The following is a 132,681-nucleotide window of genomic DNA, read 5'->3' as shown; positions in this document are numbered from 1 at the left end:
TGCAAATAAATAGCATTCGCGGCGTTTCCTCGCCGGAACGGGCTCCCGTTTCCTATGCAGGGTGTCTTCTGCTGTGTGCGCGCCAGTGCTCTTCCTGGTATTGCACCTAAGGGGACCAATCCTGCTGCCGCTGAACTGTCTCCTCTTCCTGTTGCTGTCACCAGCAACAGTGCCCAGCTAACCAGAACCCTTCCCAAGTTTATGCTTAGCTGAAGGCAAGTGGTGGCAGTGGAGTCCCTGTGTCGGTCGCTGTGAGAGCCCCCAGACTCGAGGGTTTTATCACAGACCTGAACTCCAGCCTGGTTTGAACTTCTGGCAACCTCCAGCCACACTCAGCGGAAGCCTGGATCCCATTATGGACTCACCTGGGCTGAGTTTCGAGCAAGCACAGGCTGCTCCTTGAGGAAGCGTTTTGGTTTGTAGTTGGAGGGGAGCACATAGGTTTTACAGTGTGGTTCCCATCCCTGCACCACGCTGTCCTCCACAGGTAGGGCTGAGCTTTGCTCAGCAGTGTTTGAGCCCAGGATCTCTCCCTGCCCATGCTGGGCTCTGCTGGCTGAACCAGGCTATCTGTCCTTTTGGCAACCCTGTATTTCATGCCCACTTATAACTCAGGAGCAGGCAGGGCCTGGGGGATGAAGAGCATCCCTATATGCTGCCCGGGTGCCTGTAGCCGGGTCAAGCAGCTCCACACCCTGAGCAGGATAATGCTTTTCCCCAGAAATGCATCATGGGTGGATGGAGAACAGAAAGCAGGATTCAATGTCAGCTTTTCCCATCCTTTGCCCTAATTTCCCAAATAACTTCCTTACCACTTAAAAAGGCTAAATGTTAGTTACAGGGACTCAGAAGCCAGAAAACCTCGCTGTGGGATGTGAGAGCTAGCCTGACCCACAGGGTGGGTTGTTCTGCACCGGGACTCACTCCAGATCCCTTTTCTTTTACCCATGTGAGAAATCAAATGACTCAGTGTGTGGTTGCTGCAGCCACTGTGGGTGAGCTGCTGTGCAGCCACCCCCCTTCTCCGACATCCCTGCAGAGAATGGCCTTGGCTAGGGCTTCTCCAGACCTCTTCCCTGGCTCCCACAGCACCATCCATGGGGAGCAGCAGCCATGGGGAGCAGCCGTTGCAGGGAGCAGAAGTCATGGGGAGCAGCAGCCCATCGGCCAGGAAAGCCCCGAGCGTTTCCTGCTGAGGCAGCACATTCCCGGAGGGAGGAAAGGTCATGGTGCTGGGGCTGCCCCGGTTTCCTCTCCGCGCTCCCGGGCACGGCTGTCAGCCGCCGTGGTTTCCTCTGGTTCCTGCCTAGCCCTGCAAGGTGCAACCCAAACCTGCCGTCACCAGCCCCCCTGGCCTGGGAGCTTCCCTCCTGCCCGTAGAGTGGTGTCTGTTTAGTCAGCTCAGGGGTGTCTCAGTTTATTTGCTTGGCAGATGCTGGGTCGGGTGCAGCTGGACAGGGCGAGCAGGGCCGGACGTGGTTGGCCTCCCCAGTGACACATGGCCCAGCGGTGACAGAGGCAAGTCACTTCCCTTTTCCTCCCCTTCCCTGTCCTTAATGAAGCACCACAACAACCATCTTCATCTGCCTTCAGCTCCCAAAGTGGGGGGAGCGGGGCCAGGGCTGGCCAGTGATGGGAATTGTGGAGGTGATGAAGGGGATGCGGTCTCTGTGTGGCATCTCAAGGATACACCCTCCTTCTCATTCCCAGACTGCAATTTATATAAAATCGAATTTTGTATCATCCAAATAACCATGTCCGTGTAATAGATTGCATTCACAATGTATTTAGCACACCATTTAACAGAAAATTTGAAGCAGAAGTAACCAGCACAGTTCTTAATATAAAAATTGAAGCAAAAATAACCAAGACAATCATGTAGAAATGAAACTTTGAAACTTATCAAAAATAAGGCACCAACATCGTGGTACCAAAAACCCCCTTCAGCATGAGTCATTTTGCTCTTTCCCAGGGAAAAAGCACCAAAATCCTCATGTCCTGGTGAAGTGTTTCACTTCTGACTGCCCAGACACTGGGTCCCAGCACCCTGGAAATGCCCCCCCAAATCCAGATCATGTTCCCTTAGTACCAAGGGAGAAGAAATCCAGGTCAGTCCCACTGTCGTGACCAAGGTGCTTATTGCCCATGGCAAGTAATTGAATCAGCCATGGGGGTTCTCTATGATTTCAAGTACGTAACTTCCCTGAAGCACAATTTACTTCCACAATCTATTTGTGTAATAGGTTTTAATCATAACTTAGAAGACGTTATAGCGCAGCAGGAGGTTGGTAATCCCTTGCAGTACCTGCAGCACGCAGACAGAGTTGGCAGCCGCAGGTCAGTGGGTACAGAGGGAGCCCCATGCTGCTGCTGGGGTGGGCAGGAGGGTTTATCTGTGGTGCTACCTGCTGTTATCGTCCGGCCTTTCACAAGGGTTTATCAGCCACTGGCCCTTCCTTTTACAAACTGGAGGGGTAATTTAACAACCTCGACAAGCAGAGGGGGCTGATGATGGGAGTGCTCCCATGGCACACGTCCCCTGCGGCAGAGCAGCAATGGCATCCCAAGGACTGGACCCCCAAGGACAAACACATGGTGGAGGGCCCCATCCCCTCCCCAGGGCAGGGGAAACTGAGGCACACACAGCCACGCACCCCAGGCAAGGGGTGCAGAAGCTGGTCTGGGCTTCCCCAAGCCAGGGCTTCAGCTCCAGCTTCCTGGTGGGGGGGAAAAGGACTTATCTGAACTTCTTCAACACTCAGAATATGTTTGCTTTGGCTCTGGGTTAATATGTATCGGTTTACTCATCTGATAGATCAATGAGCAGAGCCGGCCCCAGACAAAAGACGTGACAGGTCTATTTTCTGCCTGTTTCAAAGCCTTCGGCCCCGGCAGCAGCGCAGGGCTCCCCCTCATTATCAGCAGCTGATTAAAGTGTCTGAAATTCAGGCTGATAATTTTTGCATGCTCTTCCATCAGAAATCCTGCCTGGACTGGGATGGGGCCCTGGGAGCTGTGCCTTTCCCAGCATCCCTGCCTAAGCATGCAGGAACTGGATGAGCATCACTGAGGGGCAGGTTGGTGAGGAGGGAAGGGAGCTGCTGCCATCGCAGCCAGGTCAGGGCTGGACCTGGAGCGAAGGAGAAGTGTGATGCTGGGAAGCCTTCCCGGAGCATCCTGCCCAGCTGTGCCCAGTGGCAGCTCTGCCAAGTTCAAGCTCCAGGCTGTCCCCAGCCAGGCTCTGCAGCCCAGCCGGCCCCTCCTGCTCCTGTCCCTGTCCTCATCATCCTCCCCTGATAACACAGGAACAATAGTGGTGGCAGCAAACTCAGGGCCAGGGCTTAGCACAGCCGAGCAGCTAAACCAGAGGAGAGACGAAGACAAACACAGCAAAAAGGGCTCCTCCAGGCCCAAGGCCAGGGCCCTTTCAGGGATTAAGTCCCCTTGTGCCAGGGTGAAGCAAGTGTTTACTTGAAGCTGTCCCTATAAATCCCAGCAGCCCCATTTGCAAGGGTTTAGTCCACCCCATGTGTTCCATAGGGCTGTGGATGGGGCCTCTCCCTGCCCTTGCTCCCCATCTGTACTGGGGTGCCAGCAGTGCCACTGCCTTGTCCCAGCAGGACCCCTAGGAGGAGACAAGGGCTGGCTTTATCCCTGCATCGGGACCAGAGGGAGCTGGAGGGGACCCAGAGAGTGGGACCCCACATAGAAGGACCACTGTCCCCACCAGCTGCTGGCCATGGCTGCAGTGACCACCCTGCCCACCCAGCCGCTTGCCTGCCAGTCCAGAATGAGGTGGGAGCAAGGAGCTCCATCCATCACGCAGCCTGGCAGTTCCAGCCCTGGCTCACACACCGAAGGGCTGAGCATCCCTTTTCCTCATGTACCAGCAGCCAGCACCAACTGGGCTCAGTCTGCACCACACAGCATCACGTCCAACCCCACTTTCCAGCCTCCACCCGCTCTTCAGCCCCCACCAAGACACAGTCTGGCTTTTCTTCCTCCCCCTGCTTTCTCTTGGCAGATAGCTCACTGACGTCTTGTAAACCAAAAGCAGGTTGATTTGAATTTTCCATGGATGGCTCAGAGGCACGGATAATTCATTATTCACACCTCTCTAATTAAACCGCTGCCCAGCAGGCGAGGCAAGGCTGAAACCAGCCAAATGTCCCCTGGCTGGTTCAGGTCAGCAAGGTCCAATGCGGCTTGAATTTTGGCCATGGTGTCGCTTACCCTTTGCTACATGGAGGACACAGAGCTGCTTTGATAAGCGGCATCCTGGAGGTGGGAGGTTTGAAAGCAGCACAGAGGGGAGGGCAGCCCTTTGGGGAGGGCTTTTCTAAACTGGGAGCCCAATTAAAGCCCCACTAAAGCCTTTCTGCTCCCGGGAAGGGCTGTACATGGCTCTGGTCCCACAGCAGTGACTTGGAGCTTGCTGAAGCTCGCAGCCAGCTTGTCAGGGTTCATACTTGCTGCTGCTGGTGCTGAGGCTCGCCTTCTAATTCCCACTGAACTCAGGCTCAACGATACTATTTCACTGTTTAATTCCAGCTAGCTATAAAAACAGAGGACCACTGCAGAGGGAGGGATTGATGCAGGGCAGGGAGCAATGGGTGGGCTGCTGCAGCCTGGGGTGTGTGCGCCCATCACCCAGATCAGGATGCAGTGCTGAGCAAGGCAGCTTGGAGTGGGTAAAGCCACTGTAGGACGAGCCGGATTGACACATTCTGCCCTCCTGCTCCCCAGAGCATCCTCCTGCGCGCAAGGGGACTCCATGCAGGAAGCCGAGCGGAGGGCGCGCGTTCCCAGCGCCGCTGATGAGAACTCCAAATGCAGGCGGTGGGCTGCTCCGCAGGCAGCTCCGCGCCGCCAAGGCAGCCAGGGCCATTTTAATCACTTCCAGATTCGTGTGGGAGGTCAGGGCCCTGGGGTGCTGCTCCATGTCAGTTTTATAAACACGGCAGTTTTTCCAGATGGTCTCTGGCTCCAGCCTGGCTAGCAGGTTGATTGGGCCAGACCAAAATAACAACAGGTGGAGAACAGGCCATGGCTGCCTGACGCTATCTCCTTTTTCCATCTAGTCCTTAAATGATTTTTTAATTTTGGGGTGGGTTTTTTTTTTTTTCCTTTGCAGAAAACAATTAAGTTCTGCCGGGGCTGTGAGCTGAGGCCACACGCCTTCACTGCACGTGTGAGCGCAGCATCCCGCTCCGCGCACCTCGCTGGGATAGGGCTGGGACAGGGCTCATTGCTCTGCTCCCACCCACTCGGCAGCTCTGTAGAGAGAGGACTTTCTACCACCCTCTGGAAGGGCGGCTGATTCAGCAGATCAGTTGCACACCAGCAGCTCTCTCGTGTGTGTGTGTCCCCATTTATTCTTTTTTTTTTTATCTTTTTTTTTATCTTTTTCATTAAATCTCAATGAATCTTAATCTGAATTAAATCTCAAACCAGCAGGGTGGCAGCATGCTGCCTGCACCCTGCATTTCCAGGGCCAAGAGGGAGCCCAGCATCCCAGGGTGCTCCTTGGGTGGCCGGGATCAAACTGGAGGTGATGGATCTGATGCTTTCTTGACATGGAGCCAATCCACCAGGACCGCTCAGGTTCGGGCCAGCTCCATCCCCTCCAGCCACAGAACGTGGCAGCACTCCCAAATGGATGCCCAGTGCCCAGGGGCTGAAAAACCAAACAGCACAGATCCCAGTTTTACCTTCACACAAGCTATGGCTCCAGTCCCTCTTGCACTGCAAACCCGCATGAGTTAGTGGAATGCCAGTGGGAGCACAGCTTGGCGTCGGTGCAGTGCCATCGGCTCATCCCAACCACGGCTGCCCAAACACAAGCAACGCTTGGTGCAGCCCAGGCAGGGCTTGTGGCGCGAAGACGTCTCCAAGCAGAAACCCAGAGAGATGGAAAACCCACAGTTGTGTACTGCAGACAAACTGAACTGCTCTCCACATAGAGAGCCCTTTCTTATTTCCCACTCGCCTTCGAGTTGATGTCTCTCCACAGGCCAAATCTTCCCATAGAGGAGATGAAGTTCTGGCCAGAGATTATAAACTGATTGTGGGCGTAAATAAGAAAATTGCATATGTAGCACTGCTGCAAGCCAAGCCCAGCACATGTGCCTCCTGCATCTGCTCGTGCTCGCTGTGAGCAGCTCGCCCCATGCACGCCTGCATCCGTGCACGTGGAGGGGGACCGAGCTGAGGACAAACAGAACAAGGGGGAGAAAGAGGGAGGTTTCCAAAGCCCCTGCTCAGAGGGAGGTTTCCAAGGACCAAGTGGAGGTGGCCCATCATCCCCTCTGTCCCCATGGTGCAGCCCCTCCCTCTCCACCTCCAACATCCAAAATCCTCAGCAGCATCCCCCTCTCACTCCATAGAGGCAATCTGGCACCACGCATCTTTATTTCCTAAACTTGGGCCAAAGCTCAATTAGCCCAGCCCCGCTGCTGTTCGCACAGCTAACACTGACACCTTCAGCCTGCCTTGATTTCTTCCATAGGAAACAGCCTGCTCGTGCTCCTGCACACCGCCTCTCAGAGAATTGCACATCCCCCACTGCTAATTATACAATCCCAAAGTAAATCTGTATAAATTGCTCGCCCTGGTGCAATTTAGCATTTAAGACCAATTTATTTTGTGGCTGTTAATGGAGAAGAAGCTTCATCCCACGAGCAATACAAAGCACTGGCAGGCGAAGGGCCCTGGCACCAAACCCAGCCGGGTGGGGGATGTAGCTGGGTTGTGCTGGATTTTTGGCCATTGTGATGTGCTCGAGGTGGGGGGATCCTCCTGCAGAGATCAGCAGCCGGGTTTAGTGTGCATGGCAATGGATGCGCACCCAGAAGCGGTGGGGGTCCTGCCCCAGGAGCAGGCAGCACAGAGCAGCAGCAGCACGCTCCCAGCCCCTCAACCCACATCATCCACTCTGGCAAGAAAGTGGGGGGTTAGAAATGCCTGACCCTGTTTCCATCACCTCCTAAAATGGAATTCCCCAGCGCGGGGCGGTGGGTCTGGACAGCTTTACTCCCGCAGGCAGGTAGGCAGCGAATCTGGAAACCCTCTGCAGTGTGGGAATGGTGGCAGCGGCGCGGGGCTCGCCACCCTGGCCCTTTGTTTAGGAGTCCCATTTCTGCCATGTCTAAATATGCCCTAATCCTACAAACACTTCCCCTCAGGAGAAGGAACAGACCTTTTGCTGATTGTCCTCTGTGCACACCTGAAACCTTGGGATAGTAGGGAATGACTTGGCTCTGGTACAGCGCCTTTTCCCCTTGAATCTTATCACCTTCTCCATAGCTTGAAAGTGTTATTGGCCCTGTTTGCAGGTGGAGAACTAGAGTTGTGTTTCAGCGATGGAGGAAATCTGGTTTCTGCCGCTGCATGATGCAAAGTGCTGATCCGGTGCAAGCATTAAATTCACTAAATCCCATCGAAGCCTGAGTGTATGTATTGAAAATGTTTTGACAGGTTAATTGTGTCCAGCTGGCTCTTTGCCAACTGACATCTCATCCCTCTGTGCCACAGCTCTTGCCTGGCCTCCACTGCCCACAGAAGGTGACAAAACCTCTGCAACAGCAGTGGGACCAGCCTAAAATGTGTCTCTGCAGCTCAGGAAAGCATGAGCTATAGCATACATGTATGCTTGGTCCATACCTCTGCAAAGTGTTTGCTCCAGATTTCAGGACAACTTTTTCTCCTATTGGCACTAATAACTTTCTGGATACTAACACCGAGAAAGTGCTCTGGCAAATGCTGTATTGTAAGACATAAGGGAATTGTTCATATAAAATCATTGAGTTTCTTTGGAGGGTTTGGGAGGTCAATAAATCAAGTGGCCAGGCAGGCTACAGCCAGCACTACAGAGTTATAATCGGAAGCGACACCCTATAGATCTTTCTCCAGAACAGTGTTGGGTGGAAATTGCATCGCTTGGGAAAAAGAAATGGATGGGGGTGGAGGAGAGGAAAAAAGTGTGTTTTAATGGAGTCATTAGATAAAGAAGGACCCTGAAGCCACATGAAGCCAGGAGCAGCTTGGGCATCTTCAGGTGCAGCAGTTTTGCTGCCCAACAGTGCTGCTCCCGCAGTTTGGCATGGGGACAGGGACCAAAGACCATGGAGTAGCACTGCTGTGTCCTGACCCAGAATTGGGCACACGAAGTTAATTTTCATGCCTTCAGGAGCACTCCCGCCTGCACCCTGTGCTTTCAGAGACACGTCATGCTCCAGAAGAGCAATGACTTTAACTTGGTAGTTTCTGGACAGTCTCTCTCCCCGGCATCCACTTTTTATTATCGTCTACGAAGGCAGTATGTTTCTAAAATTAATGCATAAGGCTGCACACAGACGTACTTGGGGATGGAAATGGGCTTAAACACCAGCAGACGCATTTGCAAGTGCCAGGGTGGAAAAATGTCTCCGGGCTCCACGTGACTCTCTTGCTGCAGAGCACGGGAGTGGTGATGAAGAGAACATGTTCATATACATACATGCACACGTTACATGCAAGTTGCCCGCCTGATTGCATTGACAACACACGCATGTGCCAGTGTTTCTGCGTTTGCGACAGAGCTCTGTGTTTGCATGTACACACATAGATGCATCTCCCACACTCGTTCGGTGTGGAGGGAAGGAAACAAAGGCTGGGATCCCTGTGGATGAAAGGGGAGGCAGAGGAAGGGCAGGAGCAGCCCACACACTGAGCTGCCCGTGCGCTGCCCGCGTTCCCAGGCTGCTTCCAGAGGCGCGAGTGAGCGTCCCGTATTGCTTGCACCTGGCTGCTATTAAGCATTCAATCAAAAAGGGATCACAAGCCAGATATAGCTAATTCGGAGGAACCTTTCCACACGACAAGCCCCTTTCAGTTTGCTCGGTTGGGTTTAGATCTGGAGCTAACTCGGGCAGGCTTGAAAATGAGCAGGGCTCTTGGCCGCCGCGGGTAGCAGGAGGGACACGCCACGTTTCCAGCAGACGGAGGTGGGAGTTCTCCTTTGGTGTTTCAAAAATAGCACTACAAAGAGAGCAGGGCTGGGATGCTGGGATGTTCAGAGGGGGTGATGCAGCAGGGCTGGCGCTGGGGACAAGCCAGGCCCTGCAGAGCTGGAGGTGTCCCCCTGGTCCTGTGTGCTTGTCTTCCACCGCAGTAAGGATCTGGGTCTGCCTAGATCACCCCAGGATGCTGAAGAGGAGACGTGCTGTTGTGTAAGGTGGTGTCCTTGGCAAAGCTCGCCTGTGACCTGCTCTTGGACACTCCCCAAACTTGCATCCACATAGGGCAGACCATGATGTGAGTCTTAGCACCAGGCGCTTGTGGTGGAAGGTCTCCCAGCCCTTGGAAAGCAGGTGACATGCAGGTCCCATAGAGCATGGTGGTTTACACGGGCATCACAGGAGATTGCCAAATGCTCCTCATGCTGAGCCATTGCAAAGCAGGAGGAATCCCAGAGGATATTTGGGGACAAGGGTCTGGCCCCCAGCAGCCCTGCGCCAGTCCCGGGCCCCCAGCAAACAGTGGGCAGGTAGCAGAACTGTTCCCAAACATTTCCCATCTGATGGCTTTGACCACATTTCAACAAGGAGCTCAAAATGCCATCAATCATTTCTGACACTTCCTTCCTCTATGGCTAAAGAGCCCCGTCTTCTTATTTTTTTATTAGCTATGAAATACCCACATTTAAAAGTTCCTTCTCATCCACCTTCACAGAAGCCCAGCGGCAAATGCCGCCGGCTCCTCCACAGCCTCCTCTGAATCCCTTGTCCTGGGATTTAGAGGGCAGCTACTTTTCTGAAATGCCAAAAATGAAGGGAATGACAATAATAATCACATGTGTCCTGTGGCTGCTGCCTGCAAAGCCTCCAGAGGTGCAAGTGCCTTAACCCCTGCATGTCATCACTGAGGTCCCCACCTCCAGCTCCACTCAGCACTGGGGACATGTCACGACTAGCCTGTCCTGGTCACCTACCCTGAGATCAGAGCGTGGTCGTGCTGCTCTGGAAGTGGCAGAGCCATTCCCTCAATCCCATACCAGCTACAGCGTGTGTGTGTCCGGGGATTTACGCAAGCAGCAAGCAAAGCAAAGGCTTCCCGCAGCTCGGAGGCTTCCCATCCCGCCAGCCCCCAGGAATCCCATCCAATGTGCACTTATAGGGACCATACGCAAGGCATTCCCATAGGCGCCCTTCCACACATGGGCATGCTCGGATGTCGGCTGGGACACGCCGGATTTTAGGGGAAGGCTCCAAGAGGTTTTAATTTAATGCTGGCGCTTACCCTGGGAAGAATTTCCCAAGTAGGTGGAAATTCATGATCTACATCAACACGGGGAGAAAGGAGGAGTGGGGAAGGCATCGCCTTTGACAGTTATATTCCTCCTGTTGGGAATGGTTTTGGGTTTTTATTCCCCAGATACTGATACTCCTCTTTCCTGGGAATTCCAGCTGTGTTAAAAACTTGGCCAGTGTTTGCATGTTATTTACACTGGCTTTTGGGTTCCCATGCCTGGCTCCTGTGGTCAGGGGACCCGAAGGACCGCAGGGGCTGTTCGGGCTGGGCTCAGCTCCGGGGTGGGAGGGAGCTCCCTGTCCCGCTGGTTTGTTTCCACTCAGGATCACACTCACGGCCTGTCCCTGTGGCTCCCAACAGCTCATCCTCCCTTTGCCAGAGGCATCTCAGGAATCCCAGTGTCACTGTGGCCGGCGGCTGAGGGACCCCTCATCCCCACTGAACCCCTTGTTCAGTGGCCCCAGGGGGAATGGGGCTTCTCAGCTCCTTGGGATGCTGCCGGCAGCATCCCTCTCGCTGGCCCCAGCCTCTGATGGAGGGAATTAAGGAGCGGATTTGGCTGGGAACAGCCCCCAGGTTGCTCTCACAGGGAAAGGCAGATGTAAAGCTTTGTCCTAGGAAGGACATTAAAGACCTTGCTTCTCCAGAGAAGCACCACAGCATTGGGTTGTGGCCAATGTGACTAAGCCTCCTCTTCCTCTCTCCTCACCCCTCTTGTCTGCGATGTCAGGCCTTTTTAAAAGCACCTTCAGTTTTGAAATGCTTTTGCTCAGAGCCCCATTACTCAGGCTGAGCTGGCCCTGCTTCCAGGAGGAGCACTGCATCCCTGCCTGATAAGATAAGCTCCCCAAAGAAAGGTTTTGGGACCCTGACTCACTGGAGAAACTGCAGGGCATTTGTGCAGCCTCTAACGCACTTAACTATTTGATGGGCTTATCACTGACATTCAAATGTTCATCTGTGTCCTCCGAAGGACAGGCCCTTATCCAGGAGCAAGGTCATCTCAATCAGGTGTGAAGCGTGGAGACTTGCCCTATCTGCAGGCCTCCAGCCTCGGTACATATTCACAGCCCTTTCTCAGTCCTGTCCCTAAAACCTCTTGTCCAGGTCTCCCACAGGGACTCTCCCATTACCACTGGTGCTGGAGCCCTGCTCAGCTTGAGCTCTGGGTGGAGGGTTAAAGCCCCCTTGGCAGGAGCCCTGTGCCCACTGCTGCCTCCCAGCCCTCTCCAGGCACTGTGAGTGTGTCTATGCCCAGTGGCCATGGGGCTGCAGCCAGAGCAGCTCCAGGCTGTGATTCCCAATTCACAGGCAGGATCAGGCCCCAGGTTATCGCATGTGCTGCTTCTGGCAACCCACATCTTGCTTTGCCACCAGGCAATAAATCCCCATAGAGAAGCAGCTTTAAGGTCTTGATCCAACTGATCAAGACCTTTCTCTGGGACCCCCCAAGAGAAAGCAGCTCCAGACCCCAAATGTTTGCTCTGGTTGCCCCCCCTTGAGAAGGCACCAGAAGGTGGTTTTCTTTGGCAGGTATGGTAAAGTCTCACCCCAAACGATGCCAGGCCTGGGAGCTCTGATTGCATCAGCAGGGCTGCGGACACACTGATATGGCGTGAGGGGATGAAATCTCCTGCCATGGGCAATAAACCCATGGCAGGTTTGGGAGCAGTTTCTGGACGTGCTTGGCTCTCGGTGGGTCAATTCGCCGGGCACTGCTAAGACAGAAGGAGCTTTAAGGCTGCTTCCCACCAGAACCCAAACCCATCACCCTTTTCTCCCACTGGGAGCACCCCATCCCCAGGGGCTGCCTCAGCACCGGCCCCACTGGGGTGATGAGTGTGTTGGGGCTCTGCACACCCATCGGTGCCTCTGCAGCAGCAGGACCCAGCAGGTTAACGGGCGGCTCTGGAAGCCCCCAACAACTGCAAATGATCAACCCCAGGGGGATTTTTTCCCTCCCCTCAGCTCTGGAGTCAATTGTCAGCCCTGCTTTTAAAGACACCCTTGTCGGCAGCCCGGCTATGCTTTTCTGCTTCGGAGGAATTCCTCTAAAACAATAATAGTGACATTGTTCCTCACTTTGCTGGCGGTTTTATAGGGCTCACGTTGGAGAAAGGTGACCATGGCTGCCTTTTGGCCACATGTGTTTACACAAGGAAATGCATGTGGGTTTTGGGGTGGCGCCTGGACTCAGCAGCCGCTCTCTGTACTCCTGACCCTTACAGAGCTGCTTTCTTGCTTCTGGGTACGTTTACTGCACTCCAGATGTGAGCTGGCTCCAGCAAGGCTGCGGAGCGCCAGGGATCTGGCATCCCCAGACTCATCAGTCCGTGGGGTAAAATGCCATGGTGGTTGTTTTAAAAGCTGTAATGTGTCTTGGTAACACATCATGATTTATTCAGCCCTTGTTTGACAGGGCGCCTTTATCAAAAGCTGATGCGAAGCCGGGCTGCACCGTGTGCTTGGGCTCGGCGTGGCTGGGAGCCGGTGCTTCCCTAGGGATGGGCTGGCTGGGAATGTATTGGTGTGGAGCTCCCGGCGAGGTGGGTCCCCATTGTGCCACCCACCCCAAGGGGACACCCATGCTGCGGGTGCACCTCTGCAGTGGGGCTGTTGTAGAGAGGAGCCCTGAGGGGTGTTAGGAGAAGAGCAATGTCCCCGTTGCTTGCACCGAGGAGCCATGAGGCTGTAGGATGACAGGGTGGCCCTGGGGGTGACAGTCCCTTGCGCCACCATCTCGCCTGGCAGAACCCAGGCTCGCTGCTGGCCTTGCTCTTCAGCACATGAAAGAGCCAGTAAAAGGAAGGGAAATAGGTGAAAATGGAGTTTGGTGAAAACCAGGGCAAACCTGGAGCAGAGCATGGGCAGCGAGGGAGCCTCAGGGGAGCAGAGCAGTGGTGGGGCTGGGGAGTGCCTGCCCTTTTACTAAAACCCACGCTTTGTTCCATTTTTCTGCCCTTTAACCGCATAAACCACAGAACATGGTTACGGGGGAAAAGAGGAAGGGGGGGACACAGTTCACAACCTGAAAGCAGCTCAGTGCTGGCCCTGGCTGGCAGTGGAGACCAAGGGGAACAAACCCTGCCATGGGGTTTGGGGTGAGCAGCCTACGACAGGGCTCCCCCAGCCCCACACCCCTGCTCCAGCTCCAGCCTCCTTGCCCGGTGCCTCCAAGGTGCCATTCCCATGGGCACAGACGGATGAGGGACACTTTAGCCCTCTTAGGATTAAGAATAAGCCTTTGGTTTAGGGATATTTATTTGCTTTTTATCATAACGGGGGAAAAAAAAAAAGAAACAGCAGATAGAAGAGGAAGGAAAAAAACCCCAATCTGGGTCAGGATCTCACACTGGCTAGTTCACTTCACAGTTTAAGTAAATAGTTCTCATCCTAAAACCCTTCAGGGTCATATAAATGTGCCTCTTCGCATGGAAGAGACTATTTTGATAGTAGCTGGGTGCCTGATGATTTTGCAACTTTCCCAAACTGTCGGTGTCTAGAATGTGACATGGTTTTTCACAGCGAGATATAAAATCCTATCAATTAATCTAACTTTTATTGCACCTCTGGGGCATGAACGTGATGTTATTTAAACAAATGGTTCCCATTACCTTCAATTATTTTATAAATGTTTTTCAGTGATTTATAGGCTTCTATTAAATGGACAATATACTTCTGTGCTCCTCGAGGGGGTAAACAGTAATCTAAGGGGCTGGGGCTTGCTGATCTTTAGTTCTTTTCCTCCTTCCTTTTCCCTGTGCATAAGAAGCTGCTGTTTAATTAACGGGGAGGTGGGGAAGAGCCCGGCCAGACGCACTGCTGACGGCTGCCTGCACCAAAGCCCGGTCCCCCCGCGGCGAGGCGGCAGCTCCCTGCACTGACACCCCATTCGCACCGTACCCCGAGGGTGCTGCCCCCTCGGGTTACCCAGTCAGGCCCCATCCGCCCTCCCTGGGGAGTTTCCTGGAGGACCAAGAAGGGGGATGGTTATCCCTGATGTTTTCCCAGTGCCTGTGCCCACCAGCTGCGCTCGTGCTGGCTGGAGCAGCGTGTGAAAGGGATGCAGACGGATGCCTGGGGTTGTGGGGACTGTTCTGCAATGCAAGAGTAATACAGCGCTGCTTCTGCTCGGGACAGTGGGATTAATATTTTGCTCCTCTCATATGTGATGGAAGGAATGTCTCCTGCCCGGGACATGGCCCTGTCTGACACAGAGAGCTCCCGCCAGCTCTGCAGTGCCTCGTGCTTTGGGGACGTGACGCTCCCATCAGCAGCCGCTGCACCCGCTCCCCGCTGCAGCCCTGAGCCCCAGCAAGGCCAAACCCCCCCCGCTGGCATAGGGAAAGGACAACACATCATGTTTTGCAAACCCTGGCCCTTGTGGCTGCCCCATCCCTGGCAGTGTTCAAGGCCAGGTTGGACACAGGGGCTTGGAGCAACCTGCTCTAGTGGAAGGTGTCCCTGCCCGTGGCAGGGGGTTGGAACTGGATGAGTTTTAAGGTCCCTTCAACACAAACCATTCCATGGTTCTCCCAGCGTTTTCATGCCGGGAGAGGCCAGGGTCACAGCAGCAGGACAGGCCAGCGATGGGGACAGCACAGAGACAGTTTATCTCGGCGGGGGTCACGCCAGGACGTGGTTTCTGGCGCAGTGACCCCAGCTGCAGGACCCCATCCATCTCCCTGCCACAGCGCTCCCCTGCTAACCCTCAGCGCCGCACGCTGACAGACAGGACGGCAATTAAGCCCTCGCTGAACTAATTCACTTGAGCCTGTCTACATTTCAAACAGCTCTGGAGATAGGCTCTGTTTACAGAGCCTGCTGCCGTTTATTATTTTTTGGGGAGTGTTGCATGGGATGGGGAGGGGAGATGTCATTGGGGGAAGATAAATAGGGCAGAAGACCCTGTAAAGACAAAGGGCTGAGCATGGCCCCGCTTGGCCTTGGGACAGGGCAGCTCTGCAGAGGGAGCAAGGAGAGGATTTCCCAGCTCCCAGCTCTAGCTGAGGACGTGCAAAGCTCAGTGCATGCACCCATCGGGGGCTGCTCCATTGCCTGGGCCACCCCAGTGCTGGCAGAAGCAGGGACTGCTCCAGCTCAGGAGCACTTGGATGGGCTCCATCTCTCCTAATGAATACAATGATAATTTATAGGCAATCTCCTGGCACAGCAGGGCCCTGGCTCCACATGCACCCCTTTCCTTCCTGCTGCTGTGGCAGAGCCACAAAGGTTGTGGGGTGCCCCATGCTTCCCTCCCTGCTGCGATCTGGCACCAGCCACAGCGCTGGGGCCACTACTTACCATCACCAACCTCTCTCCCCTATGTCCTGCCAGGCACGAGACATGACCCCCCTCCCTGAGCATACAAGGAAAGCACAGCTCGACGCCAAGGCAGAGCACGGTGCGGTGTGACTGCAGCTACCCTCTACGCGCATCCCTGGGAGGGATACCAGGGAGGCAGGAGGGCAGAAACAGGGGAAATCCCTACAGAGGAGCCATCAGGTTCAGGGAAAGGGGCCTTTCCTGCAAGGGAAGGTTTGGGGAGCCCTGCAAGGGCAGAGCCAAGGGGTTATCACCCCCCAGCATCTCTTTGCAGGGGGATCACCTGGAGGAGGAGATCTGGGCAGGCCTCTGCCCCATGGGTAAGGAGATGCCGCAGCACCGTGAACAAGCAGGGAAGCCCAGACTTGCCTCTACACAGGCAGGGAAACCATGGCACATGCCCTACAGAGGGAGAGGGGACAAGCCACTGGGGCTGGGGTCAGATGGGAGATGCCCATCCAAACCCCACCAGGGCTCCCAACATGAACTCTCAACCCCAGGACGCAGGTACCACACGAGCTCAGCCCCTCTGCTGCCCAGCGAGCCCTCTGCCACTCGCCGTGAGGGGCTGTCCCTTCCCCGCGGCTGCGTTACCACCCTCCAGCTCTCCAAAACCAAACCCTTGTTTTCCTGAGAGGCGGATACCCGCCTCCGACCCAGGGCAGCATATTCCAGCAGCCAGCCCCGCAGCTCTGCCTCCAACGACAGACACGAGGAGCCTCCACAGACCCGCCTGGTTGTTTTTCTTGGCAAAGGACGACACCCTCGAAGCTGTGAAACCATTGAAAAGAGCTAATAAGGTTTTACTTAATTAGACAGGGCGAGGCCTCACAATGCCCATCGTCACTTTTTCCCTTCGCCTTGTGCCACTGCAACATCCCAGATGGGAATTACACAGCCCCTGCTCAGGACGGGGCATGCGCCGGGCTGCAGAGGCACGGGTAAATACTAGTAATAAAAGAAATATCTTTACCTACCCCCTTGCCTTTCCTTTGCTTAAGTCAGGTCATGTCTGGAAGACAAAAACACTGCTTGGAAGCGAGGGTTTGGAGTGATACAAAGGGGAGTCTTGTCTAAAAGCACTGGCTGGGAGTCAAAGCGGTGAAGCGATTGCTGTCCGGGGCTGTTTGCACAGCAGCGACTCCGAAATCGTATTTCACTGCAGCAGCAGAGAGTCTTCATCGGGTTTCTCCATGTCTCAGCTCGGGTCTATTTCTCGCTGCAAGGTTATTAAAAACACTTGAACCTGAAACAGTCTCATTGTGTCCACATGGTTGCTATTTATTATTATAAACAAGGGTGTCAGGGCCATTAAAAATAAATCAAAACGGGTAAAAAATGAGCAAGAAATACAAGGAAACGGAATGATTGAGAACACCCATCCCAACACCCAGGGCTGACAATTCCTGCTCACAGGAATGTCTTCTGTGCTAGAGAGAAAATAACTTCTCATTTTTCTTTTCAACCAAACTGCATCCTTTTCCCAGCTGGGGATGCTGAGCTGCAGGGAATGGAAAGAGGAACGGATCCAACTCCCAGCCCCAGATCCGGCTGCTCCTGGACTCTGACTGGGATTAGTGCTGGCACACACGGGCTCCCACCAAGGGATGTGGTGTCTCACAGGCCCATCACCTGCTGCAAACTGGCTGCCCACAAGCAAAAATCAGCACATGTTGTGTGCCCCGGCAGAGCCGGGTGAGTGGTTTCTGCAGCAAAGCTCTGCGGTGGGGTTGGTGAGCACGAAATGATGGGTGAGAACACCACCAGAAACCTGCTGCACCCTTCAGAGGGCTGCTGGGGCAGCTCCTCCGTGCAGAGCAGCCCTGGGAGCAGAGGTGCTGGCTCTCCTACACCTCCCAGTGGGAGGCAGGGCCGGGATGCACAGGAGGGATCAGCACCAGGGTGCGGGATTACAGAGGATGCACAGGGCATGAAGTTAAAGGACAAAACCCCAAAATCTGTGGTTATGACTGAACTGTGGGAGCTGCAGACAAGGACAGGGGTCCAGCAGGGCAATAGCAGATATGGCCAGGGGTTAAATGGTTGGGAACAGGCTGGGTTATTACACCACTGTTCAGAGCATCTCAATTACTCAACATTCTTAAAAAGCTTTAAAAACCAGAGAAGCTGCATTCTGCTCTCATTCACACCAGGGCACATAAAAACATACAGCTGTTACTGTACAGAAATGCTAAAAACCTGTGCTTGTGGAATTACAAGTTAGAATTGTTCCTGAAAGCAAGACCTCTTGGCTCCTACATGGGAAGACACATTGGCCCAAAGCACCCCTTCACTCTGGCAGCACCTCATACCCTCCCTTGGCACCCCTGCAGAGACCCCCTCTTGGAGCAAGAGCTTGAAGTGGCTAAAGAGCAGCCAGTGAGCCCATTGCCCAGCTCCTTCCACCTTTCACGGCAAGTTATTAGTGGTCTGAAGAGCAGAGGCACCACGCAGCGGGAAGCAGGGATACCCAAAGCAGAGCCTCCCCACCAGTAACGGTGGGGGCTGATGAGCCAGGTTCAATCCAGCACCCTGCTCATGGTGGGACAGCCGAAACTCAGCCAAGAAACAGCACAAGCCACGGCACATCATCTCAGCACTGCTGCTGATCTGATCATCTCATTAAAACCATCACTTGATGATTTCTCTCCCATAAACCAGAGCAGTTCACACCCACCACAACAGCCACCCTCATCCTCCACTAACAAACACCTATGGCCACTCTCCTGTCTCCAGACCAACACCAGAACCACAGGGCTCTGCGCCACAGAGTCCACCTCAAACATGGTTGTACTCAAGCATTTGACTTTCACAGATTTGGCAACAGGGCACATACAGCAAGACCTTGGTGCAGGAAGTCTCTGCCCCATTGAATGTCACTGCTGTAAACTAAGTTGAGGAAGTTTCTGGAAGCAGCAGGCCAATTTGTCTGGATCACATGTCTTTCAGGTGGTCTCCACAAAGAAAACAGCGATGGTCTTTGGAAGGAGTAACAAATCCACATCTTATTGTTAGCTGAATACTTGTTAATAAGAAAGAAGATGCTGAAAGCCCACTCCCACACTGCTGCTTTTTAGGATAGAGACACACATGCTTTCACCAAGGCAACAACAGGAGTCTTTGCTCTGTCAGGGCTGATTTCATTATTTTGCAGGTTTTACCCCATTTCTGACTCTACAGTCCCCCTTGTTTCAGCTCCCTTCTCACTAGCATATGCAACTGTCATTAGCTGCATTGCATCAAGTCAGTGGAGACATGCAGCAAAGCAACCCTGCAAACCACACTCCAAGGGAGAACCCTTCCAGCCTAATGCTGGAATTACATTTGCTAAATCCAGCCTAAATACAGGATTATTTTTGTTAAATGCTCCAGTTTTGCCCATGCCCGTAACACCTGCAGCTTTCAAGCCTTTCATAAAAAAAAAACCTTTATAAGGTGAACTCTCCCACCGCATCTCACCCCTAGCAGCTCCAGCAGCTTGAAAGGAAGGAGACCAAGGTCAAGTGCTGCACTTGCCGCAGCACCAGCCCTGAGGTGCAAAGTCATCCCCGGGGAACTAGCCCCAGGACACTCCTGTCTGTAGAACAGCATCTGCAAGCAAGTATCCTGCACCTCCAGCAGGACCCAGCTCTGGTGTAAAATGGTGTTTGGTTCACGGCTAAAGCAGGCCAGGTCTTGGAGAACCAAAGCACTAAAACCCAATGAAAATGATGGAGAGCTTTAGGAGGGTCTTGTTTTACACCAGCGGGAGACCAGAGAGGGTCATTTCTCATCACTCTTGTTTGAACACCGAAGCTCATGGGTGGCATTAGGGATATTTCAGGAGAACCCCACATCAAAAACTTTCTGTTTTTCTTCTTTTAGACATGTAATAATTAAAAACACAGCTCTACATGCTGGTTTTAATGAAATCCTCCCCTTCTGGCAGGCCTACCCCAGCCAAAACCGAGCTTAAAACGAGTGGACAGTGACCCTTCAGAAGAAGGGACACTGAAAGCATTTTTGTTGTACTTGCGGGGCAAGGGGAGAAGGGACACAGGACCCGGGACCGTGTGTTGCTGGGAAGCATGACGACACCCAGGGAAGGAAGGGAACGCTCTCAGCCTTCTGGCCTAAATTATCTGCTAACACAAATAATCAAGTTCCAGGGACCACACTGCTCTGGCGCCACTAAAACAAGGAGGGGGCCGGGCCCCAGCGATGCACAGCGAGCAGGTGGCAGCCGCAGCCTGACCCGTGCAGGATATTCCAGCGCGATACACAGAGCCCTGATGCTCTCCGAGGAAGCCAGCACCGCTTCCAGTATCGTGGGAAGTTTTTAATGGCTCGCTCAAGGCGAGGCCTCCGAGATGTTTATATTAATACTTACATGTTGGATAGCCGCTCATTTGGTCTCAGCTGGAAAGCCGTCCAAGCAGCTGAGAAACATCTGGCTGCTAACCTTGGACAACGGCTAATCTGGTAGCCCAGGGATTTAAGAGGTCTCTTTGGAGGGACAGAAGTTTGGCAGATACCTCACCGAGATCCCTGTTCTGCTACGGCTGTTTCCCAAGTCCTGCTGACTGCTCAGGGATGACACATGGAGCTGATGTACACCCCGACCCCACTTACACAGCATCCTAGTCAGAGCGATCACAAAAAAGCTGTATTTAAGACATTACTCCCAATTTCCAGGAATACTGAAGGTGTGTGACTGTGTGTGCTCCCCCCACCTCGAGGGGAGCAAAAGCAGCTGTTTGCCAGCACACAGAACACCGATCTCTCCATAACCCTGCCCTACGCTGTGTGTGTGCAGGATCAGCGCCACCAGCCCTCCAGCCTCTGCTCCAGCTTCCCTCTGCCTGCACTTAGAACCAAGTAAGCACAAGACTGCCCCAAAAAGCCTCTGCTACAAGGCAAACAAAAATCCTGTTCTCCATATATCTGGAGACTTCTACCGGGCCAATTATTAATACGTGGTTTTAAAGCAGCTCTATAAGAGGAGCAAGTAGAATGGAAAATGGACTCATTTCTGATGGAGATGACTCAAAAGCTTGCTTCCCTTTTCTTTCCCAAACTCCTGTACTTTTTTTGTTTGTTTTGGGTTTTTTTCCAAAAGAAACTTCAACTTTGGCTATCCTAAAACATTCTTTGGTGAGTGAAGAGCTAATGAAATAAGCTAAAGTAAAAGAATAGATATTGAGCAATAGAGCGGGAGAAGGACTTGTAGACAGACCATTTGACATTTATTCTCCCCTCCTATTATCCATTAAGGTACCGCAGGGCTTTCTAGACACATTAGGGCAAAGCCACCAACAATCTGGCTCGAGAGGCAGAAAATCAGGACAGGACCCACATTTCTGGAAACCCTCTGTAGGCTTTATTTAAAAGGAGATAAGGATGAAAAGGTGACAAGATGCTTGACAGATGTAAGATGATGAGAATCTAGCTCATCTCCTTATCTTCCACAACGTCTCCTGCTTTTTTGTTACAACGAAGTATGGGTGACATTGGGGAAAATGTAAAGGCACAAAAGCACCAAGGACGTAGCACCAAGAGAGGACTAGAAAGAAGATGCTCAATAAGGGCTAAAAAGGTCTGTCCCAGCAGAAGCTGAGTGTGCTGCCTCTGGTCCAGCAAAGCACTTAAGCATGTGCCTAACTTAAGTTTTACTTCACTGGGGCTCTTCACAGGCTTAGAAGTTAAGCACATTCTTCAGCAATCTGCTACAGACTGGACAAACAAGTAGCTATTAAAGGACCTGAATCTTAGTCAACAGCAAGGTTAGCGTGCTTTGGAAAGCACCCTAGCCAAAGATTAACACAATATTGCAATTTCCACTGATTTAGGAACACTCTAAGCCATCAGGAAAAGCTTCTTAAATATAAAATAACACACAACAAAGTTTAGATATTAATAATATCACTATCACATTCTCTTCACCTTCTTTGAGCTCCAGGTAGGTAGAGCTCGAAGCAGAGCTCTATCATTACCTACAGATACATGCAGAACTGGAACTCCCTTGTTTCAGTGTAAGCTGGTGCCAGCTTGAAAAACACCACTGAATTCCCTGTGCTGTTTCTTGATGTAGGAAATGCTGTCCTGTAGGTAGAGCACCGACCTCAAATGCCTAACGGCCAATTCCCACAAACAGCAAGGTAAGCCACAAATAGCTCCTCCAACTCCTGCAGCATACCACAAAGGCTGATATTTGGCATACGAGCATGTCCCACTGCATATCTCTGTTGGGTTTGTTTCCCTCATTGGAACTGGCATAACTTAACACTGTCTCTCCACACTGCATCTGTGGCAGTGCCACAGGGAGCTCCAGCATCATGGCTCTGAAGCAGCTCTAAGACAAACAGCCTGGAGCAGCCAGGCTCTTTGCCCAGGACCCATGGGCATAGTGGCTGCTCCTCCTGCTCTGCTCTGACCCACTCCAGGGACACAGCAGCAGATGGCACCTTTTGGCTTAAAAATTAGTTCTCTAATGGTAGTGGAAGAAAATTAATAAGTCCGAAGCACTACAAGAAGTTGTAAGAGTACAGAAAAGGCATATTTAGGCATATATTCCCTACATATGCATACAGAGCTTAATTAAAACAAAGCCAGAAGCAAACAACAATTAGTCTTTATTAACCATTAAAATCTCACTGCAGTGCTGGCTTTCCCCCTAGCAAGTTAATGCTGTACAGTGAGAAAGTAATAATCAACAGGCTTTTAAAACTGAAATTGATTCAGGATAAATATGAAAAGTGATTCCCACAAAAGGACTTAACATTTCAATGGAGCAGCATTTGCACCTTACTCAGACCCAAGCCTTGCAAAGCTTGCTAGCTCCCTCTACTGTCTTCATACTGCAGCCAGAGTCAAAACCTTTCTCCACATCCCTGGGAAGCACTGGCAGGTGAAGGAGGGGTTTTATATCCGGCATATTTGGCGCAAGGATGGCTCTGGGACCCTCTACAGGAGGCAGGAAGGGCAGCCGCAGTGCCACCTCCTGCTCAAACCAGTCCCTGCCCCGAGCACTGCTTCAGCAGCACCTGCTCCAAGGAACAGCACTTATTTTACGGCAAATCCACTCATTTTATTTATTACCCCTTCATATCTTTCTAGTAAGAGACACTGATTCAAGACATAAACTGCAGAGCAGGGGGGATCAGCTGCCACTTTGTCTTTACACTGCCAGAGTGAAGATAAACACAGGTAAGACATGTTTTTGTTTCCCCACCTTATTTCTGAAGCCCAACCAACCAGGCTGCGGGATGACAGGTCTCTTCCACTACGTAGTTTGTAGGTCACATAAAATGACAAAACTACAACGTGTAGATTCAACGCAGCTGACTCTTGGGGCTCTCCATACCACTCCTACTTGGTTGAGAGTGAACACAGCACTGGAGCATTGACATGTCCAAGGAGTGCAACTCCCAGGAGGGAAAACTCACAGTAAACCCCTCTGTGATCTTCAGGTGCCACCTCACTTCATATGGCAAATGTTAACATCACATGCCTCTTGCCAGCATAGCCCAGGTCAGAGTGGAATGCTCTAACGTGTACAACTTGCAGAGCAAATGGGACAGTTTCAAGGTTTTAAAACTGTTACTTGAGGTACGAAGGTCAGGGGAGGCCCCAAACATGCACCAACCAACTCCAAAACAGGGCAAGGGCACTTAGAACAGCTCTGAAAAACAGAGATAATCGAGCAGCATGCTATAATTATCGAGCATTGTTCCAATTCCCGTTTAACATCTTCACATACCAAGCTATTTTAAATAAACACCCACACATGACGCTGACAAAGTATTAGTCTTCATAGATACCCTCCGAGCTACCAAAGGACTGAGCAGCATTCCAGGCTAGAAGCCAGCAGCAAGTTTCACAAAGTTTCATAAAAGATCATTCCCTTTCTCATTCCTAACCCAGGAAGAGCCTTGTTTCACCACAACACCCAAGTGAACGCACGAGTACCTTCTGGCAATCCTCCGAAGCGGAGATGCTTTACACTTGGCAAAGGCTGAAATCTCACAGCCCCGTTTCGTATCCAGATTTGGAGAGGTCAGCTTTTTACACTTCGCTACTTGAGGGAAAACAGGTAAAGTTTCAGGACGTGAAGTTCTGCTTGAACTTGACAGCGTTAACATGCAACTGTGCGGGGATTTGATTTCCTCAGGACTACAGCACATAAAGGTCACTGCAATGACACAGCACCTTCAGGCAGCACATCTACCTAGAAATTCACTTCAGCAGTTCCTCAGCATCACGTAATGTTACCAACTGCCAAGCCTATGGGAGTTTGAGGTTTAACCTAAAACTAAAGATTCTCCTTGGCACAGCAGCAGCAGCTGGATAAAGACAATTGCCTTTTACCACCAGTTTACATACTGTTAGCTAAACGTGATCTGTAGGAAGATACTTCCAACAAATCAAGAATTCCATAAGGGATCAAAATTCTAAACATAAATACAATTAAAGCCTTCTAATATTAATGCACACTTTTTATTATATTAAAATCAGGCAATGGTCTGATACAATAAAAAGGCTGCTTATGGAATACTGTTATGTTAAACTTTAATTACAGAGGATGTTAAATCCTTACAACTAATATTTTCCTCAAAAGAGTTAATGGAAACATCAATTGTTCATTGACTTGATAGCTGCTGCTTTAAAATGTGTTCATTTTTACTCTTTTCCTTTTTTTTTTTTCTCCTTTTTTTTTTTCTTTTCTTTTTTTACACAAACACTGAATTTGTTCATAAAACTCAGGACACACTAGGTTGGTTGTATGTAAGCTTGCATCCACATTTCAGCAGTTAGTGGTCCAAAACAGTAAACCAGAAAAGGCAGTGATTTGCCAGGATGCAAAGCCAATCAAGGTCCTCAATCTGCTGTACGCACCAAAATCTTCACTGAGGAGATTTCTCTTCTAAGACTTACAGAATCCTAACGAAATCTACCACACTTATTTGATTTGTCTGTAGTCGTCACATCTTTAGAAGGGCCAAACGTTAAGTGCAACATTTTGTTAATTAACATTCTTGGGTCAATCCAAAGCACCAAAATACAACTATTTGAGCTGGAGTGTGTGTTCAGAATCTCTGTATGCAGGGTTTCCCCATAACAGTTTGGCAGCAGCAGAAGGTTTCAGCAATCCTGGTAAATTACTGCTCTTTTCACCACGTCAAAAGCCTGTCTAATAACATCAGCCGTGGCCAGCTTGGCGGTGTGGCAGCAGTGCTGGAGGGACAGGGGAAATCCAAGTTTGCGAGCAGAATAGATACTCTTGTTTCCCAGGCTGGTGAAGACTAAATTTGTTGCAAAACCAAAATGATAAGCAGGAGGGAACAGGTCAAGTTATTGCCCCAACACTTACCCCTGCTGGCCAGGGGTGAGAAGAGTCACAAAGAGGGGCAAAAAGAAAGCAGCATCCCCACTAAAAAGAGGGGAAGAGGGAAGAGATTAAAAGAACCCTGAATCCCTCACCCAAAGCCCACATCACTGGTGAGGGGGACCAGGAAGAGAAATACAATCTATGCCTTGGCCAAAGGGAAGAAGGATGCTTGCCCCAGATCAGGGCATTTTAAAAAAAAACAATAAAAAACCCAAAAACGACCACAGTCACATTCAGCCTTTACTAGAGATAGCACAAAGGGAGGGATGACTGAGGTTAGCACACATCCCCATTAGTAGTCCATAAAGCCCAGTGTAGTACTGGAAGCAAAAACCTTTGTGTCTACTCTAATAAATAGCCCTGAGCTTCGACTCTATTGCAAAAGACAGAAAAAAACCCAAACCCCAGGCCAGACACACAGCAAGGTGATTGTGGGATGGATGCTTTCACAGTTACGTTAGATGTGCCACACTGGTCTTGACAGTAATAAATTTAAATAGACTTTTCCTGATACCAGAAGTTCAGCTATGTGGACAGTGGTTACACGACAGGATTATTTGTTATAGCACAACTTATATTTCAAATGAAAAACCAAAACAACCAAAAAAAACCCAAAAAAACCCCAAAAAATTAGTATCATTTACAGTATCTCATGAAAAAACTTCCTTTGAATGGGAACTTCCTTTCCAGTATTCTGAGGTCTACAAGATGCATCTAGAAAATTTACTACTGTGGAAAATGAAGACAGCTTAAATTGAATAAGGGGGGCATGGTTTTGTTTTTGTTTTGTTTTTAATTAATTGCTGTAACATTGTCCTTCAGGTGGCTGAGGAAGTTTCATATTTTCTTTAGACATCATTAGACGCCGAAGCTCTTGCAGAACAACTTTGATACTATAAGAATTCTGCCATTTTGCTAGGACTGATATGGCTCTGGGGTCCACCTAAAATAGACAAAAAGATCATTCCTGTCAGAATCGATATGTTTGATACACTTAAAACCCCCCCATACCCTCCAACTAAAGAGGCTGTAAGAAGTCTGAGTGGGAGAAACCAAAGCAAGCAGAAGCAAGCAAGCAGTTTCCTAAAAGCACAATAAATCCCCACACGATGCAACTACTTGTGAGTTGCAAAAGGGCAGGAAAAGTCAATTCCACATTTTGATTTCAGAACACACTTGGCGTGTCCACTTCCCTCCTACCCCCTTTTCCTTCTCCTCAAGGCAAACGGCACCAGCAAGCAGTAGACAGCTAAGCAAGTTGCAAGTATAAAACAAAGCATTAATTGGAAGCTGCACATGAAAACCATGTTAAAATGAATAAAACCAAAAAACTTACCACTCCATTAGAACTATTTACTCCATTCATATTAATTTTTGTTACAAATCTTACAAATGGAGGTGCTTCTGGATACTTAGGCCCACATTCTATTTTAAGGCTGTATATTCTGTTTTCATAAATTGTCTGAGGGGAGAAGAAAGGGAGGAAAACAATTACATCAGGCAGTTCAGTAAGCATTTGGTTAAAACAGTGGTTACTTTAGGGACGTGTAAACTACTAAACATGAGGGCAGCCACTTATATACTGTGCTGCCTACCTCTGGTTTGGGTTCATTTTCTAATATTCAGAGTATCAAATGCTCCCTCTTCAGGGTAATAAATTCTACTGGCCTTTTAAGCATGGAATTTTCATATAAGGAATGAAACTGGCATTGCTTCCCATTCACCAGCTGAAGTGATTTTTTTAATCATCATATATAGCTCAGATACCTACTTTTCAGCTAATCCTTATAAAGCAGCTTTGTTTTACCACTTCACTAACCAGACTCTCTTCCTTGGAATTGAAGCCACAGCTTTAACTGCTTAAAGCAAGCCTGCCCTAGAACTGCACTTGAAAAATACCTCCTTGGTCATAAACCAATGTGCTGGTTCTCAGAAAGGGGAATGCTCTGAGATTCAACCCATTGCAAGTACAGCCCGATCCCAAACAGCATTATCACTGTCTCCACAGCAGTAACGCTGTTATACTTCACAGCTAATAGAAATCCTGGATCACGAGTTCTTAACTAACCAATCAATGGATATAGATGAGAGACTAAAAGGCTACACTGAATCTTCAATATTTAAAATTCATTAAGAGAAACAACAGTTAAGGTTATTCTGCATTCTGAGAGTAACTCTTCTCGATGTGCTGAGCCAGTGCAGCCTGGCACAGAGCTCCAGCTAAGCTGGGCAATGCAGGCAGCTGGCAGAAGTATACAGCAGCAAAAGGATCATCATGGGGAAGTTTAGGCACACAAGATCTCCAGATTTAGAGCTTCTGACACAATTTGCTGCACCCTCAACACTGTAATGAACATTAAACTCGTAAGGCAGTGACCACAACCAAAAATCCAGAACGCGTGAGTGCAGAAGCCCAGAAGCAGCTCCTGCTCAGCTGTGGCAGCAGAGCACAACACTCCACCAGGATCTTAAGAACAATATATAACCCCCTGAAATCCCTTTCAGGGCCTGTTACACCCCTGAACATCTTAATATTTCCCTTATTAATGAGCTTTTGATGCAAACCACTACCAAAAATGTAAGAACTGACTTCCTGACTCAGCTGCTTCTTGTGTGCAGACGAAGGGTCTTTAAACCAGCACTGGCCAGTGCTGGCTGGCACCAGTACCTCTTGGTCACCCCTCCAGCACCTCTGCCAGACAGCCTTCCAGATGCCCAGCCAGGGCAGTGACAAACTGAGTGCTGTGACAAAGTTTTGGGGAGAAAAGTTATGTCAGCTCTGCTCGGCCTGCCCAGGTCTGCTGAGCCCCTGAATGTGCCTTGTCCACAGAGCAACTACAGCCCAGAGGTTCATGCAGGTTTTTAGGGTCTTTGCAAATAACCACACCACATGAAGACTAGTGAATGGAAACCCTTGCCTGTGCACATGTCCATTGCCAATATAAAATATGTGCAGATAAAGCTGAAGTTTTGACAGTAACACTGTTTTAAAATAGCTTGTATAAACACGATGAATCACTGGCTGTGAAACTATCCGCACAAAGTCTGGGAAGGAGAAGGATGCTTCCATGTATGGTAGCAGGGACATGCAGAGCAGCAGCGCGTATCTAACTCTGCACCACGGTTCATTTTTCCCTCCGGGATGCCCATGACAAGATTCCTCCACCTGCTTCACGCGTGACTGCTTTTTACCCAGAAGGAAATAGGATTTTCATTTTTATTTCCCCATTGCCAGTATTCTCACGTCCTAGCAAGAAAAAAAATGGTAATAACATAACCAAGTATGAACAGTACTGAAAGCAGGACAGCCACTTATCAAACAAGAATGACTCAAAGTTCCCAGAATCTCTCCCAGTACAGACCATTGCCTTCAAGCAATAAGAAAGCATGATGCTTTGGGAAAAAAATCTATGTTCTAAAGTGTGTCAGAAGGGCAAAAGAGGCACAGCTGAACCATCTTCCGTGGTAGTCCTCTAGCCTTGGTTGGCAGTATGACATGAACTACACATTTCTATCACTGCTGGTTAAGTCAGCACATGTCTGTTTGCACACTGCAGTTTCTATTTAATTTTCTAAATTGGATTTCAAGGTTGCTTAAATTCTCCATGAAGTGTATGCACACAGCGAGCTTTCTTCACAGTCTTACTGCAGGCTCATTAACACTCAATTAATGTTCTAAAATCAAATGCTGTTCTAGAAAATTATTTGGGCATACTATAAACACATGAAATGATCGCAAATGGGGAGATGTTAACAATGGCAGACAAAAAAGTAAACAACACTTCTGGATGGAAATACTGCACATGTAATGCCATTATAATACAAATTCTTGTACAACCTCATGGTGTGTCACAAAAGGCAAGTGACAGAAGGGAAACACACAGGGCAGTAGCATGGCTAAAGATCTGTAAAGGTTTCCATTTAATAGACAGAGAACACTGGAATTATTGAGAAGTGAAACTGAGGCCAGATGTAGAAGACAACATCTACTATTGCAGGAAGGAGAATCAGCTACTTGCACTACATGGCAAGGATATTAAGGACACAGAACAGAGACATGTGGTGAAACTGGAGACAACAGGCAAGTTTTGGGTTTAGAATACATGCATACGTACAAGGCACAATTAAGTCCTCAAGTTCACTACCAGAGTGGAGACCCACAGTTTAGCAGGGTTTGAGGGGAGAAGAGAGTGAGAATTCAACAATACCACCACAAAGACGAGTAGCATTGTAAGAAGCTACTTTGGGAAAGAACATTCAGAGAAGAAATTAAATTCATAAAAATTTGAGTTTCCCAAGTTAGCTGAAACTCTACAAGAGCAAGTCAGTACTGCTGCAATAAAAACCAACCCATAAACTCAACAAGAAACAGCAGAAAGACTAGCAGTACTGGACAAAACATCCACGTTTTACCTACATTAGCTCCATATGTAATCTCACTAGCCGAAGGATTTTAAACCTTGCGTATTCAAGAGTACAGGATAATAGAATCCTGGAATCTCAAAAGTTATGTCTTAATGAATCTGTAAATATAAAGCAGACATGTAACAGAACTAACCAGAGAAAGGCACTAAAAATATTCCAAATTAAAAGCAAAAGACACATAGATACATGAATCCCATTATTATATGGAACTTGAACCTTCAACATAAATCACTTGCTAAAGTGTTTTTTCACTCATTTATGTTTTGCTTTCCACTTCAGTGGTTAGATTAAGAGAAGAAAGCGGAGAAGAAAAATAAAAGTAACAGTATCATTTTCATATTTAAGCAGGTAACTTACTCTTGGAGGTCCAATAATCATTCCTGTCCATCTTGTAAGTGTCATGTCTTCGTCGTCTTCAAGGCCCCAGCTAACTGTTCCATCACCTACTCCTTTCTGACCTTCTTCAAGTTCTTCCAACAGACGAAAATTACGAGGAACTTTTACTCCTGAAAAAAACATCCCAAAAATATTTTGAGTTGAGAAATTTAGTAAAGAAATAAACCCAAAGTAATTGCGCTGGTACTTTTGCTCATGCTACAGACAACATTTTGGGTAAATCCATAAAAATATCACCTGTTTTTGAATGACAACATTTCAACACTATGAAAAGGATACCCCTATATTTAGCTTGGATTTTACAAGCAAAATCAAGGTATCCACAATTACTCATGCTAGAAGGATGACAGGCTAGGTATTGGGGCAGGCAGTAAAATGACAGGAAATCTCTGTCCATTCAGAGATACACAGTATTATGGAGCTCTAATTAGCACTTGTCTGTATGATTTATAGTAAAAATTTAGAAGATTCTACAAAATTAGAGGCTTGACAGCACTCAACTTACTCAGAGCTTTTAAAAATACCATTCAAATGTTAAAAATATCATTCAAGGCAAATAAAACTCATAACAGTAGGTTAATCTGAAGTTAATTTAAGTGGGCTTTGTCAGCAGCAATAGCATCCTTTGTACTCATGACCTCCACCACCAAGGAATTTCCGCACTTAGATGTTGGCACATTTATCCTCAAAACACACAGCAGAACAGGGAAATTTTCTTATCTCTATTACATGAATGGAAAACAATGGCATAGAGAGCTTATGTGACATATCCAAGCTCACACACCGAGTCTGTGGCAAAAAAGGGTCTTGAACCCAGGCCAGAGGGCACTTAATTACTCATTCTTCTTCAAGGTATCTGTAGCTCAGTCATCACAAAACATAAATGCAGCCTACCACCACTTCTCTTTTGTATTGGGTTTGTGTGGTAAGGTTTTGGTAGCAGGTGGGGCTAGAGGGGTGGCTTCTGTGAGAAGAAAGCCACCCCTGTGTCCAAAAGAAGCTTCCCCTGCGCCTGACAGGGCTAATGCCAGCTGGCTCCAAGACAGACCTGCTGCTGGCTAAGGCTGAGCCCATCAGCAACGGTGGTAGTGCCTCTGGGATAGTTAAGAAGGCATAAAAACCCACCTGTGTAACACCAACAGCAGAGAGGAGTGAGAATATGTGAGAGACAAGTCTGCAGACCCCAAGGTCAGTGAAGGAGGGAAGGGGTGCTCCAGGCACTGGAGCAGATTCCCCTGCGGGCCGTGGTGCAGAGCACGGTGAGGCAGGCTGTGCCCTGCAGCCCATGGAGGTCCATGTGGAGCAGATCTCCACTGGCAGCCCAGGGAGTGGGCTCCTGGCAGGAGCTGTGGCCCTGTGGGGAGACGAGCCCATGCTGGAGCAGTTTTGCTGCAGGACTTGCGACCTCATGGGGGACCCACGCTGGAGCAGCCTGTTCCTGAAGGACCTCACCCCATGGAATGCAGTCCTTGATAGACACACCTAACATGGTCTAGTGTGAGGCATCCCTACCCATGGCAGGGGGTTGGAACTAGATGATCTTAAGGTCCCTTCCAACCCAAACCATTCTGTGATTGTATGTTCAAGACTATCCCAAGGAAGCATGATTCAGTAACACAGCTGTATGAAGAGAAACCTGGAGTCAGAAAAGTGGCACCAGAAGAAGCCAGACCTGCACTGGCTATACCAAACCACACGTGTGGGGGCTGCAGAGCACGAATCAAACACAACTCCATGCCAAACGTGCATCTTCAACTCCCAGCGAGACCGTGCTGTTACCATGGCTGCTGAGTAATACCAATCTTTGGCTGCAAAAGGAAATGAGTCAGTTGGGGCTGGTGAAGCCATCCCCATAAGATTAACCAAGCCCCAAACCATCAGTGGTAAGAAGACCTCTTGGGAACCACTGTTGCTTCCCCTGCACAAAAAGCTCCAGCATCTCCCCTCTCAGTAAGTCTTAAAAGTATGCAGTGTGTATTTTGTGTACCTTGGGCACATGAAGGTTCAAGTATGCAGTTCATACCTGAACCATGATTAGTCACCCCATTTTCAACTACATTCCTAAAGCTCTCCATGCTGTAGCTAGGGGAAACAGAGAAGAGAGCAGTCTACCTCCAACACAGGGGATAAGAGAGCTGGGGGACAAGAGAAACAGATGGAGCACGAGATGAAGGACAAGGCGCCACCTTTACTTACACACACAACCTATTTCACTACTGCAGCAGTGGCTGCATGGGAACGCTGGTGATGGGGAATGACTCACGGCTGCGATGCCTGGAGCTGCTGTCTGGGTTTCAGCCCTGCCTGCTGGCGCCCAGGGAAAGAAACAGCCAGCAAAGGAGGACAAAGAAGAAACAAAAGGTCCTTTTGGAGGGTGAACTCCACCCTTGCGTCTGACACAGAGCTCTTCAACAATGCAGGTGGTGCCGCAGAGGAAACCGTTGGTGGTTATTATTAGAAACCCGACCTGAGCCTCTCCCCACTCACAGAAGCAATAAGCTGAAGCCAGCAGAAGACCTGCCTTGGATGTGTTGCGTTGATAAAAAATACTCTCTGTGGACCACATCGTGATGCTTAACAAACATCCTCTCAGTCTCTGTACTTCAGCACTTGATAATACCACTCCATATTTACCAGTGGTTCAAAGATAATTTACTGATATTTACATAGACTAAAACAAACAACACAGGAGGAATCAGCTTTATGGTAAGCACACACACAGGCCACGCATTAAAGGAGGCAACAAAAACCACTGCCTGTCCACCCTCCCTCTGCACATCACACACCCTGTTCACAGAGCAAGGCAGGAATCCTGTGTGAAGAAAATTAAGTAATCATGTAATTAAAAATGACATCATCATGTATATATTCGAGAAGGCCACAACCAGGGCTGAAAGGCAGCTTTAATTGTCACATTTGCTAACCAGAGCTCAGCTTGGCTTTACAACCTTACAGGAAGAGAAGGCCACTTTATTTCTGAGCCCTCCGCAGATCCAGCTGCTCTGATTCAGCATGAATCAGAGCCATAAGAGTCAAACAGGACGGTAGAGTTCTGACAAGTCTGAGGTCTACAGAGAGCTAGCTAGTCATACCGTGCACTGGCTTCCTATCACACAGAAAACGTTAACATAAATTGCTATTAATTCCACAGCAACTGCTCACTTGTGAGCACTACAGGAGCATGAGTGGCAAAAGGAGGTGCCGAAAGGGAAATACATAATAGTCAAGATTTGATGCACTTCACAGACAATAAAATTACCATGAGAGATGACTGGTCACTTTACAACAAACCACCCTGTCCAACAGCATCCCTGCCTTCTAAAATGTTTTATCCCTTATGCTAAAGCTCAGAGGTGTAACAGAAGAGAAGCACCTCAGCCACTACAGAAGGCAAGTTCAGAGTCAAATCAACAACAGCAGTTCAGCTCCTCCCTGACACGTTCTCAGGAGATTCAACAGGAAGAAAAACACGCATCTACATATAAAAGACTATGGCCATATGATCACAAATGCTTTAAATTATTTCTGAATAACGTGCCCTTAAGGAAGGCAGAGTAAAAGACCAGATTCACCCTTCTGTCAGCCTGGAAAGACACATGAAGCCATTAAGCCAACCCCATCTCCTCTTCAGTTGCAATGGCTTGCAGCACTCATGGTCAGCTACCACATCCCACGGGGACCCCAACCTCAGAAACCACACAAGCTTTATCACTTGTGGTTGCATGCAAACGTATCATCATGATGTTCGCTCTCCGCCAAGATTCCTAGAAAGTGACCTGATCTTTTCTAGGCATACACAGTATTTGGTAAATAACTTCCATGGCTAAATCATGGCAGCTTCAGAGTTGGGAGATGTCCTGCACCAGCTGACAGAACCATGAGTCAACTACGTGTCATCCTCCCGCCCCCCAGTAAATACCTTGCATAATCTTTTCAGCGTAGCAATGGAGACCTTCAAGGCAGTAACCAAACCAACCTGTTTTTCTAAGAGTCCATTTAACACAAGAAAACCTAAATAAAGTAAGAGGCAATTAAAAAGTAATCAGTTTGTTGAAAGTATTTCATTATGCATTTTAATTTAGCCTCTGCTATGGCTCAAGAAGACTCTCAAATAGCAGTTTCCTTTGAAACAAAAATACAGTAGTATCTAGATAATTGCTTCACTTGCAGCTTGCCTGACCACAGAGAAACACTCCCAGAAATGGAACTGAAAAAGCATTTCCAAGCAAAAGGAGGTATTTACTATTAATCACAACAACAAACCTATGAAAGTTAAATGATAATTGTACTGATAAGGTAAGATCTCCAATCTTACAGGTTTGTAGCGTCTTTCTGAAAGCTCACCTTTTAGTAAAGGTGCATTTGTGAAGCCTCAACCCTGCACATTAGTTCACCAGTTAAAAAAAGTTCATGAAATATTTTTATGGAAAACTAGAGACCCAAACTAAACCAGAGCCTGAGTTTTCCAGAAAGTGAGGATGTGTACTTTACAGAGTTTAAAGCTGCAGTTAAGAAGCTGCTAGGTTTTGGGTGACATCCTCTTCAGCCTTCAGATGGAATCAGGACCTTCTGTTTTCACTTAATACCAGGCAGAGCAGTACTGATGAGCCTTCGCTACCACAACTCCTCACAACCCAGTTGCTTGCTAAGCAGTGAGCTGCAAGACAGAGACAGCAAGCTGAAATGAGGACACAAGGAGTTTGACTGTGTCTGGTCAGAATCTCCGTAAGGAAAGTTCTGCACTTGGAAAGAACAGAATTGTTCCTGGAAGACAGTTAAATGCCAACTTGGATTTTTGAAGGGCCCCAAGCACCCTCAGATTTACTTTACATTACAGCACTACTAAAGACGCACAACTGAATGTGTCTGACGATAGTTTTAAGAGTAATTTACCAGCCTGGAATTTTTCTCATCTTAAATTTACATTCATGTGAAGTACATGATATGTATTTAACAAGTTACATTCAACACTTTGTGACAGACTATACTTTTTAATCTTTCATTTTCCCCAGTTATACAGTGGAAGCAATTCCACATTCACAGAAACCTTAACAACCTGAACACAGCACAGTGAAACAAGGTGGACAACGTGCCTTTGAGAGTAGATCCTCTACTTGAAGTGTTTTCGTCAGTGTCTGCAGAACAAAAAAATACACCTCAAAAACTTCAGGAATACATTTCTCTTTCCTTTCTAAAGGCAAAATCAAGTTACAAGCATTTCTCTTCAGGACTACACGACAAATACATGGCCCAGCAAAGCTCTAAGGAGAGGAACTCTCATTTTGCTGAAGATTTCTTGACATCTTCACTTAGATGTCAAGATGTAACAGGCAACTTATCACATTGCCCTTTCAGGCCAATTTTAACTCTGCTTCTGTACTAGCTCCTAATTTACAGTAATCCAAGTGAGCCAAAATCCAATAGCTTTTAACGCCTCTGTTGCTTAATACGTTAAAGCCCCTTCCGTTGCTTGTTTTTTGTGTATTTGATATTAAGTCTTAATTACATCTTTTCCAATACATTTCTCACCTTTTTGCAGAGACTGCTACTACTGCAAATTTGATAGCTTGCCCTTGCAGCACTGCCATTGTAAAAAACCCAGTAAATCATTCCTCATTCCAGTGATATAGAAGTGATGGAATATATCAAACTGAATAAAAACTCAAACAAAAAAAGCAATTGTCACAAAAGCTTTGGGAGACAGGAACTTTAGACTTCTTGCATCATCTTTATAGTTGTGACTTCCACTCTGATAATGCAGACAGGTACCAAGTTATTTTGCAGACCCAAAATAGCTTCCTGAGCACTTCAAACAAACTGAAGTGTTTACTGTTGTGTAAGCCAGAGAACTGGTTCTGTCTTTCAACACTTTAAGCACTTTACTTGGAAAGAGATCATGTTAAAACATTTGTCTGAGGCAGACTGGCAGCATCACTGAGGTCTGAAGCCAAATACATCTTGTTAGATGCAGAAGAGTTAAAATCAGATTCATCCTGTGGCTTATATCACAGCTGAAAAGTGAAACATTACCAGCTGAGCCAGAAGTTACTCTAGAAAATAAGTCACCTTGAACTAGCATCCTGGACAAAATCTTTACGCTAAATCTCACCAGGGAAAACCCCACCATTTCCTCTTGGCATTGTGAAAAGAAACGGTGGCCAGTGATTGAGAGCCGAGCACTTTCCTCCAGCTGCCTCTTCTACCACAAAGTATTGCTAAGTTTTCTTACACTCACACCACCCACCCAGAGGTGAACGCACGAGCAGGCTCACCGTTTCCGAGATAAGCTTTGAAGTGCAAGATGCCACACTGAGAGACTAAGGCAGTGTTACCTGCTCGGTACAGTTTAACAGCAGAGCTCAGCACAGGCGGACAGAGGCAGGATGCACACTGCTGGGCTCTGCTTCTGGGCCAGGCCCAGGTCAGACCTGGGAGGAAAGCGCACAAACTCATCAGGAGGTGCAAACAGAGTAATTCCATCTTGCCTTGCAATAGATGAAAAACACTTTCACAACCTGACAATCCCGACCTTCACACACCTTATCTGCCAGTATTATATCTTCTGTGGCTCTTAGCTACTTACATATTTAATACAATAATGAATCATTTTAAGTTCTCAGCCAGAATGGTGTTTTTCAAATACATTATGTAATTTGTATCATTATACATTCAACTGAGTATCTTCTTGTAAATCTTAAACTATTTACCTTTTTATTTAATTTGCTGCATCCTTCCATTACAATACACAAAGAAGCTCTTCAATCAGCTCCTTTAGCATCTGCTATTTCCTGTGCTCTTACGGTTCATCTCATTTAAGAAGGCATAATTTATCTTCCCATTTTCTCTTCAATTACTTTTTCCCTACCCTTGAGTATTTTACTTACAGACTCAGAAAGTACTCAGTGGCTGGCAATATTTATTTTCGGATAACAGTGACTGTTGTATGCAGTGCCCTCCAAAGGAGACATCACGGTCCATTTGCAGAGGCAGGTACACCTTCCATACCCTTCAGTACACAGTTTCTTCCTCACTGTAATGTCTCATTTGCTTTTTGCAAGCATAAATTTGAGTTCACAGTAATGTTATGGGTCCCTCAGCAACTATAAATGCATACTTTTAATACACTGTACTAAAACTGATCTGTGTTCTTCTCTGTTAGGGGTATTAAGACACACATATTAGCACTATCGTGACTGTATACCCAATGAATCACCCTTCTGTAGTTCTTCACATTCCTCTGACTTTGCATAACTTACATCTGGGGAAATCATTTTATCACTCAGTTCATCCAGCCTGTTGGTAAGCACAGTCTCTACCACAGCCCTGCAACGGAGCCCCTAAACAGATCTGTGAGAGAAAAGTGGGTTAAAAGAAATTGTTAAACTTTTTCCAGGATGCAAGTTAGAGAAATAGGACTCCACAGGCCAACATGGTCAGTATTTGACCCATCATAATATCAGAGTCTGCAGGACAGCAATGAAAAGCAAGCTCCTGTAGTCTAACTGCAACACAGACTCCACGCAGCCCAGCTTCCCTGCAGGGCCACGGGGTGCATGAGCCTCTGAGGAACCTTGGATCTCTCAGCTAGATCACCTCTGGTACTCAAGCCAGCTGAGTGCTCCTGCACAACACTTCAGTCTGAAGGATGGGTAGACATACACTTACAGTTTGGGTGTTTGTAGTCTCCTGTGAAGAGCCTTATTACAATGATTAAAGTCAACCCTTTCTTTTTATCAATATATTAATTGTGTGTGCAGGAATCCCACATCATCAGCAATGCAGAATTCTCTATGTAAGTTTTGTCTGGGATAGTTAATTTTCTCCCTAGCAGCTGTGCTGTGTTTTGTCTTTAGTCTGAGAATAATGCTGATAACACACCGATGTTTTAGTTCTTGCTAAATAGCTCTTACCCTGATGAAGGGCTTTTCAGTCTCATGCTTTGCCTGTGAGGAGGGGCACAAGAAGCTGGAGGAAGCACAGCCAGGACCTGAACTAGCCAAAGGGATATTCCATACCATAGAACATCATGCTCAGTATATAAACTGGGGGGAGTTAGCCAGGAGGGGCTGACCACTGTTCAGGGACAGGCTGGGCATTGGTCAGCAGGTGTGAGCAACCATACTGTGCATCGTTGTCATTTCTTAGTTGGTTGGGTCTTTTGTTTCTCTCCCTCTCTATTTCCCTCTTCATTATTACTATTATGGTTAGTAGTAGTATATTATACTTTAATCATTAAACTGTTCTTCTATCAAACCATGGGTTTGACCTTTTTCCTGATTCTCCTCCCCATCCCACTGCTGGGGGGGCTGGGAGCGAGCAGCTGCCTGGTACTGAGCTCCCAGCTGGGGTTAAACCACCGCAAAGTGATTGATACTGCTGGACCTTGCATCATAACATTTCTTCCAGGTGAGGGTTGGTTTTTCCCCTGTTAATTATTTCTACCTGTTTATTAGATACAAATATAATGCTTTCTTGTCTGATTGCCAGGACCAGCCCTATGACTTTCTTAAGTTACAGGGACATTTATTACTACTTCTTCCTCTGGGCCAGTAGCTGCTCTTAAAGACGGACTCATTTTTCATCCTCAACCTCTGTTTAAGCTCCTTTGCTGAACTCAGGGTATCAAACATATTCAAGTGATTATTATCAACAAATATGAATAAATTAAGATTCCATGAAACAAATATTAGCAAAATCTATTTTACATCTGAGTAAAAACACTACTAAGCTACTTGCCCACAGCGAAGTGATCAGTGGTGGAGAACAAGGTGGTGTTACCTCCTGGCTCTATTTGTGTGTGCTGGGCAATGCCTTCAGTGCAGTGTCAAGAGGGAACAATACAAACTGCATTGCAGTGCCACCACCACCACAAGTAACTGGACACTACGTTCTTCTCATTATCAGGAGAATCTCCATCCTTTACTAAGGCAACAAGAAAACAGACCACTGCTGGTAAGGCAGCCCATGATTTACAGCCAGACAAGGCTCAAAGGCTTCCACCAGTGTAAGCTGCTGGTCTGTACCTGAAGGTTCTCCCAGACTGAATCTGGGGTTTACTGAAAAAGTTCAGTTACTGCAACACGTTTGTAAGTCACAACTGATTTATTCGCCACCGCCCAGCAGCAGTTAAACACTCAGGATCTCACGAGTAGCTGAAGTGCAGTGCTTGCCAAATGCCCACACCGTAGACACTAGACACCGATACCCCTACCCACATCTACCTGTCTGTGCACTGCTTCACACATCCACTAAAGAAACGAGACAGCTTTCAGAAATCCATGTAGTAGCAGGAAGCAATCCAAAAAGACACCATGTGGCTAGCAGATGATGGTTAATGACAGCTTATCACGAAGACCACTAGCTGCAAAAGGAAAGCTGTGCAGTAGGACTAGCTTTGGGCTTCACCACCACAGTCCAAGCCCCCTTCCACACATACCCCTCCATGGCCACTCAGACAATTAATTCACGAAGCTGCACTGGCTTAAAACGAAAAACACTTGCCTTGTTCCTCCAGCCAAACACAAACTGAAAAGTCAGCAGCTTGAGAGGATTATTGGGAAAGCATGGCAGCCAGAACAACGTGACACAGGAGGGGGAAGAAGGCTCCGCTACATTTGTTGTGTACTTTAATCAAGTGTTCCAACACCTCACAACCACATTACGTTCAAACACAGATCTGTAAAACGCGGTTCTCAGGACAGCACCCACTGCATATAAACTTGATTACTACAAGTTATCCGCATTGTGATGCTTATTCTTAAAAGTTGAAACTTGTCATCAATGGAGACCTATCTGTAAAAAAAGAACTGCAAATATCTGTTTTATCTGCAAGAGGAATCTGCTGGTGATCTCAAACTTGAGAGGAAGCAATTTTAACACAAGTATTACAGTGGCACATTGGAAACCCCATATGGGACTCATGAAAACAGGAAAATGAAACAGGCTAAACAGAAGCGAAACTAATTTATTCGATCTAAGTTCATTAAAGAATGTCAGCCAAAAAAACCCTACTCCAAATGTAGTTGCAGTATTTCTGCTTAATGTGTGATGCTAAGTGCAAAGGCAGGATTTGTTTAACTACTCAAAGCGGGCGAGGAGCAATTTTAAAGGCAAAAAAGAACATATTGACTACTGGAAGCACATGCATCCTGACAAGGAAGTTCCATCCCTCTGATGTAACAGGAAGATATTATTAGTGAATGAGGATTTTAAAGGCGCTGATTTCACGCACATAAGTCAGGGCTCAGCGACCACCGCGGCTGCGGACCCGGGGCCCAGCTCCGAGCACACGGAGCTCACCCGCAGAAGAGGAGCCAGCCTCGCGGCCCTGCGGGGCCGAGCCCGGGCACAAGCCGCCGCGCCGGGCGCGCTCCACGGCTCACAGCGCCCAGGCCCGAACCGCAGGGCCGGGCCGAGGGCTGCGGGCCCGGGCGGGGGGTCCCGGCTCCGCCGGAGGGCCCAGCGCCGCTTCCCGCAGACAGCGCACGGGGCGCCGGGGCACGCTTTCCGCCGGGCCGGGCCGGCTCCACCCGCCCCTCCCGGTCCCGGACCAGGCTCGCCCCGCCGGGGCCGCTCCCACCGCGAGGCCTCGGCAGCCCCCAGGGAGGCGCCGGCCGGGCCCGCCCGGGCGCCGCGGGTTAGGAGCGGGGCCGGACCCCCCCACCGCGGCCAGGCACCAAGCCCCCTGCGCGCCGCGCCCCTCAGGCCGGCCCCGCCGCCGCCGCCCCTTCCCCCGCGGCCGCCGCCCTCGCCCCTTCCCCGGGCGCCTCCCGGCCTAGCGGCCGCCGCCGCCCCTCCGGCCCCGACAAGCCCAGCCGGGCCGCCCGCAGCCCGCCGCCCGCCCGGCCCGCGGCTGCCGCGCGGTGAGGAGCGGCCCCGGGCGGTCCCCCCAGCCCGCGGCCCCGCGGCCCCGCCGCCCGCTCACCCGCACCCGTGGTGGCCGCCATCTTGCGCCGCTGCCGCCGGAGCCCCGCCCCCTCCCACACGTCAGCGCAACGCGGGAAGTGCGGCTCTGAGGGCGCGGCGCGGGCGGGCGCGCTAAGGGGAGGCCGCGGCGGGGCGGGGCTAGACGGCTGCAAGGAGAGCTCTGTGGTGCACGCAGGGAGCTTGCAGAGCTCCGATGCGCGGGCGGGCGGGCTCCCCGGGATCGGAGGGGGCTGGCAGCGGGGGGTACCTCTGCCCGCTCCAGCGGGAAACCCTGGGGAAAGGAACCCCAGCGAGCCCCCCAGGGAGCTCTGAAGCACCAGTGCGCTCAAGCATTGAACAGCCCATAAAACTCACATGCAATTAATATGAATAATTGGCAAGCTGTTCTCATTACAGCCGGAGCACAGCAGCATTAGCTCTCCTACTGCTTTCAGATATTCATAGTCGCTTTGTAATGCTCTGATGTTGCTTGTGCGTTTGCATCAGAACCTCGCCCTGTGATGCTCAGCAAAGGGAGGCCGCGGACACAGCCCTGCGCAGAGCAGAGCAGTTCAGTTACTGCCCTCCAACAGTGCAGACATGCACCAGCCTCCACTGCGGCAGCCCCTGCTCGGCCCTGGGCTGCGAGGTCAGGGCTGCAGCACGGGGGGCACGTCCAGGGCACAGCACAGCAGCTCCCTGTGCAATGGGGGGCACGGACACAACCACACATTCTGCCTCCTTGTGCTCCAGGAGGTGGCTGCTGGCTCATACACAGCAATGAAAGACACCTTCAGGCCTAAAATAAGACAATATGAATCCAGAAGAGACATCAGGAACATCAGTAAGAGGTACAACGCCGTGTTTTAATCAGCAGCACATGTTCCACTTTCTCCAGTTAAAACAGTAATAACAGAGAAAAAAAAAAAAAGGAGGAAAATGAATTCTGCTTTGTCTTGCAACACCTATTCCAAAAAATGTGCCCCAAGACATCATAACAATTACAAAGCAAAATGTTTTGCAGACCCAAGCATTTTAAGCCATTTACTCAGTTAAGCCAACTTTAACACACACAGCTTTTAGCAGCAAACAGAGGTAAAGTACTGGTTGTATCAAGTATTCTTTGAAGCTACTTTAAAACAGCAATGTCTGCCTTTCTGGTTGGATTTTATTCCATTCAGTTCCCATACTGCCTTTCAGACGGGGCTGAGCGCGGCAGTAGGAGACAAGAACAGAGCAGCTAGGTGGCATCCGAGCTCACCAAACCTGGCCGGGAGATGAGGAACCAGCACCAGCAGAGGCCCTGCTGCTGCCGTGGCCGAGCACAGCACCATAGAGATGGACAGAGATATTTGGTATCAAGCAGACGGAGACCCTCTTGCTCCAGATGGATGATCAGTAGCTTTGTGGGGCGAGGTGGGTGACTGGTTTAACCCCCTACCAACCACAGCTCCCCTTCCACTTACACCTGCTGCTAGTCAAGTTCCAGGAGGATTACAGACAAACATTGCATCTGAGCCAAAACCTCCAGATTTAGCCCTATCTCATGTAGGCAAGTCTGATGCCTGTTGTTAGATGCACAGCTATTCACACAAGACAAGCCCTTGAGTTGTTTTTAAACCCTTTTTAAAATAGCACAGGACAAACCCACGCCAGACGCACTTCCATCCACAGCATGGTCCTCAGGCTGGCGCCATACCCCCTTTCCTCACATGGTGGCTGCCTCACGTTTGTTCAGCAAATGCTGTCTCAGAGCAGGGCTTCTTGTTGGTCCCCAGCACTGCACGGAGGCAGCAGACAGGTCAAGGCTGCAGACAAGGGGAGACAACACTGATAACTCAATCCAGCAGCACATTGAAACAAAGTTGGTGAAGTCAAGAAGCATCAGGAAGCTGAGCAGTTTGAAATGCAGCCATGGGGACTTCAAAGCAAACACCAAACCCAAACCCATCAGGCTGTCCTGAAGACTGGCTTAAGAAAAGGCTCAGCAGGATTTTAAAGCACTATGTAGTAACTTTTCCACAGAGTGCAACGCTTCCCCCTGCAGATGAGTCCCCAGACAGCTCTGCAATTCCACAGGTACACATAAAGAAATACATCTACTCCTGCTAGGCCCTTGCATCGCCACAAGTAGACAGCTCGTTGGAGGGTAACTACAGACTTGGTAGAAGTTGAAGGCCTGGAAGACCTTCTGAAGGTGCAGTGAGCAGGAGACTGACCACATCTTTGTGCAGACGTAAGAGACTGAAATAAATCACTTTCAAAAGCATTTACACTAAAACGCAGGCTATGTCTGTGGAGTTTAAAAGGAGTGCCCTATTCTGATTTAGCTGTAATCCCTTCCTAATTAACTTAAGGCAAATTTATCTTTAGCCAGATTTACATATGTTAAGAGAGATCCACGCAGCCTTTTGCTCCAGAATGGCCATACTGGTTTTACAGAAGCATCCACCACTTTAAATGGGTAGAACGGTTTCCAGAAGCCAACTGAATGAATACCTTGGCTTGGTCTTCATTCATCCAAGGAGTAGAAAGCTTGAAGATACACCTCAACTCACAGCAGGGAAGGAAAGATCAAGGATTACAAAACCAGAACTTGCTCACAGGATATGCCCCAGGCTGCTGCCTTATGAACAGTGATGTGAAGACAGAACCCTGGGACCTGTCATGTTGGTCACGTTGGGTCACTCTGAGCAAGAGCTGCCTCAGGAGTCGAGCACAGCATCAGCGTGGAAAACAGCATCCAGAGATTAGTGACCGCCCCAGTTTCTCATAATTAAGATTAACAGCTTGATAGTCCAAGCCACTACCAGTATTAGCAGCTCAGATTTGTTTCCAGTAAGAGCATAGATCAAGTGGCTGAGAGACGTTTGGGCAACAGCAATTGCCTTTAACGGCACTCTTGAAGTACAAATTCTAATAATTCATATGCTTCAGATCCATTTGTTATGTACACTGCAGCACTGCTGTTCACTTGGCATTTAAATTTGCAGTAAGAGATGCACTCTCAAAAGTCCTAGAGCTTCAGACTGTTTTACACAGGAGCCCTGAGCATCCCCCCAGTTCTGTACTGGGCTTTGACACTGGTTTACCTAACTCAAACTGGGGCTGAGGGGGAGGAAAAGGGGAGAAAAGGGATGAAGGCAGAAGGGACAGACAACTGATGACTACAAATCTGCTAGAATATGGATTATGGGAGTCTCAAGATGGAAGCACTAGTGAATCTAACTTCTGTCAAGACAGCAGAAATAACCATTGCAATTCTTTGTACTCACAGCAATAGACGCTGTTTCCTAAGCACTCCTACACATCTAAAACTGCAGGACACCCACACTGGAAGGGAAGGAAAGCAAGGAGCAGCATTCTTTGCTCTGGACACAGTGTAGTTTGCATTCTCACCAGCACTGTCACACCAAAGAATTTTAAAGTAAGCTACAGCCACAAACAGCAAATATTAACGGATCTAACTGCAGTGATTCATAGTAATGACTGTCACGTTGACTTCCACAGTAGTGGAAGTTACCTTTCTTCCCTCCCACATTTATATTCATATCAATTCTTTAATATAACACTAAACTCTCAGTGCCTGGAAATAAAACAAGTAGGGACCAAACTACTAGGAACAACTGCACCAGCAGGTTTGGCACAGAATCACCCCTCCTCAATGTCCAGATCCGGAAGAAGCAGGCAATAATTAACAGTATTGAGGGAGTATTCCTCCCTCTTCCTCCATTTTCAACTAAATGCATTTTGAGACTCCTATAGATGCTTTTGTGGAAGTATTCTTTACTGTCAAAGCTACATGGATGATGTCAACTGTGACAACTGAAAGACAGGTTTCATGTAATGGTATAGAAAGTTCTTCAAGGGGTTTGGAACTGAATGATCTTTAAGGTCCCTTCCAATGCAAACCATTCTAAGGGCCTGAATCATTTAAGCACATTAAATATTTTGTAACCAAGGTACCAACTGTCATTTTAGTCTGCAGAACCCAGCTCAGACACATCTGCATCCAGCAGTTTCCACTGAAGGAGAGTTGCAAAGTTCCAACCCTTTGAGAAGTTGTGGTCCACCAAGATCAAGGTTAGTCTAAATCTATGACTGAAAACCACCTTACCATGTTCTTCAGGAACAGTTTGTATTCAACACAGTTTACAACTAGGGAAGGCAAAACAGTCTTAGGTTTGACCATCTGTAAGCTTTCATTTAGGAAACAATTAAACAAGATCCAAATCACGTTGACATGATAAAGTGCCTGTTGGATGTTCTATGGGGAAGTTTGCCCTCCCCAGTCCAGCAGTTACTCCTTAGCATCCAAAGCAGAATTAATTGCACTTCTTGAAAGGTGTTGAAGTCTGGCATAATATAGTGTCAAGCTCTTAGAAAGTCGATAAACAATTGATTACTAAACCTAAAGAGGATGTAACAGGCTGCAAACTGTTTCAGGTGGCTTGAACAGCATGAAGCATTTTGCAACCAATGATCAAGTTCTCAGACTAAGCACTGACAATGCATGAATGAAGAACAGCAACAAGACTTAACAAACATGATTAGTATTATCCAACTGCTTTGTTATAAATATATTATATACATTCAAACATCACATTAAAATATTATTCCATTACACCAGAAGAGATTAAGGCTTTATATTATTTACAGAAACAAGCAAGCACCTTAAAAAACAAAAGAACAAAACACCAGTCATTGACAATTTCCCTTCTAACATTACAATTTGATACCTTGAGCTCTTGAATACAGCTATTTGCAATGTGCCCAATACTAGAACTATTTTAAACATTTATTGTCAGGGTAGGGAACACTTAATAGAAGACTCATCAGCGAGCACTCCGCATGAACAAACGCGAGCATGTGTCATACTGGGTGCCCTTCCTCTTCTCAGAGGCTTGGTAACTTGAAGGCTTACGCAGAAACAGCTTGCTCAATTCCACGGAGAGAGTAGAACAACTTTATTTTAAGGGAAACTGAAGACACTTGAGGATTCGTGGCCCACCGGTGGAGCAAGATTCTCAAAGTCCGTCCCACATTAGATCAATTCAATTCAACATAATAGAGCTGTAGGTTTATCGATCACTAAGTGCATTGAACAGCGATTATTTTATAGGCTTCCATTATTCTGCCACACTGTTTTCATGCAGTGTATTTGGACTCAAACACGAAGTGACACACTGTTGTCACCATTCTCCCTATAGGTCTTAGGCAACAAGCTATTTTTGAAGTGTTAAATAATGTTGATACAACACATGTTTACTACGCCACCATGTACCAATGGAGTGACTGTCCTGCCTTCTGGCTTGCCCGATAGCCTTTTGAGACACAGTGATGAAGTACTTTCTAAGATGTAAGCAGACATGGCCAAACGGAAAGGTGCTCAGTAAGAGTAATCATCTTCATTTCAAGTATTGTTTTAAGAATTAGTTCATTTCGCTGGAGTCTGTTAGCACTTTTTAGTTTGTGCTTTAGAGTCTGTTATTTCTTTGCAGGTCTTGAATTTGGCTGATGGCTTTGTATTTAAAAAAAAACAACATTGGCAACAAGGATTGCAGAAGGCTGGCAAAAGTTACTTAATTTTCTGAGCCCATTTCATGTCATCGGCTCTTGGCTTCTCCCCGGTAACCGCTTGGATAATGTTCTCCAAACACCTCCAGAATCTTATCTTCTCTAATGGATAGTTCAGCCAACCTAAATGAGTGCAAAGGAAAAAGAGGGTTAGTTTGTCATAGCATCCAAAGTTCAATGCCTTGCAATGTTTATTTAATAACATTCTTTAAATTAAACAAGGTAAATGTAAGGGGAGATGACTACTCTATGGCCATTGCAAACCTATCAGAAAAGGAACCATCAAGTTCAATGAAGCAAGAGATTTTCTTACAACCGGGAAGAGATGGATGTACACAGAGTTACATTAGTTACCTCACACTTCGAGAACTGTTCTGTAAGCATATGTTATACTTCACTCCATGTACATTTCTGTTACCACAATGGAAACAGTGAGCAAGCAGTTCATGTTAGAGGAAAGAGCTGAAATGCAGAATAGCACAAGCAAGACAGGAACTGAGGAAAGCTGCCGCAGAGCCAGCTCTCTTAGCAGCAGGAAAAGAACTGTTCTTGCTGGCAATGTCTTAGACTATGTGTATAGCTATTATGGGACAGAAATAATAAAGGCAGAACATTCAGGATATTAACTGCTGAAGAACATCGTATTTCTAGAGAGCTAGATCATTCCTAATCAGACACAGCTACAGCTGTAACAATCTACCAAAACAGGCACTGTTTTCAGCCACCTTCTGTAGTTGGACTTAACCTTTCCCACCTCACCTGTGATCCTGCAGGTCTACTAACTTGCCATATACTGACGCCCTTTAGGAAGTCAGCCCATGCAATTCTCATTAAACCCAGCCATTAACCCTCAAGCAACAGATAACTCCTTTCTGGTGTCTAAAAATAGTAGTCAGCCTGAAAGCTTTAACACTGGGAATGCCAGAAAGCTCTGTTATCTGACCGCACCCCTGGCAATGATACAGTGGCGGACCTTTATGTACACAGGTCAGCTCTGAAACCAAGTACACTCTTGGGGCTTGGCTATCTACTCAAGTCAAGTCACTAACAAGCGCCTTACAATAACTAGTCATATTTCACTTGGTAAAGGCCCCTTTTAAATAGCGCATTGATTGCATATTTCTGTCGTTCTCCTCATTTCTACCCTGGAAGAAAGAGAATTAGGGTTGCAGAAACACTTCACTCCACTGGAAAATCCAAACATACAACCTGCATGCTGTGTTATGTCAGACTAGTATGGTATGAACACTTACAGAAAGCATAAACAGAAGCACATGCTTTTTGTTTTTTAAATGAGGAAAAAAAAAGCAACTAGCCCAAGACTGCTCATAATGGTCAGGCTTAAACTTCCAGGACTGAAAAACGCTCTTAAGGGGGCAAGATTTTTGCCATCTGTCAAGTCACACTTTGTAATTGTACCATGTTCTTACATGACATTCTTGTCATGAGAATTACGTTTGTTTCCTAGCAGAGATTTCAAAACCAATCAAAATCAAGTTCGATTAACTTGATAACTTATTCAGGATTGTGCAACACTGGTGACTGAGTATACCTGTCCATACAATGGGCATAGAACTAAATATAGATATAAGAGGAACGTAAAGGCAGTTTTCTGCAAGCCAATGCACTCCTCTGCCCCAAATCAGAATGCATGAATGCTGGAAATACAAAAGCCTTGCTTTGGAAATGAGCATTCAAGGTAAGTTGCACTTGCAAATGATGAACAATTTTGAAGGAAGAGCAGCTTTAAGACTTGGATGAACAAAATCTATTACTAGCATGAGATTACCAGGATACCATGCAATTGGATCTCAGTACCACTAACTACCCTGTCAGGCTGAAAGTTACCTTTTAGTCAATCACAAATCTTCCTCCCACATTTTTATGCAACAAAAGAAACTATAGTTTTGCTAAGAGCTTGTACAGCTAAGAGCATGCTTAACTTCACCATGTCATTTTGCAGGTATTTAATAGGCTGTCACTAAATTACATGTTGCCAGGTAAATTGCACTAGCCTACTAAAGAGAGGGTGCAGTATGAACCAGGTGGTAGTACCAGTTGTAATGCAGAAGTACGTCTCATGTGGAGACACATGATGGATCCTGTGATGCTTCCGTGGCAGGATAATATGCCAGTCCTGTAGAAATATGACCCAGCGTGGAAGACCAAAGTACGTGTGAGACCACTTGTGAATCTGGTTCGTCATGGTTATGAAGATGATGAGTGCAAAGACATAACACTCCCAAGGACATGTTTCATACAATGCCTCTGCAAAACAAAGATGTGTACCTTTACTATTAATGAAAAAGTAAATTTCTACTAGGAATACGCTATCTTGTCCAGAGATGCCTGGTGCTGCGGGGACTAACAAAGGCCTCAGCAAAGCTGCTTTGGCAGAAGTATCATGAGAGCCAGTGAGCCATAAGCAATTCCAGAATGTCACAAGACTGGCTGGTAAGCGCCAGTGTCTGACAACGTGCCATAAACAAGAAGTTAAACTCTGAATTTACTATGTATAAAATTAAATTAATTCTTTATTTCTCCCAATTCTTGTTTGCAAGTATTGCTACAGAGAGATGAAGCATTTTTATACACTTCAGAATGAGTTCCTCTATACACACACAGTTTGATCCCTCTGATAAAAATAATATTCACTATATCTTCTAATGCTTCCTTGCAAGACTTCAGCCACAGACTGTCTGTTGAGCCAGAGAATCTACTTGTCCCACCTTCTGCTTGCTCCACCTTCGAGGAAAGAGAAGGTTTCCTTCCCTCCTCCCAGAAGCATCATGCTTCCAACAGCTATTACTTGTCATTTGGCACTGATTGATTTCTCCTAGCTTCACACAGAGAAATGTTCATTTAAATATCAATGCAAACACTAAATGCACATAAGTAAGAAGTAACAGCTTACCTGGGGAAAAAGAAACAAATTTGTACGCCATGTTTGCCAACGGGACTAGTGTCATAAAGCAGTTGTCTCCATTGGTCTCTATAAAATCATGTCTGGTAATTGCTGTGGGGTCAATATGATGTTCTCTAAAGGGTCTGATGAAAGCCTGAAAAAACAAATTGATAAACATGAAACCATGGCTCAATAATGATCTTGGGAAGAAAACTATTAAAACCTCCCCAACCTCCCATACTTTCAAATCTGATGACAGTCTGAGTTCACAGTACAGAGCATGTAAGCAGAATTCAAACTTTTGTGATGACAACACTTCCGATAATTCGATTTACATTTGCAAAGCAATTCAGTTCCCAGACCCAAATCCAGTTTTTCATTGCTTTTCAGTTTCATTCTTCTTATTTTTCACTTAAGACCTTTAGTCTCTAGATCTCAAACCCAAAGCATTAGCATCCTAATTTCACAAACAAAATGAGCCCATGACGTTCACAAATCTAAGTCACTTGCTGAGCAGCATAAACCAATAAAACACTAAAAGAAAATAAATTCAGTCTCACAATTTGTATGGGCTAAGATGACAACATTAACAGACTAAAGGCAAGTTAGATGACTAGACAAACCAATGGAAGTCAAACAGACTACATAAAACTCTCCGCTTGAAGCAGAAATTGCATCTGAATACACGGTCCCAGAGAAGACAGAGCAAATGTGGTCAGTAGGACTGGGGCAGGAAAACAAGTACACTTATTTGCCTTTAACACACACATCATGCACAGTCTATGCAAAGTTGAACTCTTGTTTATTGAGTGCATAGTCTCCTGCAGTCTTTATCTTGTCTTTGAACTATGGTCCAGAGATACAGGAACTGGAAAGATTTCTTACTGGAGTGACTTCCTGTTTTACAAGACAGCTTTTAGAGGGTTTAGCTACAGGAAGAACCCTCCATTTCTCCGTGTTTATCATCCTTTTGGAAGATCTACACTAGTCTAGCCAGGTTTCTACGCTCATTGTATCACAGGCCATTCCCACAGTACTTTGGGAATGGTCTGTGAACACTGGTATTGCAAAACTGTATGCAAACCTTAAACAACGTGATAAAATGGGGCAGTGTCACCTTGCACATGTCACCTAGGCCAAGCGTAAACATGGCACTTCACCAGCAACACACCATGCCATTCAGTGGAGGAGGGTTCTGGGGGTGGGAGAGCTGGTTGCATTGGCAAGACTGCAAGAAAGATATAGCTTATACACACTGCCCAATGCAGCTGGGAACACTGGAAGTGTTCCAGAAAAGTATTTCATAACTTTTCCAAGCATAAGGATAAGAATCTCAAACCTTTCCAATTATGGGTAGCTCCACAGATCCCCACGTATCTGCTCCCCAGTGAAATAATCCTGATAGAAAGTCAGCCGTAATAACTCCTGCAACTTGAACAAGGAGAGAGACAGTTAGATGTACACAGCAGTTTTAGTGACATACTCACATGTGATGTTTGTTTTAAAAATTTACTTATTTAACTCTAACTTAGATATTTACCACCACAGGAAATCTACTCAATCTGACTAAACATAAAGTCAGACCAACAAGGAAAAAAGGTCAACAAGACACCATTTGGACAGTTACCATCTTCATTAAATCTATAGCAAGATTTTGTGTTTAGCCCATCTTCTACACAAGAGCTCGACAAATCTTTACAATTGCTGGTATGGAAAATACTAGCAATGTAGAACTGAATCATTAAGCTTTGCCTATCCTCTTCTTCAGTAGTGCTTAACAGATTACCAGACTATTAAATAGCTGTTAAAGCCATCCCAAAGGATAATACTATCTGCAGACCCTTCCTTTTCTCCCTTGGTCCCTTCTGTCTGTAAACAAGCAGCACTGCACTCTGATGGGTACAGATAAGCACTAATGAAGCAGCCACTCCCGGGTACAGGGATACTATTTACAAAACAAGACTGGAACATCAAACAGCTTCAAAACCGTGGCACCACCTGCAATGCTGTCGGCAAGGCCCCAGAAATCACGCTACCGATTCTCTGTAAGGGACAGAGTGCATTTGTGGTATTTGCATACCAAGTCAGATACACCATTAAACACAGCTTGTTGCAACAAGATTTTTCTAGCTGCCAACCGCAATAACTTTAAAACCATGGTCAAGCAAGGGTGATTTTTCAGCTCATGCATGTAAAGCCCTATTTTTGCCTTCATGTTCTGGATAATCTATCTACCCAAGTTTCTGGCTAATCCCCAACACTAAAAGTAAGGACAGAAGAGATGGTATTTGATCAGAACAGCTGCATATTTTCCAGTTAGTCATAGATGTGTCAGATGGTGTTTAACAGACACCTATCACTCTTCACTTGCAGAAGTCATCTGACTCCCAGGTTCCCAGTCCCTTTAGTAGTGAAGTCTCCAGCACAGTTTGAGTTATTCTCCTGCATGAGCTCTACTGCCAGGCTCTTCGTTCTTTGGAGGATAAAAATTCAGAGAAGACTGTTAACATAGCTCCCTTGTTTTTAACTGAGAAGCTGGAGGAATGTGGCCGACAGCAGAGTGATATGGCTATAGCAACACAGCAATGAACAAGATACTGCCTCAGGACCTCTGTGCTTGAGAGATTTCGGACTGCCAGACCCTGCCCTTTAAAGACCAGAGACATCAAGAGGTACCAGTTCTAGCATCTTGCTCTGAGCAGGTCTCATGCTAGATTAGCCAGGTCTGGATAGAGCCCAGATTTGCTGAAGGATGAAGCAGACTAAGCCTCAGGATCCTTTCTCACTGCAGCACTATCCCTTCAGGTAATAAAAACACCAGAAAGATCTTTCTGTTTGTTTTTTCTGAGATGGACCATCTGGTGAACATGCATACAGGCATACCTGGTGATCCTCTGCAGAGCCAGTGCTCAGGCTCTGACAGGGGAAGGCAGCACACACTTGTTACCTGCAGGTCTGGTTAATGGAATTCAGCAGAAGCACGACCTAGATTTCATAATAGCTGCTGCGTAATGTGCAAATCCACCTGGGAACTGGGTGTCTGATCTCAGTGAAAATCCCTCAAAATCACACAAAGTTCACGCCAACTAAAGCACTCTGCACTGATCTTGCAGTCCACTGTTAACTGGGTCACAACAACAGAAATACAAAGATTGTGTGTTCAAAACATAGTTTCAAAGCAGCTCGGTTGGCAAGTCGCTACTCTCACTTGTGCTCAGAGCGTAACGTAGTCACTTAGTCTTGGCACTGGCAGTTCTTGGAGGAGCCTGCAAGTCCATGCAAACCAGAGGAGTAGTCACAGAGCCAGGTCAGAGTGGCTGGAACATAGCTCTTCAGTTTTCCCTCTGATATTTACCAAATTAGGGTTATTTGGAGAACTCACCCACTGTAACAAAGTCTTTGCTCCCAAAAGAGCAGCGAGTTGAAAAATCAGAGGTGATGCAGGACATTGATTTTTTGCTCTGCTTGCTTCACAAATTATTCTTCTGATGTCCATGAAGCCAGAAGGATTCCTGGCTTTCTGCTCCACTAGCCAGCATTTGTTTCCTCTGTGTGTCTGAAGACTTTGTTCAAGCACAACTTCTCTCTATAGCACTGAGGCTTTTTGTGATGGGCAGGGACCTGTCTTCCTGCTATGATGATAGGAAAGACAATTCCAACTCACTTGTAATCTAGCCCAAAAGTTAAAATTGCTGGTACACTGGTTCATCTTGCTTTGATGCCAAGGCACCTTGTTACTCCTCCCTCCCTCACAGAAACTTAAAAGCAATCTGAGATATGCCAGAAAACAAAACCAACAAACATGCATCTTTCCCCACAAATCACACAACTTTTATTTACGCTGCTTGTGATCCAGACTGTGTCTGACTTTCCTTCCCCAGGAAGCTTAGGAAAACTACCTTGAGAGTCCAGCTTAATCCAGCTGAATGAAGTTCTTGTAACATTAGCAGGAGTGCTAAAGAGCAGGTAATTTTCAAAACATAATAGAGGATGAGGTTGTTCTGTTACTATCGATCCAATGTTCTTCATCTTCAGTGCACAATCGTTACCTACAGTGCATGCAGCACAGCATACTTCAGATGTAGCCCTCCTTGTGGTTATCTTTTCCTTAGCTGACTCCTCACCTCTGCTAGCCTTCCCCTCACCTTTCATTTTCGAAAAGGGAGAAGAAATAGAAGTAGGATTAGCATGGCACCTACTACCCCAAAAGGTTTTCTTTTCAAATCACAAATCAACCCCCATTGCTGAAGCCATTATCTAGTTGGCCCAAACTCTTAAATATGACAAGGGACACTCCATCCTTTATGTATCGCTTTATTGTACTGAAGATAACTCCTTTTTAAGCAGTAAATTCTATACACTTTTTTGTTTCAGGGCACACACTTAAATTACAGTGAGACAGGGTGGAGCACAATAGCTTTTAGATCTGCACCTAGCAGCTGAAAGAGCAAACTGCCTTGATTCAGGGGGAAGATATCCAAACAACACTCCACTTTGCAACAACTAAAATACCATTCTTGCTGAGGTAATCACCCTATTAACCCGCATCGCCTCCAGCACACTGCATTATCAGAGCTTGAAATAACAGCAGGAAGATCAACAGAAATAGAGGCAAAATACTGACAGTTCCATAGATATTCCGTGTGTTACTTCAATGCCAGCTGGTAGAAAGCTAAGAGGAAAGAATGAAGGGTGCCTGAAGCAGTGCATTATACTAAAGCAGTATAGAAAAAACCTAACTACCAGAAATCTTTGTATTCAGCTGTACTGCAGAAGGGCTTGCTCACTCTGCAGCAGTTGTGTATGACAAGTCGTAATAAAAGAGAAAGAACTGAACCAAAGGTTATATATATACACACAACTAACATCATAACACTTTATTTGCATCCTGTCTCTGGACTCTGAAAGTACAGACAGCAATGAATTGAACTCAATATTCTCATACACCTAGCACTGTCTTTAGTCAAAATGGGAAAACCAAGGCAGAGGTGTCCAGCTACTTCTCTAAGGCAGTGTAAGATCCTGATGCTCTCTCATCAAGATTGGGAGGGTGATATAATTCATGTTCAAGGCTGTCAGTCTTAAGAGTTTATAATAAAGTCAGAAAAAGCAGGATATTCACAGTATAGAAATCTATGAACTGCAAACCATGGATTCCCACACTCATGAGAAGCAAAATCAGTATAGCACTAGAGAAACACAGCTCTATGCACTTTACTTTTATTCCAGCCTGCTGAGCAGTGGGATGGAGGATCAGCCCATCCACAGCTTACAGCTGAAGAAGAGGTGAGCACTCAGAAGGCACAGGAGAAGGGGAGAAAGGCATTGCAGTTAAGAAATGAGCTGCGGAACTTGCTCAAAACACCAGGATTTGTTTTGGAAATAGACTGTTGAATGACGAGAGAAGAAAGGCCTTGAAGACAGGGAAACCAAAGGTGCGCAAATGAACTTCAACCAGCAGCCCGTGTTTTAAAGTGAACACACGACTGAGACACACACTTGCTAGAATGGCTGTTCTCTTCCAGCCCTTGTGACCCTTTGCACGGGTGAGCCTGCAGGGGACAGCATCACCCTTGGGACACCACAGAGGAAGTGTGGTGCCTCTGGTCTGAGCCAGGGACATGCCAGAGCATGACTGCAGCACTCATACACCCAAGTCACCTGCCAGGCCATGGTTGGAGGGCTGGAAGTGACACCAGCCCAAACATACAGTCAGCAAAGATGGCTTTGTTTCCACTTGTGTTCTGTTCAGAGACAGGTAACACGGAGGGGTTTGTATCACAGAGAAGCCCCCACTCTTCCTCTTCCTTGCTCAAGTACCAAATTGAGATTACAACCTGCAGCCTCAACAAAGGGCGTCTCTCGTGAAGAAGTCACATACCACTTCCTGCAAGCCGGCTGCTCCCCGGTGCGCGTGGAAGGAAGCCACATGAAGTGGGACATTTGAACACCTCGTGCCTCTAGAGATAGAACTATTTTGCATGTTTTGCAACAAAAAGTTGTACTTCACCAAAATTTTACAGAGCCAAGTGTAACCCTGGCTTTGCATAGATATACTTCTCAAGTTGTAGCCCAGAAGCCTTGCAGTAGAGTATATAAAGTTTCATATTTACTGTAAGGACTCTGTTTAGAGTCCCTGGAGACAGGCAAAAGAAAACAGCATGTTATTTAATAACTTGATGCTATTGTGCAACATCGTTGAGAAGTACAGTCATTTTTAATCAGTGACTGTACAAACTAGTTGAACGTCACAGCACTAAAGAGCCCGAGGAGTGGCTAATTCCACAACAGAAAGATTTGTTTTGTAAAAAAATCAATACACTAAAAAACATTTGTTTGCTACTTATATGCTTATAAAAATAAAATGCCTTAGTCATCTGCATTTCACATTTAGTGGCTTTCAGTACAGAAAAGGCAGGGGCTTGATATTATGGCAAGTTATGAGGCAAAGAAAATCCCATTTCAAGAAGTATAAAGCGTGGCAGCTTAAAAGCAAAAAAAAAAAAGAAGAGTTAATCACTTTGGCTATTTAAAGCTGAGAAACATTCAGTCAAACTGGACCTAACAGTGCAAGTAAGCAGGGATCACAGCTCAACTATGAAATAAAAGTGCCTCAATATATCATTATATGAAGTAATTAGATTATAATTGGGGTTTCAAATAAGCCATGTCTATAATAAATACACTCCAGAGATGGGAAAGGTCTACCCTGCGTTGCACATGCTTATTTTGCAAGATTGGTACACTACTGATACAGCAGACATCCCTTCTCCTGCCACTGTATGTTCCAGTTACTCCCTGCTATGGGAAAGCCACACAATCCACTGCCTCCCAGCAATGCCTCCTGAGAACCAGGCACACCTCTCACACCTCTTGCCTCACCTCTAACTGCAACAGACCCGAACACCAGCCTCAGGGCAGAAACCACACAGCTTCCAACACTGCCAGAAGCTACCAGGAAAAGGACATCCCCAAGGAATCAGGGTACCAGCTCCCCTGGAGTCAAACACCAGCAGATCCTAAAGCAAATATTCATCTACCAAAAGCATGACCTGGCTAAGAATCACTACCTGATAAACTTAATGATAGGAACCACCACATTTTATGTTCATGTCTTTAATCATAGCCTGTTAGCCCAAAGCAAGTTACACCTGCTATTTCTCCAGTTGATGGAGTTCTGGTCAAGCACCCATCGCATTTAAATGACCAAATCCTGACAACTTTACTTAGGCCTCAGGTTCTTACACAAAAAAGTACCCTTGGGTGTACTTCTTTTCCCTGAAAATGCATTACTAGAAAAAGCAATTAATCACTTTCTTCTGGGATGGCTTAAGAGAACAGAGAACAATGGTTATTGAATGAAACCCAGGAGCAAGTTTTCCCTCACTAAAAACTCCCATACTTTCATTAGTATGACTAATCAAACTAATCCTCCAGTTTCACCCATGGCAAACACCCCCCGGAATCCCGCAGGGTGAGCTCAGCTCTCGGAAGCACCAGGAGCTCTGTGCAGGCAGGTTGGCACCCAGAAACCCGAATATTCGCCTGGCACAGGACTAAGCACCCATAATCTCTCACCAAAGCGGATCACTCTGTCACCACTCACTCTAACCCACTCCATCAGGGCAACACTCCAACATGTGTTCATGTTCTGAAGTGCGTGAGGCACTATTCCAAGTAAACCAGGGCCACTGAAACCTATATTAAACTAAAGTCCCCTGCAACTTTAAGAGAGCCCCAGACAGCTCGGCAAGCGCACAGAGCTTTCTTTGTCCCAGTCCTGCTGCTGACATAAGGAGCAAAAGCACATCCACTGCGCACACAAGGGGGAAAGCACAGATGAAGCCATGTCACCAGCTTCCCTCTGCTCCCAGGGTAAATCATCTCCAGCAGGGAGAAGGGCTCATCTCTCCCCCATCAAGGTATGGCCTCCATCCACCCTGCCCCAGAACACTGCTGGCACACTGGAGAAGTTCCTCCCCTAATCCAGGTTACACAAAGAATAGATAACTGATGTCAACATCACCCACCCACATGGGTGCAAACCATGTGTTCCATAATTCCACTGTCAAGATCAACAGCCTCCCACATCTATTGGCTCTGGAAAGGCCCAGAGCATAAGTCAACACACAAAGCCACTACAGAATCAATCAACAGAAGATGATGGTTGGATGGAGCTTTGAGCAACCTGGTCTAGTGGAAGGTGTTCCTGCCCATGGTAGGGGGTTGGAACTGGATGAGCTTTAAGGTGCCATCAAACCCAAACCAGTCTGTGACTCTATAACATTACATTAATTGTGTCAGTGCAATGCAATTGTTGTTTGTGCAATGCAACATGGACTCAAAGCTTTGCCTATTTAAATCACAATGTGTGGAGGCTCCACCTTTAAGAGATGATACAGGTTAGGATGGAAAACACAAAGTTACCAACAGTAACTGATAGTTGCTTCATGGAGGGGGTGAGACAGCAGGTAACAAAGATTTAGCTTACTTGGACCAACACTGAATTAAACGACAGTTTTCCTTTGTTAAAGGAGGTTTCCCTGGTGTCATTTCAAGGGCCTTTTAAATCAAAATTTCAAATGGAAACTCATTTTAATACACAAAACCAAAGCGAAGTGACACCGCCACAGTTGCGTCTCTCGCTGCAAGGCAGCAGGACTTTGATGCAGGGGCACAGGAGTGCACTTCATAAAGCGTTGATGGTCTCTAGAGCGTGTTTACTCCAATGTGTGCCAGAGCTTTCATACGTACTACACACCCACCACTTGGCTCTGCAATGCAGCTAACCAAGTGCAGCTCTGCAGAGCTGCTCAGGCTTGAAACAAAAAGGTTCTAGGTCTTGATCAGAACAAGTTTCTATTTTAAAAGTGAACTAAGTGATTTCTCTCCGTGTGCTCTGGCTAACGCACAGCATCTGCTATAATGAAACGTGTACCTCAAATGGGTTTAGGAAAAATTAATTCCCCATCTCTCAAGTGGTGATTAATTGCATCTTGTGTTGTGTCACAAGATATTTCTAAAGAGATCTGCCCTACTTGGGGCAGTTCTTAGGAATATAAACAGGTTACAACACAAACTTAATGGATTTTCTTTTTAAGAGCGCAATAAACAGGATCTGTTAAGTACAAATGTGGCTGCAGATAAAAGTCAAATGCCAGAAACAAGCCAACGAACTCGGAAAAATGCTTTAAAACCCTATAAAAAGACATGAGGAGGGAGGGAAAAATGAAAATCAGAATCCATGGTGTTATCACATATATATATACATATATATATGCACACACGCACACCCCTTTCATGCATATTGAATAACATGCTGGACACGACAAAGTCACCTGAGGGTGTAGTGGCTTTCAAACCTAATCTCACATGTTCTGGCAAGGCTTTTCTGCTTATCACACAAATAACACCTTGGCCAGCCTTGTCCCCAGCACTACTGACCTGCTCTTCCAGGGGCAGGAGCTGCTCTGGGTCTGCAGCACTGCCAGGGTGGTGTCCTGCTGCAGTGGGACTGTTCGGGTATTAACCCTCCATCACACCAGCTTCTGAACCGAGGCTGCCCTGGAGTTCACCGTGTGCAAATAAGGTACCACATTCAAATCTACATCGTTCTCAGCTTGCATAAAAGGGAGAATTTTCATTGCTTCTGAGCAGCAGAAGATATTCAGATATAGGGCATGACTGGATCCAACACAAACAACAAAATAAATCCACTCTTTGCCCACTCTCTTTTATCTTTCTCTTTCTTTTTGACAGCGAGGAGAGGAAGGCAATTGTCTTCCAGAGATAAGAAGAGACTCGCATGCCTTTTCCTTTCCAGCAAGATCATCTTTAGTCAGCACAAAACCACCCAGTTCAAAAGCTGTTCTAAACCAACGCCATAAAGTTCCCTCCTCGCCGTGCTGGTGCCAGTGCCTGTAGGTGATTCAGCACAGCAAATGACAGCGTGCCACGTTGAGTTCATTTCTCAGCAGCCTGCCTGCTCACATCACACAAGGAAGTAAGTGCTTTCGGACTGCCAGTAAAAGGAGGATCAGATCTTTTCTGTCCTAGGAATTTATAGATATTTACAGTATTACCCATGTTACAGCTATGTTTGCCTTTAAAGGCATGAAAAAAAGAAGATATAACACAGGCTTTAATTATAGACACAGGGTTTACGTCAGGTGAAGTGATGCAGAAGGTTCTAACTACTCCCTGTTTCTTAAAACAAAGCATATATTTACATAGGAGTACACAGGGAGCCCCAGCAACACATCCTAATGAACAGGTCTGTGCAGATTAAACTCAGCCCTCTGGATCACCAATCACTTTCAGATTCCAACACGCCTGATCTAGAGCTGTGTCTTTATTAGCAGAATGTTTAATTTGCCATCTCAACTCCAAGGTCAACATTCCAATCTAAGCTTCATGAAAGCTCTCAATGGGAACACATCTGACCATGTCTGTAACTCAATGCTTCTTATCTCACCCACTGTGCTGCGTTGTGGTATATAGGAATCAGGACACTTACAGAGATAAATTTCACAAAACTTAATTCATAGGGATAATTAGGTTTTATTACAGACATAATTCACACTTCACCTGGAGAAATGATGGATTGAAGACTGCGAAACAAGATAGCGTGAAGCACTTACAATTTTATTGAACTCATTTTTGTACACGCTATCAGTTATTTCCACACTACTTTATTTACACAGAATCCAGATTCTGCTGTTTTAATCATTCACTACTACTTAAATAATATTATCAGTGAATTGGCTGCTTTATCAGTTAAACTGGTAACCAGGATATCAAAGAACTCAGGCTTTTATCAATATTAATATTGAGATGAAAGCCAGTTGCAAACAGATTGCACTACAGGTTAAGCATCATTACCGATTCTCTTGTCTACATGTGACATCATTACGGAGCACTTCTCATGCCACGTTCTTCTCCATTCCTCCCAACACCTTCACCTCACCAGCTGAGAGTGCGCAAGACGAAATCAGGCGAAGTGAGCTGGTGTGATTTGTAGTGGAGGACACTGCTCCCCCTCAGCCCCAACACAAAGCCAATAATCTTTAAACAGGCATCAGGAATTACCACTTCCCAGCTTTGGCAAAAATTCATGGCATCTATCATGTATCGCTCTTTGAACCTGCTGTTGTGTTTTGTTGGTGGTTGGTTATTTTTTATATACAGTAGTAATCATGAACAAGTACCATTCTCTTCTAAAACACACAACAATTCACACAGTTTATAGAAAAACTACTCTTATCATAAAGCACAGAAGCTGAACACCTGTAGCTAACTTACATGGTGTCCCGATGAATGACCCCATTTGTTCTCCTTTCAGCTACAGGCAGTTAACATTAAAACATGTAAACATTTATATACACACCCAACAGAAGTTGCTAATACTGCATTCGATATGCATCACAAGTACAGTAGAAGACCGGTGAAATGCTTAGTTACTATTCTCTTCCCTCCCTCATCCCATATTAGAATCTAACCAGAAAGTTATGAGAGGTATGCACTGCAGAGCTGGCTCTTCCGATTCCTAAATTCAATCCTCTTTCCTTCTCCCACATCACCTCCCATACACACACAACCACACAGCTACCAGGAACATTTGCTGCCCAGATAATGCCAACAGACTGAGACAGCCAAGATGCCCACCTGCTGCAGCTCAGCCCGCTCCACTGCCCTCTCTTCTGCCTGCTCCCCAGAAAGCTTCTGTGCCACAGCGTTTCAATACTATCCCAGTAACACAGTGCTCATGTAAACACTGACACTTTTGGCTCCAAGTGTTAAGCAACACTCAAGTTGTACGTAGGCTTAGGCTTTGAATGATGTAACGAATGTTGTGGAATCCCTTTTCACACCCAGGTTATTCCAAGACAAGATTTTCCTTCAGCTAATTCCATGCAATTCCTCATTCTATCAGTAAAGGTGTACAGCATCATACTAGAATTCTTTACTGGATCTTCCTCTCCTTCGCTGAAAAGGTGAAATCACCAACTCACACCACACCTACACCAGCTACCTCTGTACTGCCAAAATCCAGCCAACTTAAACACCTCTACACATCTAAGGCAAAGATACAATACTGCACTTGCTTGCCTACACTCCCAATCAAATAGCATAATAAGAGACCAACAGTTCACATTTACTGCCACAAAAAAGCTGCACTCAGGAAAAAGGCCAAACTTCATGTTTCAATGTGAAATCACAACACTCCAAAATACTTCTCTTTAGTTCTCAGCCTCCAGAAACCAATTGGGCTTTTGCTTTCTGGACAGTTCTTGTAAATATCTTTGTTGATCAGTGTATTTTGTTTCCAGCTATGACAGTCTTGACAGCTTTTCCCCTCTCAATAGTCCTTACACTTGCAGTGACTACAAAAGAACACCACACTTCAGTAGCTAGGCTAAGAACTTCACCTTTGAGATATAAAAAGCCACTGAAAAAGAGAAAGCACGAGAAATTTTTGCAGATGGTCTCTGTTTCAGAGGCACTACAATCGCACACACAGGAACGTCCCTGTCCCTTTCAACAGCAAGTCAAGTCTAAAAGATCACACACTTGCTTCCAGCATTACAACAGTCTTGCCTTGTTCACAGTAGCAAACAGCTCCTACTTACATATCCCAACAATCACTGAGGGTGTGTGTTCCAGTCGCAAGTAGAAGAGAAGATTGTAAAAATTGAAGCAGATAAGAGAGAAGCACAAGATGACCGAGATCCATTCCTGCAGTCTCTTTCCTGTTGGGCGGAAAAAAGGAAAAAAAGGCATGTTTTAATTTTATCTGAGAGGACATTTTGAAGTCTGCAATAATACGGACATTCCACTGCCTGGATGACTGACTCCATTTGTCTGACAGGGAACTGAAACAGAAACTTACTTATCCATGGGAGGTGTGCATATTTTGTTAAATGATATTCCTCTTCCTCAAGCCCCTACTAACCCCTTCCCTCTGCCCTTGCCCAAATAACAGGGACAAAACAGACATCATCTGACATTGTCCTAGTTTCCTTCCCCCTGCGGTTGCTGGCATAATGCTCCTCCGCATCATATCCTTTTTCAAATCACCATTCCATTCAATATTCAGTGTTGCTGGGATGGCTGAATATGGGAACAAATTTCTGGCTTCAGATGCCCTCTAGTTAAGTCACCTTATGATCTGCAATATTTAGAATCTCAGAGCTTGTAAATAAAGCTGTGGTGCTCACAGGAAAAAGCATCATCCTGTATTTTGCTGGCCCTAGAACTGCTTTCCTAACATTTCAGGTATATTTTTGAAGCTTGCTTGCTTACTTATATACATACTTACTTATATGTGTATAAGTACATATATATGTATACATATATATGTATGTATATATGTATGTATATAAGTACATATATAAGTACATTTTATATATACATACACACACACTTAGGCTCCCAGGCAGAAGGCTATGACGTCTCAACCATTCTGATGACAAGAGACAGAATAAGCAAAGAGAAAGATCAAGCACAAATTCTCTCTTGTACCTTGCTGTACTACTACATACCTCTACAATCCCCTCATTTATTGCCTATAAAAAGAGACATCTCAGAGTATGGTAATACTTTGAACATTCAGATTAGCAGCAGAAAGCTTCTGCCTGTCAATCACTGCTAGATCCTCACAAGACACTGATGCCAAGAGCAAGAGAACACTCAGTGCAAGACCCGCATGGATTAAGTCATCAGAAACAGATCTTTAATGCCTAAATCCAAGAAGATCTGAGCTGTCACGTTGGCCCAGCAGGGCCCTGGCTGTAGTTAGCTCTTAATGTGCTCAGGAGCAGAGGGAGCAGTCTTCACCTATTTCAGGGGCCAGACAGCACAGCTGTCCCTCACCCAGGGCTTTCCAGAGCAGTTTATAACCCCACTGACCATTCCTATTCCCTCTCACAGCCTTAGACACTTTGTACCACCCCAGTGTGAGGCATAGCAAACGCAGGGAAGCAATCAGTAAGGACTGTCTGCAAGGTGCACATCCTCTCACAGGAGCAGAGGCACACTCACATGTCTGGCACGTGTTCAGGACAGGAGCTTCTTTCCTACTACTCCACTACACTGACCTACTGCCTGATCAAATTTCTCCTCTTAAATGCTAAATCAAGTCCCTCTTCTCAACTATCCCATGCAGCGAAAAGGAAGCTAGGAACACTGGAAGAGGATCAGTGTTCTCTTCAATGTGCCTACAATGCAATATTTTAAAGCAATGTGAACAAAGACTTTTACAGGCCATAAGTATATAAACCAACATCCTCTGCAGCAGCAGAGAATCTCAAAATTAAATTAAGACACAAGAACAAGCATATTTCAAGACAGCATCAAGTGACAATGTGGGAAACTATAAAGAGATCCCTGGAGTAATGAAAGTAAGAGTTAATTAATGCTCCCTGCATAAGAAAACCACACCCTGATTAGAGGAGCTAAGTGGGTAGATCCTCATGGAACAATTAGCTGACTGTGGGGAAACACTCGCTCCTTACTAGCAGGTCCCATGAGTTCAGTCTATGCAAACACCTCTGTACTTTGAACACGGGGATCCCAAGGTGACTGTCTGGAGATACCCAAGTCCAGAAATGCAGGCCCAGCTCTGGACAGGCTGGGAGGGCAAATCAGCCAAAGGAGCAGAGTCAGCACCGACAGCTTGTGTTTGGCTCCTAGAATGGTTTGGGTTAGAAGACACCTTAAAGCACACCCAGTTCCAACCCTCCACCAAAGGCAGAGACACCTCACACTAGACCAGGTTGCTCCAAGCCCCATCCAACCTGGCCTTGAACACTGCCAGGGATGCACTTGAGTTTAAAAGTATGTCCCATATGAAGGAATAAGGTGCCAAAGCCACCAAGCATATGCTTAAAGAAATTGTGGAAATACTGCAGAGTCATATTCGCTCTGTGCAATTATATGTAATCCCTGTTCTTAAGAATTCAGTAGTTCAACATCATGTGCTTCCACCGTAACACATATTCTGACATTGTTTATGTAAGTTATTTATGTAATACCAGAAAAAAAATGCACATCTAATCTACAAGCACAGCTCACTGCTGACGGGTATCACTATGCATACGCTGCCTCACAGACTTCCCAGGAACTTATATCTACAGCTGAAGATAAGAGCAGCAAGTTATTTGGGGAGGAAAATATTTTCCTTATGGGCAAGAGCACAGTGTAATCCTAAAGTCACTGATTGCTTTTGTGTAAAGCACAGGAACTGGTCACCACCTGGATCAGATCTATGTCTCTAGACCAGCCAACAGAGATCACACGCCACCTTCTCTCAGGGCAAGGAAGAGGTGACCAATGCAAGCTGAAATGGGCAGATTTGCCCTGAACAGTCTAGAAAACAGGCGAACTAAAGGATACCTTTGTTTTCTTATCATTACTTGGCTCTGTGCAAGTAAGAACTCCTGCTTTTGCAGTAACGGCCTTGAACGTGCAAGCTAAGACGTTCAGCTGACCTGCTGAAAACCACAAGATGCTGAAAACTCAGCTTCCCTTTCCCAATCCTTCACCAGGGAATGAGTGACAGGAATACCTGGCACTGCTCACAGCTAAAGACAAACGACATATTTCATTATAAGGAGCTTGCAGTTATTTCCATGGCACAATCCCAGAGCTGCTGTGGCTTTACCGAGCGCTGACAAACAGCAAGCCTCAGGAAGATCAAATCGAAACCCCAAACATCCCCCCGCCCCGTTCTGAGATGCCAGGAGCGAGTATCTCAGAGTAGCCACTAAGTATCCTGAAATGAAAGCTTCTATTGTTACTTTGTGTAGCAACCGAGTTAGTCTGCCTTGAGATGGGAAGGTGAAGGCTGTGTGTGTGTCCAAAGGGCAGAGCATTCCCTCCGGGCAGGTTCTCGTTACAAAACCCCCACCCCAGCAGCGCGGCCCCTTCCAAGCCCTGCTTGAGCCAGCCGCGCTCTCCCGCTCTGCGCAGGCCACCAGCGTGCGGCATCCCACCGCCGACAGCCCCGGGCCGCCTCGCTAACCCGGGGCTCCCCGGCGCCGCGCCGGGACTGGCCGAGGGGAGCCGGGCCTGGGGGGTCCGTTCCCGCGGGGACCCGCCGCGCTGCTCCCGCCGCCGCGCTCACCTGGGGAGTAGAGCTCGGCCAGCTCGCGGGCCCCGGCGTGCTGCGCGCCCCACCGCCGGCTGCCGCCCTCGGGCTCTTCCGCGGCCTCCGCCTGCGGCCCCGCCGCCTCCGCCCGGACGCTGTCGGCGGCGCCGGCGCTCGCCATGGCCGGGCCCCGCGGCGGCTGCGGCTCCCGGAGGCCGGCGGGCGGCGGCGGGCGGCGCCCAGGCCCCGGCGAGGCGCCCGGCGGCAGCGCTGCGGCCCGCGGCAGCATCGGGAAATGGGGCCGCGCCGCGCCGCTGCGGGGGGGGGCGGACGGGGGACGGGCGGACGGGGGACGGGCGGGCGCGGCTAGCCACGCCCCGGCACCGCCTCCCGCCTATCGCCAGCGCCACCGCCCTGCCGCCGGGCCAATGGGCAGCGCCGCCCGGCGCGGAGGAGCCAATGGCGTGGCGGCAGGCTTCGGCGGCGCAGCTGGAGGCGCCGCGCCCCGCCCCGCGGGCGGCAGCTGGCGCTGGGCGGTGCGGGCCCCGCAGCGGCATCCCCGGCCCGTGCCTTGCGCGCCCCCTGGCGGCGCGGCTGCCCCGGCGCTGCGGGGCGCGCCGGCGGGCACGGCCGCGGCCCGGTAACGTGCCGGTACGGCGCTGCCTTCGCTGGTGACCCAGCGGTGCTCCACGGCCGCGGGCAAACCGCTCACCGGCGGCCCCAAAGACACACACCCCAGGGTGGAAGAGAAAGCCCCACACAATGTCTCAGTACTATAGTGCGTAGTGTTTCTGCAACAGACTTATCTGGGTATCAGATAAAATGGCGCTAAAATAAAAAGTGTTTCAATAATTAAACAGATTTTACTTAAACATTTAAAATTGGTCCGTTTGCAGTGGGTGAAATAATAAACCAGGTGCCTGATCATAGAATCATAGAACCATGGAACAGTCTGGGTTGGAAGGGACCTTAAAGCTCATCCAGTCCCAACCCCCTGCCACAGGCAGGGACACCTTCCACTAGAGCAGGTTGCTCCAAGCCCCTGTGTCCAACCTGGCCTTGAACACTGCCAGGGATGGGGCAGCCACAGCCTCTCTGGGCACCCTGTGCCAGTGCCTCAGCACCCTCAGAGGTGACACTTGTGCCGGGTCACCAGTAGGTTTCCTGACACCTGGCTTCACTTTCAGGATGGTGTTTCCACCAGTCACTGTGCCCATGCGGTGCCAGACCACTGCGGTTCACCCTTTCTCAGTGTTTGGTGGCACTATGGTTGTGCCAGCTCTTGGAGCTCCACTGGAGTCTACCAGCGGAAGGTGCCCCTGCCCGTGGCAGGGAACTGAATGATCTTTAAGGTCTCTTCCAACCCAAACCCAAACCACACCATGGTTCCATGGTTCTGCATTTAGGACAAGGAGGCTGAGACTCCGAACAGAGCTCTGCATTAAGAGAGTAATTCCGCAGGAAACCCTGGCTCTTTGGGGCGATAAGGGCTGTATCGGGAAACGACAGGCCCCGCCACTGCGCGGGAAGCTCCGGTTCCCGCCCCTGGCCCCGCCCCGGCCCCGCCGCAGGCCGCTAGGTGGCGCCCAAAGCCCGGTGACGGGCGGGCCGGGCGGGAGGCGCGGGCTGGGTGCGAAGCTTGGTGCCCGCCCCGCGCTGCCGTGACCCCCCTTCAACCGCAGCCACCCCGGGACGGGGACACGGGGACACCGATCCCCGCCGGCACAGCCCTGGGCACTGCTTCACCCTGTGGCTGGCACCTGCCAGGCCGCCTCGAGTTCCTACAGACCTGATTGCTGCCCACCACCAGGACCGGCCCGTCGGTGCAGGGCACTCTCGAGGCTCACCTCTCTCCCCTGCGGCCCTCACTTACGCAATTCCAGCCTCTTCCCGCGCCACAAGGCACAAAGGGAGCAGAAACTGGCTGCAGCTCCCTTGCTGGGCTCTCTCTGGCATGGGAAAGTGTCAGTGGGTGGGAGAGCAGGAATAGCCACTCCTACGGCTCCCATCTCAATCTGTAAATGCAAAGACAGGGAGATGACAGGGACCAAGAAGCAAGGTGTGCGGAGGACGGGACACCGTGGCTATCCCCGCCTGGTACCCAGTCCACCAAGGCCAGCTGCCAGATGGCACAGACCAGCCCAGGGGCTGCTCTTAGGTGCCAGGACTCACACCAACAAGTCCTAACTGATCCCCTGGCAGCCCCACTTTCCCCATAGTGCTTGACACAAGATGAGAGCAGAGGGGAAAGAAAGTATTTGTACACTCTAGGGCATGGACCTTACTGCTTTTAATGAAGAAAAATCTTGTTTCTTAAGCCCACTCTCCTGACACCCTCTCTAAGACCTCCCTTGGTTTATGTCACCCCAGCAATACACACCATGGAGTCCCAGCTACCCGGCCTGCAGCCTCAGCACCTCTGAACAGCTCTTCTCTTTTAGAAACTGCCTAAATCAATTCCCAAGTTCTGTACTGGGAACTTCTGACACTTGGCAGGGTATCCTGGAAGGACAGAATTCCTGTTCCCTTGATGGATCTTTCAAAAGCTTGGATATGCTAGAAAAAAACATTAATACATGATCTTAACAAATTCATCAAAGTAGGAGGCCACAATTGCCCAGGAAATGTCAGACAACTACGGAGAACTTCTGGAAAGTTGGTGGACAGCAACTTCTTTGCCAATTTTTTTTGGAATACAAGGGAACAGGCTACTCATAAAACACAAAGTCAACTCTTACAGTCCCTGCTTGGAAAGACAGCCCATGTGTTGCCAGCCAAATGGCTTTAGCATGACTCTCTGTGACACAGGACTGGAGACTGTAGCTTCTGCTTTGTCACTGTCCCGTTCCGGGGGTGCTGGCGTGGACTCCGGCTCTTCCTCCTTTTCTGTCTCTTGCAGAGCCGCAGTGTGGGTGCTCTGACCTCCAATTCACTCTGGAAAATTTTCCGTCTGGTCGGGGAAGGTATTTTGCTCATGTTGTCCCACCGGCTGCAGGCAGCGGTGCCAATCTCCAGGTGTCGTCTCTGCAGCACCGTAGGGCAAAGAGCAACATGTAGATAAGTGGGATTGAGCAATGCAGCGCTGCAAATGCTAGGTCAGAGGTGAGCAGAAAATCAGCAGAAGACCAACAAATACCCGAGCATCACCATGTCACATGGAAACAAGGGGCGAGGGAGCACTTAGGGAGGGGGAGGACTCTGATCTCTAACAAAAGAAGTGAAGGAGGCCAGGAGACATGGCCTGCGAGCGCCTGGGGAGCTCCCCGCCACTGGAGACTGCAAGGCAGAGTATCGCTGCTGTGGTTTCGGAAGAGAGGAAAGAATGTGGCAATCAGTTCTTATGTTAAAATGAGGCAAAGTCTTGAGGCTGGTCTCAGAGCTGGGGGAGACGGAAGGAGAGCCAACCTCTCTCCAAGTTGAGACATTGTCCCTGCCTGACATTTCATAAGTGCTGCTTTTTTACAGCAGAGAATGGCAAGTGGAAAGCAATAGATTGAAATCTGGCCTCTGCCAGGTACAACTTAGGAGCTGTTGTTGGCATAAGGTGTGCAGCTGTATAAAGAGGTACCTGGGGCTAGGAAGAGGAGCAAACAGAGCTCACAACATGCTCAGAAATAAATTTCAATTTTACTTCTCTGTTTTGCAGCCCTTATTGCAACATCGCTCCACTTAAGCCAGTCTTTCAGGCAAGGTCCCCTCCTACCCCCCCGAGACTTTCCCACACCACCTCTGTGCTCTCTCCCAGCCTGCCTGTTTGCGTGGAGACCGCTCCGCTCTGGAACCCCTCATGTTCTCCTCTTCAGCTCACCTCCAGCACACTGCCTACAGCACCTTGTTCATCGATGCAACTGCCAACTTCTGGCATAAACCTCTTTCCTCTTTGCCCCTCTTCTGCCCATGCATGTTGTTTTGCTCTGCAGGGCAGGATAAGAGGCTGTGCTCACACAGGGCTTAATGTGACACAGCCCTCATCTTACTGATCTTCTAAGAGCTACTGCAAGGGAAATAATACGTGAGACAGGTCTGCAGCAAGAAGCATCAGAAATTGCAGACAGTCTTTTTCTAGGGTATGGTCCTCAGTCCACAGACCTTATAAACACTTCAGTGTTTGAGCCATCCCCAGTAAACCAATAGGCTCTCCCCAAAGCTGGTGTCCTTCCAGGGACAACTGCTGTAGACCTGGAGCGCATGAACTGGAAAGCTTGCAAAAAATCCTGGAAAAGAAGACCATTTTCAGGCAGAAAATGCCTTTGCAATGTTTTATCGTAGGTCTGAGCCTGGAGCTGGAAAGTTTTGGCTTTTACAGTACAAAAGAGAAACTGGAGAGCAGAATTTAATTCATGACAGAAATGAGCAGCGAGGACGAGATTCTCCCCTCCACCTTTTCTGGTATCCTTCTGTTACCCTCCCAGTGTCTACATTGTTTCTCACATGAATGTAGAGGGATCTGGATCCTATTGCATCAGATTTTTTTCTGCTCAAGTATGTTTTATGTTCTTACTAAGTAATCTGTGAGTTATGCAGTCTTCTTCCTCAGCTGACTAGTTCTGAAACAAAGAAATCGTGGAATCACTAGGAAGAAGGTGCTTTTCACAGAAGTGCTGCCTTTCTACTCAAAATGACTCCGCTGGGAGACAGAGCAAACCTGCTGCCCTCGGGTTTTTCACAGCAGTGCCTGGATCCCTTCACCAGGAATCTCTGCATCTACTCTCCTATCTAAAGCATCTCTCTGAGGAGTTTTCCAGGATGATTATTAGCAGCCCCTGCACATGTAGCCAGGCCAAGAGACAGAGCTCAGTGCGACCAGGCCTCCCCCCAACCCTCATGGTGCGAGCCTCACTCTGCACCTGTTCCCATTCCAAAAACCCCGTTTCTGGCCATGCATTTGTTATGACAAGTGCAGAAACAATTTACGAGAGACCAGAGTTAGCTCAGAACCTGCTTGCCGAATGCCAGGGTTTTGGATAAGTGGTTAGACCCACCGACAAGGTTCCCATGAGAAGCTGAGAACGGACGTTGGCTCCATGAGACTGGATGCTGGGGTTTGAGGTGAGCTGGAGGAAGTTTAAAGAGATCCAGGTACAGCAGGGAGGTGAGGGGGGAGAAGGGAAGGAGGGGACAAGCTGGGCATCCAACCTCAATTACCACCCCGGCTGACGTGTGATCTCAGTGACTACAGGATTACTCAGCACTGGCCTGGAAGCGAGGTGTGGGCCACACCATCCCTGATATAATCTGTTTCACATGACAGTTGCACAGACATTGTATTTTTTTAGGGAAGATCAGCCCAGGCAGCAGTACAACTCTTTGCTGCATAGCAGGGGAGGATAGGGCAGAAACTTGAAGAGGGCAAACTGAGATCTCCAAAAGTATCTCGGAAAAACTCCCCAGGAAAGTTAGCAACCAGTTTTAGTGCTCAACTTTATCCAACAGCAGTGGCGAGCTGGAGACCTGGCAGGGTAATGCCGAGAAAGACCAATCACACGTTTTAGCAGGTCACCACAGCAGGAGACCTTCTGCTCTGGGTCCCTGACATGTCTGGGAGGTAGGAAGCACATGAGGCCGACTTTCAAGAGTTCGGTTGCAAGGGCCAGTTAGGGCAGTGGCTGGAGGTAACTGCCAGATCAGAATGCAGGATAAAGGCACAGAACAAGGGAGTAAACAGCCAGAAGAACAAGCCCTGGCTCACTGCGACTTGCCAGTATTTGCACCCAATACAGATGGTTGTATTTATGAAGGTATGGGCTCCGACTCCAGCCTCCAGACCCAGCGCTCTGGCCAGGCCCAGCTCCAATTTAATCTCCGGTGCATTCACCAAAGATCAACTTGGTAGATAAAGATGGAAGTAGAACTATTTGAAGCCTGAAAACCTGTTAGGGTACTTCTGCTATGGAAATTGAAAAAATCCTTTTAAAACGTGGAAAAAAAAAAAAACCAAATTAAAAATAAAGTGAGAAAAAGTCTGATGATCCACTGACTGATTCTTGAATTCTTCCTCTTTTCAAAGTTCTGAGGTTTGGACATTATGAACAGTTGACTGTTTGAATCGTATAATGCAATACCTGTTCCTCTGGCTTAACGTTACAATATTTCCCACACCGCAGGATTGCTTCACATTATTCTAAGAGGCAATGTCATTTTCCCTGCAGTGCTGGGTCTTCTTTACTGAGGCGAAGGACACTCCTACTTCCTTTAATTATATGTTTTGTTTTAAATTAATGTCCTTTATTCTGGGGATGAATCACCAGCTTGTAGACAGGTAAATGTGGGAGTAAGAGAGTGAAAATATAAGTTTGATTCCCAAGGTGGGTGTCTTTAATTAAAACGGACATCAAGATTCAGTTTTCCTTCCCAAACTTAACCCACGATTCTAAAAACATTTGGATTCCATGTTTCTATGCACGTATCTCAGTTCCCTTCTGAATTGTGTGGGATACAGTCAGTCCTCTTTGATTCCCTATCGCTCGTGTACCCTGACAGTTGCACCATATCATGCAAAGCAAATATGCCAAGACAAACTTTAAGGCCATAATCCCAGCACGAAGAGATGGCAAGGGGAGCTCTGGGTTTGCTCGACTCTTTTGCTGCTGGCGTGCAGGAGGAGGCCTGCAGCAGCCCCATACCCTGCTCCGACCCCTCTTTGCTTCACTCTGTGCCCATCCAGATGGATGGCGCTGCCTGCCCCTGGGATTGACTCAGGCAAGCACGGGACAGAGAATAACGGGATCTGTCTGTTTGCAACCTTTCCCCTGCCTCACCTAAGGGGCTGGGGAAAATCCCTCATTGCCTCTATTTCCCAAGGGAACAGGGGCGCAGCCGGGACCCGCACCCACCACCTCGGCAGCGCCGCCAGCCCCGAGCCCGCTCCCGCGCGCGAAGGACGGAGCCCCCGCGGGCACGAAGCCGGCGGCACCGTCCCGGCACACGCGTGTGCGTGTCCCCCGGTCCCCCCGCTCCTGCCGCTCCGGCGGGGCCCGGCCGCCCGCTTCCCCGCTCCACGGCGGAGCCCCGTCCGCAGCGCGGCGGCCCGGCGGGCACCGCACCGGCACACCCGCCCCGGGAGCCTCCTCCGGGGCCGCGGCCGGGGCCGGGGCCGGCAGTTACTGAGCGTGCAGCGTGGCAGGCGGCCAGGCGGTGACGCGCCTGTTGCTATGGGATCCACCGCCCCTATAAATAACCGGGGAAAGGAACTTTCCTAAGTCAGAGACTTTAGGACACGGGACCCAGAACCAGATGGTCCGGAGGAGACGCGCCAGCTCCCGCCGCAGCTCCCGGAGCGGTGAAGCCCCGCCGCGCCGCAGGACCTGACCCAGCCCCGGTGGGCAGCGCAGCCGGGGGCCGTGCCCAGCGCCGGAGGCTGAGGCCGGGTCCGGAGCCCCCCACACAGCCCCCACCCCGACGGCGGCAGCCTGACTCTCTGCCGGGGGGGCCCCCCGCGTCCTCTCCTCCTCCCCGCATCCCCCTTTGCTTTCATGCAACGCCTGGTGGCCTGGGACGCAGCATGCCTCCCCATCCAGCCGCCCGCCTTTAAATCCATGGAAGTGGCTAATTTCTATTACGAGGCGGACTGTCTGGCTGCGCTCAACAAGCTGCACCCGCGGGCGGCCGGGGGCCGCTCCATGACCGAGCTCACCGTAGGGGACCACGAGAGAGCCATCGACTTCAGCCCCTACCTGGACCCCCTGGCATCGCAGCCGCCGGCGCAGCCGCCTCCCGCCGCCGCAGCAGCAGCAGCAGCAGGGGGCAACTTTGAGCCTCCCTGCAGCAGCGGCGCCGGCCAAGATTTCCTTTCCGATCTCTTCGCCGAGGACTATAAAGGCAGCGGCGGGAGCAAGAAGCCCGACTACACCTACATCAGCCTCGCCCGGCACAGCCATCCCTGCGCCAGCCAGAGCCACAAACCGGGGGGGCTGCCGGGCTGCTTCCCGCCCCAGATCGTGGAGACCAAGGTGGAGCCGGTCTTCGAGACCCTGGACTCTTGCAAAGGGCCCCGTAAGGAAGAAGGGGGAGCCGGGCCGGGACCGGGGGGCATGTCCTCACCCTACGGCAGCACCGTGCGCTCCTACCTGGGCTACCAGTCGGTGCCGAGCGGCAGCAGCGGGAACCTGTCCACCTCGTCCTCCTCCAGCCCCCCTGGCACCCCTAACCCCTCCGAGTCCTCCAAGTCCGCCGCCGCCGCCGCCGGGGGCTACTCCGGCCCTGCGGCGGGCAAGAACAAGCCCAAGAAGTGCGTGGACAAGCACAGCGACGAGTACAAGCTCCGCCGGGAGAGGAACAACATCGCGGTGCGCAAGAGCCGCGACAAAGCGAAAATGCGCAACCTGGAGACGCAGCACAAAGTGTTGGAACTGACGGCCGAGAACGAGCGGCTGCAGAAGAAGGTGGAGCAGCTCTCCCGGGAGCTCAGCACCCTCAGGAACTTGTTCAAACAGCTGCCCGAGCCCCTGCTCGCCTCCTCGCCTCGCTGCTGACCCCTGGCCGGGCCGCGGGGCGAGCGGAGCCGCCGGCTCCTCGCCCCGCTCCGCTCCGCTCCGCCGGGCTGGGGGCGAGCCCGGGGCCCGGTGGGCTGGTTTTTAATGGTTTTTATGTCGGTTTGTTCTTGTGTTTTTTTGGTCTTTATTTACACGTTGGCGGAAGGCTCCGCCGCCGCGCGGGGATCTCCCGGGGGCTGTCAGCGGGGCGGCGCGGAGCGGAGGGACCCCGGTCCCGGTGTCCCCGTCCCGGACGGGCTCTGCAGGCTGCTGGGCGCTGGGGTTATTTAAAAGAGCGAGAGGAGAGCAAGGGCAAAGTGATGCAATCCTTTAAGCATGGCTGGGAATGCTGTGTACATGATGCAATCTCGTGTAACTGTCAGTCATGAATTGAGTAATCTGTTAAAGATGTTCCTACAGTTTTTTTTTTATTATAAAGAATAATCTATTTCTATAAGAAAATACATATGTATATTTTGGGATCTATGCATTCTTGCTACATTTGAAGCATTAATGAACAATTTTAATAAACTTTATGACTAGGTTAAAGAAAGTAGCTTGTTTTATTTTGAAGGCACGTTTAAAGTGAGATTAAGTGCAGGGTTGAAATTCTAGCTGCATCTGGCTCAATGCTGGGATCTGGGATAAGGATTTTTGTTGCTCTTTTGGCTTTCTCTGTGACTCAGAGAAAGGAAAAAATAAAGCCAACCAAAAACAAAAAGCAAAACCCCCAAGAGAAACCCAGCAAAGAGCAGAGCTGAAGCTTCAGCCGGTTCTTGTTGCCTCATTTTATGTCCTCTAATCACTTGCTTTAGCTGCCGCTTGGGTGTTGTTTGGGGAGGAGGTGTTTGTGTTGAGTTTTTTGCACTTCTTGCTGTTCTGAACGTGTAGAGCAAGATGTGCTATCCAAACCATGACCAATCTTTGGCAAAGTAACACCAAGCCTGAAGTGGGAGGGAGGAAGAAAAAGTCAGGGAGGAAGCTTGAAATGAGAGTTTGTTTATGTTGTGTGTTTTTTTTTTCTTTACGAAGTTTCTATTCTCTATGATTCAGCATTTCTTATGTTTGTAGTTTACAGGAATAAACATGAGAAAGTAGCATTTCTGTTGGATGTCGGTAATTTCGGTCATTGCACAGGAAGCTCTCATGAAACCCGGCCAGGTGAGAGGCTCATGAACAACTCCCTCATCTTTTCTCTTGAGATGTTTTTCTAAACCCTGTAGACAGAGTTTCTCAGACAAGAGCTGTTTGTTTCTGTGTGCATGCGTGTTTGCTGGGGGCAAGCGACAGGTAAGGGGGGGTGGCAGAGAAGGAGGTTTACAGGAGGCCATCACTTTGGTTTAGGGAGAACTAAGGAACACACCAGCCTTGCCAGGGCTCCCAGGCTGTGTTATTTCCCCCGCTGTGTTCAGGTCTGTAAGAAGTTAACAGTCTTGAGCTGGTTACGTGAAGGGAGTTGAGCAAATGATCGGGTCTTACTCAGCATTTTCCATTTTCCTGTTCAGCCAAAATTAAGCATTAAGTTTTTAGATCCAGATTGCCTGTGCCCCAGAAAAGAAATTCCTTCATGGCCTGTGCCCTGTTTGACAGCTGAACACAGAAGGATTTTTCAGTATAAAGGCTGTGGACTTGAATTCGCTTCTATGCATTCCAATCCAAACAACAGTGGCTTGCAGTAGGACAAATCATCAATTTGTTGCTTATTTTTAGTGTTTCTTTAAGCAAAGCAGGTTTTCTGCTGAAAGAACTGTTCTGCCTTTTTTGATACTTAAGATCCTGGCTTCCTGCAGGCAAATCTGCTCGAGAGAGCTCTCACTGAAATTTGTTACGCATTCCCTGCCTCCCCCAGTGCCTCTGCAGCTCCTGCAAGGAGCTGTGCAGTAGTGAGCACTAGGAGCTGTGCAGTAGTGAGCACTAGGAGCTGTACAGTAGAGAGCAGCGAGTGTTACTCCTCATGCAGATTTCCTTTGTTTGCTTCTCAACTTGTACAGTGCAGTTCAGTTGTTTTTATGAGACCCTAAGAATAGATTTTCTTGGGTGAGCTAGCTCCTGCACCAGCATGACTCAAGTTCTTGCAGGCAAGATAGACGTTAGATCTTGTCTTGACTGTCCCTCGTGACGATGATTACTCCAGCCTCCTGTGGCTGTTTATTCTACTATTCTTCTAGTTACGAAACTTATCCACATCGTTAGATTCTATTTTCTTGTTGTGCTGTAGGCCATGTAATGTTACCCAAACTTACAAGCAGCGCTCCCAGTGAGAGCTGAGTGCTGCTGAGGGTGGAATTGCAGGGGGACTGAAGCTGTCCCCAGGCATATTTCTTTATTTCTTTCTTTCTTTCTGTCTAAATGACAAAGTTTCCAACAAAAGTTCAGTTTGTGGGGGCTGGAAGGCAGAGGAGATTGAAAGATAAGATGTACTAAAGGTATTTATATTTGTTTAAATAATACTCCAGTTTTGGAGATAGAGCTCTACCAGACATGAATGAGCTAATCCCCGTCCTTAAACTTTGCCTACCACAGCTCAGGAGAGCCAGGGTGGTGTTGCTGCAATGTAAAGAATGATGTTTGAATTTCTGCTGTATTTCAATGTATCCTTTAAGTAGGATTATAGTTTTCTCGTTCAGGAGAAACTTGTGCAGCAGTGAGTTTTTGTCCGAAAGATGCCATTGCAGACAGGAAAGTTAAGGACATAAATGCACCAATTTTACACTAGTCTCACAAGGAATCTGTGAAAGAGTCGGAAAGAGAATTCCTGAATCCTTCATTCCTAGTCTTGTACTACCCACATAACTTACATTTTAGGAGCTTTGTAACACTATTAAATGCATGGAGGTCATGAAATACCCTGCTTTATACAAGCATATGGAAAAGCCCCTGTAATTAAAACATTTCCTAGAAAAAAATAGTCTGGAAAAAAATAGTTTGGAAATGAATCTCAGAAAACTACAAGCACTAAAGCAGACACAAGATTCCAAATACCTTCTCTAATCACAGCAGGGGAATTGGAAAATCCCTGTCCAAGCAGTGGCTCAGCTCCAAATATTGATATAGTTTCCCATTACAAATAAAATTCTGTTGACTGAAAGCAGTACTTGGCATGTCTCGGTTGTCTTCTGACAGGGTCTCTTGGTCTTCTTTTCCTAAAGCAGCTCCATACAGCTTGTGGTAGGACTCTGCAGTCTGTTTGGAATTTTATGGAAGTTTTTAAAGCAGCATTTCATTTGGGCTTTTATTTTTTAACTTTCAAATTATTTATTACATTGACTGATTCACATAGGGCTTTCTCCCTACTTCTAAAATAACAGTGCTTCTTCCTATGTAGAAATAAGTCTGTAAGATCAAATCCCTGACACGGACATCCCCTTTCCAAAGCACCTAACACTGTTTTGTCATTTGCTAGGTGTTTGAATTCACTTGTGCTTAGTTCTGCAAAAGGAATCATATGTATCATTTTAAAGCAAACTATTTAAAAATACAATTATAATTTTGTTAGCAGTTCTTCTACCTATTAATAGAAATTATTACTCTCTGTTTATCTGCCCAAAGCATGTATAACCCTGTGCAGCTCTGATGCTGTGGTGTTGCTTTCACACTTTTCCCACTGCCTTCCATCAGGGACTCTTGGAAGATGCAGGGAAATTTGCACTTCTTGCTATACTAATCATTTCTCCTCTGTCAAATTAAATCACCCAAATTGCACACATGCACCAAAGGGTTATTGGGAGGGAGGCTTGATCACATTTGGTAACAGTATGGGTTTATTCTGCAATAGCCGTCAGATACTGAAATTACAGCCTGAAAAAAGCTTTGTGCACAATGTTTACCATTTCCTTGCTAGAACAACTGTCATTGATGTGGATGTGTATAAAAATATGAAATTACTCTCATACTAGCTAGTTTTCAAGCAATGTTTCATTAGCTGTGACCAGAATAAAAGTCAATGCAACTCAATATCTGCTTTAATAAAGAGAAAAACATGTATATGAGGCCAAATTACACATCTGCTTTTGTTATTTACAGTGATATTGCTTAAGATGCAATTAAGCATTGTCTTGCATTTTCCTGTCATTCATACTGACACAAAGTGAGTCTAAAGCAGCACCAAACTGGAATGCCAGGGTTCTGCGTTCAGTTTGTACTGGATATAGATGATTTTATGGTGGTTGGGGGTAATGACAAATGTAGTTGTAAGTTTTCGCTACTGATTGCTAATGCAAGAAAAAAATCTTTATCACTCTCCTGAGTGTTAGCCTCTTTTATGTTTAAGTCTACACAAATGCTTAACAGTCAGGACTTTAGTGCAAACCTCATATACTAATGTGAAGTGTGAAGAAAAATTTAAACCTACGCATATACGTTGAAAGGTTCCTAATATATTAATCAGGAAACCCAAGCAAAACTAGGAATATCATTAACTTCAACCAAGGAAACAATTCCATTCACATTCTGAATACTTTTTTTAATCAAAAAGTAAAGTAAAAATAAACCCATGTGGCCAAAACTGTACATGGAATATGTGAGGGAATTAGTTCTCCTTTGAGAGATACTCACTGAACAGAGAAGTGAAATCATTAAAGGAATGAAGATCTATTCAACTCTTTGCTGGGACCCAAATATCAAAACGTGGTCTGAGAGTTTAATCTTTGCAACATAAAGCTAAACTTTGGTAGAAACTCTACACTTGGATAATAACCTGAGGTTTTCTGAGGTTCCCAATGCTTTCATGTGTACTGAGGCTGTATCGCCCTAGTCTGGGCAGATGAGCAGCACAATCTAAGGTGAGTATGTAAACACCTAAAAAGCTTAGACACAGCCTCGGACTAACATCAGGATCATGTGAAGTTTATGGTGTGGTGTTAGCCTGATGCAAAACTGCCTGAAACTCACAGAGTTTCTCCTTGAAATGATCCTGGAAACAACCACGTGCTGCCTGGATCATCACCCCTGCGCCCGGAGTCCTTGGGAGCTCCCAACTTTGGGATAGGTGTAATTCTCGTATGCTCAGTTTGACCTATTGGAAACCCAACTGGAAACCAAAATGCCTTTTGTGATCACTTCCCCACCTGCTGAATTGTTCAAATGTTTTGAATAAAAGGCTTTCGTCCCCTCCTAGAAATGGTGGTGGTTAGATCTGCCTGGATTTGAAAACTAATAGGGCTGGGATTCAAAATGAGGATAAATGGGTTAATAGTTGCTGAAGCGAATTGGTTTGCATTTATAACAGGGATACATTCGGTTCCAAACCTTCCGACTGGACTGGCTGCCACAATTTCACAGAGCAGTGCCAAATTTAACCCTCATTTGTTTTACATTTTTCACAAATTTATATATTTACTATTAAAGCTATTCATATACTAAATAATGATAAATTCCAGTAATATTTGCTAGTTAATTAAAAGCTAAGGAAGACTTTGATCTCCATCCAGTTTTCACCTTGCCCCATCTTATTTGCTCTTGCCTCTGGGATTCCTATATCACACATTATATAGCTATCAAAGCACCCTCAGAGTTCAGGGTATTTAAATCAGAGGGTTAAGTTAGGTCTCATAATTTCATACAATCTGCAGAATAAATCCTCTAAGAAGTCACACTATAGAAGTGCTGGCTCGCTCAGCACACCTGGTTGAATGCAGACACCTTTGTGTTCATGACAGTCGAAGAACTGTGTTTTGATAGAGGCTATGGGATGCTGTGGTCCCTATCCTCACACAAACAAATGCAACAGCTTGTTTGTTTTCTATAAATACCTCGGGTTTGCTAGTATATTGCAACAGCAGTTCATTAAGCCTGTGGTAAGTAGCTCATTGATGTTGTCTAGAAATTACAGGAATAGGAATCGTGGCCTCCTTCAAACAATGGAAAAATGCCTCTAATGCTTCATCTGCTGCATTCCCCTCCTCCCTCAGCTCACCTGGAGCTGCATCCACAAAAGTTTTCCCAATATATTTTCTCCAAGCGAGTGGAGGAGCTTTGGGTTTAGAAATGAATGTCATGGTGACACGATGGGAAAATATTTCTGTACAACATGATGAAACAATTACTTGGCTGAAGTAATTCAGGAAGGGAATCACAAGAACAAGAGAAAGTGCCTGGAGCCGGTTTGAGAAGCAGAAGGAGAGCGGTGGTGGCTCCCTAGCAGACACATTGTTTTGCTGATTTCCCCAGCCTCTGCCATCGAGACAATAACTCGGGGGTGGATGTTTCTGACAGTGATTTGCCACACTTCTCTGAGCCCAGGTGTCTTACTTGAAACACTAAACCACAGATTCTATCATTTCTGGAAATACAAAAGGCCCAAAAAGAACCTAGAGTTGTAATTTATTAAGATACATGAGCATGCGCAACATTCAAATGTACAAGACGCAGAATAAAATCTGTGGGATAACTTGGCACAGCGAGATAAGTAGAATTACAGAAAAAGGAGTAATTATCAAGGAGTTTGGTTGCTTGAAGGAATGCAGGCTGGACCACAGCCACTTACACCTAACCTCAGCACACAAGCCAGCTTTCATGCCAGCTCTGTGAAGACAGACAACTTCCGAGCAGGGCTGCTTTCTTGCTGTTGAGTTATTGATGGCCACTCACGGTGGCAGAAAACATTTTTGTGCTTAAAATTAAGAACAGCGGGTTGAGTCCCCAGATCTGAAGGAGTAGAAGAGAAAGCAGAAGTCCTTTATGTGTGACTTGAGCTACTGAGTGCACAGGGTGGGTCCTTAACCATTTTCGAGGCAAATTACACAGCTGAAGAGTTAATGAGTGCTCAACACTGACAGAAGTTAAGGTGCAAAGGATAAATATGGTGCTTTGAAACAAAAGATACAGTTTCTGGTCCTGGCTCTTTCACCAGTTTATCATGTATCTTTAGACTATCAGTTAGCCCCTAAATGTAATAGAAGCTGCATGCACATATGCACATGTCTAGTTATAAGTGCAGTTGCCATAGCTGCAGGTATATTTGCCTGTTATATATTTAGATCCTGATCTTACATATGTGCTTCAGTTTATACACATAGCTGTAGTGATTTCAGTGGAACTATTATTACTCGCATGAGTAATGATAAATGCATAGATCTGTATTTACATGGATGTATTTACATGGATCTGTATATACATGGATCTGAGATCACAGTGTCTCTGGGAAGATTTTTCCTTAACTCAGTTATATAGCACATGCTCCAACAAATTCTGAGCACTCGTATTTTGTGTGCTTTCAAAACCAAGAGAGCCACCCATGCACAGGGCATGATTTTTCCATCTCTTCTGTACAAAAGGAGATGACAGAGGCTTCAGCACTTTTGTATTTCCCGAAAGAAAAACTAGCCCAAACAATAAAACATCTGATAAGAGGGGTGCAGACTATGTTCTAACAGCTATTGTTGGATTCCAATTCAACAAAGTACTTTAGCGTATCACAGAGTCATAGACTGGTTTGGGCTGGAAGGGACCTTAAAGCTCACCCAGTTCCAAACCCTGCCACGGGCAGGGACACCTTCCACTAGAGCAGGTTGCTCCAAGCCCCTGTGTCCAACCTGGCCTTGAACACTGCCAGGGATGGGGCAGCCACAGCTTCTCTGGGCACCCTGTGCCAGCGCCTCAGCACCCTCACAGGGAAGAACTTCTGCCTAAGAGCTCACCTTAGTCTCCCCTCTGCCAGTATGTTTCATATATCCCCTTTCAGTGTATGTTCTACCAGAGCAGTATCAAAACAATGCTCAATACAAGCTTTAAGGATTTGCATGTGCCAAGTACTCTACCGAAACACATCTTTCTAGAGCCTCAGCTGCAGCTGCTTGGCCTCTGGATTATACTGCTGTGATACAGCTGTAGCATGGGCAGAAGTCTTGGAAAGGAAAACACGATAGAAAAGCTGGATCTCCAGAAAGATGGTGAATGAGATGCACTCAACCAGGCCCAAAGGAATCCTGATTTCCTCCTACTGTGCTGAAGGAGCCCATCCAGTCTGCATGCTGGCCAGGTCTGGCAAGCCACCATTTCAGAGCATGGCGTTAGTACCTGGCTGCTGATCAAAGGACTCTTAAGCAATAACCCACTCCACATCAGCAAGAGCTGCTGCCAAGAACCATGGACTTCTATGGGCTGGAAGACAACTGATAAAGCAGGTGCTGAGAAAAGCAATGGTGCCTGCATTGGGCAATCTAAGAGCTACCAATGGCTACTGGAAAATGTTATTTTTATTTTAGTTCTGCAATTGCTTAAGCCTGGCTCGCTGGAGGCTCACAGGGACACGGCGTTTGCACAGGGCTCATCTTTCTTCTTTCTGCAAAGCATTTTATTTAGATGTCAGGGGAAAACCATGACTCCTTGGTAGCTCTTCCTCTGTCAATAACAAATACGGGTCGATTGCACCTTTCTCCAGAATTAGCTCCAGTGGATTTTGGCTTGTGAAGGATGTGGCACTCAGAATAGGTGGGAACGATGCAACCAAACCTCTTGTGATACAGTCCTGTGCCTGGTTGTAGGGGATACAGTTCTTGAGTAGGGCTGACAAATTGGAAAGGGATTTGCATGAAGGACAAGAAGGCAGACCTCCATGTGCTGAAGAGGCCTGAAAAGAAGGAAGTGATACCAAACAGCACACAGTTCTGGGAAGGCTATTGCAGGCTGTGGCAGTGATGGGAACCGTTTCCAACAGACAGACAATGAACTATTTTCCCACTTGACCTCATGGTAACGTGAAGTGAAAATTCCACTCTGGTGTTTTTCTGCCAACTCCTTAAAGGCAAAACTTCAACAAATGGCTCCTGCTTTTGCATTGATTCACTAGCAGGTGCTCTTCTGCACGAGTCCTGAAGAGCTTTATTACCAGAGGTACACTAACTATTAAGCAGCCATAAGCTTAACCTGGTATTTACTGTAGGACTGTGCCTTTTTATTGCGCAGAGGGAGGGAACTCCCTTCTCAGCCCTCCAGGTGGTCCCTTCAGGGCAGGGTTGAGGCACATTGGTGAGAAGGGGTGGGGTTGGGTGGGAGAGGCTTTCATTGCTGCCCTACCTGTTCTGGGCATAAATTGAAATGATCAGTCTTTAAACCCTGCCAATTAGGCATGCTTTACTGGCATTAGAGTCAGTTTACTACGACAGGTAAAACTAAAAAGTTCCTTTTAAAGTAAAAGAGATGCAAAATCCTGCTGTAACACACGTAACTCCTGGAGCAGGGGTAGTAGGGTGCAGTAGTGCGCTCTATGGGGTACCTGCCCTAGCCCAGGCAGGCAGGAGCAGGGCAGCATTCTGCAATGCAGAACAGCTCAGGGACAATCTCCTCCTAACATGTTTGCATACCCCCTTCCAGCAGTGACTGTCTATCAGGGAGCAGGGCTGGAGGATGCAGGCTGCAGCCCCCCGCAGCACCCTCTCCTCTGCAGTAACTCCATTTCAAGGTAGCATTAGATATGGGAAGAATAAGAAAGAAATAAAAGTAGTGGTAACCCTTTCCTGGGCTCCACCTGCCAACAAAGCTCCACCTACCTGGGAGAGCAGAATGAGATGCTTTTTACAAGACTATGAAACTGCTAATCAAGGCAGTGCGTGTGCTCTCAAGTTAGTACCTTCCTAATCTCCTGATCAACAGATCTCTATAATGAAGAGGCAACATGGACCTCTTGGTCTAATACTTCATGGTTTCTGCAGGCTGAGGCAGACATTGTTCTATTTTTCACATGCTAAGGGCTATCCTGATTACTATTAAAGGCTAGAAATGATGGGGTTGGTTTTCTTCCTCAAACAAAAGTTATCTCTGCAGCATGTGTTTCTGCCTGTGAATATAGGGGTATGCTGTGCTGCCAAGAAAAGCACAAGCTGGCTTCATCCTCATCTGTATTCACAGAAGAAGAAGGTGAGGACCACCTCCTAACAGCCCTGTATTCCTTTATTATGAACCAGTCTCACCACTGAAACAAATTTGGTCCAAAATAAGCATTTCTGACACCAGCATTTCAGGCCTTTGTGACCCTCACTGGCTTGAAAACAGGCTTTGTTCTCAGAAAGGTTTGTCACTGACACTTGGGTATGCAGGAGAGGTTTTTTAGGAAATGAAAAGGACAAATGGGAAAATTATTTATCCATGTAAACCCCATTTCATATTGTGTAAAGCCCCCCTGTGAGGTGTGCTGCTTTTCACTTGCCTTTCACTCACCTCCTGCATCCACAGCTTGTCAAGATCCATGGTTGTTTATCATCGAATCACTCTTGTTATAAGCTTCTTTACAAATGCACTACTAGGTTCTTCCCTCTTCTACCTACTACCATGTCTTGAGGAGAAGGGAGGTGAATGTGACCTCCTAATAAACACCTCTCTAAGCTAATTTGTGCCTCTAAGATTAAACATTAGCTAGGGATCTCAGGAGGGCTTTGGCCATGCTACACAGCCGAGTAAGCTAGTGGGACCTGGCACGTGCAGGAGGGGGCTGCACTGGTTCTGTGCTAAATATTAAGCCCAAATGGTTGCTTTTCAGCCCCTGCTGCAGACACTCTGTCCCACATTAACTAGGCAGAAGGGATGACCTAGTGATTCTGGAGAAAGGAAAGCAAGGTCCTGTATCTGCCATTGCTGCAAACTTGTTGCAGGATCTCGGGCAAGTTACTTCCCCTTTCTTTGCTTCAGTTCTTTTATCTGCCAATAGATACTTCCTGGATGAGTCTCAGGTACTATTTGTTTAAAGAAGTGTGAAATATGGGATATGAGGCCTTGACAATACCACCTATTAATCATTTACAGTTTATATTAAAAGCTAAAAATAGAAACGAATTCAGCAGGGAAAGTCTTCTGTCAAAAATGACTGGAAGCACAACTGTCCCTCACTCCAAACACTTCCCAGACAGTAATATGACCACATGGAGTTTGGCTCATTATGTATGTAAAATAGGCAGATGCTATTAGAAAGTAATTTTTTTCACCCAGTGAGTAGAGAAGCCTGTCCCTCATGATGAAATCCTCTGCAGGGGCCATATTTTTATCATGCCTCATACTTCTCAAAGTGCTCAAGGCTGGATACTGTCTTCCCTTTTCTCTCCTTGAATGAGCTCTGCTTTCACAGAATTGCACTGAGGCCTCAGCATTTCCCTTTTGAATACCCTTCCCTTTGACAGTATGTAATTCCTGATGTTGGGGGTTATCATCACAACTTTGTTAAGTATGTAGTAACACACTGTTCAGAGACAACAGGTCATGGTAATAAACCATCGACATAACTAGGAGACTCGTCCAACAACATGGAAAAGGACTGAATGGAGTTCACAAAAGCATTTTTAAGAGGCTGGTGGAAGTGTTTAAAGAAAAAAGAAATTAGCAGTGTTTTGTATGATTAAGTGTTTTGCATAGCAGAAAATTAATTAGCACTGGAGAGAACACACTCTTCTGGAATGCCCTTGCGTGGCCCATTATATCCCATTTTGCCCTGAGTCATCCCTCTGCAGCCACCAATTCCGTGCGAACATGAGCAGTCACAGTGGGATCAAGTTGAGTAACTTACTCTTGTGAGTAAGAGGCCATAGACGGAAATTTGCCCTTGAGCAGTGGCCATGGTACCACTGGGAAAACCTGGAGAAATAACTTTTCTAGGAAAACATAATCCCATTTTTGCATATTCTACTTTTCACTTTAGGAATTATTTCAGGTAAAATGCTAAAAACGTGTCTCCGTTAAGCTATACACACCAGAAGCCTGTATGTATCCCAGGTTGATGATCTGAGACATCTGGCACTTACACTTGGGGCCTTCCTGTGCAGGAGAAATTGCCCCCATGAAGAGAATGCACATTTCCAACATCTAAGTGAAACAAGTAACAAACCAGTTCCTGGTGTGCTTAAGCCCTAAAACTGCACAAGCAAGTTAGCAAGGCCAAATCCGGCTCTCTCCAAGTCTAGGTGAAAGGTCATCCATGAATCAGGAAGCAAATTATTGAGTTACCAGCATTGCAGCAACAGAATAAACTCTCACCAACTGCATGACTGACAGTGGGATATCACCCCCAGCTACTGGCAACTGTCCTCTCATCATTAACCTTCATTAAGGTGGTCATCTCCAAACTAAACAAATGCACAGTTCAGTTGCTAATATAAAAGACATCAATTAGATTTATATAAGAGTATTGCAAAATAATAAATAATAAAGGTTGCTACCAAACAACAGCAGGAAGATTCATCGCCCTACAACACTTGCTTCTCAAACAGACAAAGCCTGGGTATTTTGGGGAAATTACACCTTGACTGGTGGCTCTGTGCATTTGATGTGGGGGAGAGGGGGTACTGCTGACATCCTCTGTCTGCCTAAATCTGACAGCAAGGCTAAGGTTGGCACTTAACTGCATGAATCACCAACTACTGAAATTTAAAAGCTTGCATATGCAAATCACTAATTAAACATATTAGCATAGTCAGTTACCCAAACTCTAATCTTAATCGTATCTCCAAGTTAGGCACGCAATCACACACCCATTTTGCAGATTTGCATTTGTGAGCATGGTTTCCCGAGATCTAGGGCCAGAAACTAGTCTAATAACCAATTTTTCCTCATGTGGTTCCAGGAAGGAAAAAGAAGAGTGAAAGTACTGAGTGGCTTCCTCCCTGAAAAGTAATGGGGAATTGTACAAAATCAGGAACTGATGTGGACAGTGAATGATAACTGAGAGGGCTTGATGGTGAGTTACGCATCCTGTCCTTTAATCTAATGCCCATCTTGGTGACTCCTTTGACACAAACAATGTGGATTTCCCTCTATTAGCAAATATTCAGGCACAGGAAAAGACTATGTGCCAGATTTTGACTTTATTTACATTGAATTACCTGAGATTAGAATCTGAAACTAGAAACTTTCTTTATACAGTTACAAATAGCTATATTATGCAGTTTTAAGGGGTTAAGAAAAGGAGGAAATCATAACCACAGAAGTCGTAAAGGCAACTTATCCCAAGCCAAATAGTTTTGTTTCTAATGCAGGGCTTTAATTATAACATGTCATATAATGATGACATAGTGCTATAATAGGCAAATATAATGCATTAATCTGATATTATATTTTGGCTTTAACAATAGGTGCAGCGAACCAGCCTTAGTGGATAACTCATTCAGAACCTATCTGCACACTCCACCTAGATACTTATCTGCCTCTTTAATTAAGTGGAGGGAAACTTCTTGAGGCCATACCCATAAAGCCAGTCTCTGATGATAGCAGAGTTACTGGAAGCCTTTGGTAATCATTTACACCCACGTACTGTGGTTAGCTTCCAACTTTGGCTCTTTCCTTCTCACTTTGGAACCACCTATTTATCCCCTAGTGTAAATCCCCTAGTGTTTTTGTACCAAAAAGGGTACACAAAACCTCTGGGGGCTGGTTTGAGCAATATGCCAACATACTGTCATTGGACTCCTTATGATGGAACCAGGCTTCCTAATTGCAGTGGTGAAAAAAAGAGTTTGGCAAATTTTTCACTTACCATATTCTTCTTGCAACAGAGCAATAGACTGCATCAGTGAACACAGGATGGCCAGTGACACCTTTCGTCATGCAAGTTCCCCTGGTTGTCCTCAGAGTGTGCTCATGACAATCAGAGACACTACAGCAACCGACTTCAGAGGAAGCAGGACTGGGCCTGTGGGGTAAAATCATCCTTCCTGATTCCATGGGTTCTGTGTAACTTTGTGTACATTGAAAAACACCTTTCTTGGCTTCTTCAAACACAAAGAGTTTGTAGGATTTGCATACTAAGCTAAAAATAAGACTTTAACTGGTATATTAGATCGGAGAAGGTAGTTCCCTGAGTTGCAGTGCTTGCTCTCTACTAGGATTTTTTGAGACAAATATCCTGCTCTGAAGCAGTAATATGCAGAAGTCATAAAGACCACACACGTAAACAGCATCTGAAGAAAGCACAGGGACAGCAATCTGGAGGCCATGTGAGATAACCTTCTGAGGTGACAGTAATGTACAAGTACTATAGTCCTTGTAGCAGAATAAAGGCAGCCAACATGGGGTTCCTATCCTTCAGTACTAGCTAAGCAAGCCACACAGGATGAGCACAACCAAAATGGATCTGACAGCTAACCACCTCCTTTGCCTTTTTCTCTCCTTTTGTGGCTCACTTCCGTACTCTCCTCCGCTCTTTTCCAGTATGAAAGGCTCTGCTAATAACCTTTGAACAGATCATGTTGAGAATGTCACTGCAGAGCTTCTTAATCTTATGGTGGCGCCTAGATAATGTGGTGATGGGTACTGAAATGCTGAAAAACAGACAGACAGATAGCTAGATAAGATTAGATATATAAGCAATTTAGTCATCATACAGAGCAGCTGACATAAGTTCATTTGTAAAGCCAACTGCTAAAATTGCTTTAGAAGTCCTTACATTTTAATTCTGTTGAAAGACAGACCTTTGATCTGAATTGGTTTGGTGGCATGTGCATTATTTGAATGGAACCTCACCTGACCAGGTAATACCAGACCGGTCATTCCTGGCATACTATTGTCATAGGAGAACAGTGTACATGCAAATCCATACCTACCGATAGCTCAAGGGAAGACAGATAACTGAGCATCATGGAACAGATACAGACTGAAAGACGAGCATCACTTTATGCTGATATGCAGAATGAATCACGGCTAATAAAAAGCTCAAACCACCATATATATAACTAAAAGTAACCCCAAAACACTTTCAAATTAAGCATGATCAGAAAATACAAGGTGAAAAAATTATAGATAACTGTCATTGCTTCTCTTTTTCATTAATATTTATTAATTTACACTGCGTGATATGGAGGAGGAAGAGAAATAAAACAGACCTGTCAGATTTGCTATTGTTTATAAACAGTTTTATATTCCAGGTATTCGCAAAACACTGGGATGTTTGTTCTGCATTCACTGCAGGGAAAATTATTTACATTCACATGTGATGTTCTTTTTATTTGGCATTAAAAAAAATAAATTCAAAGACACTTCCTAGGGCAGTTTATTTTTGAAGTGGGTTGTTTGTTTTCACTCTAAATCTGAGGCCATGGTAATATTCCCAACTATGGAAGGGGGAAGAGAGTTAATATAAATGTGTAGAGTTAGTGCCTGGTTTTATCTGAGTGGCATTCACCCCAGCACAGACACTTTACACCACTAAAGCAAAACCTGTGCATCAATGCATGGCTGAACCACAGATAAATGGTTGCATGTCTTAATTAGTGATGGCTGACACTCTCAGAAGATTCTGTGGTTGAATTAGAATAAGCATTCAAAAAGTTCAAATGTTAATCCAAGCCTCTTTAGTTTATAATGATGGAAGTCGCTCTCTAGAGCTGGCTTACTCACTCTGTTTTTAATATAACCTGACTGAAGTTGGGTTTGAACCGCTGCACAAACAGCCACTGTCACGAAAAGCGTCTCCCTCCTTCATACCCACTCAAAATCAGTAATTGCAGGTGTGCAGAGGGATCAACTGATTGAACAGCAGTCTCCAGACAGCGCCTGCCACAGTCTTGTGTCCTGTGACACTTTACCTTTCCATATACTCAGCTGTAAGGCTTGAAGTCTTAGATTAATCTTACTGAACTGTTAGAATCCCTGTTTCCTTGACATTTGGGAAGCTCAACCTCTTTTTGAAGGTACCTGCATTTTGCCAGTAACTACAGTGAAGGAGTTAGACTCCTAATTTGAGCATCTCATTTATTTGCCTGTACTTTGGAAGGATCAGGGTCCAACTGTCTTGTGAAATGACCAATGTTATGGTATCTCCCTGGGCAGCAACCTCTCCCCCATAGTAGTCCGCTAGGGGCTACTTCCAGTCAGTTTTCCTGCACATTGGTGTATGTCCTGGTTTGGGCTGGGACAGAGTTAATTTTCTTCTTGGAAATTGTTAGAATGGACAGTAACACAGGAGTCTTGATTCTCTAAACAGAAGTGTTCATATACAATATACCTAAAGCCTGATTCCCCACTGTCTTCTGACTCTGCAATCAAACCCATGGACCCACAGCAAGTCCACAGGGTGTGTAAGATGTTGTCTAGCACATCTGGAAGTGCCAGGCTTTCAGTCTGCATAACTAAAAAGCAATGAAGGATGAGGACAGTGGTTACAACAATTGTACTTTGATGCCTAATGTCTGCATGAGCGAATACTGGGCTTGTTATGCATGAATTTGACATCTGCAAAGAGTTGTCTGTCTTGGGCATAAATGGAATAAATGCATATTTCTCTTGCACCCCGCATGTCAACTATGGGCAAATCAAGCAAAAAAGTATGTCATCACCTGAGATAACCATTTAAAATGGGTATCTAAATGTATTACGTAGCGAAGTGCTAAAGAACATAGTTTTAATGCCTAGAAAACAAAACTGGGCAGAAACTTGTTTAGCGGTGGTAGTTACACTGGAAGCAGTAAAAGATTAAAAACATTAGTTCCATTAAACAGCCCAGTTCAGGCAAAGGGATGGAAATGTACTTTTGTGAACCTGTTTGCAGTGATAACACCAGCTCTTCCTACAGCATCGTGCTCTTTCAAAGCTTTGAATGAGTAACTGTAGCTAATGAATAATAGTACCTTTAAATAAAATTTTAATTGCCAAACAAAGGAATAATAAAGTTAGTACTTTTTTTACATTTATTTTATTTGAAGCTTAGAAAAATTTAGGTTGGAGTTTTGGTTGAAGGCTGGGTTGCTGCCTTTTCCCCTTTTATCTGAACGAGCTCACTCAGACCTAATCTTCATCATCTAAACCACATGATTAACACACAAAATAACTTTGGAGCAAGCCAGGTCCAAGCAGGAAGCTGCAAGTACTATCATGTTTTCATGATATTAGCCAGCAAAAAAACTGTGGTTTCTTCAGGTTTTTGGGGTTTTTTTCTTCTTTTTTCATTCTCTACATCTATGTTTTCCTTGAAAGGGCTTGTGTTTTTGTGTTGGAAACTTTCAGGTTTACAATCTCACTCCCAGAGGGAATGCTTATTCTCCCAGACAATTCCCACAAGGCTGGGGCAGGCCTGGACCCTTTTGCAAAATGGCTAAGGATGACTCCCACTCTGCTCAGGTTTGTCAGTCAAACCAAACCATCCAGCCAAAGAGCACCTCTCCCACCTCGTCCAGTTTAAAAGAAAGCAGGTATGACTGTATCGTGTGAGGGGACTGGTCCTGCTGGTGTGTATTAGGTTTGTTCAGAATATTCCATCTGAATTGGCTGCCCTGAGAAAATAGACACTTCTTTCAGGATCTCAGTGGGTTTTAGGTGGGAACTCTGTACTAAGCTGCTCAGGTCACAGCAGTTCTGGGCATGTCTAGACATAAAGTTGCTGGTAGTGGAAGAAATGTTATCCTGAGTAGGGAGGAACCTACTGAGTTGTAGGTGCTTAAGTCCTCTTTTGCATCTGGCCCTAACTTGCAAGAGAGGAAGAGCCAAGTGCTCAAAGGCAGCTCCCATTTTATGGCTCTAAATCATGCAAAAAAAAATCTGGACTCAATAATTTTGTACCTGCATTTGTATTGGAGGTGAGCGAGAGCCTTGACCAGGCAGGGAGAGACTCTGATTCTCTGCCTTTTCTCTGCTCTGTGGATTCAGAAAGGAAGAGAGGTGTCGTGCCAGCAGAAATTATAGTCCCCATGTGTGTCATACACGCCTATGCAAAGCTCTGTGGTTGGTATACTGGGTGCTTGTTGGGCAATGGTGTGGAGAAGGCCGGCTTCCTTGGAACATTTTCTGTTCATTGTACTGTTCCTTCCCAGCATTTCACAAGCCACCACAAAGAAGATGACAAAAATGGGGAAAAAAAAACCTTCTTAAAATGAATTGTGTGTCTCTTCTCTTAGTACCCCAACAACCTTGGCAAGCTCAATGGAGCCACGCAGAACTAGTCTTTGCTGGATGTTACTCTTTGCACAATTTTATGATAATTTTGGGGAGTTTACATGATGGAATGGTGAAAGCACAAGGAGGGAAGTCAGGACTCTTCGCCTTCATTCCTGGTTCTGCCACCAAGATGCTGTGCGTATTGGCACTGCCTATATAAACTCTTTTGGTTGTCTCATTGGCATGAACCTTGTTATATGTATTTGCTGCTTCTGCCATTTCTAGGGCTATCTGAGGCTCCAATCAAAACAATAGCAAAATGTCCAAATTAATCTGTAAATCAAACTATAAACCTAAGAACTATAACCTCTCTGCTCTGATTCGAAGCCTATTAAAAGACAATGCAAAGACATCTGTTCACTCCAGTATAGTTTAGATTACAGTGCAGGTTCTTGATCAGATGGAAAAGAGAAGGAAGACCACTAGAACTCAAGGAACCAGTGGGAGAACTATGACATATATTTATAGGAAGTAAAAACACCCTCAAGGGATGCTGGAACCAAGACTTCTGCCAAGGCTTGGCTAGAATACACAAGCTTAGGGACCCAGCTTTTGTAGCTTCTTGGCTCATCCCAGGAAGAAAACAGCTTCCTGTCTTAACCTCTTAATGTGAGTTCTGTATTTGTAATTTCAGTATTTTTCCTACCTGAAAAAACAACTCAGTTCTGCTTGCATGCCAAAATTCCCAATGATTTCATTGTGAGCACAGCACAGCTCACATCCTCTTATTCTCTGCTGTTGGGTCTTTTTCACATCCTTCCATGCTGTGAGGCTTCGCTGGTCTTCTCCCCGCTCATGCTTGTTCTTGGTCTCTTTCTTTGACACAGGTAACAGTTGTTAACTCCATCTATAGATCACATTTGTTTCTGTAGCAACCAAAACATAAAAAGAAGAAATTGATTAAAACACTGTCTTCTGCATCCATTCAGGACATCTCCTGCCTCTAGTGACAATGTGTTTTCTTCTTGCTTTTCATCATAAGCCTCTCAGTCAAGTTCAGCTCTTCTCAGATGGGGCTTATGGAGGAGAAAAAGGCAGATGGACTTCTGCCATACTTGCAGAAGTAGTCTGTAAATGCACATGTGATCATCCCAAAGCACAAATCAAAAAAGGAAGAAAAGAGTGAACAAAAAACCTATTAGTGTTTTTGAAAATGAAATCTCATGATTTCACTACGTAGCACTGCTATTTCAGTACAGTAGTTTTCAAAACAGTACTAAATTTGTGGTCCTTCTTTAAGTATCTACTTCCCTGGGGTTGGTACCTACAACTGCCCTCTCTGTCTTTCAAAACCTCTTTTAAATTTACAAAGTGGTTTCAAACAAGTAGCAGGCTATATATAGAACCTGGAAAGTTTATCCAAGATTTCCCTAAATTATTTTAAAGTCTTTATCAAAATAAAAACTGCAAAGATGCATAACCAGGATCCACTAATAACCATGTCATCTCTAGTCCATCTGCTACCACGGTGCAAAATGAGGGAGTTTGAAGAATATGGACATGGATTATATAAGGAGATGCTTTGGGTTGTGACCAGAGATGGCTCTTTCTTCTAAAAATACACTAAATTTGATTCACTAGCAGCAGTGACAAAGAAAGATGTTTTGGTTCATAAGGAAACACTTTGATTCAAATATTTGATTTTGCTTTAAGGGTTTCTAAAAATATAATAAAGTGCTAAACTAAAATGGAAACTCTGAATCCCAAAGCTAAAACATTTCACTTAGAAAATGCTAAACTGGTATAATTTGATCTGTTTGGAATTTCAGGGTGATATAACTCAAACAGTCAGTTGAAACTTGTTCAGTTCACAAAGCATTTTCCTAGATTTGAACATTTTGGTTAAGATTATCTGATGAGAAACAGGGGAGGATGTTACGGTGAAGAAATATTGTGCTGTCAGAATCAGGATTTCAGTGTTGCCAAATACAGGTCTATAATGGCAGTTTACTGCACTACTTTATCAATGATATTTACAGAACTCTCAGCTGAAAGGTGGAGTGGGTACAGTAAGGAGTAAGTCATGACTCGCTTTTAGTATAGTCTTAGCTATGGCCAAGCTCAACAAATCTGCAAACTCCACTTGACAGGAAAATACCATTCGCATTTGTGATGCCACAGAAATCAAGCATCATAATTAAACCAGTGGTTCTTCTCCCTCAAGATTTTCTTCAGGCCTGTCCTCAAAATGAATCCTAGGCAGGTAATTTACTGTTTATCCACACAACATTTAAGCAGCATATTTAATACAGTTGCAGTTCATACTTTAAATTCAAACATAACATCAATCCAACAATTTTTGGCAAATACAAGGCAGCAATGGAGTGTCAAGAATTCAAGGAAACTCCGATCTAATTTAAATGGTGTTGCTCTCAAAAGCTGGCAGCAAGGAGTGCATCTTCTTAAAATGTTTCTATTAGAAGCTGATGTTTATGATCGCTCTCAGCTTGGCAAGAAAAACAGTCTTCTAAACATTTACATTTCACATTCTTTAGGACAGTTGAAAAATGTTGGCTTGCAGTTCCCCACACTGCAGAGAGGTTGTGAGGAATGTTATAGTATAACGTTAATAGCCATGTACTTTTCTTGTTCTTTGATTTACTGTGTGGTAGTTTTTATACTAGTTGCGTTCTTAATGTTGTCTGTCCTGATTTGAGTATCACTCAAACAACATGAGCCTGGGTTTATTTTTCTAGCTAATAAAAACAAAGTAAATTCATTTATTAATAATACTTTGTAATAATGTTACCGCCACTATTTGGAGACTTTCCCATTTGAATATATTCACTATGATCTATTGCAAAACTCCCCAGCCGAGTCAGAAAATGAGCATTTTTAAGAGATGTGAAGCCTGTGAAGAGAGGCTGTTACTGTTCTATTTGTCCAAACAATGTGGCCATGTTCTGGCTGCCTACAACTCTGATCACAATGTATAGACATCAGCAACAAAAATGATAATATAATGTAGAACCTGGTCAGTCCCTCTGGCTCCTTGTAACTACTGTCATGAGTAACTGCCACGCTTGAGTAAGACTTGTGTGTCCTGGCTGCTGTGTGTCACATGCAGTGGCCCCAGTGCACAGCTCTGGTGAGCTCTCACACATGGCACCACTAAAGCCAGCTGGACTGACTGCTTGTACCTGCCTACTCACTCCCTTGCACATGGATTTCCCAATCTGACCCAACCTAATAGCATTAGAAATAAAACACACAACATAGCATTGGCTTATTCTTCACCAAGAGCACTGTTTTCAAAGCAATGTTTTGAAAATACAATTAGATTGTAGATTAGAGGTGCATAAATGTATTCAGTGTGTTCCCCATTCCAGAAATCACTGAAAGATATGTATGAATCTTACTGACATAGTTAAATGAATTGCTGAATTCGGACTGATGCCTGGGATATGATGAAGTCCTGAACACAGCCAACTCCCAGGAAGGTCACGGAGAGTTGATGGTACCTAGGGACTGCAGGATTGAATAAATACAAGTACATGAATAATCTTCTGTATGCAAATCATCCCACTGCAGTGTTGCAATTAGTGGGAGCCCCCAGACTGGACTGCTCCTGTGGGCAAGCTCACTCGTGGTCTGCGGATCTGCAGAATCAGGCTTGGTGGTATGTGCTGGATGCCTGTGCACTATCATTTTAATTCAGCTTGCTAAGGTGTGTACAACCTCTGTCAAGGGACACGTAAGCCACAGTCACTGGCATCGAGTCAGCTGCTTCAGGTCTGGGCCATTTTGCTGTCAGTTGAAGATGTGAGGCTGATGGAAGTGGCTTGTTCTAAGGCATTTGGATAAAGACTAAAATTTGCTCTATGCATTGCTGGTAGCAGTAGTAGTAGAGAACTCAAGGCAAGGGAACTTAAACTGTGAATACAAATTGTAGGTGTGAAGTTCTAATTGGGCATAATTAGGCAACGATATAAACAAAGTGTACACACATAATGACCTTCATCAGAGGCGTTCAGGTAACTTAGAAAGTTATTAAAGTCTCATCAAAACATGATGTTGTGACAGTATTACATGGAGACCCCCTGAAGCCGTGTAAACTACCTTGTCTGGGCCATGGCAAAAAGCCTGGGCCTTACGGCTGCCGGCACAGTGAGACCAGGAGTGCATTCCCTTCTGGCAGCTCCCAGTTAGCCGTGGGACTGTGTTGTTCAGGGAGGTGCTTTTATTCGGCAGGATAAAAGCTGGGTCTTGCTGGCTTATATCAAACTTGTTTGGGAATCTTTGCAAACTCATGAAACAAAAGACAATGTCTCTTGACACAACATTTTTAGTGTAATTCTGTGCAAGAACTCTCTAATTCCAGAATAAAAATGACCACACAAAGACTGACTCAAAACTAACTCCCTGCCAGCCTTTAGAAACTGAAAGTCACATTTTAAAGTGGAAGGCACTTACAAAAGCCCCATGTTTTTATTTAGCTTATTATTTCTAGTGTGTACATCCCCCAGAGCAAGCACCCAAAATCCGAATGCAGTCAGGGGAATCTCAAGGTACCCAGTGACGGCTGCCAAACTTCAAGATAAGCACCCAAAATCAAGTAAGGTCAATTGAACCTCAGGGTGCTCAATGACTCATTCCAAGAGAGACATTAAAACCAAAGTATCTTTGAAAGGTTTTGAAAATCTTAGCCTAAGTGTCTGGGACAGATGACAAAGCTGAGGAATTCCTGTTATCATAGACAAGTCTTCTCAGAACAACTTTTTATCAACTAATAACTTATATTCATAGAGATTAGTTAACAGAGGTCTCTATAGGAAACCGGTAACACATCACAAATCATAACTTAATAGAACCTGAGTATAACCAGTGTCTTGAATAACACTAATAACTCTGTAGAAAGAAATGAAGGGAGCAGCTCAGAGTGGGTGGGAAGCAGTAGCCGGCAGGCTAGCTACGAGGAAGGGAGAAATAATAAGGCACCTAGTTCCCAGGAAGGGCCAGCAGGTGTACTTATAGAGGTCACACACCTTCTGGTCAATTAGGTCTAAACCCAGAGGAACCACTGGTAAAACATCCATGGCTGCTGGCTTTGGTAAAAGCCAATTAGAGATGCATTTATATTATAAAACCTAATTTCTAGGGAACAAAAGTGTGGAGAACTTCAAAGAGTTGCGCATAGAAACATGGAGCACGGTGCATGTTCAGGACTGGCACTGACGGAACCCAGTGCCTGAGCATGTGGACATTCTTTGAGATTCCAGAGAGGGTGGCCTAAAACACTGGCCTCTGGTTGCAAAATTTAAGGCAGAACTGAAATACTTTTTACTTGTTTATTTTGCATTTTACTTGTTTACTTCCTTCCAGCCTTGAATCTGAATGTTCAAGTTTAATTGTTCCTAAACAAACACTTGCTTTACTCCAAGGCTTGTCTGACACTGGGGTTAAGGTAAATGAAAACAAAGCTATGGTGTTAAAATTCCATGGAGATCATAGACTGAGTCAAAGCAGCACGTGTGGGTAACCTTGAGAACCTGCACCTCAGCACAGCTTCATGACATTCTTTAAGTGGGAGCCTTTTTGCCAGGCAAAGAACCACTACAGGAGCTGGGAATGCCAAAGGCCAAGTCTGCCAAGGCGGTCCCTTTGTAGGCACAAAACAGAACCCTCTCTGAGGCAGAGACTCCCCATAGCTTCTCTAAGCCACGGTGCTGTGCAACAAGCAGACCAAAGTCATACCACGGGTTAGTGACAAAGCTGAAAAGAATCCAGATTGCCAGCTCCCTGTCCTAAATACCAGATGTAGTCCTGCCTTCTCCTCTAGGATAAAAACATAAGGAAAAATATTCTAAAAGCTTTCAAGAAGCAGTGCGGATTTTGCTGTTAAAAGGAGGAAACATTATCAAAGGATCAGAAAATTCCACAAAGTAACACAACAGTTACTATTGCAAAACTCTGGGGGATCTCTTCTGTGGTATAGAGTTATTCAGCAGCTCAGATTCACAGCAGTATTTCTTCGTCCTCCACAGTCATAAATTCTTTTTCCTGTTTTGGCTAAGTTCAGTAAGCTCAACTCTTTTGGCTTCAGTGAGAGCCAGACCTTGCCTAAAATGTAGTATTTTTATTGTCCTTTCCATGGAACATTTATGCTGTGTTTATCAGGTTCATTTCTTTTTTCATTGGAAGTTAATCGCAGTGCCATGAGTACTGCTTTAATGTCATGAGAATCACACTCTGTAGGGTGCATCCTATGACTGCCTCAAAAATCCCTCCCTGTGGATAATTTGCCTCTGTGAAATAGTCTGGTTCCAACTATTCATCTTTGCCAAGAAGAACAATGCTACCAATTATTCCTACAGTGGAAAATAAATCAGAACTATCATTTGTTTTCTTGCAGTTGGTTGTACATATCCTTCATCAGAAGAAATTTAGCTATGAATTAGAAAAATTTCCTTTCACCTTCCCAGCCCTCCACTTTGTGCAGGATTCATAGTAAGCCTATGCATGAGATGAGTTATTTTACCTGGGAGGCAGGAACTGTTCCAAGTTCATACCTGCTCAAGATGTAATACAGTTTTATGAAGGAGACTGGCATAATGCCTATCTACAAAAAATCTCCAGCATCATTACATAGAGCATAGAAGAGTTAACAGTGACCCAGTAAAAGAAGATGGTTTTGCAGAGAGAAAAGATCTGTCATTAGTGAAAAGAAATGAGGTGAAATTACTGAAAGAGCATTTCTGATCATGCAATCAAGGAAAGATGGAACAAAACTCCAGGGCGCAGAGGGAACTGTGACTACTACCTTCAGGAGAAGGTACTACAGATACTTCTTCAGATAAGGGAATATCAAAATTCAGTGCCTGAGCTCAGAAACCCAAACATATTAAAAATACAGCCAGTTCACATTCATGTATTGGCACATGAGTAGCTTTAGGACTTGGCTCTCATATTCTGCTTAAACACTCAATTCATAAGAACAATTCAGATGTACCATGACTGTAGTGATAGGACAAGGGGCAATGGCTTTAAACTGAAACAGCAGAAGTTCAGGTTAGATAAAAGGAAGAAGTTCTTTACTGTGAGCGTGGTGAGGCACTGGAACAGGTTGCCCAAGGAAGTTGTGAATGCTCCATCCCTGGCAGTGTTCAAGGCCAGGCTGGACAGAGCCTTGGGCGACATGGTCTAGTGTGAGGTGTCCCTGCCCATGGCAGGGGGGTTGGAACTAAATGATCTTAAGGTCCTTTCCAACCCAAGCCATTCCATGATTCTACAATTCTATGACCATGGAGGTATCAGAAATCAGAGCAGATGCACACTCAGGTTACACAAACAGTCCCCTCCTGTGCACACATGTGTGAACATCTGGCCCTACAGACTTTCTGCCTTTATTTTCACTGTGCCCAGGACTCACTGAGGTGTTGTCCGAGGTGCTGAGTCCTCCTCAGGTCACTGTGAAGCTGAAGGAAGCTGCAGGTGCTTCGTGCCACTGAAAATCACGTCACGGGTTTAATCATCAACAAAATCTTATTACCAAGATTTGCAGCTGGTAGCCAATGAACTCTGAGATAGCAGCTAGAGTCCCAAGCAACCCGTAATACCAGTTTTTCTAGAAAATTAATAAATGCAAATGTTAACTGTTCTAAATTCACCTAATGAACAAGTCACCTGGAAAGATTTGTGTTTCATTAGACTAGAGAATATAAATAGAAAAGGAAATGGACGGCCTGATACTTGGTGTCCAATAAACCCCAGAACGTGGCCAAGCTTTTGCAGGGCTCTCTGGTTATGCAATGAGATAATTAGCAAAATGTCATTGTAGTCTTTCAATCACTATAAAATACATTTAAATGCTTTCTAAGTGTGCAGCCCATTAGTGACTTATGAAGCAACTGCAGCTGATAGGCTGGATCTTGCACTAAACAACGCAAAGTAAAGAAAATAAACAGTGTTAGACTGTGTTGAAAAGCTCCAAGGAAGTGATTCTGTTCTCAGGTAGTGAAAGAGACTGGCAAGGAAGGGATAACATTGCCCACTCCCTCATTAACACAGAGGCAGTGAGTCTTGATACATGTCCGGTGCCCATTCACACCAGTGAGGATAAGTGAGCAGAGGAACTTGAGATTCATTCCCATTCAGTGTAAGAAACTGTGTTGCACTAAGTCTTGGCATTGTTTCCATTCTTGCCTCATCCCCACTTCAACAGCTTGCTGTCCTGCAATAGGCAGAACAAACCCCAGGCAAAATCTGGTGTGACTGTACAGTGCTGAAAAAACTATACTCCTCCTGAAGTCCTGGCTCTAGGAGACAAATGTGGATTCCCCTGGAAATCTGCCCAGATCTAAATGTGAGCATGGAAATGGGTGTTATTGCTTGCACTCTGGGTTTGTGTTCAAACTCTCCCTTGCCTGCAGTTTCCAGATTTTTCCTATTGAAACTAGAGTGAGATTATAAATTTAAAGGATGTATCAGATAATTAGGTATCATCTTGATAATGAATTATGGATTGAAAACAAGTCTCACAGGCTGAGAAAGTTTGATAAATCATGCACTTGCTTCCAAAGGAAAAGGAAAAAGAAGAAGGACATATTAAAAGAATAAAACTACTGTACCACAGGTATAATGTCTTAGCAAAACTAACACAAAGGGCAGACTGCACTCTGAATCTGGACCATGAATAAAATCTTCCCAGATTCTGCAGTGGCCTAGACATGTGTCACCTTCTACATTCCTCACCATCCTCTCAAGCAACCACAGCTCCCAGCCGGGAAGCCACCACGTGCTACCTGCCAAGTCTGGCAGAGCCCACGCGATGACACTGCCCCACACCAGTGTGTGGACTGCAGTAAAAACTACCCAGCTGACCTCCATAAAAACGGATGGAGTGGCCCTGCTTCAAGCATCGTGCGTCTTCCTGGAGTTATGCATCGGAAAGGACTCTCTGAGTCATGCTCCTCATCTGCATATCCCTTTGCATCTTGGCATTAACAGTGAAGAGCCATTGGAGCCAGCTAGAAAAGCCTCATGTTTGTGCTCTCCCATGCAAATACCTCTTCTCCCTATATATTAGTTACTGTGTGTGGGTTTTCTCTCTCACTCTCTCTTGCCATATGTGTGGGAGTTGATGGCATCAACTTTATGAAATCTCAACACATGCCAAGAACAGCTGGAGAAGTTGAAACAAGTTCTGGGTGAGGTGAGTTTCATGGGCAGGGACTGAAATTAGTAAAGGTACCGTGGCTGCTTGCCATCCTGGGAGTCTCACATGGAGCATGTGGGCTTTGCTTGCTCCAAAAGCAGATTCCCCATGGAAAAAAGGATTTGATTTAGATAATGATGATGAGATAGCTGAATTAGAAGAGTCTGTTCACCAGGAGAGACCATCTCTGCACCTCTTCCGTGACTGGTTCATTATGTAAATATAAAAATTTCATCATGAGTCTGAGGTAATTAATATCTTTAGCCAGCATGTAGCACTCTTCATCTTCAAAACGCTTTACTAACATTAATAATTAATCACCACAACACTTACTGTTATCATTTTAAGGTTATCATCTTAATCACCGGGTAAACTGAGGCATAAAGATTTCAAGTATCCCAGCCTGCCAGTGGCAGTACTCTTGTGGCCCAGCTTGGTGCTCAGTGTGTCCCAGTGCGTGGCCAAGCTACCTGATAAGCTTTATGATGAGAAGGAACAAACCAAGAGGGCACTCCAGGATGAATAAAATAGAACACCCTCCAGACTGCACACAGAGCAGAACCTGTTCCTCACTGGCTGCTCCCTGCAGGTCTCTGTGTTCTCAAACCCAGGATGTCTGTCCTCCCCTTCTAATTTCTACACATTTCTGTTGATCTTTCTGCACGTTCCCTTCAGCAGCCCGACAGTATTCCTGATGTGACTGGTACCCTCTGGCCTCAGCCTTAGCTGTGTCTCAGCTATTTGCATTGTCTTTTCTGGATAATTTTAGAACATAAAGAACCAATGATATGTCTGTTGAATTTTAGTGTTATAAATCATTTAATAATTAGCATTTGCTTTTGAAGCACATTACGCATTTCTCAGAAGAATTTCCAGCTTTTGCCTCAATCTCTTATACAGGAACATTTGAGTCTGGTTCAATTTTGGTCTTATATTGTTAATTTTCTATAATCAAGCCTTGTTTAGGCATTAGTAAATGCAACTTCTACCTTATCAGTTTCTGCCATTAGTTCCATCTGGACATCTCCACTAGGCCATACATTATTGCTTAGGTATGTCATTCCCAGACAAACGTGGGGAGAATTGTGAAAGAAGTGACCTCCCTGCCCAATTCAGAAAATGAAACTTCAGCACAGCCTCCTAAATACAGGAACATGCACAGTACATCTGAAAGAGAAGTTTGCTTGTCTTGAGGCTTCACAAGAGAGATCTGTCAAATGTGGCAGGCTGTCATTAAAAACAATTAACCTAATCAAAAATCCCTTTTATTTCTGCTTAGTCAGGTGAATATTAAATTCTAGATTTTCCAGGGGCACAGAGAAGCAGAGGAAATCAGCATCTTTGTTTTCATTCAAACGTGTATGAAGGAGCAAGTACAGATTCGCCTTTGTATACCTAAAGTATGCATGTCATTAGTATGACTGCACAGGGAGTCATAAGACTTGTATCCATGACTGGCCACCTGCATGTCACTTGGGCGGTTGTCTTAAGAGTGACAATGCAACCCTAGCATTTAAACATAGGGAAACACACATTTTCCTGGCAAAGTGGACTTGTGCGAGCTGCTGTTCTCCCAGGCCCACGCTCCCCAAGACTTATGGTACCTGTTAGGACAATACATCTCATTGAACACGTAGATTTGTGTACCTGTTTGGTTTAGAGTAAAATGGTTGCTTGTGATGTCTTAACTCCTAGCATCACCACCAGCAGTACGTGTACAAATCTCTCCTCAGCACTCCCAAAGCTCTTTTGTGTTTTCCAGGAGTGGAGGAGGCAATGAAAAACCCTAGTTCCTTTGAGGTGGGAGCTCACCCCAAGGGGGAGGAGAGGGAAGCTGACCTCTGGTGCATTTACTGATCATATTTATTTTTAAAGGCACTTAGCCATAAGTCTCAGCCTATGGATCTGCTTCCTGCAGGCACACCCTGCTTGTGGCTGTGAAGGTACTCACTAAGCACTAGTAACACCCAGCATTTATATAGGGCTTTTCATCTTCAAAGCACTTCCCGAACATCGTTTAATTAATGAATCCTCACAGCCCTCTGTGAGGTATGCACAGTTATTACCCCCACATTTTACAAGTGAGGAAAACTGAGGCAGCGATTAGCTGAGGCAACACTGTGGGAATTGGGATTAGAGCTCAGGAGAAGTCAGGAGTGCCTGGACCCCCGTCCCACGCAATGATTGCCAGGCTGCCTCATTGGGAAATGCACGTGGTGCCTCAGTTTGGCACAGTATCTTGAACATGATCGGTGCTGACCCTTTTGTGCATCAACAACATCTTTTCCTTCCAAGTCCATATAATTTTTCTATGCAGAGATCTGGAAAAATTCTGGTTTTTGTCTCTCAGTATCAGTTCCAGATCTTGCTGTCACCCAGTCAGGAGACTGAAATACAGACACTGGGACTGAGGTTCTGGCAGAGAGCTTCTATTACCTATAGCACTACCTAACATATTCAGTTTTAGTGCCTTCACAGTGTTTTTAAAATGACATCCAAGGGGTACTTTCACCCATGGCTCTCAGAGCGCTCTCTGGACAAAGGACAGTGTTGCAATCCCACATCACAGTATGGCTCTGTGCAGACTGTCAGACCCACTCCAGCTTGGCCTCGGCTGCAGATCTGATGATTCACGACCCTCAGCCCACATTCATGAAAGTTCAGTGAGTTTCACTCACATCCTCCTCAGTAACTGTGGGTTCCTCCCTCGAGAAGCCCCAGGGTATCCCAGTTCCCAGCTGACATGTGGAGGACAGGAGCAGACTTCCTGGTCATAATGGTAGCCAGTAGGGTGAGAGAGGGCACCAGTGATGGGGGTTAAACCTGGATGGTTCAACCTCGTCAAACTTGAACATCCGAGAGAACCTGCAGGGCTTGGTTCCCCTCCAGCCCTCTAGGGCTCTCACAGCCCTAATTATTATTGTTGTTGTTGTTATTATAACAAAACATTAATATACTGCCATAAAATACAAACTAGATAATACACGTTCTTTGCCTGAAGAGCTCAGACTTTAAACAGGCTGGACATTCTGAACTGGATCCCTCTGAAGAGACAGGGAAGGCACAGCCCTTTTTACAGCAATTTCCCGTCTCAATTTCTTTCAAGTGTGGCTGGACACTGTGCAGGCATATGAGATGTGGCAGTAAGTGGCTGACCAGGCAGCATCAGAGATAGAGCATGCTCCTCCAGCTGTGCCTCAGCTCATTTCTGCTATGCACAGAGCTGTGGGAGAAAGATTTGTGGCTGGCAGTCACACTCACAAGGCAGGGGACTGGGGGGAATGGGTTTTCATTGAGGGATCTTGTTGTGCTTCTCAAATCAGCTCCAGCTCAAAGCTGGTACCTACCACTGGGAAAGCAATGTCCAACCTGCTGTTCCTGGTGGGGCAGCAGCTCCCAGCTCCTGCTGCGTTCTCAGAGGCACTATCAGGGAATTGCTGTCAATCAGTTGATCAGCAATGCTGCCTCTGTCTGAGCCAGACGGTGCGCTACCACCTGCAGAAATGCAGCAGGAGCTGCTCCATCCTGCTCCTGCACAAGACAACCATCCCACAGGCATTGCTTCATATGCACCGTTCTCCTAAATGGAGGTGGTGGAATTGTAATGCTCACAAGAAAACAGGAGCATGGTAGTACATAGTGTGCTGGTGCTTCTGCACAGCCGACTGCTTGGAAGCATTGGGGAATCTGTGGTTTGTAAATGCTCTTCTGACCGAGACTGATGCCTTTGCTTGCCTGTGAGGCCCCTTATGTTCTCTCCTGACAGCATTTCCCAGCCTAATCTGAGCTGCCATGAGATATCGAGCCAAGGGAGAAGTTGAAAATGTTGCAATTCCTAAGCTGCACTTTGAAATGAAATAGTAATACTTGTAATTAATAATAATCTCTAATGAAAAAAAAAAATCCCTGCTTATTCCAATACAGAACCTTAGGTAGTGCTAGGGCGTCAGGCAGGCTTTTCAGCCTCTGGACAGACTCACCCACGAGGCCCAGCATCAACACGCCCTGTGTACACCTCGCATCGTTCTGAACAACTGCACCAAACCAAAACAAAGACAAGGAGCACTTTAGGTTCTTCGTGTGCCTAAACACAAGAGAGGATCCCTGGCCAGTTTTCACCAGCTGGAGGCTCTGAGCCAGAAATAGTCCCTGCATCTATATTCATAACTCATAAACCAAATCAAAACAAAACCACGACAAAATCTATTTACAACGAAGGAAACATTTCTCTGAAGTACTGCTGTTTTCATTCCCTTCAGTGCTTTGTGTTCCAATGTTCCAATGTTTTCTGACCGTTTGGTCCCAAAGATATTGAGCAGACACTGCTGAAGTTTCTGAATGCTGAATCTGACCTATCTTAGACCTGGCATGAACCCCAGAACATACGAAGAATAGGGGCACACCTATTGTATTATTAAGGGATATAATGTTTATGTTCTGATTATTATTGAACTTAAAGCAATTCTCATCACAGAACCTGCAAGGCAGTGGGGAAGCCTCACTGTGTAGAGGTTCACATCACCCACTACCCCCCCCTAAGCCACTGCTGCTACTTCTTCTCATTCCTTCTCTGCAGGCTCTTAGCCTAGCCCCCAGCCAGGCTCTGCTCTGCCCTTTGGGGATTTTGTTCATACGCGCAGGTACGTCGATGACTTAATTTTCCCCAGTTGATCTGCCTCTTTATGGCCAGCCACTCCCTGCCTGCCCAGTGCTCCCCAGCAGCTCACTGACCACACCAGCTGAGCTCCTGCCTCTTTCCTTTCTCTACCCCTGCCCATTTTTGGCTGTCACCAAAGGAGCCCTTTTTCACCACTGCACTGCCCCAACAGCTTACTGCTAACTACGCAACACTAGTGTGCAGTGGACATCTGCTTACAGCCTGAAGCGCACTGTGCTGCATTTCTTTTTTCCCATCTGCAGAAGGTGATCCAGACAAAATGGCTCATTTCTAAGTCAGCTCCTCGTGGTTTACGCTTCCTGCTGTAGCAAGAGTTGTCAATCACGCAGAGCTTAATCTTAACTCAGGCATTAACTTGAACACAATTAATTCTTGGCAGCAGCCATAAAATGCTATGAGCTCCATCTCTCCTGATGGTGATAAGGCTGACTGTCAGGACAGGCTCTGCATTCACTCCTTGACTTTAGCAAGAGTTAGATCAAGCCCATACAGACTAATAAAACAAATTACATTGTTGGCATTAGCAAGTGCAACTCTAAAAGAGTCAATTGATTTCTGTCTCACTCCGCCAACCAGGACCTTGCCTCAACTCACAGAGGTGGCTGGGATTTTCAATTCAAATTACACCTGGGTGAGACTAAAAAGCACAAATTTGAGGCATATGGCCTAACCCAAAGGGAAGGTATCTGACAGGCTGCACTGTTAACACCACCCCTGTGGCCAGACACATACCAGACAGTCACAGATGTGACCTGCTGCCATCCGGGTCAGCGTGATCTCGCTGTGTCTTCCTCTCCCTTCTTGCCGTGGCCTCACTGCACTACCCGCATTGCAGTTTGAATCTTGTTTTATCTCATTCCACTTATGGAGTTGACTTGTGTGGCTCAAATGAAACCTTGTTAGCTTTGCTGGGGTTCATAGTGATTCAGGTTATGAGATGGCCTTGGACAGGCTGTCATCCTTCAAGTCTGATCCAGGTTATCTGCATCTTGAGGTTGAGGAGCCAGCTGGGCCATCTGTCTGCACCACTTGCAAGCCCGACACTCGCTGTCCCACTCCCTGTCCCTCATTTTTCCGGCTATCTCTTTTTCCGTTGTTACCTTTATCAAGACAAGAACTTAACCAACCTGGCATACCAGCCTGATGTACTTAGATTGTGGTGTGACTCAGTACAGAACTCTTCCTATGTTTTCACACATAAACACAATCAGTGGACAAGAAGACAGTGAAGAGAGTATGCAACGCATCATGGAGATTGCAAAACCTTGAGGAGTCAACCGATTGGAAGGTCCCTCACAAAACAGGTCCCCATTCCCCACGGAAATGCCCTAGTCCTTTTTTGATTTGAACAGTCTTAAGTTCTCAAAGCATCCGACATTCATCAGGTTAAGCACCGGAATGTCTGTATTTCTAAAACTCCAACAAAGATGTATTCTATTAGTAATAATCTGGCAGTCATCCTGAAGGGTCTTTAGGAGTTATCCATTCACAAAGCCATGTATTTGATGACTGGGGTAAATGACACCACTAATTAAGCTGGGGCAAATATTTTGAAAGTGATCCATAGGCAGAAACACATTCCTGTTAACTATCCAACGAAGAGATAGAGACACAGACGTATCTGACTCAGGGAATTAAATGGCAAAAACTACTCAGGTGCTAAAAGTATGATATTTAAGATTGATCGCTCTATTTCACTACAGTTAGAACTTTTGGTAGAATGCTTGGTCAAAAGCCATCTCTTCCATGGAAAACCAGGAAGGATTTTGCTGTGCTCTATGTTGAACACAATCTTTACCTAAAATTTCATTTGATTTGTTCTGCAAACATGCCTCTAGTCTGCACTGTTTCATGGAGCCTTTCTGGATATCCTGGGAGCAAGGGTAGTTGGTGCATTGTACACTGCAGTGTGTAAGGCGTTGCCTACTTACAGTTTGCCTATTATTACAAATGTGTTTTTCAACTGACTGAAAAAAGTCTTACTGATATAAAAAGCTTTAGAAAGTACATGGAGAAAAATGTCTTGTTATGATTTTCCTGCAAATAGCCTTGATGACATTTATTCTAAAAAGCTCTGTCTTGCCAAGATTTGTATGGGTAAAAAACTCACATTCAGATTCTGGATTAATTGTGACGAGGTCCAAAGGCAGTAAGTGCTTGCAATGAAACTGTCAAGTGCTTGGCTTATAGTAAGTAAAATTCCGCAAGTGGCAGTATGGCTATTTCACAGTTACTTCACTTCTGCTGATATAACTGACGTAAAAATTCACTTATGAAAAAGCTTTATTACTCAGTTTTTTCTTTGCCAAAGCTGTGCAGCACTGGCCTCAAAAATTAACTTGTTTGTACAATTCCAAATGTACATAAAGAAGTAATTTATCTTATTCAAGAAAAGAGTTCAGTTATGAACACTTACAAGATCGTAAAGATGTTTGGGAGACAGTTAATCCTCAAAAACAGTCTTTATATCTAACACATCATATATTACTTAAATGTATGAGCTGGATGTATGCAATACATCATATTAAATACCTCCTCTGAATAAAGAAACAGCAAAGGAAATCCTATACTCATTTCATTAAAAGAAATCCTCCATGTCTCTCATAAAAATCAGTCTATTACCATTACTTCCATGGTTCCTCCATGCTGAAGTAGTATCACAAATAACTTTCTGTACTCAAACACGGGTTAACACTTGCTTGATTGAACACGTTGAACTTGTCTTTCTTTGCCATAATGCTTCTCAAAGGAACAGTAGCTCTGTTCCCCCTCTCCCTGCACCCATGACCCGCGGTCAGGCATGCTAAGGACTGCCCAGAGTTTAAAGATGAAGAACTTAGTGGTGGTTGCATCCCAGGTCTCAGTGGAATGGGTTGAGTCCCATCCCATACCACAATACAAAGCGGGCAAACTCTGCATTGTGCTGTGTGACAGGCACAGGCCCCAGGCACAGACTGCAGACAGGGAGAATCACATGCTGCTTGCCCTGCACAGTGCCAAAGGCTTTCTCCATCTGGTACATGGGACCACAGAATTGGAGAGACCCTGAAGTGATGGGGTTTGTGGTCCAGTCCAAGAGTGTGGAAAGAACTCCCCGGGAACTAAGAATCCTCACAATTCTCACTATGTTCCATTCATTTCCACTTTGATGTTGCTGTCTTACATGAATGTTGTTATGCATTGGTATAGATTAAAAACAAGTAAACATGAAACAGGACACTGCTGCACACAGTCTTCCATGTTAGAAGGGAATGAGAACAAAACTCTACAGCACATTATTTATGCAATTAACTCTCCAATAGCTAGAGTACATCCATTAGTTCGACTAGAAGCTAGGAGAGATATGCATGTTATATTTTCTGTTTTGAAAGAATTATCTCCAGCAAAATAACTCCCAGGAACATAGAGCATAAATACAGTGTAACAGACTAAAGTCTTCATAAGCCTATCCCTTCCACAGAATGATGGTTAAATACAGTATTCAGATGTTACAGGATGTATGTCTAATAGTGTATTCTAAATGAGCATCTATAATGGGTCTGTCAAGGTTTGATATGACCAGTGGTAAAGGAGCTCAGGATGAAAGTGCTGGGACAACTGTACTTGAACTGCCACCTGTTGAGGGAACAAGCCCCACTGTATTTAGTATCACAGATCTTTCACCGCCTCTTTAAGAAGTGAATTGTGGAGTGGTACAAGGAACTAGAGTGTTGAGATCTCATGTACTGTATTTGTACCTGGGAATTACTAGGTGTATGTTCATAATAGCTAATGTGGCAGAGCAGCCCAACGTAGTCTTACTACTGAGTTGCTCGTAGATCTTGTTCATCTTTCAGCATCTCATTTGGCCCTTCTGTAGCTTGGGGAGTAACACTTATCTGCTCCACTGAGGCACTGAGGTCTGTAACAATAACTATGAACTGTTTGATAAGAGATGCTACTGAAAGACAAAGGTGTATTGTTGCAAAATTTTGTGGGCTGGCAACTTAGCTAGTGGCACTATATTGCATCCAGAGCCCATTTGGCTCCTTACAATGAAATGAGAGTGGGGGGAGAGGAAATCAGGTCAGTTTTTGGCAGACCTATTCAAGGTAAGCATAATCCAGTTGATTCATTATGTGCTGCAATCCTTGCTGGCAGAGACTCTGAAGTAAAGTAGCCTCCAGCCCTATTGCAACTCAACTTCTGTGTGTGGGTGTTGATGCTGCATGTTAGGGAAGGGTGTCACTGGTGGATAAACTTAAGGGGCTGTGAGGACTGGATAAAGGACTTCACACAAGTGTGCAGTATCAGCCTAGTATTCCCTGCTGAGCAGCCCACTCTAAACGTGTTGTTCTTACCTCCTACAAGACAAGGAGAAAACCTTTTGAGAAGACCCTTCTGATGACTAACGCAATCTCTGTGTCATGAATCATTGGGATGTCCTTGTGGCATAATCAGAGCTCTGGTTATTATACCCATTGATGATAAAACAAGTAAATCTTAATGAGTTGTGGGAAAGGAGACAATAGGGCCCTCTGCCAGGTCTCATTTACCTTGACAACACGCCTACAGCCCAAGTACAAAGATCGCTATTGTTTATCCTCAGTATTTGTGAAGGGGCCAGACAGTTCTTCTCATTTTACTCAATCTGATGGTACTCTATTTATCTCTGCCTTAGCATTTCTAAGGTGCCTATCACTGTGGTATCTAAGCATCTCAGCTTTAGTCCAAGGTTACATTTACGGTAAATAAACCACCTGGACAGCCTTTGAAGGTGAAAACCTGATATATAGTTAAATAGTGGTAAACAGCTCAACTTACATAGTGCCTCTTCTTTGACTAAAAGGACAAGCAAAGACTTTGTTGTTCATATTGTAAACAAATCTTCTGTGTATGATTCAGACACTAAGTAACTGGGTCTGTTACCGCACTAGCACAGCTAAGCCAGTCTACCATGCCAGTAACACATGCCCAGCATGAACTCAGCTTCTGTCCCAGCGGGACTGTATTTACACCAGTCGGCCTAGCCGTCTTGGTCAGGGTTACAACTCATCACACTCTGGACCAGAAAATCACCAAGCAGAAGGATTATCTAGAAAAAACTACCCCAAATATGAGAAAAATGGTCCTATTCCACCGGGCAATCTATCCCCTGTGAGTACTCACACTCAGAGCTGACCTCAGTGTAGCTCCTGCCCTTCTGCTGCTGGCTGTGCTTGCAAAGCCAAAACCCAGTTGTGAATGGGCCAGGGAAGCTCTCACCTGGCACATGCTTTGTCTACAGCTTTGTCATCTACAGCTGCTTGGGAATCTTCAACTGAAAGGATTTTTTAACAGAAGAAAGAGATCTCTATCAAGCTGCATTTTTGTACTTATTTTTTAAGGAAGTGTTTGTTAAGAAAGGCTTCCCAGATCCCAGCTGGATTAGTAAAAGCAGCCCCCAAATAGCCAGCATTCCAGCAGCAAGGCACTGATAGAGGCAGGGAGAACTGAGACCAGCACTTAGCACTTCCTTCTCCCAAATGGCTCCCAGAATCAACAGGCTACTACTTAGACTGGCATGGGTATGCTCCATGGGTTTTGTGCAGAAAAGATGTGAGTTTCAACTCAGTGTGAATACAGGAACATTCCCGAATTTCTGAAAAGTTTGTCAGGATGGCAAAACACTTCTCATTCAGATCTGGAGATAAGTACAGATTTAAAGCAAGAAACAAAAGACAGACCCTGACATTTAGATCTCAGAGTGAATTCCTTGGGACAGCAACAAGAGAAAAACATCTTTCTACTTCTAAAACAGATCAGTTGCTGATTTATAATGCTGAGCTTGGAGACCATTAAAAATAGAGTCTTTTTTCTCCCTCCATACTGCCAGCCACAGGGAATTGCAGCTAAATTAGGGATTGTCTACTGTTTGCATCTTTTAAACAACTTCTGTTCTCACATGTTCTCGCCCTGTTGGCTTCTTTTGCTGTTGTCAGCTCAGTGCTGCTCCATGACTCACGGTGCAGAAAGACAAATGACAAACCTTTCCCTTAGGACAGAGGCAGTGTCACCTCTATAATACACCTGTGTTTGCTGGATTCACTCTTGAGTCTCCAGTTCACACTGTTCCTCCCTGTAGTGACTCGATGCAAGTTTTTAACATGACATTTCTGCTTTTCTGGTATATAGAAGCAAGTGACAAGCAGGGACACATGACAAAGTAAGGCATATACTGTAAGGCTGTGGTGATAATCATGGAGCAAAGGTCTCAGTGGGGCACACAGAGTTGTGCTTTGGGAGGGAAGGTTGCACAATCAACCAGATGCTCTTCCATCACATGGAACTGACCAGTCTAACACGGGAGGGGGGCTATAGCCCTGCCATTTCCTTCCTCTTTCCCTTAAGAAGTCGATGCCTAGGCCAGACTGCTTAAGGTCATTTCACAAATGGGAGGACTTTCTTCCCACTGTATCCTTGTGCGAAGGATTATCTCAATCATGCTCCTTTCGCATATTCAAAACAGCTATTTACTGATAGAAGATGCTCAGGAAGTAAGAGCTTAACAAAAGGTCTGAGTAAAAGGAACAAGGCTATCATGGAGACAAACACATATCGCCCCTGCTTGCTCACTTCGCATAGAAGCCATACCCTGAATTCTCTTTTCACTTGTATTGAAGTGAATTAAGCAGCTCAGATAAGATTACATAGCTCCAAAGCTTTCGTAAGTGGCAGGAGGATCAGATCCATTGTATAAGCCAGAAAAATAATTTTAGTACTCTCCCACGGAGCAAAATGACTTTCTGGCTCCTGTCTAGATCCTTTCAGCCACAGGCGGCAAATGAACACACACACTTTAACCCACAGCAAGCTTTCAACTCTCTGAAACCCTCCTTGCTCACTGGTTACTTGCATAGGATTCCCTCTGAAATCAGTCACTGAAAGTCAGTGAGTTCTACCTTAGCAACAGGTGAGTAATAAATAATAACGATGCTTCCCCACCTCATCTCCTTCGATATGCTGAAGGGATAGAAGCAATTTTGACAGGAATTCCCCCCGAGGTGACTGATTTGTTACAGATCTTCAGTTTGACCTGCAGGGTGAAGAAAAGCCGCAGCTTCATCCATAACCAGTCTGCTTTCTGCCAGTTTGTGCCAGATAGATGTAATAAATAGCTTTGTGGACACTCATGCTGTCACACAGTATTTTTTTACCTTCTGGAAGAAGAGTAGCATGAGTTCAAGTATTCTGAGGGCCTCATTCAGCTTTACCAGAAGCTGCCGAGCCCTTGGAAAAACCCAGCCCTGAGCATCCCAGCAAGAGCTGCAAGGCACTGGCCATTTTGCCACTTAATCACAATTACAAAGGCTCAGAATGAGAAGGGGGCTGCTTTGAAATTGTTGCCTCTAATGGCAAGTGTTGAACACTGGAAGTCTGGATCTGGCCTGTTCTGAGACTTTGACTATGGGTACTTAACTACACTCTCAGCTGGGCAGGAGCCACAGAGCATTAGCAACAGCACGGCTTTGCTGGTAAAGTGAACAATATCCTGACTAAGGCAGAGAAAAAGACCAACAGAGAACATGAAAACCACCATGAGTTAGCGAAACCATGCAAACAGCTTCAATAACACTCCCACAGCACATAGCAAAGATCAGAACACAACTAGGTCATTTCTGCTAATGGAGGACACAGTCTTCAGCAGGGAATTCAAATCATACCAGAGTCATTTAGAGTGCGATGCTGTTTGCTCCATGGGGACAGATGAATGAAGTTTGAAACTCCTTACTGCTTTCCAGGGAAAAGGGCAATGCCTGAACAGGCAATGGGGATGGAACTCAATCCTCATTTCTGAGGGACGCTAGGATAGAGGCATATCCTACAGAAAGGTTAGCTCCTTGTGTCTACAGATCGAGACTTCATTCCTGAAGCCTTCTCATGCCAAATAAATTCACCAGACTACGTACTTGCCAATTTGTGCATGCAGCTGTGGATACGTGGTGTGTAATTGCATCTGCCATCAGGGTAATTGTGCATGCAAAATTGTGCAATAAGTATTTTGTACACATGGTCATGCTTTTAACTGTCTTTTTTCTTTTTCAAGAATCAGGCACTGTTTAAGCAAATACTCAGGTAGAATAGTTAGAATGCTTAAACATTATTTTGACTTGCTTTAATTATAAAGTCACAAGTGAACCACAACACCGTGCACTTAAATGACACAAAAAGAGACACACCACAGCACTGCTATGTCATTAGGATCTGTGTGTACGGTTTTTTATTTGCCTGCAGAAAGATGGATTCTTTAAACTGAAGCTAATTTGTTACATGTCATCTGGAATCCAAAGCCAATTAGACACTGATCACAGCTACTGTGCAGTCCTCAGCAATTAACTTGCTATTTTTGAGGATTTGTTTAATTTTATAGTTGGGGAAAGCAAGGAAGAAACCTTTGTGGCAAAGAAATCACAGCTGTTTTACAAAAAGTCCCAAATCATTTAGATCTACACTCAGATACAAAGTGACACTTCAATAAAATATAGCACAACACAGACAGATTCAGCAGATCAAATGAAGTTCAATGATTAATTTCTCAAATAGAAGAATTCCCAGCTCTAATAAGAAATTGCAAGACTGGATAGGGATATCATTACCTGGACTCTCATATATTCTATAATCCGATGCTATGAGCATAACTACAAAGCAGGCCAGGCTAAATAGTGCAAATCATGTAAACTTGGTTACCTGCAGTGGCCCTAGATGATACCACTGCTAAAAGCAAGTGTTATCAGGAAACAATATACCGCAGCACTGCATCTGTGAACAGCAGACACCACTGAGTACCCACAACAAGGCACTGCCATCATTCAAGTGCAACCAACGCCATGAAATGCAGCACTGCTGAGCACAGCACCTATTAGATGTGGCCAGGACATAATAACTGGATACTGCAGTACACAGCACAGTGCAGATGATAATCGGAGTATTATTTCATAAATACACATATATCTATATGCACATACATCTATATGCACACACCAAGTGTTGTCTGAAGGGAAGAACAGTTTTGCTAGGCACAGATAAGTGCTTTTCTTTGAAAATTAGATGTTGCAATATATGATTCTTAGAGATGTTTAAAAACCCAAATACCTAAAAGAGGAAATGTCAACAACAGCAAGAAGGGGAAATAAATTCATGCATCCCAGTTAGGCAATCTGTTCTATCACTAAGATGATGAAGGTGAATTACAGGCCTGTTTAAAATCATAACTTCAAATATCCCTATCAACCCCCTTCAGAGCTCACTCACTGTAACTGCCATGCCTGAAGTCTGACAGCCCTCCATACACACACCCTATTTGTCACAGATGACATGAAGAGTCACTCTGGCCAAATGTCTGCTGGGCCAATGCTAGGGAGCTCCAGTTGCCTTCAGCTCTTGGGCTGATACTGGACCTCTATGTTCAAGCCAATATCATTTAGTAAACTGACTGTAAGTGATGAAGGAAAGATACAGCCTTATCTTAATGTCTGAGGTATAACTGTATCCAAAGGACCTGCTGCATTTAGAGCAGATTAAGAAATCTCAGTGCGGTGAAATCAAAACTGGCACCTTCCACCTTTGCAAAGTTTGATGTAACTGCAGGTTAAGGTTTCAACAAAGCCAGCGAGGCAAAAACTCACTGTTGTATTACAGAACTGTAGCTATCCCGCTCCAGTCAGTGGCTCAGATTTGCATAAGCTTTTCACTTGGAATTATTATTTTGCCACTGGCTTGCAGAAGGTGAAACAGTTCCCTGTTATGGAAAAGCCCCATCCACAGGTGGGCAAGCACCTACATACATGCAGGAAGCACAAATATACAAAACCAGCTTCCCGAATACTCACGTGTATATCACACAACTTCCACCAAACTTACAAAGTCACACATAAATGTCAGAGACCCGTTCTGATTTAGAGTGCCTGCACACAAACATGCATCACACGTGTTTACGTGCTCACCTGTATAAACACACTTGCATGCAAGCTCAGACACGCGGCGTTCTCAGAAATGCACATGGGTACTCACACATATGTGCTTGCATGGATACGAGTACACACCCACCACTTGCTCAAGGCAGCACCATCGGCCTATGGCAGAGCCAAAGGAAAAAAAGGCAGATGAAAGACCAGGAGTTGTCCCCGCTGCTGAAATGACAAGGCCTGTCCTGCGGTCCTTCCCTCCCGAGAGGGTGGGTAGCTGTGTGTAGGCAGTCACGCTCACTTAGACACATGTATGAACACAGGCTTGAGCCCAGACAAACACAGTCTCACTTATCCCATTATGCACTTTTCAGCAGTAACATGGACATGCCCTGCCGCCACTCCTCCCTTCTCCTAATCCTTTATTTGCACACAGCTCTTCGGATCAATCTGTTTCATTTCCCAAATAATGCATATTCACTTTTGTTTACAGCTGGGACACTGGGCTGCTTTGAGTCAGGTCTATAACCATCATGGCAAAGCCAGTCCTGTCTTGTTTGTTTGTTTTTGCAGTGACTGTGTGTATAAGGAATATGGAGGGTGTAGGCGGCTCTACATGTCCCTTCACCTCTTGTGGGTTTTGGCACATTCCTTTCATAAATACTCTCTTTCAAATGCAGGGGACAGGATGCTTTGTTTATATAACCACTGCTTTTTGCTGAGGCTCAAACCATCCCAACACATCTCTGTCCAGGAGGCTCTTTTGAGGAGGTCCTTGTTCCTAACTTCCCTACGACATGGACTCTGGGTAACAGCCCAGCATGGAGAGTTTCTGGAAAAGGATCCAACCTCAGTCAGAGCTAACTTCAGACAGACCTACTTTAAGCTGGAATGTAGCAGTTTCACACCTAATTTTCTCCAGTTTTCACGTCAGCTGGCCCTGAGTCTCCCTGCTCTGACTGCTGATCCTCACGACCAGCAGACAGTTTCTGTGAAACCATGCTGCTCTGACTGGTGGGAGTCTATCCAAGCTGGAAGGAGCAAGAGTAAGAATAAGGAAGGATGTACGAGTTATTTTAGTATAACCATTTCACTTTGCATTTTCACACCCACACAACTATCTACATAAAGACATATCCAAACCCATAAACATCGCTGAATTAGAGCAGGTGCTCTGCAAAGACCCGAGCTAAATTAACTTGCCATGGTCAGTTACATTGATAAAGGCATCTTTAAAGGAGTGTAATGAGAGTTATCCTTGCTTTGGCTGTATAACATTTAAGTTTAAGTGATACAAACAATCCCTTTTTTAATTCCTTTCTTCCCTCTTCATGTCTTCTAGGTGTTCCTTTAGCTAAAGTAGTGGGTTGAATGGGCAGAAACAGCAGCAGTAATGGGAAAAGCAGGATGCTAGAGCAAGGTGCCACCCCACACAGCAGATGGATCTCTTACATGCCCTTGCTATAGACCTGTATGCTATAAAAAGCACATATTGGTATTGTCGTGCACACACAGCATTTGCCACCATTCAGTAATTTATCATGAATGCTTCATAATACTGAGTGGGAAGGAAAAACATTGAATAGTTCTAGGGATTTTTCTAGTACCACATTGCCAGGAAGATTGTGTTTCCCATAGCTAAATTATAGACACAAAACAACCACTAACTTAACCACTTGAAGGGAAGTGAGTACAGAGCTTGCCAGGCCAAGGAGATGACACCAGCAACACAGGTTGAATGTTGCCTGCCAAGCACAGCAATAGACAACGAGACAATTTTCATAGGTTTCAGTGATTGCAAAACCTAAGTGAATCCAGCACAGACTCAGGGCATTTCTGCAAACAGCCTGGAGAGCTTCTGATTTGAGGAGAAAAAAAAAAAGAGAAAGAAATGGGAAAACAATTATGCAATTAATGAAACAGTGAGACAAAACAAAAGGAAAAAAATCTAGAAAGACACATATATGTATAGCTAAAAGTTAGTCCTTTCAGTAAATAAACATTGCTGTGATGTCCATTCAGGGATTATATACATCACACCCCCCTAGAATGCCTATACTGTTGCTCCTGCAGTATAGAACTTCTCAAAGGTGCATCACCTGCATTTGCATGCAGAAACAGGGAGGCCAAAAAAACTCAGCATGATTTGTTCCAGTTCATTCAGTCACCTGTGATCAAGGATGCAGATAGACCTAAACCCCCTCTGTCAGCTCCATTCACTACACGGGAACCAGCAGTGCATTTGCAGGCTAAACCATCTTTATCGATTTGATGCATCTTCTAAGATACACACATTTCATTTTCATTCCGCAACTCAGCAACAAGTTGGAATTCCATTCATGACCTAATACAGCCAAATTTTCAATAACTTGGCTTTTATCTGCTACACGCAAGATTCCCAGATGGTCTGCTATCCAAATAATGTGAGGACCGCTTAAAGGCCACCATCAGATTAGTTCAGCTCATATTCTTCATCTCTGTGTACACAATTCTTCACTGAGGAACAACAGACAAAGAAAGCAGCAATTTCCACTGTGTATTCAAACTGAAACTGTGATACTGGCAGAGCTGAAAGCAGCAGCACCTTCTAATCTGCACCAGTCCAATATTCAACGTTTAAGATCTCCCCTTTTAAAACAGGTATCAGTGGCACATTTTTACAGAAATAACTACTTGCTTACAAAGAGCATACTAAGAAGTGCCTTAGCCAGAAAAAGAACTAATCAGCCTTTCCAGGTAGAGGAGATACAGGTGGGTTAAAGTCCTTCAGAGCGTGTGATTGCTGCTTTTGCAAGAACAGCTTTTCCTAGTGGAGTCTGCTGAACTCCTCAACCAGTTAAGGAAATTTTCCCAGTTATTACCTTTTCTGAATAAAAACCTCCCATGTCTTTATGCACTTAAGATCTATTCCCACTTCCTTTATTCACACCTGAAGTGCAGCACAATTATGTACATGACTCAGCTGAGCCACATTTGCCTTTAGCCTCTTTTGTTATCAGGATGTCCCCTACCACTTCCAAGAAAAGGGTTCCACAACCAAGAAGTAGTTAATTCCCTAATCCAAGAAAGGAAGTGCTAAGAAACTGTTTGACTCTAAATTCTTGTTCTCAATCTTCCCACTTCTATTACTCCTCTCTGTCCTTGTTAAATGGATTGTTAACATGCGCCCATGTCCACTTTCATTAATGCATTTCATTTGCAAGCTTCACACATATTCCAGCTAACCATACCTGTATAGGCTTTAAATGATATGCTTAGTGCAATAATACAATCAGATTAAACCCAGTAATTGGATTGCAGAGGTTTTAGGCAACCCTGGGTCAGTGGGAAGGGATGACAAGATTGTTGTGCCATCTGTTTCAGCTGGTCAGAGTTGCCTTGGCACGTATTCTGTTATTCTTATTACACCTCTTTCTGCAGGGCAGAAGGAGATGATCTGCTGTTTGAGTTTTCCTTTTTGCCAGGACTGCATCTGACATAAGGGCCTTGTTTCAACTACTGCAGCTGGCATTCAGTCTCTGGTGAGCACAACCTCAAGTGAAAAGAAGCACCAGAGGTAGCCTGAATCTTTTCTAATCAAAGCAGTTCTATAGCATCTTCCAGGTGCTGAGAGCACTGTAATTACAAACACTAACAATTACCAATTTGTAGCAACTGTAAACCTAGATATCTTTTCATATCTTTGATATGTATATTTTTTTATAAGACCTTTTAGCTAAGTCTTATATCCCCACAAAACTGTAATAGCCGAACTTCAGAAGCTGACTTTTGCACTCCAAAAATGTCTCTTTTACAATAAGCGAAACCAATTTCTTCCGTATTTGCCAAGTACGAGTACATGGTTTAAGACAAAACCCTATTTCCATCTTTCTTTCTGTGCTCATAATACTCCTGTCACACCTCCGATGCAGTGACAAACATTCCAGTGAGTACAAAACAGAGGAGCTGCGACCATAAGAAAAAGGCTGATTTGCACAATGAGTTATTTTGGTTACTAAGCAGCTTTAAAAATCTGCTTCAACTTTGGATTCTTTGAGTCCCAGCAGCTTATTTGTACTGTTGTCCCCTGCCTGTATTCTTTGACCTTCTGACATACAGTTACTGCAGTCTGTTGCATGCGTCCCCAAGCAGAAAGCAGATTGGATAGAGATTAGATAACATCGTGGTGTATGGGCTGGGTACTTCTTTTTTTTTTCTTACCAGTTTCCTGTTGATAGAATCACACCGATAAGGAGTCTAGTTGGTAGTTGAAGTATGAAACTGCAAAAGGCTGCCTTTTAAAAGACATGTTCCAACTGGGATGTAGATGTGGCCAGAAGATAGTTTAGTGTGTAACTGGGCTCTAGTGCTTTGGCCCATCAATCTGAGTATTACACAGGAGCAATGACCAGTTAAGGGGGACCAGGGTGGGCGCACAGCAGAGGTTTAGAGCATTTTCAAACCTCTTTATGAACATGCTTAGAGAAACACTGCAGAAACAGAGGAAGCTGTTTGAGATGTTACTTCACTCTGGCTGTATCTTACCACCTTGTTTCTGAAAGTTACTGCTCCACAGTGCTTCAAGGGAAGATGAGTTAGCAGAACAGTGTGCATTTGTCTCATCCACTTCAGTACGAAGTTACCCAGGTTGCCTCCAATCATCACAAACAGCTTAAAGTAAGGCAGCTGACTTTGCCCCCAGTGGATGTGCAGCAGTGCCACACAGTCCTGCCAGCTGAGATCCAGATGCATGAGCTTTGGCAGCGATGTGGGAACAAACAGCTTATGGGCAGAGATGTTTCAAATTTCCACAGTTCTATCTGCTATGATCACACACAGATCCAAAGCCTTCAAGACCCATAATGTTAACATGAGAGTTTGGTTGGAATAAACCTCAGAAGAAACCAACTGATCACCTACACTTCAGTTTGAAGGCTTTTTGAAAACATCTGGATCAACTGTGTTGAGGAGCTCCTGGCTCTACAGAATCTGAAGGCCCATCTTTATCTTCCACTACCTGCAGGAGAAATGAAGAACCAGCCAATGCCTCTGCCGTTAGTGGTTTGTTGGCATCACGGCATTTTCGGTTGGAAGGATGGAGGCTGTGGTTTCACACTGAGTGGCTCCGCACTCCCCACGCTGCTGGCACAGCTCTTGGTGCAGCTGCGCGCTCGACCAGAACAGCTGAAAAATTCCTTTCAGCTGACAGCTCAGGGTACCCCATACTCATGGAAAAAGGTGTGCTGATTCCCAACAGGGCAGCACAAAAACCAGGACAACAAGTGCTCGCTGAGAACACCGACATGAATTCACAGACTCAGAAACACAGGTTGTCCTGGAAGATCTTGACAGGGAAGCTCAGCAAAGAAAGGGTCAGTCTACACATGCAGCTCCCTCTAAGGCAGAAGGGAGTTGCAGATATGAATTGAGGGCTGTGCAAGCAGCAGTACAATGTAAAGCAGATTTTCTTTGATTAGCCGTGGTCTCTAATCTCTCCTGTGCCCCCCTGCAGCGAATTCCAGAGTTCAACAGCCCCCACTGGACTTTCCTGTTAAGGCTCAAATCATTAAAAGTATTTGTTTAGTAAAGGCTAAAGCACTCAGGTCCCAGTGCCTGAGAGCTCTGTGAGGTTAAATGTTGTCAACCTTTTGAATTCAAGCCATATTCCACAGTGTCACTGTGATTCACTGGTAGAGCTGTATGGAAATTTTATCTCCACCACAGCTCTCTTCAGTAACTAACAAAACTGCATGGACAAAATGAGCTAGTGTGGTCCCAGACACAGGTCTGGGTATGTGGCAAAGCTTCTGCCACAGCTTGCATGTTCAGCAGAGAAGTCACAAGCTGGCCTTCTGTGCTGGTTTGGCTGGGATAGAGTTAATTTTATTTATAGCAGCTAGTATGGGGCTGTGTTTTGGATTCGTGCTGCCAACAGTGTTGATAACACAGGGATGTTTTCCTTATTGCTGAGCAGTCCTCGCACAGATCCAAGGCCTTTTCTGCTCCTCACCCCACCAGCAAGGGACTGGGGGTGCAAAAGCAGTCAGGAGGGGACAAGGCCAGGATAGGTGACCCCAACTGACCCAAGGGATGTCCCAGACCACATGGCATCATGCTCAGCACAGAAAGCTGGGGGGAAAAGAAGGAAATGGGGATGTTCAGCACGATGGTGGTTGTCTTCCCAAGTCACCATCACATGTGATGGAGCCCTCCTCTCCTGGGGTATGGCACAACACCTGCCTGTGATGGGAAGTAGTAAATGAATTCCTTACTTTGCTTTGTATGTGCATGCAGCATTTGCTTTACCTATTCAACTGTCTCTACCTCAACCCAAGAGTTTTCTCACTTTTACCCTGCTGATTCTCTCCCTGATCCCATTGGGGGGCAGTGAGCAAATGGCTGAGTTGCTGGCTGGGGTTAAACCATGATGCCTTCTTTGACACCCAAAAAGGGATCTTCAGCTTGCTGAAAGCTGGTGAGCTTATGGCAATGCAGTGTGCAGTTCTGCTGACCAAAATAGGTGTAACAAAGACAGAACCCACCAGGCTCTCCAACAGATAACTTTCTCTAATTTAAAATTTCACGTCTGAAATCAAGGATTTACACTTCCACAGGACCAGGTTTCTTTATCCTAACACTTTTTACTGATGAACCAGCAAATGTGGTTTGAATAGTGTGAGTCTGACCCACATCAGCTTTGACTCAATACTGTTGCTTAGGGCAGAAGGTGTTCAAAGGCGGGAAGGATCAGTTCCCAGAGTGATCCAGGAATCGATTTGTCTATAACTTCCAAGAGGATGAGTATTTCTCACAGAACACTCCTAGTTACACTCTAAAGAATGTTCCTCAACTGTCCTCATTACAATGTCGAATGTTACTCCAGTGAAATTGGCATGAATCAGTGGACAATTTCACATTCCTGAAAAAAATATTGGTACTTCAAATCGAAGCTGAACACGATATGGTGGAGCTGGAGAGTCTGCATACCTGCCCTGCAGGGGAAGCGGCTGCCTGACCCTTGGAGGAGACAGTAAGTGGGAACCAGCAAGTAAGTGTCCAGAGCTCGGAGCCCTCAGGGAGCGCTGGTGCCATACAGCCTGCCTGGAGAGCTGCACACGGGGCAGCGTGAAAGGCTGCTGAAGAGCCCAAGCCTGCCAGGCTGCCCGGGAGCCAGAGATCCTGAAGGTCCCAGCAGGTTATCCATTACTCTGAAAGACCCAGCTTGAAATAGTCCAGTGATGAGCTGCACAAAACAGCAGTCACCCCTATCAGACCTCCAGAAGAGGACAGTGAGAGGCCAGAGCTTTGAAGAGCTATAGAGACGGGTTTGTGGCTTTCAGCTCTGTCTGTCTCTCAGCAGGCTCCCTAGGAGCTGGGTGGCTGAGCTGGAAGGAAATCAAGCAGGTTTTCCAACCTGCCTGGCAGGCAGTGAAGATCCTACCTGGTTTCTGTCAATTTTGTCATACTTCCCCCAGCATCCAAGCTGAGATCAGCAGGAAATGCTGCTGCTTTCCTGTGAGTATTGTGAGATTTCAAAAACTTTCATGGTACCTACTTGGAAAAAATGTGGATGATTTTCACAGCTGAGAATTGAAGGGGAGAACCAAAGGGACTGGTCAATGAAAAATGTTGTTTCAAAACCATTTTCTTAATTATTTATGTTTCCAAAACAAAACATCCACTGAAACCAATTCTGCACCTCTGAATACTTCTATTTGAAAAACCTGACATATTCAGATGAATAAGATGTCCTGTTCAATAACAACTGTACTCTTAATGTCTGTCTCAATCATTTAGCTATTACTGAGCATGCAGAAAGTTGTAAAAACTGGGAGCTTAATTCTTAAGCCTCTTAGTACCAGTGTACTGATGTACAATGTCTCTGATATTCCCAAGTAAACAACCTTGAAAGCCCAGACCTCACAGAACTATCAGACCCTGCAGAACATTTCACTGGCGCTTAGACTTACTTGCCTATAACAAGCAAACCCTTACTAAGAATTTCACGCTGGCCATTACCTTGAAAACCAGCTAAGAATAATCCACTGAAGGTCTCTCTCAGCCCAGTGGAGTAGGAAGGATTTGTTACCCATGACCAGTTTCTTCTGTCACTTTGCCAGGTACCCAAAGAGAGGCTGCTCAATTCAAAATCCACACTGCACCGCACGTTAATCTTCTCATCTCCAGCACACCAAATCCTCCTGCCCAGCTCACTTACATGCCGGATAAGGCAGGGGTCTACTATTGGAAAGCGCTTACTATGAAACACGTCTCACTGAAGTTTGGCACTCCTGAAAAATCATGTCAGAAACAGAAATTTGTGTTACATTGAAACCCAATCTCATACAAATCTGGGTAGTTACATTTAGACAGGCAGAGTGTGGTATTAAAGGAAGGTAATGTGGCCTCACGGGGAGCCATGATCAACTTCAACTTCAAGCATGTATCTAATGAGAGAAATTATCAAAGGAATATCACGCTTTTGATCAAGACTTACTTCTACACTTTCTCTCCAGCTCAGCCCTGTGAAAAGCCGAGTACAAGTTAACTTTTACCTCCAAAAAATATCCTTATGTCTTTGACCTTTACAAACGAAACAAGAAAACAAACCACAGAGTCACAGGCCACTCTTGAACAATGCCTGGGTTTGATCCAGTCACTGCTTTCTGCTTGAAAAGGGAGAGTAATTCCTGCAGATGCACAAATTAGTCATGTGTGTAAACACGGAGGAGCAGGCAGAGCACTGCCATCAAAACCACCACCGAGCCCAGGTATCCAAGAGCAGCTTGTGCCTATTACTTGAGATGCACAAAACAACTAAGCAGTTAACTGTCTTCCTAAAGGACAAAAATGAGGGTGATGATGTGGTACCCAAAGAGATGTTGTTTTTCCTGGTGTCATAATTCTTCTGGTTTCTATCTGGTAACAATTGGGTCTGAGAACCATTGGAGAAAGACGGCACCACAGAGCTGGTTGTTTCATCTGGGAGCTGAAAAAGAATGACTTTGCTGATGTGTGGACTGAACTGGACTCTTCTATTGTATGCTTCAGGGTGGGTGTTTTTGCTTTAGGCACTTAGAGAAAGAAAGGAGGAATTATCTTCCAGAGGGAAATTGAAAAGAAATTTCTGTCCATATGGGGAACCTAACCTTCAGTTCCCAAACTGGGCACACAAATTTGGGCAGTTTCACATGATGACCTCTCCTCTGCCAATTTTTGTACAGTTTCTATTTCTAGTTTCCTGGATGTGATGGGCATCTTGTCTGACCTTCTGCATAACACAAGGGCATGGAATTTCACCCAGTTTTCACTGTCATAAGCTCATCTTGACAACAACATAGTAGCTGCTGCATAACATTAAACAGAAACATGTTTAGAAATGCACAGCTAAGGTCCCACGTGCCTGGAAAGGAATGGGCTGTATGGAAGCCAGAAATACCCACAGGTAGTATTGAAGATGATCAAGGAAGACACATCTTAAAAGAGCCATCACACAGTGCTGTCCAACACCCCCTGCAGTCCTTGGAAGTGGACACTGAAATGTGATCGCAGTAATCATAACGTGGGGAAGCATGAAAACATACTCTCAATCAACAAGAATATGCATATAGCATTGGGAGAGGCACACTGAACCCACTATCCAGACCAGGATAACTGTCTGTACAAACAAAAACCAAGGAAGCCTTCCAGAACAAGTGGGGCCCGAGGCACACAGAACACCTGGTGGTTTGGCACACCATTAGAGAGCTTAGATAAACAGTTCTAAAAGTATGCTGGGACCAGGGAGAGTATTTCCAGAACCTAATGTGGCATTTAAAATGGGATCTTCTGCCATGTGTTTGTGTCTAGGGAGATCTAAGTCCCACTTTCAGAAGGGAAGATGGGCACACTGTTCATAGTGAGTACAGGCGGCCAACCCAACAGTGGTCTGGTTTACCTACAGTGGAAAGAGGCCTTGGCTGGAAGTCAGCTAAAGAGGAGAGATGTTCATATAAAAAAATAAAAAATAACCATTTTAAGTCAAAAAAACTCCAAAACATCCAAAACCCAAAACAAATCTGACCAAGCCAAAGTAATTTGTAGCCTATTTTATGGTGCTTTTATGATTATCATTACTGTTTAACATTTATAGTGTAGTAGTGATGACAAACAGATCTGAACACTCACTGTGCCAACTAGCTACTGTACAAATAGGGATACAGTCAGAATGTCTTTGGAGTCATATTTACTGGCACATACATGAATTGCAAAAAGAAAAACCAGCTCAAAACTACCTCCTGCAACTTTCTTTCAAGAGGCATATTAACATCAATGGACTTCCCACGACTTGTGCTGCAATCAGGTATTGGAGAGTCGTCGGAGTTTGAAGTGGTCAGCTTTCAAAGGGGACAAAGTGCTCATCCATCAGCAAACAAACTAAATAAGGCAAAAGCTAAGGCCAGCCTTAGCCTGTCCGTGCCATCTGCCAGCTCATGGGGATGAGCTGATTTCATGGCAGTGGAACTGTGCCAGGCTAAAACAAAGAAAACACAGAACTCATGGGCAGCACTGCAAGGAGGCGGGAGCTGATCCAGAGGTGTTGAGCATGTGCCCCCCTCCCGGGATCAGAGCCTGTGTTCTCCCAGAATGCCCGGTAGTGCAAGTGAAAGTACAGGGAATGAGTTCCAAGAAACGAGCATGCCATGAATAGAACTAGCAAGAAGCAAAGAGGCTAGAGCAGCTGCTGAATGCTGCAAGTGCAAGGGGTCCCTTCATACAAACACCACCAAATCTAAGGATTTGGAAAGAGAAGGAAAAAGGAGAAAAAGGAAGACATAGTTAATTTCCAGTTCATATTCTTGCTGGTATTAAACTAGTCCTTACATATTGGAGAGGGATGAGAAGCAGCTTCTGTGCCCAACTTAAAACTTTCATCTCTTCCTAAGATCTCAAAATTCCATAATATTCCAGACAGGAATGTTATTTCCTTTATAACAAGCTTTATCTAATGATTCTCATGTGAGACTGAACATTGTTTTCTATACCCAGCAGCAAGTGAAAATGAACAAATAACTGAGCTGAACTGTGCCTCAGTTTCTCTTTCCAAAATGCGGAAATATCATCTTTTATAAAGCACTTACAGCTGTCTGGAGTAAGTGCAAGTTAAGTGTGTAAGTTTAAAACAGTTACTTCTATTAAATCATTCATTAAGATTGCCCGTATGTTGCTATTTTCTCCACACCCCAAGCTCATAGAGGAACACTGAAAAAACATCATCTTGAACAATCAATAACCAAGTCACCCATAAAGTCTGTATTTCAGAAAAGGTCATTCAGCTTACTGCTATTGGGGGATGGAAAGCAGAGTTTGTCACGGAAGAACATGTTGAGGGATAAATTTCCCCTCCCCTGTCCAAAGTTCAGGTTTCCCTGAATTTTGGAGCTGAGAAAAAGGCCTGTCATGAACTATATCCCTTTAGGGCTGCACAGAAGATACCCATCCAAACCCAGATGGTGAGCACAGATGAATAAAACCTCTGTATAATACATGTTTTACTAACAGAGGGACCTGGCCACTGTCTTAGAACATGGAAGGAATTTAGAAATCACAGAACATACGCATCAAAAAGAAGGTGAGCAGCAAAGCCACTGGTTTTTGCATTGTCCCTTCTCCTCCACACAGGTATGTCTGCAAATGCATGTTTCATACAGTTGGTCTGCACTGGTAAAACTCTGGGGAAAATAGAGACCATACCCTGGGTTCTGAAGCCGTGACAGGCCAACATTGACATTACAATGTAGCCAAGAAATAAAAATAGGTAGGGTTTTCTTACACTAGTTGGTATCTGGCCTTTTCTTTTTACATCATGGAAAAGTCTAGACTCAAAGGGAAAGCACAGTCAATTACTCAGCATTCCTCACAAATATGGATCCTTACAGCAACAATAAAACTGAAATACCCTCTCTTCCTCAGGAGATGGTCTCTGAGTAAAGCTGAGAAATTATCTTTCCTGAACATAAAGCCTGTCGTAGTGGGACCATGTCACACTTCAATGGACATAGTCATACTTCAGTATCATGACAATGGCGGATACATCACCTTCACATCCTCTATTTTGCTATGTGCAGATCTGATTTGGAATGGGATGCAATTGATACTGTTGCCTTCTCATTCTGACCTTGTGCACTTGTGATAGCCAACCCAGCATATGGGGATGGAGACCTAAACTTCACCAGTGCTGTTCAGAAGATATCAAAATGCTCCTCTCTGAGCAGTATTCATTTCTTGACTAAGGCTCCTGACTTCTGTACATTCTAAAACATAGTTCTGCTGAATCAGTGGATTGGGAGGTCTTTTCCCTCTGTGTTGTGGACTAACCAGCAGCCCTCACAACTGTGTGCCCAACGTAGATTGTCATCAATGACATAACTTTGCGACAAGGCTTTGGTGGTCTACTTTGCTGAGGAGAACTGAACTCTACATCCGCCAGGCCTACTGGATGTGAACCAGAAAACACTTTCACCAAAAATGACCCTGGAAAAAGCATTCTTCCTTTATCCGGTCAAGAGAAAAGCTAGGAAACCAATAAAATTTTTGGAATGAACCATCAGTAGGACACTTTCCAGAGGCCAAATGTGCACAGATGTTCCACATCTGCACAACCCAGTCAGCCAGCCCTTCCAGCAATATCTACTTGTTGATAAAGTACTACAATTACAAAACCAGCTTAAATGATGGAGTTTGTTCTCTTTGATCAGGCTTCACTGCTTTGTTTTAGCTGGTTGTTCAGAAGTCTTCTACATATATGGACATTTCTGTGGGATTATTTTCTACTTTACTGAAAGACTCCATTTTCTAACTGCCCGGACACCTTCTTTTCTTTCTACTGTGCATTATTCCCAAAGCAGGCAGTGATCTGAGTGAACAGAAAAGCAATATGATTTTTTCTGGGAGGAGACCAAAGAACTAGTGGCTAGACAAGCAGAACTGAAACTAGCATCATCACTGGACATCAGATCAGAACGGCAGTGATTCATGTCTCCACGCGCTAATTTAGGCCCCCGTCGCAGATGAACACAGTGATGCCATTCTGCAACAGAATCTTACGAAGGGATGTGCTCCACCACCTCTCCATCTAGCAAGCATTCAAACAGTGCCACACAACTGCAGCATGGAGGGTGGCAAGGCCAAGCCTGGCAATTCACTAAAATGGGGCTTCATTTAATTTTTCCACCTTAGGGCATGCAGCCTAAGCTTTTGGAACTCACAGAGGTCTTGTCATAGGGAGATCACTCCTTAATCACTCATGAAAGAAGTATAACATTTTTATACCCAAACTTTGGAAGCAGTATTTTGTTCATGTGTAGGAGTTCCTAGAGGAATTCACTGTGATGGAATACCTGAGACACTGTGGAAAGCTCTGGTTTACTCTAGTACACAAAAATTTGTTAAGTTCAGATACTGGGGTAGACACCTGATGAACTGTTTGAATGACAGTCTGAAAAATGTCAGTGTTCAAAGGGTAGGAACTACCTGAAAAACAAGTTAAAAAAGGCAGCATCAAGAGTTTCATCCCATGTTAGAGGAGTTACGTGTTGGCAAATGGCCCATACGGGTCTTAGGCTGAGTTTCTGATAAGGCAGTGGGGAGGAGAATGGGGGAGACTTGTACTGGTGTTCCAGAAGTACAACAACTGGCTGGAAAGAAGGAGCTGCACAGATAAATCAGACCAGCAACCCCTCACTCTGTCATGATGCCTGAAGCCAAGGCTGCCTGAAAGGGGGAAAGTATGGCCCCACTTCAGAACAAACAAAGAAGTGAAAAGGCCTCGGGCTGGGTCATGCCTCGAGAAAAGGACAACAACATATTTTTAAGCTAAACAAAATAAAAAAAAAAAGGAAAGAAAAAGGAACAAGGAAAAGGCAATCCACCCACTGAGCCATCCTCGCACACAAACAGCAGCATGGACACGGGGCAAACCAGACCGACTTTTAGTGTTCCTGCTTGCTTACAAACTGCAGCTTCCCCAAAAATGGGGTCACTGAGGTAAGGGACAGGTTGACAGGTTACATTCTTTCAGCAAAGTCTCCAACCTTGTGAAACTTGCTTCCCTCCTGGCTCCTGACATGAGCACGAATTTCAGAGATTTGGAAAGACTGACTGAGATTCTCTCCTTTCTCCAAAGGACCCAACCTCGGAGACCAGAGGATGTGATAGAAATTCCCATCTAAACAGAAGTGAGCAGTTCTGGGTTCACTGGGACCTTCCACACAAAATAGAGCTAAGGGAAGAATGGAGGGATTAAGTCCGGTTGGACAATGAAACCCTACTGACACCTGGGGATGCAGAATGGAAAATCTCCCTTCAAGCACCTTTCAGTGTTCAGGTTAAACAGTCTGGAGAGGGACTCACTGCAGAACTGAGATGAGATGGTCTTCAGTTCCGAGAACATAAGGCATCCTTGGAGGGAGGAGGAGGTTCCTCAGGTGTCTCAAAGGAGGTTTTTCCTGAATTCCATCATAATAATAACGCCGTGGAGGATCCTGAAAGAAACAAGCTGAACTGCAACAGGACCTAGACCTGAGCGTTAGGAGCAGATTACACCCAAACCAGTGTTGCCACATTCGGATGCATGACTGAATGGGACAGAGATAGAAGGAAGGAGGCCACAGCTGTCCTCACAATCAGTGCTGTGCCCAAAGGAGCAGATGTGAGCAGGAGGAAAAAGCTATTCACAGACCCTTACCAACGCTGGAGTGTGAGCAAACAGGGTGCCCTCTTCACCCACTGCAACGCACAGTTTCAGCCAAGCCAGATGCACGTGTGGCAGCATTCGCCAAGTCACGGGCTCTGTACGGTTGCTCTTCCTTCTCCTTTTCATCCACTGGAGGCCCCTCAGATGCTTTCTCCTTCTCTCAGTTTCTGAGTTGCTGACCCAACACCTAACGGTTTCCTTTTGTTTTGGGGGGGGAGGTGTGGGGGTGTGTGTTTGGTTTTGGGTTTTTTTGGGAGGTGGGGGGTTTGGTTTGTTTTGGGGTTTTTTTGGTTTGGGTTTTTTTTTCCTAGTGAAAAGAGAGCCCAAGTCTGACCATAGGGAAAAGGGGTGGGTCCATTACCAGAATCTTCTGTGAGACTCAGACAATTTCCCCATCCACGATTCTCCCATGAGATGGTTTCCAAGGGAATACAGAGAAGGCACCAGGCAACAACGAGGGGGATTAATGATGCAAATTGGGCTACCAGGGTCTGCGTGATTCACTGTCTGGTTTTGTTTCCATCTCAAACCAAAGGGAAGGGAAAGGGAAGGACAGGGAGGACGTACTGCAGCCTGCTACCATCTGCCAAGGAAAAAGCTTCTTCCTGGAGCAGGAAGAATTCCCCTACGGATGATGAAAACAGTTCACCTGCAGATCCTAAACCCAGTTAATGTGCACTCACCTCAGTGCTACTGCTTCTCAATGCCTCAGATACACAAAAGGGAGGGAGGAAAGGGCAAGGTGTGTCTGCCAAAACTGCTAGTGCTATGCCCAGCAGAACGGAGCCGAGCACAAACACAGGTCTGGAAAGTGTTCCCATGTCACTGAGTCAGGCTCCTGCTTTTCCTGGTGGCACAACATGAGCTGGCTAGCTGACAACCAGTCCTGCATGGCCAAGAACACTTCAGTCCTATGTACATGTTCCTCATGTATACTCGTAAGAGGTCAATTAGTGGTCAGGTACAAGGACACCATTGCCTTTCCTTTGAGCCCCCCAATATGAGTAAGAAGTACCTAACTCGCAGGGCAAGGAGGAAGGGTAAGGATGAAATGTCAGCCAGGGGAGTTGGTCCAGTAAAGTTGGAAATCACATCCAGCTCAATTTCTAATCCTAGTCACTTTCTGAGGCCATCAAACACAACATATTATTCTGCTCACCAAACCACAAAGTTAGGAAGTGGCTAAAATCTGAGGAGAATATGGTACTGCTCTAGTCTGTGCATAGAGCAATCACATGCACACCAGGGACATCAGCTGGGCAGTGGCTTCTGTGAAGGAACTGCACTAGCTTATATTACTTAGCATGGTCTCATCCCTTCTCCTCCCTGCTGCTGAAGCTTCAGAGTAGGCCATGAGGAGCAGATAACTCTTCTTATTTACCTTCCCTCGTCATCCTTCAGGACAGTGGGAGGCAGGCCACAAACTCTGTCACCCTTGCCATTAAATGGCTCTAGAGCGCTAATGACCTTGAGGCCCAGCTGATCTGGATCAGACTGGAATGAGCCAACAGGAGCAACTGGGAAAGCTTACATGGCATCATCTGTCATCTTTGGGTTTGTCCTGAGCCAAAGTTATGCAAACAGCTCATGATCTGAGGTCAGTGACAGACCATTACTCAGAGGCTGGCCTCTCTCAGCACTGAAGTCTGAACTCTTTGTTCGTCACCTGCTCTGACAGCTCTTGTTGGTCAAATGGAGCAACACGCTGCCATAGGACCCTACTGTAGTCAGACTCTGACAGCACTCACATGCTGGACGTATGTGTATTAGAAACATCCTCAAGTCATTAAGGAGAAAAAAATCCCATTACTGTTTTGCTATGGTGCTTACCAAGATGTCTCAAGTTAGAGAGAGACTTCCTCTTTCATACTGGGCTAGCTTCACGTTTACCACAGGGTAAAAACAAGCACACAAGGCCAACCACAGCATAGATGATACACAGCAAGCTCACACCTTACCCTGCCCCACAGTAACACATTTGCATCTCCATACCCTTAGAAATAATTATTTTTAACACTCCCTCAGGAATTTTTAATAATATATTATGCTGCCTACAAGAAGTTTAAAATAGGGTGAACTACCTCTCTGGTTTAATATGAAGAAAGCCTTTATGCTCAGTGTGTTCTGCCTTTCTGAAAGCAATGGTGACACATTTCAAATATCTTTGTCTTGTCTTGCAGCAGTGTCCTGTGACCCCAAAGAACTGTGGGATTCAGGGCCTGGTTTTTTGTGTAGGCAAAAGCTACTCCTAATTAATTCCCTGTGTGGCTGCTAATTTGGAATCCACTTTGGAAGCAAGTAAAATTAATTTGCATGACAACACATATCCTGGAAGAGCATCCGTGGCACTGCAGAACAGCGATCCATTAAAATTCCTACAGAAGACAATCCAAATTAATGACTCTGTATAAACAAATCATTTTTACTCAGCCACAAGGCGGGGAAACCCCCCCCGCCCGCAGTTCGTTTCCCCGACGATTTCCATAGGTAACGCGAAGCGGCAGCGCGGGGCGGGCAGTACGGGCGCGTTAACAACCGTGCCCCGAGGCGGCTCCTGCTATTCCGGTCCCGGCGGGTCTTACCACGACCCCCCCCGATCTGTCGCGACTCCAGCCAGTACC

At 45.9% G+C, this 132,681-nt stretch overlaps 3 protein-coding genes across 7 annotated transcripts; 1 reads left to right on the top strand and 2 right to left on the bottom strand.

The window, feature by feature from the left end:
* Positions 1 to 24,042: 24,042 nt before the first annotated feature.
* On the bottom strand, positions 24,043 to 40,801 carry LOC115615126 (ubiquitin-conjugating enzyme E2 variant 1). Of its 5 annotated transcripts, none has more exons than XM_030502901.1 (4): positions 40,728 to 40,801; positions 29,765 to 29,913; positions 26,319 to 26,444; positions 24,043 to 25,925 (listed from the first exon to the last, which is right to left on the bottom strand). In XM_030502901.1, exons 1-4 carry the CDS (start codon positions 40,747 to 40,749, stop codon positions 25,779 to 25,781), a joined length of 444 nt encoding a protein of 147 aa, XP_030358761.1. In that variant the 5' UTR covers positions 40,750 to 40,801; the 3' UTR covers positions 24,043 to 25,778. The 5 variants fall into 5 exon arrangements, with proteins under 5 accessions (XP_030358761.1, XP_030358762.1, XP_030358760.1 ...); XM_030502902.1 differs by having other exon boundaries at positions 40,734 to 40,801; XM_030502900.1 differs by lacking the exon at positions 40,728 to 40,801 and adding an exon at positions 39,933 to 40,085.
* A 4,031-nt stretch (positions 40,802 to 44,832) lies between these two features.
* LOC115615125 (transmembrane protein 189-like) lies at positions 44,833 to 65,774 on the bottom strand. Its single transcript, XM_030502898.2, has 6 exons — positions 65,314 to 65,774; positions 61,820 to 61,939; positions 50,530 to 50,621; positions 49,200 to 49,344; positions 48,341 to 48,553; positions 44,833 to 46,408 (listed from the first exon to the last, which is right to left on the bottom strand). The coding sequence occupies exons 1-6, from the start codon at positions 65,564 to 65,566 to the stop codon at positions 46,287 to 46,289; spliced, it is 945 nt and encodes a 314-aa protein (XP_030358758.1). The 5' UTR covers positions 65,567 to 65,774; the 3' UTR covers positions 44,833 to 46,286.
* Positions 65,775 to 72,466: 6,692 nt separating this feature from the next.
* CEBPB (CCAAT enhancer binding protein beta) lies at positions 72,467 to 74,848 on the top strand. The gene has a single exon (XM_030502896.1). The coding sequence runs from the start codon at positions 72,750 to 72,752 to the stop codon at positions 73,746 to 73,748; it is 999 nt and encodes a 332-aa protein (XP_030358756.1). The 5' UTR covers positions 72,467 to 72,749; the 3' UTR covers positions 73,749 to 74,848.
* Positions 74,849 to 132,681: the final 57,833 nt, after the last annotated feature.

This window comes from Strigops habroptila, chromosome 13, assembly GCF_004027225.2.
Source record: "Strigops habroptila isolate Jane chromosome 13, bStrHab1.2.pri, whole genome shotgun sequence".
Classification (NCBI taxonomy): Eukaryota; Metazoa; Chordata; class Aves; order Psittaciformes; family Psittacidae; genus Strigops; species Strigops habroptila.
This window is presented reverse-complemented; position numbering and strand designations above follow the sequence as displayed.

Bases quoted from the DNA above. Each gene is read 5' to 3' on its own strand.
- LOC115615126 (XM_030502899.1), bottom strand. From the start codon at position 35,420: ATGAGGAATGATTTACTGGGTTTTTTACAATGGCAGTGCTGCAAGG. The intron at 26,445-29,764 runs GTAAGTTACCTG...TTCTCCCCTCAG, and splicing joins TGATTATTGGACCTCCAAGA to ACAATTTATGAAAACAGAAT. The intron at 25,926-26,318 runs GTAAGTTTTTTG...TGTCTATTTTAG, and splicing joins TAAATAGTTCTAATGGAGTG to GTGGACCCCAGAGCCATATC.
- LOC115615125 (XM_030502898.2), bottom strand. From the start codon at position 65,566: ATGCTGCCGCGGGCCGCAGCGCTGCCGCCGGGCGCCTCGCCGGGGCCT. The intron at 50,622-61,819 runs GTAAGTAGGAGC...TCCTTGTTCAAG, and splicing joins CTCAGTGATTGTTGGGATAT to TTGCAGGAGTTATTACGGCT. The intron at 49,345-50,529 runs GTTTGAGATTCT...TTGTTTTTTCAG, and splicing joins AGCTACCCATAATTGGAAAG to GCTTTCATCAGACCCTTTAG.
- CEBPB (XM_030502896.1), top strand. From the start codon at position 72,750: ATGCAACGCCTGGTGGCCTGGGACGCAGCATGCCTCCCCATCCAGCCG.